General features: G+C 35.3%; 3 protein-coding genes, 1 long non-coding RNA gene and 19 other non-coding genes across 25 annotated transcripts; 18 read left to right on the forward strand and 5 right to left on the reverse strand.

Annotated features, from left to right (window-relative positions):
* Positions 1-20,400: 20,400 nt before the first annotated feature.
* On the reverse strand, positions 20,401-61,737 carry LOC125649424 (uncharacterized). Of its 3 annotated transcripts, none has more exons than XM_048876969.2 (16): positions 61,637-61,737; positions 58,968-59,141; positions 52,843-52,948; positions 47,693-51,939; positions 47,487-47,564; positions 47,216-47,395; positions 46,900-46,964; positions 46,525-46,632; positions 43,527-43,590; positions 43,160-43,231; positions 35,726-35,851; positions 35,153-35,274; positions 34,673-34,696; positions 24,750-24,828; positions 21,830-21,975; positions 20,401-21,614 (listed from the first exon to the last, which is right to left on the reverse strand). In XM_048876969.2, exons 2-16 carry the CDS (start codon positions 59,089-59,091, stop codon positions 21,558-21,560), a joined length of 5,598 nt encoding a protein of 1,865 aa, XP_048732926.2. In that variant the 5' UTR covers positions 59,092-59,141; positions 61,637-61,737; the 3' UTR covers positions 20,401-21,557. The 3 variants fall into 3 exon arrangements, with proteins under 3 accessions (XP_048732926.2, XP_048732927.2, XP_048732928.2); XM_048876970.2 differs by having other exon boundaries at positions 46,900-46,961; positions 61,637-61,729; XM_048876971.2 differs by lacking the exons at positions 52,843-52,948; positions 58,968-59,141; positions 61,637-61,737 and adding an exon at positions 52,396-52,471.
* LOC130055183 (uncharacterized) lies at positions 40,818-41,738 on the forward strand. Its single transcript, XR_008803469.1, has 2 exons — positions 40,818-41,211; positions 41,438-41,738. It is a non-coding gene; the product is annotated as an uncharacterized LOC130055183 (long non-coding RNA).
* LOC125649429 (zinc finger C2HC domain-containing protein 1C-like) lies at positions 61,733-70,829 on the forward strand. The gene is made up of 4 exons (XM_048876980.2): positions 61,733-62,068; positions 65,096-66,074; positions 68,246-68,857; positions 69,150-70,829. Exons 2-4 carry the CDS (start codon positions 65,127-65,129, stop codon positions 69,399-69,401), a joined length of 1,812 nt encoding a protein of 603 aa, XP_048732937.2. The 5' UTR covers positions 61,733-62,068; positions 65,096-65,126; the 3' UTR covers positions 69,402-70,829.
* Positions 70,830-70,904: 75 nt separating this feature from the next.
* Positions 70,905-74,837, reverse strand: LOC125649437 (D-beta-hydroxybutyrate dehydrogenase, mitochondrial-like). The gene is made up of 6 exons (XM_048876990.2): positions 74,605-74,837; positions 73,373-73,573; positions 72,476-72,628; positions 71,808-72,001; positions 71,445-71,675; positions 70,905-71,181 (listed from the first exon to the last, which is right to left on the reverse strand). Exons 1-6 carry the CDS (start codon positions 74,798-74,800, stop codon positions 71,086-71,088), a joined length of 1,071 nt encoding a protein of 356 aa, XP_048732947.2. The 5' UTR covers positions 74,801-74,837; the 3' UTR covers positions 70,905-71,085.
* A 14,024-nt stretch (positions 74,838-88,861) lies between these two features.
* Trnam-cau (transfer RNA methionine (anticodon CAU)) lies at positions 88,862-88,951 on the reverse strand. The gene is given in 2 exon segments: positions 88,862-88,897; positions 88,915-88,951. It is a non-coding gene; the product is annotated as a tRNA-Met (tRNA).
* Positions 88,952-89,381: 430 nt separating this feature from the next.
* On the forward strand, positions 89,382-89,454 carry Trnak-uuu (transfer RNA lysine (anticodon UUU)). Its single transcript has one exon. It is a non-coding gene; the product is annotated as a tRNA-Lys (tRNA).
* A 3,053-nt stretch (positions 89,455-92,507) lies between these two features.
* Trnak-uuu (transfer RNA lysine (anticodon UUU)) lies at positions 92,508-92,580 on the reverse strand. Its single transcript has one exon. It is a non-coding gene; the product is annotated as a tRNA-Lys (tRNA).
* Positions 92,581-97,789: 5,209 nt separating this feature from the next.
* Trnak-uuu (transfer RNA lysine (anticodon UUU)) lies at positions 97,790-97,862 on the forward strand. Its single transcript has one exon. It is a non-coding gene; the product is annotated as a tRNA-Lys (tRNA).
* Positions 97,863-100,998: 3,136 nt separating this feature from the next.
* Trnak-uuu (transfer RNA lysine (anticodon UUU)) lies at positions 100,999-101,071 on the forward strand. Its single transcript has one exon. It is a non-coding gene; the product is annotated as a tRNA-Lys (tRNA).
* Positions 101,072-102,426: 1,355 nt separating this feature from the next.
* Positions 102,427-102,499, forward strand: Trnaa-ugc (transfer RNA alanine (anticodon UGC)). Its single transcript has one exon. It is a non-coding gene; the product is annotated as a tRNA-Ala (tRNA).
* Positions 102,500-105,588: 3,089 nt separating this feature from the next.
* Trnaa-ugc (transfer RNA alanine (anticodon UGC)) lies at positions 105,589-105,661 on the forward strand. The gene has a single exon. It is a non-coding gene; the product is annotated as a tRNA-Ala (tRNA).
* Positions 105,662-106,471: 810 nt separating this feature from the next.
* Positions 106,472-106,544, forward strand: Trnar-ccu (transfer RNA arginine (anticodon CCU)). Its single transcript has one exon. It is a non-coding gene; the product is annotated as a tRNA-Arg (tRNA).
* A 2,069-nt stretch (positions 106,545-108,613) lies between these two features.
* On the forward strand, positions 108,614-108,686 carry Trnak-uuu (transfer RNA lysine (anticodon UUU)). Its single transcript has one exon. It is a non-coding gene; the product is annotated as a tRNA-Lys (tRNA).
* Positions 108,687-112,248: 3,562 nt separating this feature from the next.
* Positions 112,249-112,321, forward strand: Trnak-uuu (transfer RNA lysine (anticodon UUU)). The gene has a single exon. It is a non-coding gene; the product is annotated as a tRNA-Lys (tRNA).
* A 2,868-nt stretch (positions 112,322-115,189) lies between these two features.
* On the forward strand, positions 115,190-115,262 carry Trnak-uuu (transfer RNA lysine (anticodon UUU)). Its single transcript has one exon. It is a non-coding gene; the product is annotated as a tRNA-Lys (tRNA).
* Positions 115,263-116,817: 1,555 nt separating this feature from the next.
* On the forward strand, positions 116,818-116,890 carry Trnaa-ugc (transfer RNA alanine (anticodon UGC)). Its single transcript has one exon. It is a non-coding gene; the product is annotated as a tRNA-Ala (tRNA).
* A 1,820-nt stretch (positions 116,891-118,710) lies between these two features.
* Positions 118,711-118,783, forward strand: Trnaa-ugc (transfer RNA alanine (anticodon UGC)). The gene has a single exon. It is a non-coding gene; the product is annotated as a tRNA-Ala (tRNA).
* Positions 118,784-119,585: 802 nt separating this feature from the next.
* Trnar-ccu (transfer RNA arginine (anticodon CCU)) lies at positions 119,586-119,658 on the forward strand. Its single transcript has one exon. It is a non-coding gene; the product is annotated as a tRNA-Arg (tRNA).
* Positions 119,659-127,385: 7,727 nt separating this feature from the next.
* On the forward strand, positions 127,386-127,458 carry Trnak-uuu (transfer RNA lysine (anticodon UUU)). The gene has a single exon. It is a non-coding gene; the product is annotated as a tRNA-Lys (tRNA).
* A 1,611-nt stretch (positions 127,459-129,069) lies between these two features.
* On the forward strand, positions 129,070-129,142 carry Trnak-uuu (transfer RNA lysine (anticodon UUU)). Its single transcript has one exon. It is a non-coding gene; the product is annotated as a tRNA-Lys (tRNA).
* Positions 129,143-129,905: 763 nt separating this feature from the next.
* On the reverse strand, positions 129,906-129,978 carry Trnaa-ugc (transfer RNA alanine (anticodon UGC)). Its single transcript has one exon. It is a non-coding gene; the product is annotated as a tRNA-Ala (tRNA).
* A 1,685-nt stretch (positions 129,979-131,663) lies between these two features.
* Trnar-ccu (transfer RNA arginine (anticodon CCU)) lies at positions 131,664-131,736 on the forward strand. Its single transcript has one exon. It is a non-coding gene; the product is annotated as a tRNA-Arg (tRNA).
* A 4,738-nt stretch (positions 131,737-136,474) lies between these two features.
* Trnak-uuu (transfer RNA lysine (anticodon UUU)) lies at positions 136,475-136,547 on the forward strand. Its single transcript has one exon. It is a non-coding gene; the product is annotated as a tRNA-Lys (tRNA).
* The last annotated feature ends 2,319 nt before the right edge of the window (positions 136,548-138,866 follow it).

Below are 138,866 nucleotides of genomic sequence, written 5' to 3' on the forward strand. Positions count from 1 at the left end.
TGGGGGGGGGGGTATACTGGAATCGGGTTGTCCGTCTGTCTGTCCGTCCGTCCGTCCGTCTGTAGACGCAATGGTTTCCGGGCTCTAAAACATTATCTTTTCCACCTACCGTCACCATATCATATATATGGACTATCCATGGGATGAAGATGTTCCCTATCGATTTTGGGGTCAAAAGGTCAAAGGTCACGCGCACTGAACATCGAAGTAGCAATATGGTTCGGTTTGTCATGCCATTTGTTTTTTACACTCAGAAAAGAGGTAGTTTATACCTATTACCAACGCCCTTTGGGAGAATGGGGTAAGCGGGGGGTATTCTTAGTGAGCACTGCTCACAGTACCTCTTGTTTTTATGTGTTTATAAAAAAAATTAATTTCTTTTCATTTCATTCCAAGGGCAGGTATATTTATCACACTTGAAGTTCTGCATTTTTATGTATCATTTTGATATGTTGGGTTTTTTTTTCAAATAAAGTGTTGTTTGAATGACATTTCATACAATTTTTGGAAAACCACACAAGAGCATGCTTTTACATAAATGACACTTGTATCAATGCTTTTTCTCATAAAGTGAGTATATTTCAAATTGCTGATTCCATTCTTAAGTAAATAGTGTCATATTACAAATCCTATTTGTATTATTTTTCGTGATTAAAATTTAGCGGTCAATTTGGTGCTTAGAATTATAGAGACGATACACACGACCGAGTGTGATGCCTGTCTCAAGTCAATAGCTTTCGCATCCTTCTAAATCAAACTTACCTCGTATCCGAGACAGTATAACTGCGAAACCATATATGTAATAACTTAAATGGAGAGAAAAGATGATTGACACATACATTCAGTGGAGATTCCTTAGCAGCGCAGACAAGAGGAGACAAGTGGTGTAGTTTAGCTTAAACAATACATTTCAAACAATAAATGATTGAGTTATAGATATTATGTATAAATGAGTATATTACATGTATAGGGTATCGTCGAAGTAGATTTATAAACAAATAAGAAAGAGAGATTGATTGTATTTTGCTTAACGTCTCGCTGGAGAATTTTTCACTCATATGGAGGCGTCACCAAGACCGGTGAAGGCCTTCAAATTTAGGCCTATGCTCGGCGCTTACGGCCATTGAGCAGTGAGGGTTCTTTAGCGTGCCAGATTTCGACAGAAATTCAAAGGATCTGAGAGAATTGATGAAGGATATATGGATCAAGTTTTTGGAAGGGAAAAACGGCATGTTCATCGTTAGGACTCGTGGTTGTAGTGGTGTAGGATAACTTTAGACGAAGTACAGGCACAAAGGTACAAAGTCGGGTTGCCTTTTTACCTCCAGGGTGTGTACGAAAAAATAAATACGAAGTGACAGATAGTATCTGTTCACTTGAGAGATTTCTGTTGTAGGATATGAAAAAAGACTCGCAGCGGTGCCCTGACATGGACAAAAAAAATTTGAGCCTCAAAACCAGCCTCGCTCATGCCAAGTAATGGCCGTGATGGTTGTTGCCTGGAAACAACAGGGTTTCATCATCATAAAGTCCCATAGATCTAACTCTGTCTCCATTTCTTCGCTTCCAATATCAAAGTCATCGTAGGAGTTGCAGTTTTAGGCCTAGTTCTATTATTGCAGACAGTATTTAAAATGAAACAACTGAACGAATGGTTTAATGTTTCAAATTCTGTTTCATTGATAATGATGAAATTCGTCTCTGTTTACAAAATAAACTCTTGATAAATGTTTAAATTTTGTCTTTAGCTCACCTGAGCTGAAAGATCAAGTGAGCTTTTCTGATCGTCTATTATCTGTCCGTCTGTAAACTTTTCACATTTTCGACTTCTTCTCCAAAAACCACTGGACCAATTTCAACCAAACTTGGCCAAAAGCATCCATGGGCAAAGGAATTACATGTTTATTCTAATGAAGGGCCATAGCCCCTTCAAAGGGGAGGTAATCACTAAAATGCAAAAATAGGGTGGGGTCATTTAAAAATCTTCTAAAATCCACAGGGCCAGAAGAGCTGAAATTTACATGAAAGCTTTCGGACATAGTGCAAATTCAAGTTTGTTAAAATTATGCCCCCCCCCCCCTCCCCCAGGGTAAGATGGGCCACCATAGGGGATCAAAGTTTTATATACAAATATATGGGGGACATCTTTTAAAAATTTCTTCTCAAGAACCACTGGGCCAGGAAAATGGAAATTTACATGAAACTTTTCTGACATGTATAGTGCAGATTCAAGTTTGTTAAGATCATGGCCCCGGGGGTAGGATGAGGCCCACAATAGGGGATCAAAGTTTTACATACAAATATGTAGAGAAAATCTTTAAAAAAAATTCTCAAGAACCATTTGGCCAAAGAAGTTTACATTTACATGAAAGCTTGGTGACATAGTGCAGATTCAAGTTTGTAAAAATCATGGCCACTGGCGGTAGGTTGAAGTACAATAGGGATCAAAGTTTTACATGCGAATATATAGGGGAAATCTTTGAATATTAGCCAAGGTAACCCAAGTTATCCACAAAAGTAATAGTATACTTAAGAAAATTAGAGCGCCGAAAATAACTCAACCGGTTGTATTTTCAATCTTCAAAGGTTGTGACTACATTGCTTAGTTACACATGAAAGGTGAAGTTAACGAACAGTGATCAATCTCATAAATCCGATAAGCAATACAAAATAGATAGTTGGGCAAACACGGACCCCTGGACACACCAGAGGTGGGATCAGGTGTCTAGGAGGAGTAAGCATCCACTGTCGACCGGTCACACCTGCCGTGATCTTCATCAAGTAAACGGAGTTATCCGTAGTCAAAATCAGTGTACCAAGAACGGCCTAACAGTTGGTATGAAACAACTCAGACAGCATTTCACCCAATGATTGGCAAACTAAATCGTTATAACGACCATAGAATTTGCGAAATGCTGACTTTAAACGAGACTGTTGAAACCCGTGCACCATCAGCTTGTTTGTCAGTTACCTGTCTCGATTTAAAAACTGACCATACGCAGAACAAGCTCTTTCGTATCGAATCAGTTGAGAGATATAAGAGAGATGTAAACTCCAAATTTCCGCCAGAGTTCGTTTGCTCACAAACCAAACTCTTCCAGTTGGCATTATGGGATAGGGATTTCTTAGGCCGCGTATACTATGTGACGTCACTGTAGAATGCCGAAAAAACATAACGTCAAATGTAAACAGTTCAAAACAAGAACGTAAACAAAAGTTCATTACTTTACACTATAATTTGAATACAGTCTCACTACTTTTTAATGATCTTTTGATCATTTTATGTTTAAAATAAAATCCACACCTTTATATTAATGCTCTCCATGTCAGTATGTTCAAGCTTTAACTACGAACTACTTCTTTAGTGTTATTTGCCCGCGTGATAATCGCGGACTCGCATAAATCTGTATATTGTACTGCGTCACATAGGAGAGGTCTTTACGTAGGCGATGTAATGAGGCATCGACGGGGAGTTTGATATAAACTCCATATGCAGGTGATAATGGAATATTGCTACATAGATATGGGAAGTTGACAATAGAGAAGCTGAAATCATCCCGTTTGTCATAACGTTGAGTTGTTACTTTGCCATTGATATCTACTTTCAATATAATATATAAGTATGAAGCAGAAGTGGACGACTCTGTCGTGTCTTTTATTTCGAGCTCGCAGGGATATATCGAATCGACATATGAATGAAAGTTATCACTGTTAATAGGTAAAACGTCGTCGATATATTTACATATCTAAATGTCAAGTTGAAGGCCACAGCAAGTGAGATTTTATCTTGTCATGTAGAAGTTTCTGAATAAATTGTGCTGCTGTTTAAAACAATTTAACCATGACGTATTACGGGAATTAATAAAAAACACTTTTAGTTTGAGCAAGATGTAAATTATACAGTTTGTACAATAGCAATGAGAAGTCATCTATGACTGACAAGTTTATTTTTAAAATAGTTTTATAACATGACGTCACAATGATCTTTGTTGATGTGTTAATTATGGGTCTAATGTATAACGCGCCCTAGCGTAAACGCACACTCTCAATGTTGGGTTAATATACGTGGAAAAAATGCACAGCGCCTCCCCTGGATTTCTTTTTTAAAAAAGTGATTATTTCACATAAAAAATATGAAGTGAAATGAAAATTCATCAACACAAATAATAAATTAAAATGAAGTTCTGTCTTATATTGCATGTGTACTTAATATAAATGTCTGTCGGAATATTGTATCACATTGTTGCAATTATTAATACAATGTCTTCTATATTCCGCAATTTTGAAATAGGAAAACCACTATATGAGCAAAAACTCTGGTATTCCGTAGCTCAGTTTATTTTACAGGATAATCATTGAAATGTCTAATGAAATAACACATCAGTAAATGTCATTTGTTATCCTGATCAAAAAAATTACGTAATAAACCAAGTTCACACAAAACGACGTAATAAATCAAAACATACAAAATGTCCATAATTAATTGGCTGGGACAACTTAATACAAACGACCGTTTACTAATGACTAGGTTTGCAAATGAGCAAATAAACATGTAGATTACACATATTGATCCCCAGCCAATATACATCTACATGTAAAAACCACTAATAATATCCAAACTTGTCTCACAAAAATGCCACGAAGCAATGAAACATGCGAAGAAGTTGCATGTAAGTTGCTGCGCAACCCAAGGAAGGCCAGTTAAATCATCCGACCCCAACATGACATTGTAATGGATAAACTGAAGATATGAAATCTCTCACTCTGGCCTTCAATTCGACATTTCGATATATTGATGACGTTTTGTCTATTAACAGTAATAACTTTCATTCATATGTCGATTTGATATATCTCTGTGAGCTCGAAATAAAGGGCACCACAGTAGACATTAACGGCAAATTGATAACTCAACTGTATGACAAACGGGATGATTTCATCTTCTCCATCGTTAACTTCCCATATTTATGTAGCAGTATTCCATTATCACCTGCATATGGTGTTTATATATCTCAACTGATTCGATATGCAAGAACTTGTTCTGCGTATAGTCAGTTTTTAAATTGAGGTAAGCTACTGACAAACAAGTTGATGGTACAGGGGTGTCAACAGTCTCGATTGAAGTCAGCATTTCGCAAATTGTATGGTCGTTATAACGATCTAGTTCGTCAATACAACCTATCGTTGGGTCAAATGCTGTCTGACTTGTTTCATACCGATTGTTAAGCCGTTCTTGGCACACTGATTTTGACTGCAGATAACTCCGTTTACCTGATCAGTATATAGGGGTCATGGCGGGTGTGACCGGTCGACAGGGGATGCTTAGGCACCTGATTCCACCTCTGGTGTGTCCAGGGGTCCGTGTTTTCCCAACTATCTATTTTGTATTGCTTGTAGGAGTTATGAGATTGATCACAGTTCGTTACCTTCACCTTTCATGAAATAAGTTAAATAAATAAATGAACAAGATAAAAACAGACTAGAATACACATATGAAGGACTGAGTCGGGGCAAAATCAAATTTACTCATAAGGCATATGTAAGAAATGTACTAGTCAAAACTCTTGAGCAGCAGACAAATTCTAACCTGCTCAGAGTAACAAAACGGTTATCCAAAACCCAGTTGCACGAAGGTTAGTTAACCTTAACTAACGTTAACTTTTCACATGTAAATTAAGATTTTCACATATAAGTTAAAATATACATGTACACATATAAATCAAGACTTTCACATATAAATTAAGATTTTCACATATAAATCAAAATTTTCACAAATAAATCAAGATTTTCGAATATAGATTAAGATTTTCACATATAAATCAAGATTTCCACATAAATTAAAATGTTCACAATTAAATCACACACATGTATCAATCAAGATATGCATAATATTGTAATGTTTTACATGCCACATGATATTGTAATGTTTTACATGCCACATGATACTGTAATGTTTTACGTGCCACATGATACTGTAATATTTTACACGCCACATGATATTGTAATGTTTTATGTGCCACATGATATTGTAATGTTTTACACGCCACATGATGTTGTAATGTTTTATGTGCCACATGATACTGTAATGTTTTACATGCCACATGATATTGTAATATTTTACATGCCACATGATATTGTAATGTTTTACATGCCACATGATATTGTAATGTTTTACATACCACATGATATTGTAATGTTTTACATGCCACATGATATTGTAATGTTTTACATGCCACATGATATTGTAATGTTTTACGTGCCACATGATATTATTAGTTACACAGTTAGTTAGTGACCTGATACGGAAAAATACATGGTGTGAAAAGAAAACCCGTATCGGGCGAGGCGAAGCTGAGCCCGATACGGGTTTTCTTTTCACACCATGTATTTTTCCGTATCAGGTCACTAACTGACTGTGTAACGAATTTATCACGTCGAAGACCTCTAACTGTATATGTGGGGGTCTATATCATACAACTTAGTCAAATGTCTTTCCTTTTGAAACGGCTGCAAGTCGAACCCGACGATAAATAAAATTACTCGCCCAATACGGATTTTACTCGCATGATACCGTTTTTTTCACGGCGTCATGTGACCAAGATCTGACCAATCAGATTTCAACAATTTTGTCTGAGGCGTGATAATGTAATGTTTTACGTGCCATATGATATTGTAATGTTTTATGTGCCACATGATATTGTAATGTTTTACATACCACATGATACTGTAATGTTTTACGTGCCACATGATACTGTAATGTTTTACATGTCACATGATACTGTAATGCTTTATATGTTACATGATATTGTAGTGTTTTATGTGCCACATGATATTGTAATGTTTTACATGCCACATGATATTGTAGTGTTTTATATGCCACATGATATTGTAGTGTTTTATGTGCCACATGATATTGTAATGTTTTACATGCCACATGATATTGTAGTGTTTTATGTGCCACATGATATTGTAGTGTTTTATATGGCACATGATATTGTAATGTTTTACATGCCACATGATATTGTAATGTTTTACGTGCCACATGATATTGTAATGTTTTACGTGCCATATGATATTGTAATGTTTTACGTTCCACATGATATTGTAATGTTTTACATGCCACATGATATTGTAGTGTTTTATGTGCCATATGATATTGTAGTGTTTTATATGCCACATGATATTGTAATGTTTTACATGCCACATGATATTGTAATGTTTTACATGCCACATGATATTGTAATGTTTTACATGTTACATGATATTGTAGTGTTTTATGTGTCACATGATACTGTAATGTTTAACATGCCAAATAATATTGTAATGTTTTATATGCCACATGATATTGTAATGTGTTTTACGTGCCACATAATATTGTAATGTTTTATGTGCCACATGATCCTGTAATACATGCCACATGATGCTGTAATATTTTACGTGTCACATGATATTGTAGTGTTTTATATGCCACATGATATTGTAATGTTTTACATGTTACATGATATTGTAGTGTTTTATGTGTCACATGATACTGTAATGTTTAACATGCCAAATAATATTGTAATGTTTTATATGCCACATGATATTGTAATGTGTTTTACGTGCCACATAATATTGTAATGTTTTATGTGCCACATGATCCTGTAATACATGCCACATGATGCTGTAATATTTTACGTGTCACATGATATTGTAGTGTTTTATATGCCACATGATATTGTAATGTTTTACGTTCCACATGATATTGTAATGTTTTATATGCCACATGATACTGTAATGTTTTACGTGCCACATGATATTGTAATATTGTACGTGCCACATGATATTGTAATGTTTTACATGCCACATGATATTGTAATGTTTTACATACCACATGATATTGTAATGTTTTACATACCACATGATATTGTAATGTTTTACGTGCCACATGATATTGTAATATTGTACGTGCCACATGATATTGTAATGTTTTACATGCCACATGATATTGTAATGTTTTACATACCACATGATATTGTTATATTTTACATGCCACATGATATTGTAATGTTTTACGTGCCACATGATATTGTAATGTTTTACGTGCCATATGATATTGTAATGTTTTACGTGCCACATGATATTGTAATGTTTTACGTGCCACATGATATTGTAATATTGTACATGCCACATGATATTGTAATGTTTTACATGCCACATGATATTATTATGTTTTACATACCACATGATAATGTGATGTTTTACGTGTCACATGATATTGTAATGTTTTACATGCCATATAATATTGTAATGTTTTACATGTCACATTATATTGTAAAACTTATACGGATCAATTTTGATGCACCAGATGCGCATTTCGACAAATAATTTCTCTTCAGTGATGGTCAACCGAAATTTTTGAAATCCGAAATGATTAAACTTGTAAGAGCTATTTTAGGGAAAAAACAGAGTGCCAAAAAGTGGAGGCAAATTGGTCTAAGGATAAGAGCTCAAGATTTTCACACACATGTATCAATCAAGATTTGCATAATACTGTAATGTTTTACGTGCCAGATGATACTGTAATGTTTTACATGCCACATGATACTGTAATATTCTACATGCCACATGATATTGTAATGTTTTACTTGTCACATGATATTGTAATGTTTTACATGCCACATGATATTGTAATGTTTTACATACCACATGATACTGTAATGTTTTACGTGCCACATGATACTGTAATGTTTTACATGTCACATGATATTGTAATGTTTTACATGCCAAATGATATTGTAATGTTTTACATGCCACATGCTATTGTAATATTTTATGTGCCACATGCTATTGTAATGTTTTGCGTACCACATGATACTGTAATGTTTTACATGCCACATGATATTGTAATGTTTTACATGCCACATGATATTGTAATGTTTTACATGTCACATGATATTGTAATATTTTAAGTGCCACATGATATTGTAATGTTTTACGTGCCACATGATACTATAATGTTTTACATACCACATGATATTGTAATGTTTTACGTGCCACATGATATTGTAATGTTTTACATGCCACATGATATTGTAATATTTTACGTGCCACATGATATTGTAATGTTTTACGTGCCACATGATACTATAATGTTTTACATACCACATGATATTGTAATGTTTTACGTGCCACATGATATTGTAATGTTTTACATGTCACATGATACTGTAATGTTTTACATGCCACAGCTATCTTTCTTCACATTGTTTCTCGAAATCTAGGTCGCATTACATCTGTACATGTCGTTGAAACTTTTCACTTTATAAAGGTGAGTTTGTCAAATGCCCTGGAAACGTTGAAAAGTAAGTTATATATATATATTTCTCTACAGCGATAATTCAAAAAGGGCGTGTAAAATTTTAGTCATACGTATCTTGTATTGTTTTGTAGAGTACCAAAGATTGCCTGTAAAATTGATGTAAATTACTAAAACGCCTTTAAACATATATACACAATTTACATGTACATGTAGGTACCTATATAAAGTTACATGAGGAGAATGGTAAAAATCTAGTTAAAACGTGAACGTAAACCTCATTTCATTGTATCAAATATGCAATGCATTCAAATGCAGATTTATGCAGGAGATACTGTACAAAATCTAAAATCAATGTTAAAGGATTTTTTTTAAGAATCACTGTAATATCTTCAAAGATTTCGTAATTTCAGGTATATGAATCCTAATTGAAGTAATGAGGAATAATAACATAATTACATATTCAGAATAGCTAGACTTAATCATCAGTATTCGTCGACAAGGCATACTTTGTCATTTTATCAAGGAAGCCGAGAAATGAGATACAAAAATCAAATTTTTATGCATTTGCATTCCGTGACATTTCGAATATTACGTAATCAGTACAATTACCGTGTCTAGTTAACTAAGCTTATTAAAGACTACACAAAACTGTAATCTTTATTTTTTATCTTTTTGTTGCACGAGAAAAGGATATTAATTACTGTAGCTTTCGCATTGAACATTGGAGTTACACGTGGTCGTTCATTTTGTTATTTTGCCATAATATTACCCAACAACCCTGTGGAGCTGACTAAGTTCTTGGAGAATAGAAAATAAATAATTTTTGTATTTTATAACTGTCCTTTTAAAAGATGAAAATCTTCAAAACCATGCTTCAGTTTTAGACACATTTAGTTGCTATCTCAGTCAATGGGTCGGATGAATATGAGTTACCGTACGTATATTGGATTCCTAAACTTCATAAAAAGCCTTACAAACAAAGATGCATTGCTGGATCCAGTAAATGTTCTACCAAGCCCCTATCATTGCTCCTCACGAAAATATCAATATATGTGAAGGAGAAACTTCAAACGTACTATACAACTACATATACCGGAAGTGGTGTAAATTTAACGTGGATTCTAAAACAATTCTAAAGAACTTTTAGTAAACTTGAAACATCAAGACGTATGGTTTTTTTTAACAATTTAGATGACCATTCCTCACGATAAACTAAAGACTAGACATTTTGACATCATAGACAGTTGCTTCTTCTACGGAAATATTCATATCTAGTGATCAGTCATCCAACAAAATTACTTTGTTAAACACCACTCTGATTCCACGCACAACTGCTCTGAAGTTGAAGTAAAAAAATATGCTGGGGATCCTCATTGACAACATCTTCGAAGTCTTTGGTGATCAGTTCTTCCAACAACTTCCCATATTTATGTAGTAATGTTCATCATCACTTGCATATGGTGTGTATATATCTCAATTATTTCGATACGCTAGAGCTTGTTCTACGTATGGTCAGTTTTTAAATCGAGACAGGCTACTGATAAAAAAAGTTGATGGTGCAGGGGTGTCAAGAGTCTTCGCAAATTCTATAATCGTTATAACGATTTAGTTTGCCAATACAACCTATCATTTGGTCAAATATTGTCTGACGTGTTTCATACCGATTGTTAGGTCGTTGTTGGCACACTGGTTTTGACAACGGATAACTCCGCTTACCTGATCAAGATATAGGGCTCATGGCGGGTGTGACCGGTCAACAGGGGATGCTTACTCCTCCTAGGCACCTGATCCCACCTCTGGTGTGTCCAGGGGTCCGTGTTTGCCCAACTATCTATTTTGTATTGCTTATAGGAGTTATGAGATTGATCACTGTTCGTTATCTTCACCTTACATTCAGATTACTTTCTTTACAAACTGCTTGTTTTCACTAAATGAGGTTAATTTGAAACTTTTCATATTCAAAATATTATTGATATTGTACATATTTATCCTCCACTTTCCATCCATATAAGATTTTTCTCTGGTGTGCTATTCCTCTTTAGGGCACAGTATCGTACGAAAAAACAATAAATGTGTTACTTTACAATATATACATCTATTCATTATGTTTATCACTGTTTATTGATCTATTTTGGGGACATTTTAGATAAATACATGTGTCACATGATACTTGCGAGGGTTGCTTCAAAAGTTCATGGACTTTTCCCGCTAGAATTTTAGTGTGATGAAGCAGCTACAACTAGAGATTAACTTGACTTGAAAATTTTGATGATAATCAACGTCAGACAAGCAGTTTGAAAATGGTATGTTACATTTTCGTCCCGCCTCTATCATCAATTTATGAATTGGGGTGTTTCCAAAATATTATACTATGACGTCATTTTGATTTAATATTACATTTGGCGCATATTGTCTCAGAAATAACCACAAAAATGACACATTTTAAAGAAGAAATAGGTCTCTTATACTTTTACAACATCCGTTTCTATGGCAACTGTCACAGCTATTCTGCTTCCAGAACAGAGACACTAAACAAGAAGTTCTCTTCAGTTTTCACCAGAGAGGATATGCCAACAGTGATAACATACCTACCAGCACCACTCTTACCGATCAACGTAGTAAAAAACAAAACTAGCTGAGGATCTAACCCACACATAGCTGCAGGCTAAGACCAAATATCGACTAGATTTCTGATAGAGAGGACAACCTCCTTAACCCAGCTATTACTCTTGTCTTTTACAGCCAGTACCAGATACCTGACGACCGGTGATAATGCCCTAGGCATTCCACTTTTCAAGAAAGGGGCATGAACAAATCAAAGAACTACCGGCTAGTTTCATTAACATCAACATGTTGCAAGTTTATTGGTCATATTGTGTGCGACCACATTATAAAGTTCCTCAACAACAATAACCTCTTCTCAGACCAGCAACACGGCTTCTGGAACAAGATATCATGCGAGTCGCAACTCACATATATCGACCATAACCTTGCAGGAATTGGTGACAAAAAACCACCCACCCAACAATTACAAATTGACACCATCCTACTTGATTTTTTCAAAGCATTTGATAAGGTGCCCACTAGACGTTTTTCAGCCAAGCGCAGCCACTACAGTATCATGGGAAAGGATGGATCAACAGCTTCCGTTTATACAAACATCAAGAAGTAGTATCTGACAGGAAAACATCACACTCAGCCCAAGTAACATCGGAAGTACACAGGGAACGGTATTAGGACCGTTCCTTTTATTAGTTTATATCAACTTCTTGCCAAACAGATCTTCATTTACTGCACGCCTCTTTGCCGACGATAAAGAATACAAAATTAAGAGTAAGGCAAAAATGGACCCCTGGACATACCAGAGGTGGGGTCATGTGCCTAGGAGGAGTAAGCATCCTTTGTCGACCGGTCACACCCACTATGAGCACTATATCTCGATCGGGTAAACGGATAGTCAAAATTGGTGTGTAAAAAACAGCCTTAATTGGTATGAAACATCTCAGACAGCATTTGACCCAATGATAGGTTTTACTGTCAAACTAGATTGTTATAACGACCATAAGAATTGTGAAATGCTGTAAACTATTTTATATTTTAAAACAGTACAGAAGAATATGAATATAAACAATACAATGTCAATGAAGAACTCTGGCATCTTTTTAATATTAACTACAGAGAATCGGAGTGGTGTTAGACAAAATAATTTTTGAATGACTGATCACTAGATATGAAGATTTCTATCTTTTTTTTTTCTTTCGTTTTTTAAGAAGCAACTTTCTATGATGTCAAGAGGTCTAGCTTTTAATTTATCATGAGAAATGGTCGTGTAAAGTGTTGGACAAGTCACACGTTTTGATGTCGTTGATTTGAGAAAAGTTTTGTGATTTTACATTTATTAAGAGTTTTTCAAAATTTTGTAAAATCCACATTTGATTTACTCCACTCCTGACATATGTCGTGGCACAATAAGCTTGAAGCTTCTACTTCACAGCAGTTGATAGTTTCGCGAGGAGCAAAAATATGAGTTTGTAGAACACTTACTGGATCCAGAAATGCTTCTTTGTAAGAGTTTTGTGAAGTTTATGAATCCAGTACAGATAAGGTAACTCATATTCATTTGTCCCATTGACTGGGGATATGAAATGTGGTTTTGAAGCATGGTTTTGAAGAAATTTATCTTTTTAAAGGGAAGTTGGAGTATAAGTAAGACTACCAAAAGTGGAATTAATGCCATGTTCGTTTAAAATACAGTTGTAATAATGAGCCTTACAAAGAAAGACAATCTTGTTACAAGCTTTGTCAACTGGGACCAAAACATATTTCTCATGAAACCTATCGAATTTCTTTATCACTCCCGGTTTACTAACCACAGAAGGACAGATGATACGTACTTTCGTTTTAATGTGTCTAATGCGGGATTTAAATATTCCTCGTATGTTTTTAACCCATTGTAATATGTCTAATACATGATTTTAATATCCCTCTTATACTTTGTGTCTATTCAGATAAGGAATCAAGTTCTTTCTTTCTTTCTTTTTTTTTTTTTTTATTATTTTCCATATTTAGCTCATCGTCTGGCCTTATCTTCAACAGAATTCATAATAGAAATGAAGCTTTGTCGCCAATTGAAAGGCCAGGGTTATCTAAATTTAGGGTCTTTAAAATAAATGGTTTCATCAGGTCCTCATTTTCAACTATATGGACGTCACTGGTAATGATATGTCCAGCTGGACTATAGTTGAAAGAAGGACAACAACACGTGGTGGGTTATGTATAAGGTGGTTTAGATCTAGCAGTGTAAAGTGTTTTTGTGAACAAAAAAGAAGTTTGGATATCAGACAAAGGCACTCAAATAGGACCTAAACCACTTCCAAGAATGAAAGTGGAACTGGCAGATGGCCTTTAACCCCGACGACTTTGAAATGATCTGCATCACCTACAAACGACGAATTATAAACGAGAGATAAGCCATCAAGGGTCAAATCTCGAAACAGATCAACAAAAACCAAGTACTTAGTCGTTACACTTGCCAACAGGCTATCCTGAAACAGCCACTCGGACGTATCGGTTACATGTAAGAACGCGAACACTATGTCTTCATACGCAGGAACTTGAGATCATGCCCACAAAGACCACTTGCTTTAAGTCATTGGTAAAGCATCAGCGTGAGTACGCATCATCGGTATGGTACCTACACACCAAATCCAACATCACCAATCTTAAATGTACAAAAAAAGAGCCATTCAATTTTGTACAGGGGACTAGGGACTGATCAGCAGCGTCATAACCATGATGAAAAGTGATCAGTCTCATAACTCCTATAAAGATGAAGATAACGAATAGCGATCAATCTCATAACTCCTATAAAGATGAAGATAGCGAATAGCGACCAATCTCATAACTCCTATAAAGATGTAGAGAACGAACAGTGATCAATCTCATAACTCCTATAAAGGTGAAGATAACGAACAGTGATCAATCTTATAACTCCTATAAAGGTGAAGATAACGAACAGTGATCAATCTTATAACTCCTATAAAGGTGAAGATAACGAACAGTGATCAATCTTATAACTCCTATAAAGGTGAAGATAACGAACAGTGATCAATCTCATAACTCCTATAAAGATGAAGATAACGAATAGCGATCAATCTTATAACTCCTATAAAGATGTCGATAACGAACAGCGATCAATCTCGTACATGTATAAGGAATACATATTAAAGAGTTGGGCAGACACGGAGCCCTTGGTATACTAGAGGTGGAATCAGGTGTCAAGGAGTAAGCATCCCCTGTTAACCGTAGATGAACTCTCTAGACTGGGACACAATGGACGCCTGTCATCAACACTCCAATACCATCATAATGTACAGAATCATCATTAAATGGGTAGACATTCAAGCATACTACTTCCTGCTGTAGTACATGCAAACAGGTTCCTTATTCCATTTGCCTAAGTGCGCCTTCTTCTCTTTCGGTATCTAGAACAGACTACCAGGAGCGACCATTTCCACGCCATCCCTCTAATTAACATTAGGATGGAAGTGCCAAAACGCCAAAGACATTACTCTGGAGCAGCATATTTGGTCCCGATTTTTACAACTTTCACTGCATCTTTCCTTTGTGCATGTACAAGGTCACAAATGTGTGAGAGCACTACACCAGAAACAGAAGAATCTTGAGAATACGTTTTACAGTTTTTGTTGCAATAATTCAAATACATGTACAGCGAAAAGTACATCTGCTCATTCGATAAACGCATATATGTATCAAATTTCAGATTTCCTACGTTAAGGTATTGTAGAGGAAAGTCCGGAAAACTACATTTGTCACAAACTCCCATACATCTCGTAAACATCAGTTTGCTGTAACGAAGCTTGACCTGTAAACATATTTGTATTAGTAAATCACAAGCCAAATGTCAGCTTCCAGAATAAAAGCATGGTAAAAGTAACTCCGAAAAAAATATACCGAAAAGTGCTATAAACCGTGAAACTAAATCTTACAATCTTTTATTAGATTAGTTCACCCTATCAAAGGGGAGAACTGATCAAGTAACTACATATCGAATTTCAGATCCCTAATCTAAAGCACGATAGAAGAAAGTCCGAAAACCTCTAAAACTTCATTGTTATTTCGGATTTTAAACATTTCGGTTGAGCATCACTGAAGAGATATTATTTGTCGAAATGCGCATCTGGTGCATCAAATGGTACCGTATAAGTTTTACATTTGTCACAGAGTCCCTATATAATCTTGTAAACGTCACTTAACTATGACGTCACTTAACTATGACGAAACTGTAAACACGAAAAGTAGTAAACCGTATACTACTTCAGCTTCCTAATTCAATGCATGATAAATAAAAGTGTGGAAAACCAACTGAGACAGATTGGCGGACAGAGGAGGAGGACACCTAAAGTCTTCTTCAATTTCAGCGGTAGGAGGCTGATAAAAATCAACGTTGTAAAACAAATCTTGGGACGCTCCCTGCTTCTACGTGTCTGATCATGAAAGAGAGACAGGTATTTTAAAAAAATCTTTTATTCAGATCCTTTATGCAATTTATCGATAAGGAAGTATTCTAACGAAAAGTCAAGAATTTTAACATTTTTTACTGACTTTCTCAGCTTTTACTTCTTTCATAATGTGAATCCTCATCCTCATGTCTAACTTCAGACTTCATTAGTTACCTTTGAAAAACTATTTTTGAAATATGTAGCTAGTAGAACGGAAGGAATCCTTTGAACGTCTTCGGAAAATGCGCTTTAAAGGCAGGTACATTGTCATTAACCCATTTTTATCTTCAAGATTTCTTGTAATTTTTTTTTTTTTTTTTTTTTTTTTACAGTATTTCGGTATTTAATTTGAAACTTTGTAAATGTATATCAAAATGGCTGGAAAAAATAACAGTGTATTTCACAAATTTTTTGCATTATATGACAAATTGACGTCATCCATTGAAAGATAATGGTTATCAGATGATTCGTGTCCGGTTTTAATTAAATGAATACGAAGGAAAACAAAATGACTGATGCTATTGTTGGAAAACATAACGCGTATCGCAAAATTAGCGAATTGCATGTAATCTACATGCACAACGATTGCAATGTATCCGTTAATGAACAACTTTTACTTTTTCATTAGCCAACGATTTATCATTAGACGTTACGATGGTACATCATTAATGATTTGAATTTTTCCTTAGCGAACACAAATGCATTTGTTAATGCAACATTTACTACTAGTGAATTTTATACATGTATACCATTAGTAGTTGCTACAGTGCATGCTTGTAAGAACAACACCTAAACTCATACTCAGTAGGGGACAATTAATGACGCAGAAATTCCCTACAACATGTAAACTCCTTTCCACCCCCGGTGCGGAATTGAACTCACCACCCACGGAATCAAACCCCCTTCTACCGCACTAGACCATCTCATTCTTTATAAATTTATACTCAATATTGATACCTGTAAAATGTCACCTCTCTTGGAAAATAATCCTTAATCATAACAATAAACAAGGTCTATGTATATAGGCAGCCTTCTGGGTAATTGATATACCATGCACCATGGGACAAAGCCTGCTTCTTCATTAGCACTGTATTCTGTTTACACGTGTCAGTCATTTAGATGAATTGTTGACAAATGGAGAAATCGATCAAACAAGCACTAAACAATATGACCGCTGCTTTACGAAGAATATAATTCAAAATATATCCATTCATTGACCTCTTTTCAAAATGTAAGAATTTCCCAGGTTTCTAGAACCTCACACGGTTGTTCAGTTGTATGTAGTAATTCAAATGTTCTCATCTACATGTATTGATTACCCCTGAAACTTCACTGCCGTGACCAGATTCCACCACAACCTCTTAAATTCGTTTGTACCATCGGTGTAAGTCTTGGTGACTTGTACTATATTCTACCACAGTTATTGCAAAAATCAAAGGATTGCCGCCGTCATTATTCTTCGATATACCTTCATACGTATTAACTGATTATGAGTAAATTGATACACCTCTCGCTTGCACTTCGAGTTTTGCTAATGCAACAATAAAGTCTATGACTGATAATTCAATTTCATTGTCATAACAAGAGGTCCATCAGCCACATGGCTCACCTGAGTCTCCTTGGGTCATATTTAAGGATCTTCCCTTTATATATTCACAGGTAAAACTTTGATCCCTACTGTGTCCCGAACCTACCCTTGGGGTCAGCGATGTAACAAATGTGAATCTTCACTATGTCAGGAAACTTTCATGTAAATCTCTCTGGCCCAATGGTTCTTGAGAGGATTTTTCCCTATATATTTGTATGTAAAACTTTGATTCCCACCCAACCCCTGGGGCCCTTATTTCTAAAAACTTGAATCTGCACTTTGACAGGAAGCTTTCATGTAAATGTATACTTTTCTGGCCCAATGGTTCTTGAGAAGATTTTTAAGTAAAACTTTGATCCCCTATTGTGCCCCATCCTACCCCCAGGGGTCATGATATTAACAAACTTGAATTTGCACTACATGTATGTCAGGAAGCTTTCATGGAAATTTCTACTTTCCTGACCCAGTAGTTCTTGAGTAGATTTTTAAAGATTTTCCCTATATATTCGGATGCAAAACTTTTGATCCCCTATTGTGGCCCCAACCTACCCTCGAGGGGTTATGGTTTCAACAAACCTGAATCATCACTATGTCAGGAAGCTTTTAAGTAAATTTTAGCTCTACTTGCCCATTGGTTCTTGAGGTTTTTAAATGACCCCACCCTATTTTTGTGATTATCTTCCCTTTGAAAGAGGCATGGCCGCCCTTCACTTGAACAAACTTTAACGCCCATTACCCCAGGATGCTCTTTGCCAAGTTTGGTTGAAATTAGCCCAGTGGTTCTGGAGAAGAAGTCGAAAATGTGAAAGGTTTATAGACAGACAGATAGACGATGGGTGATCAGAAAAGCTCAATTGATAAATGACTGAAAAGCATTTGTCATTCAGTATAAACCAGTCATCTGCATTCCGAGAGCGATACACATGTAACCATGGTGATACACAGAAAACTTTTTCTTGAACTGTACTCAAAGCAATTAATACAATCCGTTAACATTAAACTAAATACTTCAAATTTTTTTTTTTCAAAATAGATTTTGATCAAGTGAGCGCATCTAAAGGTGAAGGCAGAGTGGTGAAAGCGACCTTTGACAAATTTTTGGATCTGCTGAAGACCTTTAAAATATATTAGGAAAATTGTTTTCAGTACACAGGAAGATACGCCCCACATCACTGTCCAATGTATTCATCACAGACAAACAGTATTTTTTTTTTTTATTTCAGAAGCAACTACAAAAACATGTACTTTTTTTTTTTTTTAATGAAACAACATAATCTTCACAATTATAAAGAATTTTTTACAAATATCACAGGTTCATGGCACTGAAAAATGTATCACAGTAAGACATTCAACATAATAAGCAGCCTCAATTTCATTACTAATTTCCAGGTTTCAAAAATCGATTCTAGCACACATAAAATTTGGCCGAGTCGGATCTGTTGCACTATTTGGCATGATTCACAGGCAATTATATCGCTTGTGTTCGAATTCACTATTAAAGATTACTTATAATATTAAATTCGAACCTAAACAATATAATTGCCTGTGGCATAATTAATTCATTTAGCGCTTTGTTCTCTGATTGATAATGGATAAACTGAGATTTTCATATTTTAACACAACAATAAATTAGTGCTGAGAGCTAAAATATGAATTCCACTAAAATAAGTTCATAAACAATATATGCAAATCACAATTTGTTTTGAGAATAGTTTGAATACATCATTATCTTTGTAATTTTGATAAACCAAGAAATAGCAACTAATCATGGTAAGATTTTTTTTTCTTCAGTCTTTCTGAATTCAAAAGTTCATACAACTATAGAACTGTGAGTGTGTGTCTGTGTGCAAAATGAATTTTACAAGAGGTACTGTGAGCAATGCTCACTAAGAATACCCCCCCCCCTTACCCCAATCTCCCAAAGGGTGTTGGTAATAGGTATAAACTACCTCTTTTCTGAGTGTAAAAAACAAATGGCATGACAAACCGAACCATATTGCTACTTTGATGTCCAGTGCACGTGACCTTTGACCTTTTTACCCCAAAATCGATAGGGAAATCTTCATCCCATGGGTAGTCCATATGTATGATATGGTGACTGTAGGTGGAAAGGATAACGCTTTAGAGCCCGGAAACCATATTGCTACTTCGATGTCCAGTGCGCTTGACCTTTGGACCCCAAAATCGATAGGGCCCGGAAACCATTGCGTCTACAGACGGACGGACAACCCGATTCCAGTATACCCCCCCCCCCCCAACTTGTTGCGGGGGGTATAAAAATGAACAATAATACTGCCACAGGGTTTAGTGAAAGTAAAGGAAAATGAATGCTAGTGTACATCTAAGGGGATGGACATCAAGACATGCCAATCAGGTACCATGGCAACTATAAACATTTCTTCTAGATCTGGATCACTACAAAACCAGGTTCACCGAGTTTAGGAACTTGAAGAAGTTTGGAAAAGATAAAACACTCCTGGGTGGCAATGCAATTTCGGAGCATCTACATTTATATTGTATGTTTCATGACATTATTAACTCTGTCTCAAATAAAAAATGAAAATGTCAAACATTTTTAAAACAAGGCACACATCTAAAAATAGAAGCAATGGATGAATATGACTTGATCAAAGAAGAAAAAAACATACAAACCATAGACATTACAACCAGATAATGAATTCTCATTAACATACAGTGTAGGATACAGCTAATTATTGTACAGGTATTGATGAATGAACCAATGACTTATGTCATTATATACACTAGTTCAATATACAAGTATTATAATATTGAGTATATTGTACTATGTTTTATATTCACATTCAGCAGAATATTCTATGACTCAAATCACCAAGAGAGGTGCAATATCTTCTGTCCACAAACAACAAGCAATAAATATATCTAATTAATCTACAAACACAAAAAATACCACACATGTTATTTTCTATGAAAGCTGCCATTAGACCTTAGGCTTTGTTTTAAAAATATCTTTCTGGTATGCATTGCTTGGAGTATCTGGCAATGAATAGATGGGTGGGGTCTACAATGCATGTCTACTTGGCTTGCCATTTGAAGTACAAAAACAATAACTCCTGAGAGGTACGCTTTCCCCTTCGAGGTACAACACAACAGCAAACATTTTATTTCATTGAAACTACAAGATTTATTTGATGAAGAAACTGAATACAGTCTCTGTTCAAGAAAATAAACGTTGTGTTTTTACAACAGGCAGATGAAAATGCCATTCACGTTAAAGCTATATTACTGTATAAAAACTATCAAGAATTCACACATATAACCAAAAATAAAGAAAAAGAAAAAGAAAAGATTTTTTTTTAAAGAAGTTTTGAAAATATGAATTTGATTTAATTTAATGGTGTTCTTAATATGCAATTCATTTATAATGCTGCAATGTATTTTGATCATCTTCATGAATGAAAACATTTGGCTGATTTTTAAGATGAACCAAATGCACAATCAGCTATGTATGAGTGTTTTACAAACATTTGGTTTCCCATTCCTGACTGTATTCCTTCACTTATCAAAGGTCATTTGAAAACAGATCTTCTGTACAGTAAAAATAACCTTCCATGACATCCCATAGGTCATTTTAAAGCAAGTTTAGCTAAAATATATAAACAATCCAGAACTATTTCTTGTGCTGCAGCTTCCCAGCAATCTTCCACAAATTTGGTCTTCTGGGAACCTGCAGATATACAATATTGAAGACCTGTTTAACATTAATTCCTTTGTCTGTCTATCTGTGTTTCTCTCTCTCTCTCTCTCTCTCTCTCTCTAAAATATGTTAAATGCATGTCTTACAACATTATAATACAGCTCATTTTTCTTCCAATATTCTTTTTACCAACTTGCTTTGAAAAAATCTTTGAAATGTATTAACATATGATCATTAAGACTCACGTATTTGTGGAGTTTTTCAGTGGATACAAGCGGCATTACAGAGGGACGTCCATGGGCACACTGGAACGGGAGATGACACCGCGCCAGGGACATGATTAGGTTCTCACATTCCTCCTTAGACAGGGGGTCTCCAAACTTTATAGCCCCTAGGAAGTAAACTGAAGAGCTATAGATCACATTTCTATTGATAAACTATAAATACAAAATAATAGAGACCCCTATCTATGAACCCTAAATATTGTAATTCAAATGAGTATGCATCATAAATAAACTGAATCAAGATCGTGGTTTAATCATTATTCAATAAATATAAGTTTTTGTGGCGGAACAAAACTATCAATTTTGTAATCTAAAATTATTATTTTTAGGCAAAACCATAAAAATTACTGCCCAATTTAAAACCTGTTAAATTTTCATCCTTTTGCTTCCTACACAATGAAAAAGTGTTCTTCCTATTATTCAATACGATTGTGTCTTTTTTTTATTTGCTGTCCGTGTTGGAAGTGTTGTCAATGATTTTAACATCTGAAAGAACTTTCAACAATTTAATAAAAATGTTTAAGAAGGAATAACACATCACAATAATGGCTGACTTCCTTTTGAAACATGAATGAAAATAAAAAGATAGGCAATACTTGTATATTCCCTTTAAATCTGATTGCCTAATTAGATAGGTCTGTAGATCGTGGGTTCAAGTCCAGCAGGGTTTTTAAATTTTTCACAAATTACTTTCTACTAAAACTGCATTTTCAAAACTTAATAAGGTAAATTTACAATTTTCAGTTTGAAAATATTATTGTATATATTGTATAATGAAATTTTTAGTGAGACACAAATATAACAATTTTACAATAAAAATGGTATATATATTTAGCAGGAGTTTATAATTCTAGCAACTTTATAATTCCAGGAAAGATAGCTAAAACAACTATTATGGAATAAATTGTTAGTGATATTCAATTTTAGCAATCTCACCACTCTCGCTATAAATGCTAAAATTAAATCATTGCTAAAAATTCATATATGGTATCCTGTACTTTCCATCCACATCAAATTTCCGTGATGTGTTATTCCTCCTTAACCCTGAACAGGTAAAACATTGAGATGATGCAGACACATAATACACAGTGTTATATTGTGTGTTAATCCTCCTTAACCCTGAACAGGTAAAACATTGAGATGATTCAGACACATGATACACAGTGTTACATTGTGTGTTAATCCTCCTTAACCCTGAACAGGTAAAACATTGAGATGATTCAGACACATGATACATAGTGTTATATTGAGAGTTATTCCTCCTTAACCCTGAACAGGTAAAACATTGAGATGATTCAGACACATGATACATAGTGTTATATTGAGAGTTATTCCTTCTTAACTCTGAACAGGTAAAACACTGAGATGATTCAGACATACTACACAGTGTTATATTGTGTGTTAATCCTCCTTAATCCTGGACAAGTAAAACATTGTGATGATGCAGACACATGATGCACTATATGTTACATTGTGTGTTATTCCTCCTTAACTGTGAACAGGTAAAACATTGAGATGATTCAGACACATGATACACAGTGTTATATTGTGTGTTAATCCTCCTTAACCCTGAACAGGTAAAACATTGAGATGATTCAGACACATGATACATAGTGTTATAATGAGTGTTATTCCTCCTTAACCCTGAACAGGTAAAACATTGAGATGATTCAGACACATGATACATAGTGTTATATTGAGAGTTATTCCTTCTTAACTCTGAACAGGTAAAACACTGAGATGATTCAGACATACTACACAGTGTTATATTGTGTGTTAATCCTCCTTAATCCTGGACAAGTAAAACATTGTGATGATGCAGACACATGATGCACTATATGTTACATTGTGTGTTATTCCTCCTTAACTGTGAACAGGTAAAACATTGAGATGATTCAGACACATGATACACAGTGTTATATTGTGTGTTAATCCTCCTTAACCCTGAACAGGTAAAACATTGAGATGATTCAGACACATGATACATAGTGTTATATTGTGTGTTATTTCTCCTTAACTCTGAACAGGTAAAACATTGAGATGATTCAGACACATGGTACACAGTGTTATAATGAGTGTTATTCCTCCTTAACCCTGAACAGGTAAAACATTGAGATGATTCAGACATATGATACACAGTGTCATATTGTGTGTTAATCATCCTTAACCCTGAACAGGTAAAACATTGAGATGATTCAGACACATGATACATAGTGTTATATTGACCTACATTTCACCAGGTAACAGATGTTCAATAAGAAGGAAATGGAGCAAATAATTAAATACACACATCTCAGAAATTTCTGATTTTAGTCAACACTTTGCCATCAATTTACATTGTTCTGTTAAAAGAAAACTTATTAACTGGTGAGTTGGGGAACACACATGTAAATGGATCTATGGACCTATGTTGTGTGTAATAACCTAACTCCAAGACCCCCCATCAGCACATACATCTGTACCTGTATGTTTATGCAGGCAATATCAAATCAAACTTGTTTTTCATAAGTAGCCAACAATCAAGGAAAATTTGATTCATTTTTCTGTCAATAATTTTATTTTAGTTCACCAGCAATGTTCCGAGGTGTGCAATACATTGTCTTCATATAGAATCTTCTGTAGTCAGTTTCTTTTTCTTCATTTTTTTTTGTCAACATGTTATTACTATCAATTTTGACTCTCTTCTTTTGTATGCTGCTCTTTATTTGTATCCCCTCAAGAGCCCCAAATTGGTTTCAATAAATCTATTCTATTCTATACGTGCAATTCTTTCAGATGTATTTTATGTGTACATGAAATTATATCATTTGTTTTAGACATATGCAAGTACACTGAAATAATTACATTGTAATAGTAAATAACGTGCAAAATGTTGACAAACCTCGACAAGCCAGACCACACAGGAGTTTGTGAATTGTCAGGGGCATACGATCTCTGGCACCCTTTGTGGACTTCAAAAACTGAAGAAGAAAATCGTTTTGAAGAATTTCGTCATTAATAATATGTACACGTAGTGCATGCAACACACTAAAAGGTCTATAAATGGCAACTGTCAGTCACTCTAGCTTTAGTCTAAAAATAAGATTTCAAAAAGAAAGCATTTCAGTATATATTGCAATAAAATGTACAGGGAGCGTTATACAATTATTGACTATTCCTGAGGTTGACATTTCGAATTATAAGCCCCATGCAAGCAAGTAAATATCACTTCCATGGTGTTAATGCTTTAATTCAGTGTCATATTGACTATGCATGTACATCGTGGTACGAAGGTTTGACTGTTAAGCTTAAGAAAAAACTACAGATTATTCAAAACATAGCTATTAGATTTATCTTAGATTTATCCTCTAGAAGTAGTATCAACGCTGAAATATTTGAAAAGCTGGAGTATTTGAACATTAGCAATAGAGTAAAACAGCTTTGACTGAATCGCGTCTTTAATATTTTTCATGAAAAATGTCAAGATTATTTAAAAAATAATTTTAGGAGAAATTGTTCATCCAGATCAACTAGATCAAGTAAGCTTAATTTCTATTTACCAAGGGTTGAGAAAATGGAACCAGAAACATTTTATTTTAACGGCATCAAAGACTGGAACTCTATCCCTGATCAAATAAAATGTATAAACAATAGATTTTCATTTAACTCTGCAGTTAAAAAACATTTACTCAATGAAATGAAGAAAATGGCAGATAGTTATTTCTTGTATTATTGATCCACATTGTCTTGTTCATACATAGTTATTAGAGTTGTTATTTATTCCAACAATTTTCAATATTAAGCACTGTTGAAATGTAAGATATTTAAAGTATTCTTATGTGTTTCAAATCAATGTCTTTCAATATCTTTTTGTTTGTATTGTTTTATTATGCTAATAATGATAATATATTGTGTATGTAATATTATAAGATCAGAAGGACCCCATTGGAAATAAGCTATATGGCTTTCATGGGTTATCCTTGGCTATAAGCATATACATTAATTTACTCACTGTGCTCTTAAAGTCAAATAGCTGTTAAAATTTACCTTTTTATCTTATGTATTTAACATCAACTTTTGTTTTAACTATGTGTTCCTCTGTGATGTTGTCTGGTATTTATATTGTATATGTGCCTATTCCTAAATAAATAAACTAAAAAACTAAAATAAAGTGAGATGACAACTGATATCAAAAGACAATAATCATTTTATAAAATGATTTCATGCTGAGTTATATTATTTTTCTATTAAGGAAAAAGTGAGAATTCTGTTTTCTCATGAACGAATCATCTCAGAAAACACCGACGTAAAACAAGGGGACTGCCACCTTTCTCAGGCTGGGATACATGTTCCCATAGTTTAGCAGCACCCTCATAAGAAGCTCAGGTTGGGATACATGTTCCCGTAATTTAGCAGTACCCTCATAAGAAACTCAGGCTGGGATACATGTTCCCATAGTTTAGCAGCACCCTCACCAGAACGCATAGAAAGCTAGCGGAAAAAACTTTGCTTTATGGCTATGCTATAATGTACATTTACATTGATTGTTCTTGTGTCAATGTCTCATAAACTTTTAAAAACAATTAATGTTGTTTATGAGATTTAATAAATGGAGGAAGTGCCAGACTAAAAGAAATACCAATGATCAGAAGTTCAGAGATTGCTAACAAAAGGTAGATGGCCTTCATTGTATATGGCACATACACCTAATGTACCATGTGCGCAGGTATAGCTGTTTACAAGGAGGTCATTAAACACTGAAATTTACTATTCCTTACAGGGGGGGGGGGGGGGGGATGGAAATTTGAAAGGTCTCCACATACATTTGTATTTTCAATAACAAAGCAAAATGCTTAATAAGGCTTAGCATGATTTACAATTTAGATATAAAACTGTCTGAAGAAAACAAGCTTGTGTTGCTATGTAAAGTGCATGCGGAATATGGGAATATATTTACAATTGCAATGTTTAATCAAATAGTCTTCATAAAGTTACTATTATACATACAACAACATACAACAATATATGCTCAGTTGTTCTGTGTTTCAGAATGACAAAGGGGGGGGGGGGGGGGGGCGCTTTATATCTCAAAACAACAATGTTTTTTCTATTCAGTTTCTCTGTGTGTCATTATCATATAACCTGTACTAATCTCAGCCAGCTATTTGGGAAACTCCAATATACACTGTACGTGATCCGAAATACGAAATAACAATCATAAAGGGATTGAAAATCTGAACGAACAAGGTCAACAACAGCAATTTAAGTCTTTTGAACTTTATCAGTCTGACAACTCTCCCCACCTGTCCTGTATTTTTATCAGAACCAGCAAATCTAAAAACAATTATTCAAAATAAATCCTGATCCAACTGAACTGTACATTTGTACAATCTATAATGCAGGATGATGATGTCACAATGGTGAATAAATGCAATTTCATCTCTCATGCACAAATGTGTGTTGAACATCTTGTTTTCTTGGAAGGAGTGGTGTCATTTTGACCGTTCAGGAAAGAAAGAAATTTCCACTCATTCAAAAAGATATATTCACTAATTAAAGAAATATCATATCCCCAAAGTGCAATGCCTGAGAAGGATAGAAGGATAAGATTTCTTAAAGTGAATGTTCCATACGCCCTACTGATTCATGCAATAAATTGTTCATTATACAGAATCAACTACATGTATTATTCCCAGCATGTCTCCTATGTTTGTCACAGAATACTGGACTTTTATTTACAGGGCTGCATTCAAAATCATAGTGGGATCAAAGAATCAGAGGAGGATCAACGAATCATGTGGGGGGATCAAACAATCAGAAGGAGGATCAAAGAACCAGAAGGATCAAAGAATCAGAGGAGGATCAAAGAATTAGAACGATGATCAAAGAATCAGGTGGGGGATCAAAGAATCATTGTTTTCTCATGAATGAATCATCTCAGAAAACATTGACGTAAAACAAGGGGACTGCCACCTTTCTCAGGCTGGGATACATGTTCCCATAGTTTAGCAGTACCCTCATAAGAAGCTCAGGCTGGGATACATGTTCCCGTAGTTTAGCAGTACCCTCGTTAGAAGCTCAGGCTGGGATACATGTTCCCGTAGTTTAGCAGTACCCCCGTTAGAAGCTCAGGCTGGGATACATGTTCCCGTAGTTTAGCAGCACCCTCACCAGAACACATAGAAAGCTAGCGGCAAACCTTTGCTTTATGTCTATGTTGTAATGTACATTTACAGTGATTGTTCTTGCGTCAATAACTCATAAACTTTCAAAAACAATTAATATATTGTTGATGATATTTAATAAATGGAGGAAGTGCCAGACTAAAAGAAATACCAATGATCAAAAGTTCAGAGATTGCTAACAAAAGGTAGATGGCCTTCATTGTATATGGCACATACACCTAATGTACCATGTGCGCAGGTATAGCTGTTTACAAGGTCATTAAACACTGAAATTTATTATTCCTTACAGGGGGGGGGGGGGGGATGGAAATTTGAAAGGTCTCCACATACATTTGTATTTTCAATAACAAAGCAAAATGCTTAATAAGGCTTAGCATGATTTACAATTTAAATATAAAACTGTCTGAAGAAAACAGCTTGTGTTGCTATGTAAAGTGCATGCAGAATATGGGAATATATTTACAATTGCAATGTTTAATCAAATAGTCTTCATAAAGTTACTATTATACACACAACAATATATGTTCAGTTTTTTTGTGTTTCAGAATGACAAGTGGGGGTGGGGGCTTTATATCTCAAAACAACAATGTTTTTTCTGTTCAGTTTCTCTATGTGTCATTATTATATAACCTGTACTAATCTCAGCCAGCTATTTGGAGAACTCCAATATAAGTGATCCGAAATACACAAAATAACAATCATGAAGGGATCGGAAAATCTAAAACAATAAGGTCAACAACAGCAATTTAAGTCTTTTGAACTTTATCAGTCTGACAACTCTCCCCACCAGTCCTGTATTTTTATCAGAACCAGCAAATCTAAAAAAAAAAAATATTCAAAATAAATCCTGATCCAATTGAACAGTACATTTGTACAATCTATTATGCAGGATAATGATGTCACAATGGTGAATAAATGCAATTTCATCTCTCATGCACAAAAGTGTGTTGAACATCTTGTTTTCTTGGAAGGAGTGGTGTCATTTTGACCATTCAGGAGAGAAAGAAATTTCCACTCATTCAAAGATATATTCACTAAAGAAAACTCATATCCCCAAAGTGCAATGCCTGAGAAGGATAAGATTTTTTATAGTGAATGTTCCATATGCCCTACCAATTCATGCAATAAATTGTTCATTATACAGAATCAACTACATGTATTATTCCCAGCATGTCTCCTATGTTTGTCACAGAATACTGGACTTTTATTTACAGGGCTGCATTCAAAATCATAGTGGGATCAAAGAATCAGAAGGAGGATCAAAGAATCAGGTGGGGGATCAAAGAATCAGAGGAGGATCAAAGAATCATGTGGGGGGATCAAACAACCAGAAGGAGGATCAAAGAACCAGAAGGATCAAAGAATCAGAGGAGTATCAAAGAATTAGAACGATGATCAAAGCATCAGGTAGGGGATCAAAGAATCATTCTGTTTTCTCATGAACGAATCATCTCAGAAAACACTGACGTAAAACAAGGAGACTGCCACCTTTCTCAGGCTGGGATACATGTTCCCATAGTTTAGCAGTACCCTCATAAGAAGCTCAGGCTGGGATACATGTTCCCGTAGTTTAGCAGCACCCTCACCAGAACACATAGAAAGCTAGCGGCAAACTTTTGCTTTATGTCTATGTTGTACTGTACATTTACAGTGATTGTTCTTGTGTCAATGTCTCATAAACTTTCAAAAACAATTAATATGTTGTTTATGAGATTTAACAAATGCAGGAAGTGCCAGACTAAAAGAAATACCAATGATCAGAAGTTCAGAGATTGCTAACAAAAGGTAGGTGGCCTTCATTGTATATGGCACATACACCTAATGTACCATGTGCGCAGGTATAGCTGTTTACGAGGAGGTCATTAAACACTGAAATTTATTATTCCTTACAGGGGGGGGGGGGGGGGGTGGAAATTTGAAAGGTCTCCATATACATTTGTATTTTCAATAACAAAGCAAAATGCTTAATAAGGCTTAGCATGATTTACAATTTAGATATAAAACTGTCTGAAGAAAACAAGCTTGTGTTGCTATGTAAAGTGCATGCGGAATATGGGAATATATTTACAATTGCAATGTTTAATCAAATAGTCTTCATAAAGTTACTATTATACATACAACAACATACAACAATATATGCTCAGTTGTTTTGTGTTTCAGAATGACAAAGGGGTGGGGGTGGGGGTAGGGGAGGGGGGAGCTTTATATCTCAAAACAACAATGTTTTTTCTGTTCAGTTTCTCTATGTGTCATTATTATATAACCTGTACTAATCTCAGCCAGCTATTTGGAGAACTCCAATATAAGTGATCCGAAATACACAAAATAACAATCATGAAGGGATTGAAAAATCTAAAACAATAAGGTCAACAACAGCAATTTAAGTCTTTTGGACTTTATCAGTCTGACAACTCTCCCCACCAGTCCTGTATTTTTATCAGAACCAGCAAATCTAAAAAAAAATATTCAAAATAAATCCTGATCCAATTGAACAGTACATTTGTACAATCTATTATGCAGGATAATGATGTCACAATGGTGAATAAATGCAATTTCATCTCTCATGCACAAAAGTGTGTTGAACATCTTGTTTTTTTGGAAGGAGTGGTGTCATTTTGACCATTCAGGAGAGAAAGAAATTTCCACTCATTCAAAGATATATTCACTAAAGAAAACTCATATCCCCAAAGTGCAATGCCTGAGAAGGATAAGATTTTTTATAGTGAATGTTCCATATGCTCTACCAATTCATGCAATAAATTGTTCATTATACTGAATCAACTACATGTATTATTCCCAGCATGTCTCCTATGTTTGTCACAGAATACTGGACTTTTATTTACAGGGCTGCATTCAAAATCATAGTGGGATCAAAGAATCAGAAGGAGGATCAAAGAATCAGGTGGGGTATCAAAGAATCAGAGGAGGATCAAAGAATCAGGTGGGGGATCAAAGAATCAGAGGAGGATCAAAGAATCATGTGGGGGGATCAAACAACCAGAAGGAGGATCAAAGAACCAGAAGGATCAAAGAATCAGAGGAGTATCAAAGAATTAGAACGATGATCAAAGCATCAGGTAGGGGATCAAAGAATCATTCTGTTTTCTCATGAACGAATCATCTCAGAAAACACTGACGTAAAACAAGGAGACTGCCACCTTTCTCAGGCTGGGATACATGTTCCCATAGTTTAGCAGTACCCTCATAAGAAGCTCAGGCTGGGATACATGTTCCCGTAGTTTAGCAGCACCCTCACCAGAACACATAGAAAGCTAGCGGCAAACTTTTGCTTTATGTCTATGTTGTACTGTACATTTACAGTGATTGTTCTTGTGTCAATGTCTCATAAACTTTCAAAAACAATTAATATGTTGTTTATGAGATTTAACAAATGCAGGAAGTGCCAGACTAAAAGAAATACCAATGATCAGAAGTTCAGAGATTGCTAACAAAAGGTAGGTGGCCTTCATTGTATATGGCACATACACCTAATGTACCATGTGCGCAGGTATAGCTGTTTACGAGGAGGTCATTAAACACTGAAATTTATTATTCCTTACAGGGGGGGGGGGGGGGGGGGGGGGGGGGGGGTGGTGGAAATTTGAAAGGTCTCCATATACATTTGTATTTTCAATAACAAAGCAAAATGCTTAATAAGGCTTAGCATGATTTACAATTTAGATATAAAACTGTCTGAAGAAAACAAGCTTGTGTTGCTATGTAAAGTGCATGCAGAATATGGGAATATATTTACAATTGCAATGTTTAATCAAATAGTCTTCATAAAGTTACTATTATACATACAACAACATACAACAATACATGCTCAGTTGTTTTGTGTTTCAGAATGACAAAGGGGTGGGGGTGGGGGTAGGGGAGAGGGGAGCTTTATATCTCAAAACAACAATGTTTTTTCTGTTCAGTTTCTCTATGTGTCATTATTATATAACCTGTACTAATCTCAGCCAGCTATTTGGAGAACTCCAATATAAGTGATCCGAAATACACAAAATAACAATCATGAAGGGATTGAAAAATCTAAAACAATAACGTCAACAACAGCAATTTAAGTCTTTTGGACTTTATCAGTCTGACAACTCTCCCCACCTGTCCTGTATTTTTATCAGAACCAGCAAATCTAAAAAAATATTCAAAATAAATCCTGATCCAATTGAACAGTACATTTGTACAATCTATTATGCAGGATAATGATGTCACAATGGTGAATAAATGCAATTTCATCTCTCATGCACAAATGTGTGTTGAACATCTTGTTTTCTTGGAAGGAGTGGTGTCATTTTGACCATTCAGGAAAGAAAGAAATTTCCACTCATTCAAAAAGATATATTCACTAAAGAACAAGAGGCCCAAGGGCCTAGAATCTCTCTTCTGATAAATTGTACAACCCCACCATTTCTATTCTTAGCCTCTTAGTATTCTAAATCTTTAGTTAAATCCTAAGAATTCAAAAAAAGTAGGTCAATGTGGCCTACTTTTTGGTTTACACATTTTGAGAACCCAAGAAATATCAACTGACAAAGTTTGATGATTTTAAGCCAATTAGTATCTGAATATTGAAATATAGCTGTCAAATTCCAATCGTAGGTCATGGTGACCTACTTTTTGGTCATCGAACTCCGAACATGCAAGACCCATCAACTGACAAAGTTTGATGACTGTAGGTCAAATAGTATCTGAAATATATAAATATAGCCGTCAAATTCCAAAAGTAGGTCAAGGTGACCTACTTTTTCGTCAACACCCTTCAAACATGCAAGACCCAACAACTGACAACGTTTGATGACTGTAGGTCAAATAGTATCTGAATTATATAAATATAGCCGTCCAATTCCAAAAGTAGGTCAAGGTGACCTACTTTTTGGTCAACACCCTTTAAACATGCAAGACGCATCAACTGACAAAGTTTGATGACTGTAGGTCAAATAGTATCTGAAATATATAAATATAGGTGTCCAATTCCAAAAGTAGGTCAAGTTGACCTACTTTTTGGTCGAAACCCTTCGAACATGCAAGACCCATCAACTGACAAAGTTTGATGACTGTAGGTCAAATAGTATCTGAATATATAAATATAGCCGTCAAATTCCAAAAGTAGGTCAAGGTGACCTACTTTTTGGTCGACACACTCCGTTGACTCAAGATGCATCAACTGTCAAAGTTTGATGATTGTAGGTCAAATAGTGTCTGAAATATAGTAATTTAGCTGTCAAATACCAAAAGTAGGTCACGGTGACCTACTTTTTGGTCGACACAAACCGAAGACGAAGACGCATCAACTGACAAAGTTTGATGATCCTAGGTTTTACAGTGCCCAAAATATGCATCTAAAATTGAAAATGTGAAATTTGAATATCTGCAAAATTCAAAAAGTAGGTCACTGTGACCTACTTTTTTATAAATATGTTTCAAGGCCTCAAGATGCATCAACTTACAAGATTTGATGATTCTAAACCTCTCGGTATTTGAAATAACAACTTAAAATATATCTATAAATGATAAGCCATAAAATTCAGAAAGTAGGTCACGGTGACCTATTTTTCAGTTGACGCATTTCAAGGTCCCATGATCCACCAACTGACAAGTTTTGATGATCATAGGCTTCAAAGTGTCCAAGATATGCATCAAAATTAATTTTAAAATAAATACCTGCAAAATTCAAAAAGTAGGTCACCGTGACCTACTTTTGAGACAACTTGACACAAGGTCCTAAGATGCATCAACTGTCAAAATTTGATGATCCTAGTCCTTATAATGGCTAAAATATCTAAGATTTAAGGAATTTAAAAAAAATTTAAATTTAGGTCAACTTTGAAGTGACCTTGAGACCACGCCCTTTGCCCCAGGGTAATGCCTTGAACAATTTTTAATCTACAACATATCCTCATCCTTATGTGTAAGTTTGGTGATAATCTGCCCTGTGGTTCTTGAGAAGAAGATTTTTTAGCAACCACTACTTTTGTTTGTATTTTCCTGATTATCTCCCCTTGTTAAAGGGTCACAACCCTTAATTTAGTTTGTATGAAAGCCCTTGGGCCAATGATACCCTGTACCAAATTTGAAAGAAATTGGCCAAGGGGTTCTTGAGTTATAGCCCTTTTTCTAAAAAGTTTACGCACACCGCACAAATGGCCATAGCATTAGCTCTTTGAGCCTTTGGCTCAGAAGAGCTAAAAATTATATCCCCAAAGTGCAATGCCTGAGAAGGATAAGATTTCTTATAGTGAATGTTCCATACGCCCTACCAATTCATGCAATAAATTGTTCATTATACTGAATCAACTACATGTATTATTCCCAGCATGTCTCCTATGTTTGTCACAGAATACTGGACTTTTATTTACAGGGCTGCATTCAAAATCATATTGGGATCAAAGAATCAGAAGGAGGATCAAAGAATCAGGTGGGGGGATCAAAGAATCAGGTGGGGGATCAAACAACCAGAAGGAGGATCAAAGAATCAGATGAGGATGCTTGAGGGATTCCACTGAGATGGAATACATGCATATCAGTTTTATTTCAGGGAAAAATGACAGAACAAACCTATCAAACTAGCTCTCTCTTAAGTTATAGAATACATGATACATTTGCTCATAAATATCTCAAAAAATGAGAATCTTACCTGCACATGTTCAGTGATGGTATTCTGAAATAAAAATATGAAAAAAACCATTTAATAGGATATCACAATGCAGATCAACCCTTACAATGATACAGTGGAACCCCGTTATCACAGTTCTCATTTTGTCACAATAATATAACGTAATACCGTGGGCAATGTAATACATGTATCAGCACTTTTTGTATATTTCTTCTAAATTTGATTGTCTATGTGGGTACGTAGCTTAGTAGCTTAACATGTTGACTGCTGATCTGTAGATCGTGGGTTCGAGTCCAGCAGGGTTTTAATTTTTTTTTCCAAATTACATTCTACTAAAACTGCATAATTAAAAATTTTAAAGTTAAAATTTCAAAATATTATTGTATATATCCTCCACATCAAATTTTTTCAGGTGTTTATTCCTAAAATGCAATATTCTCATCTTCATATCAATCTATGTTTTTGAGTAATATTACACTACTCCATATGTAAAATACTAACCTTCAAAATGTTTAAAATAACGATGCCCTCTCTCTGTTTTTCTTCTTTTGCTGTGATGCATGATGGAATTTCCTTGATCAATATTGAATCTTTGGACAATTTACTTCTTGAAAAGTTTATTCCTGCAGAGATAGAACAGCCTTCCCATGAAAACTTGACATTGAAAGAAATTCTCTTTCATGATAAGCTATATACAATAACATATTACAATATACACATTTTCTTGTTTGTTTTTATATAAAAATAAAAATTAAAAGCAAATCAATCAGAAGTTTTCTCATCTTTGTGCAACTGGACCCAGTTGTATGAAGATAAGTTTAAAAACTATAATGGGCAGTTAACTTGCCATTAACTCTCTCATTTATATACTGTTAACCATCGATGGAACCTACAGGTTTTCTCTCCGTTACACTGCATTCAATGAGAAGAAAACCTGTGGGTTCTGATGATGACTGTTTTAACATTAACAGTCAGAAACTGGGCCCAGTTGTTTATATATTTTGCTGTTTGGTTAGCATGACGATAGAGACAGATCACGATTCCTGTCTTTTAATCCACAAATACAAAACTCACCAAGTCTTTGAAATTCTCCTCTAAAAGCCTCCATTACTCGGACATCTTCCTCTGTCAATTTCAATTCCTCCTCAGGGCTCAGAAGACAAGACTTAAATTGTTTCCCCTCACAACTCTCATAACAACCTTCAAGTCAAGCATTCATTTCTCAGTTTTCATGCGTGACTTTCAGCTATATTGCATTGATAGCAACAACAAAAAAATTAATAATAATAAACCTTCAATTAAACAGAATGACCGTATGATAGATCCAAGCTTGAAGCAGAATGAACTAGTACCCCTATGGGACAAATTTCAAATGAGATGTATTCAAAATATGGATATCTGAAGTTTGAACTGCAAGTTTTGTTTTTATTATGGGGGTGGGGTGGGGGTGGGGGTGGGGGTTGGTTAAATTGGTCAAATAGCAGAGCAATTTTCTTGTGAAAAGAATCAACTACTCATACATGTATATATTTCTATGGAATAATCTTGATTTTTGTCTAATAAAAGAATCTAATCATGTAACTTTCACTCTGGTGATTTTCTATTTCATAGTAGCCATGCAAGTTAACAATGCTGCTATGTAAATCAAAGTAATGAGAAAAAGTAGTGTCATATCTTGGGTTGTCATGTGGGCGTGTCCCCATACCCTATAAACTAAATTTTTCAGTGTGCTCAACCAATCTAATTGCATGTTGCAAGTATAATTCAATTAAAAATGTGTATTACAAATATTGATTTGAACATATTTTATTGAACAAAATCAAAAGGATTGGGAACAAGTTCTGACAACTTACTAGTCCCTCTCCTACAAATAGTCCTCAGGCAGAACATTTCCTACCAGTGAGTGACCTTAACATTGTCCACAAGATGCTTAATCAGGTATATGAAAAACTATCAGGTAATATTCGTCATGTAACATGTTAGTTGTACATTTCTTTGTTACAAAGTTATAGCCTGAACACGACTTGTAATGACCGACAAATAGCAAGGCTGAGAGGCTAAGTCCTTCATATACTGTCCAAACTAGAAAACTGACACGGTCAGCAAGGGCCCCACTGAGGGTTATTAGAGGAAAGTGATATCTGTATTTGATATAGAAATGTTTGAGGCTGGTATATATGTGATAGAATTGCTAATACTCAAAAGATACATTGGAATGCAAATTTGTGAAAAAGGAATCATGAAGTATATTTATGAGAGACTTATGCAATTTAAATTACTTCTGTTTGACACACACTCATCCACTCAAACACAACAGAGTGCAACTAAATCTCATTGTAAGGGGATTCAAAATGGATAACTGGTACTAATTGTGGTACATGCCATTTGAAAAGGATTATGGATTTGACATACTGATGTCTACGAAAAGGAAATTCTGACATCATGGGTCTAAGCGTTTTCAAACACATTTGATAGAAGTGTTCTACATTCTTAAAAATAACAAGAGGTATGCTCACTAAGAATACCCCCCCCCCCCAATCTCCCAAAGGTAATAGGTATAACCTACCTCTTTTCTGAGTGTAAACAAGAGGTACTGTGAGCAATGCTCACTAAGAATAACCCCCGCTTACCCCAATCTCCCAAAGGGTGTTGGTAATAGGTATAAACTACCTCTTTTCTGAGTGTAAAAAACAAATGGCATGACAAACCGAACCATATTGCTACTTCGATGTCCAGTGCATGTGACCTTTGACCTTTTCACCCCAAAATCGATAGGGAACATCTTCATCCCATGGGTAGTCCATATGTATGATATGGTGACTGTAGGTGGAAAGGATAACGCTTTAGAGCCCGGAAACCATATTGCTACTTCGATGTCCAGTGCGTGTGACCTTTGACCTTTTGACCCCAAAATCGATAGGGAACATCTTCATCCCATGGGTAGTCCATATGTATGATATGGTGACGGTAGGTGGAAAGGATAACGCTTTAGAGCCCGGAAACCATATTGCTACTTCGATGTCCAGTGCGCGTGACCTTTGACCTTTTCACCCCAAAATCAATAGGGAACATCTTCATCCCATGGGTAGTCCATATGTATGATATGGTGACTGTAGGTGGAAAGGATAACGCTTTAGAGCCCGGAAACCATATTGCTACTTCGATGTCCAGTGCACGTGACCTTTGAACTTTTGACCCCAAAATCGATAGGGAACATCTTCATCCCATGGGTAGTCCATATGTAAGATATGGTGACTGTAGGTGGAAAGGATAACGCTTTAGAGCCCGGAAACCATATTGTTACTTCGATGTCCAGTGCGCTTGACCTTTGGACCCCAAAATCGATAGGGAACATCTTCATCCCATGGGTAGTCCATATATATGATATGGTGACGGTAGGTGGAAAGGATAATGTTTTAGAGCCCAGAAACCATTGCGTCTACAGACGGACGGACGGACGGACGGACAGACAGATGGACAACCTGATTCCAGTATACCCCCCCCCCCCCAACTTGTTGCGGGGGGGTATAAAAACAAATGGCATGACAAACCGAACCATATTGCTACTTCGATGTCCAGTGCGCTTGACCTTTTCACCCCAAAATCGATAGGGAACATCTTCATCCCATGGGTAGTCCATATGTATGATATGGTGACTGTAGGTGGAAAGGATAACGCTTTAGAGCCCGGAAACCATATTGCTACTTCGATGTCCATTGCGCTTGACCTTTGACCTTTTCACCCCAAAATCGATAGGGAACATCTTCATCTCATGGGTAGTCCATATGTATGATATGGTGACTGTAGGTGGAAAGGATAACGCTTTAGAGCCTGGTAACCATATTGCTACTTCGATGTTCAGTGCGCTTGACCTTTGGACCCCAAAATCGATAGGGAATATCTTCATCCCATGGGTAGTCCATATATATGATATGGTGACGGTAGGTGGAATGGATAATGCTTTAGAGCCCGGAAACCATTGCGTCTACAGACGGACGGACGGACAGACGGACAACCCGATTCCAGTATACCCCCCACAAGTTGTGGGGGGTATAAAAATCTATAGAATATGTCTTTACATACATGGGCGAGGCAGTTTCCCTTATTCCTAGCAGAGACTACCATTTTCACCAACGAAAGTTTGGTAACAGTAATTAATAAGGTACATTCATTTTGTATCTATTTTGTGACTTTGTTTATTAAAAGGAAAAGTTCTCTAAAAATTAGTACATAATTCAATGAAGCAGTTAAGTTAGATCATACTTCACTTTGCAACCGGATGTCAGAAATTTTAATTTCGTATTCTGATCCCGATTGAGAGCTGTTGACTGGGAATGACGTACATTTAATTCAATATACATGTAACACCAAACATTTTTATATCACATTCAGAAAAAATATATATTTATACACATACACAAATGTTGAAGAGTGTTGTTTTTTTTTTTGCAAATTTTCTATATCAATATATCATAATTTGAATAGAATTATCTCCCTTAGACAGTGGTAAATAGATAGTCATAATAAGAAAGATGATGACATACATACAGACAGACAAAGTGGCATGATCCCAAATCTATAGGTGTCTTCCTCGTATTGTAAATTATTTCTATACAAAATTTGAAATCTGTACAAAGAATATGTCACAAAGAAAGTGTTGACGGACAGATGGAAGGACAATGTGATTACAAAAGGGCTCCCGCATTTCATGCAGGGCCCTAACAAACACACACAGGCTAAGTCCTACACATACTATCCAAACTTTGCTAAATTATCTCTAGAGATTCAAAAATAATTGATATAGTTTGCAGTCATTCACTGAAAACTAAAGATGGACTACCATTCATTGATAACTAGAGATGGACTACCATTCATTGATAACTAGAAATGGACTACCATTCATTGATAACTAGAGATGGACTACCGTTCATTGATAACTAGAGATGGACTACCATTTATTGATAACTAGAGATGGACTACCATTCATTGATAACTAGAAATGGACTACCATTCATTGATACTAGAAATGGACTACCATTCATTGATAACTAGAAATGGATTACCATTCATTGATAACTAGAAATGGACTACCATTCATTGATAACTAGAGATGGACTACCATTCATTGATAACTAGAGATGGACTACCGTTCATTGATAACTAGAGATGGACTACCATTCATTGATAACTAGAGATGGACTACCATTCATTGCTACTAGAAATGGACTACCATTCATTGATAACTAGAGATGGACTACCATTCATTGATAACTAGAGATGGACTACCATTCATTGATACTAGAAATGGACTACCATTCATTGATAACTAGAGATGGACTACCATTCATTGATAACTAGAGATGGACTACCATTCATTGATAACTACAGATGGACTATGATTCATTGATACTAGAGATGGACTACCATTCATTGATACTAGAAATGGACTACCATTCATCGATAACTACAGATGGACTATGATTCATTGATACTAGAAATGGACTACCATTCATTGATACTCGAAATGGACTACCATTCATTGATAACTAGAGATGGATTACCATTCATTGATAACTAGAGATGGACTACCATTCATTGATACTAGAAATGGACTACCATTCATTGATAACTAGAGATGGATTACCATTCATTGATAACTAGAAATGGACTACCATTCATTGATACTAGAAATGGACTACCATTCATTGATAACTAGAGATGGATTACCATTCATTGATACTAGAAATGGACTACCATTCATTGATAACTAGAGATGGATTACCATTCATTGATAACTAGAGATGGACTACCATTCATTGATACTAGAAATGGACTACCATTCATTGATAACTAGAGATGGATTACCATTCATTGATAACTAGAAATGGACTACCATTCATTGATACTAGAAATGGACTACCATTCATTGATAACTAGAAATGGACTACCATTCATTGATACTAGAAATGGACTACCATTCATTGATAACTAGAGATGGACTACCATTCATTGATAACTAGAGATGGATTACCATTCATTGATAACTAGAGATGGACTACCATTCATTGATACTAGAGATGGACTATGATTCATTCATACATGCCAACTTTCCCGATTTAGGCGGGATCTTCCCGATTTTACCCTCCGGTCCCGCTTTCCTGATCGGGAAAGCAAAATTACCCTAAAATCCCGATTTGAAATTTTTTCCGACCAAAATTTCCGATTTCACGATTGAAAACGAGTTTGAAAGCGGGATAATCGTGAAATCTCGTGACCAGAATTGGAAATCCCGCGTCATTTCTGAACTGGCCAATCAGAAATCGGGACAATAGTCAGCCATTGCTGTTTACCTGTGTCGCATGGCCTGGTGTTGGGTTGGTCTGCCTGTGTCGGGGTGTTTATTGGACAGTACGAAGCATGTTTTGATAGTAATTAATCGGGAAGACGGATTTCAAATGGACATATCCTTTACACAAACGTGAATGACAACGATGCTAGTGTCACCACCAAACAATCGGACATTCCGCCTCTCGCTGACAGCATCCAAAATTTGCAATAAGGTACGTCAAGTATATATTTTTTCCAACTATAATAATATAGGCTATCCAAATCTATCCGTCTATATCGATGTATTATATAGTCTATATAGTGTAGTATTCATTAAATATACTTTGTGATGCATAATTCGCACAAGTCTGTACTGAATTTTTTATTTAGCAAGTAGCCTTAATTTACAAGTAAAACGGAATATTTTGATGTGGTTTTTTTTCCTGGTAATTATTTCAGATGTCATGTGCAAAGGTTTTGTTCGCAAACTTCATAGCAGGGCAGATCACTCCTTTTTTGGTTGCAATGCAGATTATTCCACCAGTCTCTGCAAGCCCATGTTTACAGACAAGCAAGATCGCCTTTGCAGTCGTACCTAAATGCATGTGCTTTCATTTAAATTTTGATATATAGACCGGCCAATGTTTATTGTATGGTGTAAAAGGATGCAACCTTAAATATTATTTGATATTATGTATGTGACTTGTTGGAGAAGATTTTTTGCTGAATAGATGATTTTAATAAAATATTAATGTATATCTTTCAAAGTTTTTTTTATATAGTTAATGGTCAGACACATTTGATGTTGTGTTAATATATGATACATTAACAATGATTTGATTGATATTTTATTTGAAAGGACAAATATTTATTTTCATGCTAAAATGTCGTGAATTTTGAGCTTTGAAAAAAGGTCGTCGCGCGCAAAATCCCCCATGGGGATTTTTAAAAGTTGGCATGTATGTTCATTGATAACCAGAGACAAGATTAAGAGTTGGGCAAACATGAATGACAGGTTGTATTGGCAAAGTAGTTGTATATTATAAAAAGATATCGATATCAAATAAATAATTCCCATGTTATAAATGGATGTAATCAAAAATTAATTCAATTTCAATTTTGCTTCACGAGAATTTGGCTTCACTTGTTTGGCAAGCTGTTTTTGGCTATATTTAGATCTAAAACTTCATAGTTATTTCGGATTTCAAACATTTCGGTTGAGCATCACAGAAGAGACATTATTTGTCGAAATGCACATCTGGTGCATCAAAATTGGTACCGTATAAGTTTTACATTAACTAGAAATTTTATGGTTGCATTTAATTATACCATTCATGTAGTTAATTCCATAAATATCATAATTTGCATTGCAAATGAACACAAGATTTTATAATCAGCATGGGTAACTTCTCGCGATTTTACAAACAAATTTCAATTTTCGCTTTTCAGAAGGAATCTAAAATAGAGCATCTGAAGCCATGAACAAGTTCTGTTGATATATCACTTATAATAACCTGGTAAGACATCTAAAGGTTATCCTGATTCAGTATAAGTAAAGGGGAACATAGCAGTTTTGTTGTAGCATTTGGACCACGACTTTGAAAGTGAAAGTGAAAGTTATATGCTGCATTCAAATACACAAGGGTATGAACTACAGCGCCTCACTCCTGCATACTTTTCATGAAGCGCTAACGTGTTTTATGAAGTATCCTGGTGATATGAAGCATTGCTGTTCATGCCCTCATGAATTTTCCAAAATGAAATTAATTTTTCATATTTCCTAGGCACCTGATCCCACTTCTGGTATTTCCAGGGGCCTATGTTTGCCCAACTCATTATTTTGTATTCCTTGTGGGAGTTATGAGATTGATCACTGTTCATCATCTTTGCTTTTCATTTACATCCTATTTTCATCTCCGTCAGAATCCCAGTCATTAAAACAGGCGTACTATATATTTATCAAGATTCATACACGCATTGTTCACAACTGCACTGCATTCATGAGAAAAATGCCTATCATTACCATTTGTAAAGATATCAAAGGCAAAAATATTGGAAATAAAAATAAAATCTTGTATCTACAGACAGATGGACAAGGTGATTACAGTATATACCCCTACAACTTCATTGCAGGGTTTATAACAATGTGGATACATGGTCAACTGAGGAGATCTAGAGTACCTTTCGTTAGTTCTTCCAACCTGACTCGCTCATGGGCAGCATGCTGATCAAAGACCACGATCAAACCTGTACCTACAAGTTACTGTATTCATTAGCACAAGTTATGGTATTCATTAGTACAAGTTACTGTAATCATAAGCAAAAGTTACTGTAATCATTAGTACACGAAATAAATTATCATGAACTTCTCTAACTTTATGAGTTACAGCTTTATACTTACTAGGAGACAAATTCTCTGTTTTCATGCTGAGTTACAGCCGTATACTTACTAGGAGATGAATTCTCTGTTTTCATGCTGAGTTACAGCTTTATACTTACTAGGAGATGAATTCTCTGTTTTCATGCTGAGTTACAGCTGTATACTTACTAGGAGACGAATTCTCTGTTTTCATGAGGCACGTGATGAATTTTCTATCCATCTGCCCTAACACCTGTAATTTTAACAATAGTTGATGCAAGTTTCTCATACATGTACATTTCACTCATGAAGATCTACACTTGGATCCAGGATAGCTAGCTCAGGGGCAGTCTGGGTGACCCTTCACATGAATTATGAATTTACTACATACAGATATGTTTAAAACTCTCCTAATCTCGCTGGAAGGGTTAGACTTACAAATTCGAAAATCTATCGCCCAATGACTGGTACACACTGAGCTCTAGTTTTTCATACCTTGAGTTTTCAGGACCCCCCCCCCTACCATTATTTAACTTGCTATGGTATGGTTACCTCTTTCAATTTCACCTACAGTATAGCACAGATAGAACAGATAATATAGCAGTACACAGTAACATTGTGCTGTCATGCCTTAGCTGACAAAGTCGCTTATTGAATATAATTTTTCAACGCGAGACTTTCTAGATTAAGGAAGTTAGCTCCTGAGCTTTTGAGCACAATTGTGCAGGATGTTACAACTAAGTATTTACTGGTTCAATACTGATCCCATTGGTGTAAACATATTACACATCTATTACTGAACCCTATCCAGTTGAAAAAAATTGTATCAATTGAAATTTTGAAAGGGTTTTGCAGAGACTATATTTTGTGGCGGAAGGATTCATTAATCAAAAAGTTCTAAATCTGTGTGATAATACAGTTTCTGTTTCATCTAATATATCTTTTATTTTTATACTCCTATACGTGTATTTCAATTTATAATTCATGATACAAGTAGTTGAGACTTGGAACTATATCAAATGTTGTAATTCATAAATTTAGTTGATATATTTTTCCAAATAGAACACCAATTCTTAAAATAGTTTAAATTAATTTACTCGAAATTTGCATAAAAATTCAATATTTTTGTCAATTCAAAAATTTGGTCTCCAACAACCCTGTTTTAGTTTCATTTTAAATTTTAAGACAAGACCTTCAAAATTATGTGAAATTTTAGAAATAAACATTACCAGTACTCCTAATATGTCTTTTTAAACTCACAAATTTGATATAAATTTTTTCATGTATCAAGTGCAAAAAGGTCATTATTAATTTTCATTAATTGTATTAAACTTTTTTTTTATCTGTAATGTTAGAAGACAGGCTTATGCAATGATTGATTTCTGTTGCTTATACTGTGTTGACACCAACAGACATATCAAATTTAATTGAATAAATTTTAAGTTCAAAAAGGTCATGTTTCGAACACGGTAGCTCAATAACAAGCATTGCGACCCCAGTTTTTCTTTTCAATTTCCTAATTCTCCTTCAATGTAGAAATCAAAAATAAACTTCCCAAAAACTTGACATTACTCCAAATGTCAGGTGCGAACCACTTCAATAAAAAAACATTACAGATTTTGTACAGAAGAAAGAAAATTAGTGTGGTGTTGGTTGACAACCAATATTTCAATAATTAGACTGACTCAGAGGAAATTACAGCTTTTAACATTAACTTGGTATAGTAAAGAGGCAAGTAATTTCAATGTAATGTGATGAATATTTCATCAGACTTGATAATTTCTGAGAAAAGCTTCTTCTTTACAGACAATTGTCTGACATTAGTATGACCCCCACCTCTAAGGTAAACAGCATTGCTTGATATACTTATCTTAAAAATAACGCAACTTTTGTCATCACAGTTCAAGCACTTCACACGGGCCTGTCACTTTAATGTGGAATATAGCTTTTTAGACACCTGTGTTGAATTCTAATAGCTGGTTAAAGCTAGATAGAGAAATAATTTTGACACACCCTGTATTATTAGGGAATCTCACTGTAGTACTTAAAACAGTACAGAGGCCATTCAAAAGTGTGTATCTGTATACGAATAGCAAAACAACTACAGTAAAGCATGCTTATAACAAACATGCTTAAAACAAATTCATACTTATAGCGAAATGACATTTATTCCTCTAAGAGAGAAAATGACAAAAATTTTATTGGATATCATAAAGTTTGGTTATAATGAACTGTTTTTCGCTGCCCCTGGAGGTTTGCTATAACCATGTTTTACTGTACAATGAAGAGCAACTAGGTGTAAATACAAATATAATTTGTTTTTGTTCAAAACAAATGTCTCCTCAGCTCCCCAAATTGAAAGTGTTCCAAATTACAACCCCCTCCCCTTAATATACTGCATGGTATGGAGGAGAAAGCATGAGCAGTAATATAGACATTATGAACTGCATTCTGTGCATCGATGAAAAAGATGGAGAAAAGATTCAACATCGACGTAACCAATGTCATTGTTGTATATGACTTATGCTGAAGTACCAGTCGGAAAGTGAACATACCCTTGTACATGAAAAAGCAATCATAAAACACTCCTCTTTGATCCATTGTAAATTGTAGGAATATACATGTAATAGATCCCTGATCAGAACAAAGTGAATATCATTAAACGATAATGAGGTAATGTACAAAGTTTCAAGGCTATCCGATAAGCCATATAGGAGGAGAAGTGTTTACAAACTATTTTACATCCTCCACCCCTCATAGATCAACCATGGAAAATAATTGGATCCCCACATTCCAACAGTATGCAAATCTACAAATGGCAATGAGGCATGGTACAAAGTTTAAAGTCTATCGGATAAGCCATACAGGAGGAGAAGCGTTCACAAGATTTGTGACAGACAGACGGATGGACGAACGGACAGAGAGTACAAAAACAAGATGTCTCTCTCTGAAAGAGGGAAGATGTAAATAGGACATCAAACCTGAGGCAGTTTATACCACACTCATACAAACGCAACATTGAGTTATAACACCCACTCACTCTGTTGTAACAGGAGAATCATGTAAACATAAGTAAAGGGGAAAAACTCTCAGAGTAAATGCAGTTTGACTAGAAGATAAAGTCACCAAATCTCATGAACAAGGAAAATGGTTTGATGCTGTGCATGAATAAAAGGTTCACACTGACCTCTACAGTTTTCAACATGTCCTTGGTAAATGTACAGGGATTAAGAGACCGCTGTGCTCTGCTGGCCCCAGGTGTTCTCTCCTTCAGAATCTCTGCATTCAGTATCTCCTGTAACAAAAAGCTCATTAATTCCAAGGAGAAAATGAAATGTCCATAATGCAGTTCTCCAGGAGAGGTGGTATTAATCACTATACTCAAATATAGACACGGGAAAACCCAACCTAGTGACTTAAAGTGTATTCCTGAAAGATCCTCTCATTTACATTAACAGAATTTAAAGGATTTAATCAAACAATTGTTGACTTCTGATATCAGACTATCACTTGAAGTGTCAACCTCATCGAAAGTTTATATAAATAGTCTTACCATACTTACCATATCTGGTCTAGGAAACACGGGATTTTCCCACTCCTTGAACAGATCTGCTACACTTTGCCCTGCTAGAATAGATACATATTGTAGACAGAGGGAAAAACATGAACAGGTGTAATGCTACACTATTATCATCGAATAATTTTGCGAGAGGCATCACTCACAAAATAAAATTATTTGCTTTTAATTTTCTGTTGTTAAAATACATGTAAGAGCTCTTGATTTGACATGTACAAGTCATTTAACCACATGCAGTACTCGCGTAAAATTAGGAATCTACAGTTACTGTAAAGAAAATGGTGAGAAGCCTGACGATCACCTTTAGAAGTTTCCATTGCTGTAGTCTTGTCCTTCCACTTGACAGAAGACATCTCATCGTCTGCGTCGAAATGTTCCTCTATCATTGCCCGGACTGACGACGTTATAGACGGGCAGCTGGTGCCTGCTCTTTTCACCAGTCGTCTACACTGGAGAGGTTCTCTTGCCTCTACGTTATCACCTGTACAATAAAAACACAACAGGATCCATTCATTGTATCTACATGCCCAGACCGATACTACAAAAGTTTACTGACAGGAAAACTAACTCACCTTCGTCGTCTTCGTTTGGAATTAATTTCTCATTGGTAACAGTGTGACCAGTATTCTTATTAACAAAAACATCTCGTCCTGTGAAGTAAACGAGAAACATTTCAAACAAAAAATGCCAAGCTTCCAAAGATAGGTAATGGCATTGTCATGAGTAGTTTAATAGTATATGTGTTATGTCATGCTCTTTCAGTCATTTAAATAGATACCTGTCTTTTTATCAGCTATTCTAATCCAGGTCTTTGGCGGCGCCTCATCCGTTACCCTTTCACAGCCAACATCCATTTCCAAAAGATCTTCATCTGCTACTTCTGACCATGGACTAGATACACCACATTCAGCAGAATCATGATTACTGCAGGTGTCTTTGGTAGAACATGAGGGTATGTGACTGCGTGCATCTTTTGTAGAACCTGTGAATATGCGTTTGTGTGTGTCTAAGACAGAGTCATGGGCTATGTGACTATGTGTGTCTTTGGTAGTGTTGGGGGGTGTATGACTATGTGTGTCTTTGGTAGTGTTGGGGGGTGTATGACTATGTGTGTCTTTGGTAGTGTTGGGGGGTGTATGACTATGTGTGTCTTTGGTTGTGTCGGGGGTTATGGGACTATGTGTGTCTTTGGTAGGGTCAGTGGGTATGTTCTCATCTGTTTTGGTCTCCACTATCTCGACACCTAGGGATCTCCGATTATCTACATGCACGGTTGGAGTACTGTTACCACATTCACTGGATTCATACTTTTGTGTCGAATGATCTGCCACTTGTGAATGCGTGTCACAGGGTTCACTGTCCACTATCAGCTGTGTAGTTTCAGACAAAGAAACATCTGGTACAGTCATAAAGTCATTATTTTGCGCTTTTGAATTTTCTTCACAGGTTGAGCAGCTTGATCCTAGTGAAAACCACTTAGAAAAACCATCACCTTCACAACTACTTGAAGACTGGTCACCTGTCTCTGGTTTGTCAGTCACTTCTCCCAAGACTCTTGACAATGTCAAGCTCATTGGAATTTCACTGCATTCAGAAGTTGATGCATCACACTTGAGATTCTGTTCACTCACTTCTTTCTCCAATTTTCCATCATCCATGGAGGATCCGGAGTAGGCTAGACTATGGGATAGTTCATGATCTGGATCCAAATCCGGAGAAAATCCCTCTGATCCAGTAGGAGAACAACAGGTCCTTTGTTCAAACTTTGGGACGGTTAGGTCTGAATTGGGAGTATTTGGTGTATTTTCTCCACTTCTGGTGCCATTAACTGAAGAAAAACTAAATCCCAGGGAATCGACTAAAGACAGGTTTAATTTCACTCGACTCGGCTCCTGGATTTCCTTTGAAAAGTCTGAATCAAATGTTAGATTGGTGGGAATGAATTCTTGAGAATCGTCAATGTGCCAGAAAGGTTCAGATTCTGGTACACATTGTTTTCCTTCATTATTAGTCTTCACCCTCCTAATGGAGGTCACTATATCATCCAGCGTTTCATCACAAAATAAATTGCAATCAATATCCAACATGTTCCTGTTTGGAGCATTATCAGAATCAACAGCTGCATCCAATATACATCTTGAATCAGCAGTCAATCCATTTAAACGGTTTTCAGAATTGCACGGAGTATCATCGATATCTACAATAAACGGATCCTTCAAATGACAGTTCGGTTTTGATTTTGGTTTCTCAAATGAATCTTTATCCCTCTTAGCTGATGCACATGCCTGTTTGTGCGACTGATTCAAGTAAACATTTCTGGGAGGCCATATTTCAAAATCTTTTATGTTATTCCTGGTTTCAAACTTTTCCGATACATTTTGAGAAACATTTTCTGTCTCTGTTTGCATTTTGTTGTAATCTTGTGCTGTTTGCAGCATGCCTGCAGTATAAATGAACTTCCTCTCCTCGGAAAGTTTGCTGTTTTTTCCAGCCTCTGATTCAGTCTCAAATTTCAACTGCAATCCTTGCTGAAGAGAACCAGGGATGGTCAATTCCTCCAAATCCGAGTACATAGAAAAGAATTTACCCTTTGGCAGAGTAGAATCAGGTTTATTGGAGGACCTTTCATCGTTCTCTGTTTCCATCGAGTCAGACGATATATTTCTTTGAGTCATTCTGGGCAGTTTCGCTGCCGTGGAGTCTGCCATGTCTTTGCTTGCCCTTTTGCTTGTCTGTTTGGTTACATGGTTGCTTTCTGTCTGTACGGCTACATGGTTGCTCTCTACACTGAGTGATTCCTGGTGATCTGATCTGAAGTTTACTTCAGACTGCAATTCCTGATCCTTATCATTATCTAGTAGTTTATGGTTAGATTTAACAGCTTTGGAATCAAGGTCTGAACAAGGTATTCTTTCTGATGTAGTGGAACGTGTTCTTCCACTTGTGCATGCTTCACACATTTCAATATCACTATCACAATGCTGGCATGCCATGCTGAAGGCTCTCTTTGGCTTTTGACAAATATCAATCTGTTTTTCATCCAGTGATTTGCGAGTATACTTGGGTCCTACAGCTCTTCCGCTATCACTTGCTGATATTTCTCCATTAGCTGTTGTTGTGGAACTGTTTTTGGAATATGGAACAGCAACATGACTATCAGATGTGGTACCATTTGGCACAGAAATGTTTTGAACCACTGATCGTTGCTTATGAACCACTGACTGTTGCTTATGACTGAAAGATTGTCCCATGGGTGACAGAGAATTTCTGCTTTTTGTTGGACAGTCATGATCAGAGACATGTTCTGCAATGTCTGTTAGGTGCGGACGCCTTCCATTTCTTTCACAAGACTTTGATTCCATGCGCTTTGCCTTGCTCTTTCTTAAGCGTAGTTTTTCTGCCAAAGAAAGCTTTCGTGATGAGCGTTCTCCACTATTCCTTGAACTTAGGAGACTTTTACGGAATGCTGAGAGAGTGGAATTTCCACCTGGAGAGATATGTGGAGTAGTAATGCATATGTAATTTCTCCTGGCGTTCACCTCAGGCATTTTATCTTGGGATAGGGAATCTGTTCTGCGGAAGTCCAGTGGATCCTCCATATCATAATCTTGTAAGCTATCTTCCATGTCTGCCTGCACATCTCCTATGCCTGCCTGTACTTGACTGTCACACACTTTCTTGTGAAGAATTATTGGCGGTTCTTTTCTCTCTGTTCTATTTATCAGCGGGGTTTTAAAATCCTTAACTTTGCTATCCTGTCCATTTGTTCTACACTTAACTTCCTCTTTAGTGCAGTTTTCGATATCACATGACACTAAAGATTTTTCCTCTTCAGTATCCACAAAAAAATGTTCAACTGCAGAATCTTCTTGAATATCAGTCTGTAAACAAACCGACTGAGGTGCTGCTTCTTCATTTGAGTCACTTGCCTGGTTTGTAGAAGAATTGGAAGGATAAATATCTTCATTGCCAGTATTTTTAGGGGACGGATCACTAATGATTCCTATATTTTCTTCGTGATAAAAATCCTTTTTTCTCCTTACCAGCTTGGATGACATTCCGGCACGGATTTTATTTGTGTGAATCTCACTGCCTACAGTACCAACAGAAGCTTCAACTGGTGTCTCCTCAAACAACTCTTTCTCACTTGAACTGTGTTTTGGACTAAAAGAATCTCCTTTGGATAAAAGAAGGTTCTCCTTAACAAGAAATGACTGGACAAGTTTCTCTAAGCTATCTCTTAAACTTTCCCAGTGTTTAAATTGTACAAGAGTCTTGGCTGGTTCAAATGTAATATCGTATTCAGTTAAAACACAGTCCACAAGAACAACAAAAATTGGATACCGATCTACATGCTTTGTGGGGCTATCCTCCAGCAGAGCTTTAGCATAAGTAGTTTTAGTTTTGACAATGAGAGACTTTCCCAAAAGACTGTTAAGTAATTTGCTGATATCAGTCTTCAAAACCAGTCTTTTGTTTACATACACAAACTGATGGTCTTTCCGGGAGCTGCCTTCTTTTCCTAAATAAGCTTGAATTTTGAAGTAATCATTCTCAGCCTTCATTTCACAAAGACACTTTGACTTTGCTGCCCCAAACAAACTTGTGAATGTGTTGAGCAAGGAATTAGTTTTGTGTGTCTGCATAACAACCTGCCCCGAACTGTCGTTCCGCAGACTGACCGAGACGCTGGACTGGACTAAGGCTATGGCCTCCAATCTCTGTCTGATCTTCTCAAACTCCAGATTCTCGTTTGCATGTTTCTGTCGGACAGGAAAGTTGTAAAACAAATCATGGGCTGTCACAGTTGTTCCCACACTGGGGCGAGGAACAATGGATTCTATGACAGGAAGAGGGTCTCCATTTCGGAACAGCTTGCAGTAAGAAAGTTGGGAGAATTTGGTCCTGGAGACAATCTCCAACACTGCAGATATCTCCCGCAGACTGGCCACGGCTTCGCCACGGTAACCAAAATAGCCCAAGTTGTCCAGGTCACTAACCGCGTGGCACTTGCTCGTGTAATATCTACAAAATAATGATAAATCCATCACACATTAAATCAAAACTATTAAACATTAAATTAAAATTCATTATACATTAAATCAAAATCTGTTATACATTAAATCAAAATCCATTATACATTAAATCAACTCTATTAGATCAGAATATGTGTACAGCAATTTTACAACTGTCTCTAGCAAAACTTGAAGATTAATTGCAGAGAGACAGCAATAATGAGAAAGGTGACTAAAACATGGACTGGACACATATTCATTTTTTACTCATCTCGATTCTCATGACAAAAGACTATATTTGGCTGATTTAAAAGTAGCAGACTGAGTTTTCGTTATACATGTAACATGCTAGGAGAGTCAGTAAAACAGATGTTTGCAACGGTTAAATCAGCACCAACACCTGCCAGTAACAGATGAGAAGATGGTTATTCCCATTCTAATACAACGGTTAAATCAGCACCAACACCTGCCAGTAACAGATGAGAAGATGGTTATTCCCATTCTAATAACCTTGTTATCCCCAGGCACTCCGTACATTCCTTGACCAAATAAACATAAAAGAATATGAAAATAGTTTGTGAGCGTTAATGCTGATATAATAGTCAGAAATGTCACGTTGCTACTCAATCAAAGTGCAAAAGACATAAAAGTTGCATTAGTATTATAATTATTAACCAGAATTCTGATCACCAATTGCTTGATGTATTACTATTAAAGTGCTACATGTTCTATATGTATTGAACTCTGACCTCTCTGCCACTGTTTGTAAGCGCTACATGTTCTATGATAAGCATTGAACTCTGACCTCTCTGCCACTGTAAGTGCTACATGTTCTATGATAAGTATTGAACTCTGACCTCTCTGCCACTGTTTGTAAGTGCTACATGTTCTAAGATAAACATTGAACTCTGACCTCTCTGCGACTGTTTCCAGGTCAGCTTTCTGTATTCCGTGTCCATTATCAAACACCTGAACCTTGAAGTAGGACATGTCCACCCTTACCGCAATACATGTTGCACCTAAAACCAATCCAAGTAAGCTAATCAGGAATAAAAAAAACCAACATATTAATTAATAATTAGATTATAAACCCATTATCAATATTACAAGTATTTAAGAACTGAACAAGATGTGTTTGTGAAACACAAATGCCCCCGATAATGGCCAAGGTCACAAGGGCAAATATCTTGGTACCAGTAGAAAGATCTTGTCAAAAGAAATGATCATGTACAATATGAAAGCTCTAATATTTACCATTTAGAAGTTATGACCGATGTAAAAAAATTAAATTAAAAGTGGGTCAAATGTCAAGGTCAAAAGGTTCAATACCCATGGAAAGGTATTGTCACAAGGAATACTCATGTGAAATATCAAAGCTCTATCACTTATTGTTCAAAAGTTATTAGCAAGGTTAAAGTTTTCAAAAAGTAGGTCAAACTCCAAGGTCAAGGTCACGGGGTCAAAAATATTGGTACCCACGAAAGGCCTTGTCACAAGGAATACTCATGTGAAATATCAAAGCACTATCAGCAAGGTTAACGTTTTCAAAAAGTAGGTCAAACTCCAAGGTCAAGGTCATGCGGTCAAAAATGTTGGTACCCACGGAAAGGCCTTGTCACAAGGAATACTCATGTAAAATATCAAAGCTCTATCACTTACTGTTCAAAAGTTATCAGCAAGGTTAATGTTTTCAAAAAGTAGGTCAAACTCCAAGGTCAAGGTCACGGGGTCAAAAATGTTGGTACCCACGGAAAGGTCTTGTCACAAGGAATACTCATGTGAGATATCAAAGCTTTATCACTTACTGTTCAAAAGTTATTAGCAAGGTTAAAGTTTCAGACAGAATGACAGACAGGACAAAAACAATATGCCCCCTGATCTTCGATCTCGGGGGCATAAAAATATTTTAACAAGGATTAGCTCTGTTGTACATGTACATGTTATGTAAGAAATCAATTTCACTTCCATGATCAGCTGTCTTCAAGGGGATATAACCTTATAGATTAAAACAAGAGATGTTTGTAAAACACATATGCCCCCCCCACCCCCCCCCCCCCCCACCCCCCATGGTGCAAAATTGAAAAGGGTTATACACACACACATCATTTAATTATGTTCCCCAAACAAAGTTTGGGAACATATTGTTTTTACTCTGTTTCTTATTATTAGGGTCATCCGTCTTCAGCGGAAGACCCTTCTATTATTCTATTGTTGATTTTTCACTTTTCTTATTAAGGTCTTCCGTCTCCTGCGGAAGACCTTACTATTATTGTTCGCGTTCTTCTTCTTCATTATTAAGGTCTTCCGTCTCCTGCGGAAGACCTTACTATTATTGTTCGCGTTCTTCTTCTTCATTATTATTATTATTATTATTATTTTCCTTGGTAGTACACGCGTTTTTCTCAGCCATTTCTCGATCGATTTTCACGAAATTTTCAGGAAAGATGTCTTTTGGTGACGAGACTTTGCTTGCATAATTTCGTGCTTGACGTCACTTCCGGTCAGGAGTTATCTCTCTTTTAGTGACTTTTTGAAGGGCCTTGTTGTCCACACATCTCCTCCGTTACTTTTGAAGCTAGAGTCTTGAAATTTCTACACAAGATAGAGTAAACATTTTAGAAGATTTGTGGGGGATTCGATTTTACCGGAGGCGATTTGCCTAAACGCTCGCCTGGACCTGAAAAAATGGATGCCAAAATTTTTTTGACCTTTGATCTCCAATATCTTTTTTCTTGCAAATATTTTGTTAAAACATGTAGAACAAAAGTTGTGCACATTTACGAGATCTTTTCGAAAATATCAAGATTTAGGGGCTAGCCCCTTAAATTAGGGATCTAGAAGGGCTCAAAGTCTAGATCAAATATCTCAAAAATCGTTAATATTTTGGTATAAGTCAAAGAATAAAAAATGTTCATCTCAATAATCCAAATCTATTCAGATAAAAATTTAGGTCATATGTTACGTAATAAGGGATTTTAAGGGCCAAAACCATAAATTTTTTACCCCTTGTATCTCGAAAACGACAAATATTTTGAAAAGCAATAAAGAACAAAAGTTGTTCAGAATGATGATCTGAACAATATGCATATTTCGTTTTTACCCTATGTGGCCCCGTTAGGGAGCTACAGTTTGGCCCCTAAAAATTACTTCTAGAAATAACTCGAGAACGGTAAAGAATTTCTAAATACTTGTTGAACAAAAAATGTTTGAAATGTCATGACCTTTCTTACGATATCAAGCAAAAGGGGCCGACCCTTTAAATTAGGGGTTCAGAAGGGTCCAAAGGTTTATGAGAATATCTCAGAAACTATTAATATTTTGTAATAAGTCATTGAAGCGGAAATGTTCATCTAAACGACCTTGTTCTTATCAAATCAAAAAGTAGGTCATATGTTACGTAATAAGGGATTTTAAGGGCCAAAATCATAAATAATTGACGCCTCATATCTTGAAAACGACAAATATTTTGAAAAGCATTATTGAACAAAAGTTGTTCAGAATGATAATCTAAACAATATGTACATTTCATTTTTTCCCTATGTGGCCCCGTTAGGGAGCTACAGTTTGGCCCCTAAATATTTCTTGTAGAGATAACTCGAGAACGGTAAAGAATTTCTAAATACTTGTTGAGCAAAAAATGTTTAAAATGACAAGGCCTTTCTTACGATATCAAGCAAAACGGGCTGGCCCTTTAAATTAGGGGTTCAGAAGGGTCCAAATGTTTTTGAGAATATCTCAGAAACTATTAATATTTTATAATAAGTTGCAGAAGCGGAAATGTTCATCTCAACGAGCTTGATCTTATCAAATCAAAAAGTAGGTCATATGTTACGTAATTAGAGATTTTAAGGGCCAAAATCGTAAATATTTGACGCCTCATATCTTTAAAACGACATATTTTTTGAAAAGCATTCTTGAACAAAAGTTGTTCAATGTGTCATAACCTATCGATCAATATCAAAAAATGGGTCTGTGGGCCTCATGGCTCGCCTGTAGAGTCGATTTTTGTCGATATCAGTCGATTTAAAAAACTTGTAACTGGTAAATATTTTGTAAGGACATATTGAACAAAAGTTGTTCAGTTTATCGAGATCTATCGATTGATATCAAGAAATAGGCCTATGGTCCTAATGGCTCGCCTGTAGAGTCGATTTTTTGTCGATATCGGTCGATCTCAATAACTTTTTACAGGTAAATATTTTGTAAAGACATATAGAACTAAAGTTGTTGAGTCTATAGAGGGTTAACAAATGACATCAAGAAATAGGCCCGCGGGCCTTATGGCTCGCCTGGAGAGTCGAATTTCAAACGAATTTCACCGCAACTTTGCTTCAGAAGCTTATGATATGAAAAATTGATTATATCTAAAGTGTCTTAAAGTCGGAAACTAAATTGGGACTCATTTGTCTTTTTTTTTTTTTTTTTAACTCCGAGTGCATCAACAAATCGGACGGAAGACCTACTCGTTGCTCGCAACGAGATCGTGTCTAGTTATTATTCTTTTTCTCCGGTACTTTTTTGTCCGGTAGTGTTCTCAGAAACTACAGAAAGGATCGATATGAAACTTTCCAGGATGATAGTATAGCGTTTGTAGATGTGCATAGTGATAGTCATTTTGTCTGCACGTGCATGCACGCGCGCGCACGTGCATTGCAATTTTGGTACAAAAAATGGAAAATCAGAATATTAAAGGAAGCGATATAAAACCTAAATAGGATGATAGTATATCATTTGTACATATGAAAAATAATAGTTATTTTGTCAGCACGCGTACGCATGCGCGTGCACGCGCATTACAAAATTTGTACACTAACTTTGGAATCAGTCTAACTTTTTTGTTGTTCATTGAAATGGCTTGAAATTCATATCATAGGTAGATATTGAGACCCTTAACTGATTTGCATGGTCAAAATTACCAATTTGCACGCGCATGCACGTGCGCTTCATTTTGATTGGATAATACTAAAACGTTTGTAACTATCTTATTTATGAAGCGAATGAGATGATATTCACAGCATACGTAGACAATATGAGTATCTATATATTGGTGTAACAAAAAAATGCCAACGCACACGCGCATGCGCATGCAACGGTTTTTAAATGTTCAAATTTTAAAGGACGATAACGTTTTTGTTTTTCATCAAATTATATTGATATTAATGGTTTAGATGTGTCTTGGTACTCCTTACAAATTGCTGTGGTTAGAATTACTGCTCAGCACGTGCATGCACGTGTGCTGAATTCTGATTGGATGATTTTAAAATCGCTATAACTTCCTTATATTTGATGGAAACGTTATGAAATTCACACTGTGGGTATATGATACACATGCCTGTTGAACGACATCAACAAAAATTCGGAATCATACACGCATGCGCGTGCAACGCTTTCTTTCATTTTTGGGTACTGAAATGACCATATTAAACGTACTACATGTAATTAAAGGCTAAAATAAAATGATTTTTTGCTATAGATTCACAAAAACATCATTTTTTAATTGGGGGAGGTTTGGGGAACATATGTAACGGTCCCCGTTACAATTAGAACTAGTTGATAGTAGTATCATCAATTCAAAATATTGAGCAGACAATATCTTCCTAAGTCAAGAGTGAATTGACCATGTGACCTAAATAACAATATGGGTCATCTACTCCTTATGCTGTACCAGTGTACCAAGTTTGGTGTCAATCAAGCAAACAATTCTAAAAATATAGGAAACAAGATATTACTATGTCCAGTTCAACAATTGACTTTTGACCTCAAAATCAATAGGGGTCATCTTCTCTTGAAGACGTACCAGTGTACCAAGTTTGATGTCTGTCAAGCAAAGGGTTCTCAAGATATTGAGCAGACATTATATTCTTAAGTCCAGTTTGACCCTTGACCTTTGACCATGTGACCTCAAAATCAATAGGGGTCATCTTCTCTTGAAGACGTACCAGTGTACCAAGTTTGATGTCTGTCAAGCAAAGGGTTCTCAAGATATTGAGCGGACAGTATATTCCTATGTCTAGTTTGACCCTTGACCTTTGACCATGTGACCTCAAAATCAATGGGGGTCATCTTCTTCTGAAGATGTACTGGCGTACCAAGTTTGATGTCTGTCAAGCAAAGGGTTCTCTAGACATTGAATGGTCAGTATATTCCTATGCCCAGTTTGACCCTTGACCTTTGACCATGTGACCTCAAAATCAATAGGGGTCATCTACTCCTTAGGATGTACCAGTGTGCCAAGTTTGATGTCTTTCAAGCAAAGGGTTCTCAAGATATTGAGCAGACATTATATTCCTATGTCCAGAGTAGATTGACCCTTGGCCTTTGACCTTTTGACCTGAAAAACAATAGGGATCCTCTTCTACTCATAACTAACCCACATATGAAATATCATTATCATCAAGTGAATGGTTCTCAAGATATTGAGCGGACAACACGTGGTCTACAGACCGACCGACAGACAGACCGACCGACCGACAGGTGCAAAACAATATGCCCCCTCTTTTTCAAAGGGGGGCATAATTACATGAATGAAAATTATAGGACATAATCACAGGCAATTATATCGCTGGGGTTTGAATTTACTATTATAGTCTTTAATAGTGAATTGGAACCACAGCGATATAATAGCCTGTGATTGGAACCCAAGCGATATAATTTCCAGTGGATAAGATTAATAATGATGTGTTGTTGAAAACTTTAAAAGTTTGTGTCTGTCTGCAAAATTGAAACTTGAAATCTTAGTTTAAAATTGCTACGAAAAAAATTGATAAACCTGTGGAAATGAAATCCCCAATCTAAAGATTGCCACTTGCCAGCCAAAGAAATTTAACCAAATCTAATAGGGTACACTCTGTACATGAAACCAGATAAAACAAAGAACATAAAAATAAAAAGTGAAAACATAAATCCTGATATTACATTACATTTATGGCATATTTTTTGACAAATTTGTGATGATACTTGTTCCTCCTTAGCTTTAAAACTAGAAAATGATTTCTGATTGTGTTTGTTATCACATTTAAATATTTTTCTACTACAAACCTGCATCAACTGAATTTAAAACCAGCTCTTCTACACATTGTGACACACTGGTCAATGCCACACCAGTCCTGAGGAGGGACTGAAGTCCCAGGGACAGGGGCTGTAGTGTTCTCTTATCATCCATCACAGACCGGACACATACTCACGTAACCTCGTCCTGCTCCATTTTGAAATCTAAAAGATCGAGAAAGAGCAATTCAATATTTCAATGATACCTGCACTTTAACATATCCACAACATGGCTATTTTCAGTTGAACAGATCAAAATTTCTTACGGCTGAAAAACGTAAATCCTAGAATCCCTAATAGGACAAGAATGACCTTAGATGCTGAAAGGAAATGTTTTATGCATTCTTTCAGAGTATACAAACTTACAATCTGGAACTGGGGAGATACAAATGTTCTGTGTTTCTTGATGACAAAGGCATTGTTTCCATTAAAGAAAATATCGAACAAATTCTTACTAAATGGCCGTCATTATAATCGTGTTTCTTACACAATGAGAAACATTTTGATACATGATACAAAGTACAGAGTAGAATGTAAAATTATCAGTCAGTCTGGCTACCTGGAAAAGCAGCCAGCCCTGACATGTGTCATTTAGTCCTCATCGTAGGAGGATAGTACCAAATTAAATTTTTTCTTCCATTTCTTCTCATCATGCAGTCTCTCTCTTCTTTGGATTTTTTATCCGTGTTTTGTAATTTTTTTGTGATGAAGTAAACTTTGATAGAGATGATTACTGTCATTTTTACAATGATTTGGACATAATTGTGAACTGAAAAAATATCATCCATATTAGAATATAAAAGCAACAAAACAATGTAGTCTTGAATAAATCTAAGAGGATGTTAATTAATTGTTTTCAATTTGTTAACCTGTCATTATAAAGGTTGTTCACCTGTGAAATATATTGATAAGATAAAACATGCATAGTTTGCTTTGATTATATAACATTAGCAAACATTTAATGGATGATTTATAGTAAGGCTTGAACATGTCAGGATTTAAAGAGAAACTAATCACCTGTTCCTTTTTTATTCATGCAGTCAGAACACCAATTATCAATTATCTTTATTTTAAGAAATATCTATTTCTCTAAATAGTAATAGATCAGCAACTGATGATAAAAATAAAATACAGTTTGTATAAAATTAAGTCTAGCACACTATAGATCAGTCCATTTCATCAAGGAAAATGGTAATATATATATATTACATATTCTGTTCTACAGTGTGATAAAGAGTTATCTCCCTCACGATCCTATCTGCATCTACCATATAACAAGTATAATGCTAATAAGAATTCCTGCTGAAGCCTCAAGTTCATCATGTATCCTGTCTGAGATTTCAAACAGGCACCGGCAGTGGTGATATCTCCATATGAGTGAAATATTCTCGAGAGGGACGTAAAACAATATTCAATCAATTACATTCAGAAACCATGATGTACAAAATTATGATGACAGAAGCATGTGATAAGTATCAATTGACAGGGTCAGTCCTGGACCTTCCTAGAAAATTACTGCCATGATGCCCAAAGAAATTTTTATTGAAAGATACAGAGACCTCGAGAACCATCCAAAGTAACAATGTCAGCCATTTTCTCAAGTTTGCATAATTTCTACTATCTCAAAAATAATAACAGCTTGTTGTTGATTACATTAAATGTGTATTATAATCAGGTCACTATTTAGCAGCTTGTTGTTGATTACATTAAATGTGTATTATAATCAGGTATTTATTTGACTTAGGATTTCTGCAACAGATTCTCCTCTTCATTACCATTTTCTATGAGTACTGGACTGTAAATTGTACACCATCTACACATTTAATTTAATTACTACTAGAACTCAACTCAGGTTTATCAAATTTTAACAAGTAAATAATTTTCAAAAACTATGCATATTTAACTTAGTCAAGGTACTCAACAAATCTCTTTCTCTTAAGGAAGTTAGCTCCTGAGCTTTTGAGCACAACTGCGCAGGATGCTACAACTAAATATTTACTGGTTCAACACTAATTCCATTGGTGCAAACATATTAATTACACATCTCATAAACCCTATCCAGTCGAAAATATTTGTGTCTATTCAAAATTTGAAAGGATTTGGTCATCTTAAGGTGCTGGGTGCACTTTTATTCCATACACTGCATGGAGTGAGAATTTTTCTCTCTTTTTTTATTGTAGTTTTTGGCATGAGTTAATAGGACTGTAAGTATACCGTGATCCTTATTGATCTAATGTTGGAAAATTGAAATAAATTACATGATGCATTTTTTTGCTTTGGTGAAGATGATAATCAATTCTGCCTTTACTTAATATTAGAAATTTTCAACTTGGTTAAATGTTTGACTTAAGTCATACAAGTACTACATGAAGGCTACTGCAGATTATGTATAAATGTCTAAATCAGCTGTAAATATTACAGCAGACAAAAAATTAAGTTAGCTGCTACGATAACACGTTTGTATACTCAAATCTGCCTTTCAGGAATACTATATCTATAAAATGCAGTAATGTTTTAATCATTGACGACATAACATGTTTAAACAGTTGTGCAAATTTCAAATAAACCGATTCGAACTTTGATTAAATGGATTTCGAACGTAAATATTTAACAAATAAACAAATAATGCAAACCTACTACTCAAAATTACAGTTACATACCGGCAGTCAATAAGTAGGAAAACTATATATATCTCATTTCAAGGAAACAGTTTACACCGTACGGTATTAGTCATCGCATGCAGACTTTCTACTTTCGTATTGATGAAATCGCGCGAGAATGTCGAGATGTTCGAGGTTCAGCTTGTTACCAAGATCAATAAAACTTTAACATTTAATTCAATATTTAGCCTATTTGATGACATTAAAGAGTAAATTTACTAAACAATCGTATCATAGTTTACTTAGATAGGATGAATTACATAACTATGCCTTGATTTTGATTTGAGATGTTGCTCTACTTTGTTTACATATCAGTTGTCAAAACTAATGTAAACAACATGGCGGCGACCATGCAAGTCACGACTGGGTTATCCGTTATGACAACACATACACAAAAACCGAAGGAACGGAGCAGTTCTCTCTTGTAAAACGGTAAGGAATATTTGTATTCAATTAATGAAACGCAAATAGAAGTAATTTTGTTGGAAGGAAAAAAGAAGATAATTATTTGATAAGGCTAAAAGTCTGACGATACGTACTGAAGTGAATAGACGGGAGTCCGAAGAAAAAACATATTATTTCTTCTTTTTCCCTGTTTTGGTACTAATCTGTTAATTCTAATATTCTTAGTTTCAATAATTTTCATTAATTAGGTTGTCCTTTTTAAAAATTATTTTTATACAGGTCTATGTACACCTTCCATACTGATTGAATACCATGCATTAAACATAGATCTATATTTTCATTTTTAAGTTTTGATTTATTGTATCACCCTGTTCTAAATAGATATGAAGAGTCTAATGCAAATTATTGAAAGAAATACTAAAAAATAACAAACAAACCCTCAAAGATATGTCTTGATCTATACCTGCATGTACCTATACATTAAAATTTATTATATTTTTAAAGATGAGACAGTAAGACATCAATGCAGGAGTTTAGATTATACATGATGTCTATATTCTGAAAAGAAAAATTGGACTGCTAACACATATTTCTTGTTGTGAATGTACTTTGGTGATTTAAAATCATAAATAAATTATACATAGATCTAGAAAAATAGAGATCCGATCTGTATGGTGTAATGTAAAAGAAAGGAGAAAATGTAACCAACTAGACCAGGATTTGAACCTGGGCGCTCTCAATCTCTATGGTCAGGTGCTCTACCATTTGATCTGTATAAGTTTGGCATTTGGTTATCGAGCCCACCAGACTGCCACATTTTTATCAAGATTAAATTATCGAGGTGTCACTGTGTGATACAGAATTTTTTAGAATACAATGAAACGCCCTTCTATTTACTGTATTTTTTGCAATTGTTCATTTGGTGTTGATTACAGCGATTAGAATTGTCTTCTGTTTACCTGATTGTAAGCTATCTCTGTCTCTGGGTGATGAATGCTTTAAAGATAAAACTATTGTTCAGACAGGGCTTATCTATGTTCAACCTTGGTAAATCTTAATTGACAATAATTTCTAAAGCTGTTGATGTAAGCAAAAGGTCTCTAGTTGTATGATCAGCTGCATGTCTTTTTTTCAACTTATTTTAAAATTTCAATAAGGTACACATAACTTGAGCCTATTTTTGTTGTACATTATATTTATAGGTATACTATAAAGTGTTCAATCATTGTATAAGAAAAGAGTGAGCTATATATATACATGTAGTGTGAATCAATGGTTATCAATCCTAATCCAGAAATGGAGATCTGAGGTGAGATCTGCCATGCGTGTAGCTAGCCAGATATCTGGAAGGGGGCCCACTAGCGTGGACAATACCCACACATCTGCATGTAAATAAAAAGGAACCGACAACAACAACAATCCACAGTATAGCATGCAACAATCAAACTATCATTATTGTGTTTAGAATATGTTAAAAAAAGATTTAAAAATCACTTAAGTAGGTGCAGTGTACTCTACATAGTTATAATGGCTGACTTTTTAAAAAAACATGGATGAAAATATAGATACCAGCAATATTTGTCTATTCCTTTTCAATTTGAATGCATAGCTGAGTAGCTCAGTATGTTAGCGTGGTGACTACTGAACTGTAGATTGCGGGTTTGAGTCCAGCAGGGGTTTTAATTTTTTTTTTTTTATCAAATTACTTCTAAAACTTGGACATGTCCTCCACTTTTCATCCACATCAACTTTCTCTGGTGTGGCATTCCTCCTTAATCTTACAGATGAGCACTGAAATAGGCATTAGAAGGCTTAAGGTTATGTTACTGAAACAACTATACAAAAACAAAAATTGAAGTTGAAAAACTTAAAATTTAACTCAGATTTTCAAAATTCCAGCTATTTGATGTACATTCAAAACTATTGCTCAAGTAATTAGTAAATACATTTGATATGGTGTAGTGCTCCTCCATCTTAATTTTAGGAGACCTGACCCTGACCCTAATTCTAGAGTAAGCACGGACCCTCGGTGTCCCCATACGCAGAAACTCACTTCACAATTTTCTGGCAGGGGTTCTCGAAACTCAAACCTCAGTAAAACGGAAAAGGGCATGGCTTTCTGACTTTTCAAAACTGTCTCCGAACATGGACATTGACACAATTTTTCAGAACCTGTGTGTCCTTATATTGATTCATTTAGAGATTCTGGCATGGGATTTTAAAATTAGTGTATTCTAATTTAAATATTTTGGCTAAAATCCTGCGTCTTAGCCATACCAATTGCTATTACCACTTGGGGCATCCATTCAATCCAGACAAGTATTAAAAGTAGGAAAATTGAAAGTTATGGGTATATTTCACGCTAAGTCTGAAAATTGAAAGTTAGGGGTATATTTCACGGTAAGTCTGAAAATTGAAAGTTAGGGGTATATTTCACGCTAAGTCTGTCTCTTGGCCAGTTGGTTCACTTAGTACAGGTCTAAAGTGTTGCTAAACATTTACTAATTTCTGCTCATATTGTGCAGGTGAAAATTTGATTGTTTTCGCTTGAAAGTACATTTAGTATCAGTGAATTAGTTGTACTTGAATGGGACAATTCTTATAGCAATATTGCTGATCTTTTTTTTCTCTTGGCGTTAACATATACATATATGTAACTACTCAAGTATAATGTGATTATCTTTACGTTTCCTTTTAAATTTACCTTCTGAATTTCAATTCAGCTATTTTACTTCATTTTGGTTAAGGTTGAATCTCCATGCAATCAAATCATCTTTGGAGTGCCCTCAGCATGATCAATTATTCATACCTTGCTCTGCGTTGAAGGGGAAGTTAATGGATATAACGGAAATTGATTCTTCTTATTGCTTACTTATATGTTCACAAACAAGTCCTTAATGCACTGCTGAGGCGTACACATTAAGTACTGTCCAAGAGGATTACTTCTTTCATGATATAGGACTAGTTTATTTGTGTTGGTACCTGTATCTTAAATGATTTTGTAAAACTTTAGACCAATGTGACTTCTACTAAAGCATTTGATTTACTTTCTAGGACTTGTGTTTAGCTACCATTGGAAGCCCAAATGAGCACACTGGATGTGGACTATGCCCCTGCAGGAATGTCGAAGATACCAAGATACAAGCCTAAATCTCACCCCCTCCCTCCATTAGAGGCTAACAATGCGAGCGAAGGTCTTAAACCTTCTCGACTTCAGCAGCTTCAATCAAACTACCAACAGAAAATACTCAAGGAGAAGGAAGAGAAACTCGTGAATATGTATGAAGAAAACCAAAAGAGGGCTCTTCACAGAGTGCAATCCAAAGGTTCCATGAGGGATTTTTTCAAACAGAGAAGAGCGATGGAACAGAATGGAATTGTTCAACAAGCACCAACAATAAATAACCATTTCAAAATGGTTAGACAAGCTCCTTCACAAAATGGAGGCACCTGGTCACCAAACGCTAGACAACATTCTGGGAGCTCTGTTAATTCTATGGGACGGGACAGAAGCAACCTCCTGGCTCCTATTGACCGTAATGTGCCAGTGCCCCAGAAACCCCAACGACATGGTCGACCCAAAACCAAGGACTCTGTTGTTGAAGAGAAGACGCTACAAATGAATGGAAATATAAAGACTACCCCATCTGTCTCCAGAAATGGCAGCTACAGGTCGCAAAAATCTCCCTTGGAGGGGACTCCCCCTCCTAACATGACAAACCTGAAAAATATAAAAAATCAGAAAATAAATAGATATAGCAAACCTCCATCAGGGAAACCACAACAAGCCAAAATGTCAGACTTTGAGAAGTGGCAGCTGGAACAGGATCAAACCAGGGAAAACCGGCTGAAAGCACACAGGCAGGAAACTTCAGGTTACGAGTATGACCCCAGCGAGGATGAGGATGAAAATGATGAAAATAATTCTCAGGACGACATTGCCAGGAAGCAGAGAGAGCTTATGGAACAAATAGCCAAACAGCAGTCCGAGCTGGAGAGGATCAGGCTGGAGAGAGAACAGGAGGAAATTGAGGTACATAACTAGTGTGAATGTTTCTATTGTATATGTAGCTAATTCTTTTGTTATAAAGGGAGGAATAACACATTCATGAAATCTGATATAATTGGAAAGTGAAGGATATATTGTAAAATAATATTTTGAAATTGAAAATTTTCAAAGAACAAAGTACGATTGTGTACCTAAAAAGGCCCAAAAAATTCTGTTTCTAAAGTGTTTTGAATTAAGCATGATCTATGTTTTAAGTAAGTTAAATGTATGCCTAGTATACTATCTCAACTTAAATCAAAGTTATCATGCTTATTTGATAGAGGTGCGCGGTATTACCAGTATACCGGTATTTTTCTGGTAGCGGTATGTACCACGGTACACGAGGCGAAATACCGGTATATTCAAGTCTGATAACTCTTAACAAAAATATAAAATTAAAACAAGAAAAAACGAAGAAATTTGTGTATGCTCACTTTATTTACATCGTTCCCTCCTTGTTATGTAATGAAAGGTAAGTCTAATAACTGCACACAATCGGTAAAACATACGAAGTGTAAAACGCGATGATTTGATTATTAATGATATGAAAACAAATCAAAATTAAAGAAAAAAAATAATACAAAACATTTCATTAAGTAATTATTTTAATATATAAGATACTGGTAGATTATAAAAATTGTTTTTATGTTGTTTGGTTTATGTGGGTCGAATACCATTTCTGCCTATTAGGCAAACCCCGAGTAAAAAAATATAAAATGGCAGATGCAGACTTGTGCGTACGAAACCACCATTCTTCGCGCGAGTACAAATTCCTGCCGATTCTGAGCGTCGAGTTAATGGGTTTGAAGTGCAAGAATAAAGGAATTGTGATCGAAGAACAAGAACACGTTTGTGCGCACATGTTCTGGACAGGCGTATCCTACATGTAGAAGTTCTCGTCATTCGCGACTCCAAGTCTACGAACTTCTAGACTTTGAAATCGTGTCAAATAAATTCCACAGGTTTCCCCCTATTAGATATTTTGATAGTCGTTCCAGTCAGTAGTCCAGTCACAGTCGATTCTAGTCTTGATACAGAGAGACTGCTATATAGTATGTACAATATATGCTTACTTTTATGTTTCGATTAGACTTTTGTTCTGTTAACTGGTTTCAAAATAGATTTAAATAAGATATTTTCCTTATTATTTCTATTTGAATAAATTAAATGCAATTTACAATCAATAAACTAATTACTGTTCATTATATACAATAAATCACAACTAAAATCCACTAAAATTGAATCATAAAATTAAAAGATTAGATCTGCGGTATACCGTTGTATGTACCGCGGTATTTTGCAAATACCATGGTATACCGCGGTACATTTATTTTCTGCGGTACCCAACTCTAATAGCATTATTATGTCATGAATAAGACTTTTCCCCGCCTTTTTTCAAAAAAAGCTTAATTACAACCATTAAATTTCATCCAGATTATTGCTTAGGAAAAGGTGTGCCCATCTGTTGAGCAAAATGAAATTAACATATATCGTTTATTGATAGAAGATAAAAAATGTAATTGAATATGCATTTGCTCGACGCATGGGTTGTATGTTTCCTGAAAGGAAAACCCCCTGAATTCATGAATTTTTTCTTTGATTTTGGCATTTTTGTGCCAACTTCACACTCCTGTCATACAACACGAAGCAATTTTGGATCAAATTAAACGTAGTTTTGGTTTGCTTATATATTCCTTATTCAAATGCCAGGTTTTGGGACTCCTATTGAAATCATCAATTTGGGCTAGATAACTGTAGAAACTGTACGTACATGTACGTTTTTGCCTTATATAGTTTAAAAATGCAGTTTTAGTAGAAAGTGATCTGAAAAAAAATTTAAAACCCCTGCTAGATTCAAACCCATGATCAACAGATCAGCAGTTGAATAGTTAACCTACTGAGCTACTCAGCCAGGCAATTAGATTTAAAAGGAATGTACATGCAGGTATCACTGATATTTATATTTTCATTCATGTTTCAAAATGAATTAAGTCAGACATTATGACGATGTGATATTCCTTCTTAAGCAATATCTAGGTAGAAATGTTGCAAGCAGCTAATGGAATGCTATTCTTCAATAAAAAGACTGAAGATTGAAATTCCATTAAATTTTCTTAGAAATTGCTGAACATCAATTTTCGTATTTGTAACTACAGGAAAAGAAGGAAATGGAAAGAAGAAGGAAAAGGGAAGAGGAAAGAAGACGGAGAATGAAAGAAGAGGAAGAAAGAAGGAGGAAAGAGGAAGAAGAGAGAAGAATTCAAGAAGAAGAGGAACATCAGCAAAGACTTGCTGAAATGAAAATCAGTCAAAAAAATGCCTATAAAGCAAAACAGCAATATCAGGAGGAGGACCCCTATTCACAACACTACGATGAGAGCACGTACAGAAAGAAATCACCTGCTGACCAGTACCAACCAACCCCTCCACCGAAACCAAAACCAAAGGCAGTCAGAGTGCAGAAAAAACAGGCTCCCAAACACCCCGCTCCCGCAGAAAGAACCCCCTCCCCCCAGTTCACCACCAATGATTTATCAATGTATGAGAATGCAGCTATGGATAAGGAAGCGTATGCAGGGGGCAGTGTCAAACTGGTCGCTTGTTCAAACTGCGGCAGGAAATTTGCTGCAGACAGACTTCAGCGCCACAAGGATGCTTGTGGTAACCTAACGAAGAAGCGCAAGGTGATGGACCCCACCAAGATGAGAGTGGCTGGGACAGATATGGAGAAATATACTGATAATAGACACAGATCGAAGACACCCCCGGTAATTTATCAACGACACATACATGTGTTGTGAATGGTGTTTTACATATAGAAACACCCCCTTTTACTTCAAAATTGCAATTGATATTAAAGATAAAATCAGTTTTATTCAATTTATTTCATTTCAAATTTACTGTATGTAAACTGTGCATTTAAGATTTTAATACATTCTGTACGATAAATTGACTCGCAAAAATTTGTGCAATACATGGTTGTTTATCATTAGAGTTTTGATTGACTCTCTTTTTCAAGGAATGTGAATTTTCATCTAATTTTACTTTCTATATTAACAGAAGAAAGGTGACTGGAGAAAAAAGAGGGAGGGTTTCATCCAGGCTATGCGTTACGCCAAGAAATGTGCTGACCTTGAGAAAAAAGGAGGGGATATACGTAACCTAACACCCCCACCACCTTCAGAAAACCCAGACTACAAGCAGTGTCCATACTGTTCACGAAAATTTAACCCAGATGCTGCAGCGCGACATATTCCACGATGTAAAGATCTCAACACCCGTCCAGCTCCTGCAAGGAAGGGCAGACGATGAACTAATCTATTAAAAGTATTTCAGAAAATTAAACCAATCATACTTTTGCTATAAATGACTGAATATTTTCTGAAGAAGCGAGACAATGTTTTAATAGGAAAAGTCTCGATAAAATCTTTTAAAAAGTGCTTGCAATCTGTTTTTAATTGACCAATGGTCAGATTTTTTAAATTCCTGTTGAAATTGAAATTCTATTTTTGTGATGCACATGATGATTTAAAAGCACTTTGATCTGTGATACATGTATCAATGAATGTGTTAATGAATGAAGTATTCAATTCTGTACCTGTTTCAGTACACTTCTGTTGATTTTTTTCCAATGAGAGCAATTGTTGATAAATACATGAGCCATATTTTGATGCCTCCCATTGCCAAGTATTCATGTATGCTTCAAAAAAGCAGAACATTTAAAAGCATTTAGTATCTCGTTTCTTAATCAGAAAGATGTCAATTGCATTTTTGCGAATTTCAGTCTTCATTTTCACATGAGATTTTGGTACAGTATTATTTTTAAAGGTATATGTGTAGATTTTATGCCCTTTGCATCCTGACAGAAATCCTAAATACAGTCTGAGATTATGGAATTTGTATGTCATTAATCCATTGTGTAAATCTTGCAGAATTACAGTCTACCCCACTTATATTGAAATCACTTATATTGAAATCTCTGTTATACTGAAGTGAAAATAAATCACCAATAACATTATTTGTATAGTTCAACGTCAGTTATATTGAACTTTAGATGTAATGAACAATTCAGAATCTTTCGAAGAATTTCAATATATTCGGGCTAGACTGTGACTGTATATCATATGCTGTGTAGTATGAATCTCCTTTAATATCATACAGTGTTCAACATCAAGGCTAAACAGCAATATATTAAATATATTGTAAAATGATGGAACAATATGGACCTTGATGAAATAATGAAGGCATTTATATTTGTAATGAGAGAGTTGACTGTGATTTTTTAAAATGTTTAAATGGTATATACTTACTTTCATGAACAGTAATTCAATCTCTGTTTTTTAAAAGGTTTGTTTTATTAACTGTTGCACTAATTAAGGTGTACACTTTTTTTTATCAGTGCTAGATGTTTTCAGATTTAAATTTTGTTTGAATTCATAAAATCAATTTGAATATATTCAACACATTTATGTTGCAAGCTCAATGTACAAGCTGTTGGTCATCTCTATCAATCTGAAATTATTGTGATGCTAAAGATTTTGGATTTTTTAAAAAATATTTTGACAAACCAATGTAATGTGCATCATAAAAAGTATTTTAGATTTTCTGTAAACCAAGCTGTGTTCTGGCAGAGGTACTAAAGGGTTTTGTTATACACTAGTTAAAGTTTGTGAATATCTGATTACATGTATTTTTTAATTAAATCGATGAAACTAATAAATCGTACCTTCAGTTAACAAATGAGTACACAACTACTATTATTACACTACTTTCATTCTCCAAATGCTGATGTTTGTCAAGAGAGAATATTTGAAATTATTTTAAAGGAATGTTTTATTTCAATTTAAAGTGTATTAAAACTATATGAATTATAGATACATAAAACATAAACGCACAATGTAGCAAAAAATAAACCCATCCAAAAGAGTTCATAGTCTAGCTACAGCACTATTTAATCTTCAGCGGTCTGTGAGATCCCCGTAGTCTAGCTACAGCACTATTTGATCTTCAGCGGTCTGTGAGATCCCGTGAACCAGGTGAAGATGACATCACTAATGATTTCGGGAAGAAATCCGTTAAATCTAGCAAATTCCTGCAAATAAAAATGATGTAGCATGAATTTTAGCAAGTACATCAATTTATTTAAGAAATAAGTTTCTTTTATGAAAATATACGAGGGTATGCATCACGCCAGCACACTTCATGGAGTACAGGTATGCTGACGCGAAGCATCGTAGTACCGTGTAATTTATACCCTCATGTACACTATATGTATTTCCCAAATTTGATAAAGAGCTCCTGTTTTCTATAATTACATGTACAATATGTGCATAACTAGATGTGGAATATACTGACCGTGTATATATCTAAGAGTCTGGTGCTCCCGGGGACCATGTACCTCGCCTTTGGAGTTTCATTGAGCAGAGCATCCACTACAGCGTCTATAACCTTATCAGGAGAATCCGCCGAGTTCTTTCTGTTGTCCCCCTTGAAAAATCTGTAGAAGTAAGCTTTCCCATAGAAACTCCTCACTTCCTCTGACGCCTTCTCCCACTGCACGTCAACCTCATCACGGCGGATTTTCACCTAAAGACAGAAAACGGACTTGCACGCGTATATCGAATACATTCAGTCAAATTCAAATGAAATTGTCTTTTATGTGTGGTTAACCAAATATCATTTTGTCCGCATGCCATGCCAACACATTTACTAATTTACAATTTCTGGGTTGCTGCATGTTGTAGCAGCGTCGTATTTTCCTGGTTCCACGATGCTGACGCCAACACCAAGGGCACGCATTTCCAATCTCAGGCTGTCCGTCATGGTCTCCACTCCATGCTTGGAGATGTGGTATGGACTATCTCCGGGAAACGAATATCTACCCATGACACTAGATATATTCACAATTCTTCCTGCATGCAGAAGAAAAATAAACTATGATATACATGTATGTTCGTACTTGTAACCTATATATGGGGAGAATCAGAGTATGTTTTCTTTCAAACTATCTGCTGCGTTAATTGGTAAAGTACCGGTATTGTCTCCCCTTAAAATCTTCAAAAAGCGTGCAGGAAATACATGTTGCACATCTTCGTTAGTCAACGGTTTTCAGTCCACTCCGCTTCCCATTATGGAGAGCGGCGTGGGCCGAAAACCTAGACCTTGGCTAGCAAAGACGATGTGGTCACAAATCGAAAAATTGTAAGAAAGGATCTTGCATTTACCAAAAATTAAAAACGAAAATAACACCTCTCCCAACCAACTCCCTTGTAATTGAGCTCTCTCTCTCTCTCTCTCTCTCTCTCTCTCTCTCTCTCTCTCTCGCTTCTCTCTCTCTCTCTCTCTCTCATTAGAACACTCGCCATCCACCACAGGCAGTATATTACCTCGAGACTGTCGTATCAGCGGGAGCACGTTTTGAGTGACACGTATCATTCCATACAAGTTGATGGACAAGCAACGCTCGTACTGCTCCATTAGTACGGTTTCTACATCACCAAGCACGTTCACGGCAGCGTTGTTGATAACACCCCATAAACCTTAAAAAAGAAAAAGAAAAAAAAAAGGGATATAAAGGTACAGACTGCATAAAACTCCCTGAAAAAAATGTATCTAACGCACAGCTACATGTATCATTTACTTTCAAACTACAGGTGATGCCATAATTTAATTTCACCGTCGGTTACTCACGGGTGCTTCTCATCCATTATCGTGGGAATGTGTGTGAACTCAAATTTACCATAAGTTTTTATAGGCCCGTCGAATACGGAAGTATTACGGTATGACGTCGTCCGTCCGTCTGTCAGTCCGGACCTTGTGGGCAGGATACAGACTGAACCCTAAGCTCCAGGATTTTACAACTTGATACATTGGACCACCATGATTGGTTTTTTAAGGTCAAAGGTCAAGGTCGTAGTATCACTTAGTAGGAAAACCTAGTAGGAAACCCTTGTGGGCAGGATACAAACCGAACCGTAAGCTCCAGGATATTACAACCTGGTTTATTTGATCACCATGATGAGAGAAAGATGCCCATTGTTTTTCAAGTTATAAGTCAAAGGTCAACTAATGATTGCTGATACTAGTTGAAGGCAAGTTCTACAAATCATGGTATGAGAAAAACACCCTATATTAGCTTTTCACGAGCGTAAGACATTTCCTCATAAATTCGTTGCAGCTGTGTATTCCCGCCTGGACTTTGTTAGGAGAGGGTACTAAATTCACAATTTAATGAATGGATACCGGGCTTTTGCGTGCTTTAAAAAACTAAATCACGTGCTCACCTTTACTTTTGGTGTTTGAATTGACATACTCGATGACATTCTTGATGTCTTTATCGCTGGTCACGTCCAGTTGGAGAACATGAAGTCTCTTGGAACTTTTGGACTTCAGCTTCTTTGCACCTGGCCCATCTTTGTTGAGAACTCCTGCATAGACAACAAATCCCACGTCATCCAAGTATCGAGCAAAGTGATGTCCAAAACCTGGAAACAGAGCACGTGCAACAAACCATTCATTATCAATTGAACACTGTGGAAAAAAAAATTAAAAGTCCCCCCCCCCTATATTAAATGTATATAATGTCTGCTTTAAGGTAACTCCATACTCGCAGTTTTATCTGATACAAGTTTTAAAAGTATATTTATTTCCATTCATTAGAGTTAAAACTAACAAATTACCAAATAAAATACATAGGTATCACACTTTTTAAGATGGGAGACATACATAAACAGAATCATATATCGCCATCAGAAAATTACCATATTTTCCTTAAACAGCGTTATCAACATTTCATACAAACTGGTGATGACGATATAATAGCATTCATAACAGTTTCATAAAACTGTATCTTCACAAAAATATAAAAAATGTCTGTAAAAAATAAAGGAAATCTATCGCATAATAGATCTAGACCTGATAAAGAAATCAATAAAAACAGAGATACATGTATTGGCCTTGGATTCAATATTTTAAAACATATCATTGATTATTCATCTATAACTTAGACTTCTGAAATAGTTTATGTTAGCAAGATTTTTTACAATACTTATCGGAAAAGACTCCAACAAAATCTATGTTCCAATCATGCATAAATCTATATAAATCATTGATTTTGCAAAATCTGATGACATCACAGGAGGGTGGAATTACTTTAAACAAAAGACTCCACAATTCCTATTTTCATTGAGAAAGACACAGTTTGTTTCGAATAATCTCGTAATGGACCCTATATATATATATATACTAGATAGGGGTAAACTCGGTTGTATGTTGCAGTGATCTGAGCATTACCCCCATTTTAACGTGAACGTTGTAAATGAAAACATGGCCGAGTTGACACAAATGTTAAAATCTGTCAACCAATCGAGTCAAATTATTTTATGCTTACTTAGTCCAAGAGGCAATTATAGTCTCTCTCTGTACAAACGTTTACGTAATTGTAACGTATCTTGTCGACTGTCAATTTCAGTGATCACGGTGATCCTAAAACTATGTATCTAATTATGAACCTCACCTCTGTCGCAACCAGTGACGAGAACAGCTTTACTTTTCACCGGAAGTAGTTTCTTGCATCTAGACTGCGCAAACCGAAGTATTACATACACGATCAAAAATGCAAGAATGAAATAAATGTTTATGTAAAATAAAACAATCAAGAAAACATACAATACACTGTATATAACCCACTCTAAGACGTATTCCTCCGACATTATTGCATGGGCATTTACAGATAAGGATACCGGTATCGTAGTCTGAATGCATATGTTAATTTCTCACATCTGCTTAAAATTTGTGATAGTCATGTTCATTTTTTTGCAATGAATTTAATCAATATTATGTCTACACTTAGTGTGAATCCCTGTTTTATGTGAAAAATATACCTAAAACATATTCTTCAAAACTGGAATGCAGCTTTTAAAAAAAAGGAGATTTCTATAAAGAACAAATTTCTCTATCTTGGAAATTTCAACACTGTCTTTCTGTAAGGTTATCAGTCACGAGTGTTTTGTCGCTAAGCGGAACTGTTGTACCGTGGTGGTATAGTACCAGACGATTATAGTCTAAGCGGAACTGTTGTACCGTGGTGGTATAGTACCAGACGATTATAGTCTAAGCGGAACTGTTGTACCGTGGTGGTATAGTACAAGACGATTATAGTCTAAGCGGAACTGTTGTACCGTGGTGGTATAGTACAAGACGATAGCGGAACTGTTGTACAGTGGTGGTATAGTACAAGACGATTATAGTCTAAGCGGAACTGTTGTACCGTGGTGGTATAGTACCAGACGATTATAGTCAAAGCGGAACTGTTGTACCGTGGTGGTGTAGTACCAGACGATTATAGTCTAAGCGGAACTGTTGTACCGTGGTGGTATAGTACCAGACGATTATAGTCTAAGCGGAACTGTTGTACCGTGGTGGTATAGTACCAGACGATTATAGTCTAAGCGGAACTGTTGTACCGTGGTGGTATAGTACCAGACGATTATAGTCTAAGCGGAACTGTTGTACCGTGGTGGTATAGTACCAGACGATTATAGTCTAAGCGGAACTGTTGTACCGTGGTGGTGTAGTACCAGACGATTATAGTCTAAGCGGAACTGTTGTACCGTGTCAGATCTTTGTGTCATGTTGTCAAATCTTTTTGTCAAATCTTTATGTCATGTTGTCAGATCTATGTCAGCTTATCAGATCTTTATGTCAGGTTATCAAATCTTTATGTCAGGTTATCAGATCTTTATGTCAAATCTTTATGTCAGGTTGTCAGATCTTTATGTCAGGTTGTCAAATCTTTTTGTCAAATCTTTATGTCAGGTTGTCAAATCTTTATGTCAGGTTGTCAGATCTTTATGTCAGGTTATCAGATCTTTATGTCAGGTTATCAGGTCTTTATGTCAGGTTGTCAGATCTTTATGTCAGGTTATCAGATCTTTATGTCAGGTTATCAGATCTTTATGTCAGGTTATCAGGTCTTTATGTCAGGTTATAAGATCTTTTTGTCATGTTGTCAGATCTTCATGTCAGGTTGTCTGATCTTTTTGTCAGGTTATCAGAGTTTTATGTCAGATCTTTATGTCAGGTTGTCAGATCTTTTTGTCAGATCTTTATGTCAGGTTATCAGATCTTTTTGTCAGGTTGTCAGATCTTTTTGTCATGATATCAGAGCTTCATATCAGGTTGTCAAATCTTTTTGTCAGGTTATCAGATCTTTTTGTCAGGTTATCAGATCTTTTTGTCAGGTTAACAGAGCTTTATGTCAGTTTGTCAAATCTTTATGTAAGGTTGTCAGATCTTTATGTCAGGTTGTCAGATCTTTATGCCAGGTTGTCAATTCTTTTTGTCAGGTTGTCAGATCTTTATGTCAGGTTATGATTTTGTCCATTTGTCAAATAAAACATCGTATATTACCCATCTATTTGCTGTTTTATTTGTGATAATTGCATCATAATCCATGCCGAGTTGTCGGCATAAAACAGTATATTGTTTTGACTTGCAGAAAGTCCAATTTTCGTACATTTGTCTCGACAAAAGTTCTGTCATAGTTCCAGAAGGTGTCATTGTATTATACATAAGGCTTCCTATTACGTTTTACAAGTTTCTTTTTGAGTTAGGTGGTCGACTTCCTCGAAATTGTTAGGAATAGATTAATGTCCGACGGCCAAACTAAACAATTTCAAGTTCAAATTATGGTCCGGATGGGGTTAGGATAAGTCCACAATAAGAGATCAAAATTTATAGGAAGAAAATCTTCTTGAGAAGAGCATAGACATGATTAGATATAATTATATGCCAGCATTACCCGAAGTGCAGTTTCAAGTTTGCTTTTATCCCCCCCCCCCGAATATGATGAGCCTCAATGGGGGATCAAGGTTTTGCATGAGAATATATAGAGAACATGTTTAAAAATCGCCATCTCAACACCGGAAGGTCATGATTAGCCATCTAAATATATGTGAGCATCTTCAGTTTTTCAAATTCAAGCTTGTTAATTTTAAAAAAAAAACATGGGATAAGGGTGGGAGCACAACAGGAGATCATAGTTTTATATCATATGTACATGTATCTAAAATATTCATTTCAGGTTTGACAGGGCCACACTAAATCACATCATATACAAAAATTCCTAAGTTGTGCTGACTCGAGTTTTTATGCCACGATAACCAGGCATACAGTTTTTGGTCTGCCCGTTTGTCTGTTTAACTTTGGCTATAACTTTTGGATGGTGAGTTTTGACCTTGTGACCTTGAGGTTTGACCCTTGTGGCGTTAATATTTCATATCTGTATTCCTTGTGACAAGACATTTCCTTTTTAATATATTCGATCAGTGCATACTATCTATTCAAAATATATTACTGGATTCAGGTACTCTTCACACAATTGCTCTGAAAAAATATAGTTCCATTCATGATCAGCAGATACAGGATTACAACAAATGTATAGAATATCGATGTGTATGTAATACGTGGGGAAAAACTAAATTAAAGTCAAATGTTTTTAAGAAAAATCACTTTCCCCCCATAAATGTATATAAGAAGTGTTCATATTCCTACGCTAGCTGAGGCAGCTAGCGTAGGAATATGAACACTCATGCTCAGTGTATTGCACGAAAATATATAGGTCATTCTTCGATTGAAAATCTTTTCACGATTGATTATACTATTGCAACAATTATATTACTTTGATGAATATTGTTCGTTAATCATCATACAATTTCTTCTGAGAGAGAATGTTAATCATTAATTTATGTGGGGTTTTCCCGTTGTTTAATGACGGAATGCGTATACAACACTCAAAACCTGGATTCGGACCATATTTGCAATGTATTCAGTGTGACATATACATGTCTATTTTTTAAGGGTTTCTTTGCTGTTAAGGTTATACCATACACAAAATTTGGAGAAAGTGTAGATTACATCAATCCTTCTTGTTTTTGCCATTCTAAAGTTCACATTAATTTGTTACATGGTAAAAATTAGAGTACAATTGTATTTATCCGAGAGATTTCAATTTTTTCATGTCTTTGCTTTGAATTTCCATACAGATATAAAAGGAAAAATTTGGGAAGAATGATGAAATAAGACTGGTTTGATGGGAACTTTTGGGATAAAAATGATCATTAATTTTTAGCAAAAATTAAGCCTGCACAAAGTATGTGCCCCAATAAGTTGTATTAATAGGTATACGCATTCTCATGTAGTATTTTTAAAGCTATACTTTTCTGCTGTATTTTAATAAATTTGCTAATCCCCAACTTCCTTGATTTCCTTCTTTATCATTCGACAACAAAGCATAAATATCTTTGTACCGTATTTGTGCCATCTATCCATTTTTTCATATGTCTTGCAAGCACCGGTGTGTGCACTGTTTGCTAGTGACAAAAGACTGGTGACGGTATTTGCTACGGACATGAAGGACTATACACCAGTTTCATAACAAGTGCAGTCTTTTCTTAGAGATAAGCTGAGCATAGTGAAAATTCAAGTAAATTAAAAGTCGAATATCTTGGATATGGAGTAACCCATATCTATTCTTGTGTACAAAAAGTGTTGACCTCGTGACCTTGACCTTGGAGTTTGGCCACACGAGGTCAACAGTGTTTCACAAGCACATCAAATTATTACCCCTGGGGGTAACTGTAGATAAACGTTTACAGACATAGTGCATGTTACGCTGTATACGTGTTTGTTCAGACTTGCTCAAGTCTCTATGTTGTTTTTATTACATTATCATTTCATCCAAATTTTACTGTGTTTCTCTGCTCTCTACCATACTTAATGTCACCAAACATGTTTGGCATTATCAAAAGTATTAAAGAGAGCACTGATTATTAAACATAGAGACTTGAGCAAGTCTAATGTTTGTTGGTTGTATATTGTTTAAGTTTAACATCCCGCTCAAGAAATTTTCACACAGCGGCGGATCTAGGAATTGTGGTTACGGGGGGCGCCACTTTATGAGGCAGTGGGTCCAGGGCGAGGCCCTGGTGGGGGTCCAGGGGGCGAAGGCCCCGGAAGCTCCTGGATTTTACAGATTTTATGGGGCTTGAAATATTTCTCCTATTAAGTCATTTGTACTATTTTCTATCATTTTAATCAGGTGAAATTAATAAAATGACCCCAATTTTAAGGGTTTTTGGAAAAAATTAGGTTCTCCCAATAAAGTAATTCAAGAAATCAAAGGATTTTGTCATTTATTTCTCCGGGAGTGGAAGAAATTATTGCTTCTTTTATCGTCTAGTACATTTTCATAAACAAGATACCGCGATTTACCTTAAAATTTGAAAATTTTAGGGGGGGGGGGGCGCCGGCTGCGGCCCCCCTGCAAATCCGCCACTACCACAGGCACCTGAAGTATGGATATTACTCCCCCCCCCCTTTGATAATTTTTTCTTGTGGCAATAATTTCTCTGAAATGTGTGAATTCCCTGTCTATCTCATCCTTCAGTATTTTATTATACCGGTAGAAGGCTAATCTCTAAAGCTTACAAAAGGCGTGAAACGATTGCATAAATCGAAAGAGGGATGATATAGACAGGGAATTCACACAAAGCAGACGATCGTCAAAGTGGGGAGGGGCTATTACGACCTTTTTTCACTGAACAAGTTTCCTCCTGAATAATTTATATTTCCCCGTCACATGTCAGAGTATTCTACGGTCGCTCGCACGAAGCGGGTGATTACGCAACCCTGCACCTGGGACGACTGCGCGAACTTCATGGGTGAGAACATCAATCCCTCGCTTCCTCGGCGATCAACGAGGGCAAGAGGGGAACGATTTGATAACTCACGTGTGCGCTCTGTTCGAAGCGATGATGAGGGTAAGTATAGGTATATTTATATGTCACTAGTTTAAAACTGCGTCAATTTACAATCCGAAATATTTCTTCAAAGACGGCAATTCAGTAAGAAAGCGGCCAATTCATAAAGAATTTTTCCATATAAAGTAATTACGCAGCAATTTCCTGATTTTACGAAGGTACATGCAGAATGTGTACTTGTCTAAATCCTTCAGGAGTTTCTTGCCATCTTACAATAAACAAAGTCTCGGTGTTAATTCTTATTTTATTCTATGTACATGTATCTACGCTATTTCCTGTATTTTTAGTATACTTGCATGTAGAGCCTTGTTAAGTTTTCTAAATTACCGACCACAATATGGTCGGCAAAAAGATCATATTACTCCCTCGTACTGCAGCGTTAGGAGTTTGCTGATAAGTTGACAAGTGATGTATGGGCTATGGGGATATCTAAATGTTACAATTCAAATAACACTTCGCATAATTCATTAGTAAAATGAAGATGGACAAGTTCCCTTCTTTAGCAATACCCAAGGGAGTAAAACAAAATGTTCATACGTGGGTAAAAATTCTATTCAATTACTGGAAGTGGAAAAGTATCTTCAGTTATGATATGACATAGTGTGCGTCTGTCTGTTTATGCGTCTGTCAGTACCTTGTAGGCCAAACTTTTACCGTACTCTTACCCAAACTCAACCTTGTTTGTTTTGAGTACAACTCTGAGTAAGCTTCGTAACATACTAGGAAAATTTTAAGCATGTGGTTACATAATTGCAGCTAGGAAAAGCCTGTGTTTTTTTTTTTTTTTTTAAGTTTAAGGTCGGAGATCTAGAGGCAGACGAAAAGCGTAAACTCAAACATACAAGTACAGCTGTAAATGTATATTGAATGAAAGTCCTCGGAATACATGTATTTTGAATATTACTGATGGATATTTATCAGTAAACTTACATGGATATTTACCAGTCGCGGTGACTTTGTTTTGGATGCCTGCTTGCTACCGAGAGGCCCGAGTTCGACGTCAACACTGTGTCAAATGTAAGACGCCAAGTTGAAATGCAGTACTACGAAGATTGATTGATTGATTGATTATTGTTTAACGTCCCTCTTGAGAATTTTTCACTCATATGGAGACGTCACCACTGCCGGTGAAGGGCTGCAAAATTTCGGCCTATGCTTGGCGCTTACGGCTTTGAGCAGGGAGGGATCTTTATCGTGCCACACCTGCTGTGACACGGGACCTCGGTTTTTGCGGTCTCATCCGAATGACCGCCCCATTTAGTCGCCTCTTACGACAAGCTAGGGGTACTGAGGACCTATTCTAACACACAAACGGGGTATATATGTTCCTCATGGTCAGAGGAAGATGCCACCCCCCCCCCACCTCAAAGTCATATTCTCAAGAGTTATCATTAAGGAAATATAAGTTTTGATAAATAAGGTTAAAGGTCATTTTATTCAATCTTTTGGGAAGAATTAAAACGAGTCCAAATGATTCGTGCAAGTCATTTTCTGTATATAATTACAATTTTATGCATTTTTATTTCCAAGTTTAAAACGATTATAATCTTCCAAATTATGTCCCTGATTATTTGCTTCCTGAACAAAAACCCATTCTGTTATAAACAATATGAAAGATGAAGATAAGGACGATTTCATAAGTAAGTTGGCCCCAAGTGTAACTTTTGATGAACATGTTATCATTTTAGAGTTGATACGTATCATTCATTTATCTTTCTTATAATATTAGAAAGGAATAAAGTGATTTGGGATAAGAGAAAACATTTACCAAAATCAGCTCAGTATGTCGACTTCTCTTTAGGTTAATTACATTTGGTGTATACATGTATTATATGCTTCCCATAGTGTTGATGTCGTGTGTACTTTTAAAAAGTGGGTGGTTTTTTTTTTACCTTTCATAAATTCAAGTTACAGATTGAAATAGTTTTACAATGTGATGTTTATTTGACCAAGGATGTTAATTATTTGTTTGACTGAATATGCTTGGGCATGCCGATATTTTGCAACGTGGACGTTGCTCTTAGAGAAAGGAGGGCAAGCATATAATTCAAGTAAATCATGAAGTTTGCGAATTTACGGACAGAGATGTAAAAATAGTTTTTGATAGTCTAAAATCTTTTCGGGGAATTCATAGGAGTATTACTGACGAAATTACAAACAGATCTTGTATATTAAGTAACATATAAACTGTACATAGGTTTGCACCAGTCTGAAAGTATATTGTTTGAACAGGAACATGTAAGGGGTATATTCATCTCTTGCAAATTTGATGCAAAATGGACTCTGATCAAACTTTAGACAATATAAAGGAGAAAGGTCATACTAGTGATCTACACAGCGATGTGTGATGACATTTAGAAGCCGAGAATTCGGCTTTACAGGATAGGACTCATCCAGCTTTTGAATGTGTTTCTTATTTCCTTAAAGAATCAATCAACAATATTTCATAGTAATGATGTTTGAATTAGAATGAACATAATGGTATTTTATAGATACTTTATAATTAATTGATGGACGTTAATGGAATTAATAATTTGACAATTTATAAAGCTGGAGAATAGTCCTCCTGTCAATGTGATTTGTGTATTGAAAGTCCGTGAGATGGGGTTCGTCTGTCGGTTAATGAGGCGCCGGCAATGTTACCATATGTTCATTAAAGGACTCGTGTGATATCCACAGCAACAATCGAATTCTTTAGAAATAACTGGTTGTTGCTGACTGCAGTATAGGAAATGAGATTGAAAAAGACGAAGTCAGGGGCGGATCTAGGAATTGCGGTTACGGGGCGTCACTTTATGAGGCAGTGGGTCCAGGGCGAAGCCTTCGTGGGGTTCCAGGGGGCGAAGCCCCTGGAAGCTCCTGGATTTTAAAGATTTTATGGGGCTTGAAAAATTTCTCCTATTTAGTCATTTGTACTATTTTCTATCATTTTTTGAAGGTGAAATTTTTTTAAGGTGAAATTAATAAAATGACCCAAATTTTTAGGTTTTTTTTTGTTGAAAAAATTAAGTTCTTCCAATAAAGTAATTCAATAAATCAAAAGATTTTGCATTTATTTCTCCAGGAGTGGAAGAATTTTTTTTTTTTTTATCTTTTATTTGAAATACTTATTTCATAATGCAAACATACATCATAACAATCATAATGCATATCATACATCAGAAAGATCAGAAAAATTCATTTCATATAATGCATACAAAATAATAATAGTAATGCATTTCAAAATACATATCATGCATAAGAAAATTGTAATATACATACATCATATTAATCATAGTGTATTTCATATATACATCAAAATAAAATCCACCATGCATCAGGGAAAAAAAATCACAAAAATTCATTTAATGCATAAATTATACATCACAATAATCATAGAAATTATGAAATTTCATTTCATAATGCTTATCAAAAATTCATTTCACAATTCCAATCTATCAGAATATATTCATTTCAAAATTACAAACAGTTTCCTGCATTCTTATAAAATTTGTGTCTATTTTTGCCAATATTGGCAACTACCATATTCTGAATAAGAATTTCATATTTAAGCTTATGTAAGAGATCTTGCTCCAACATTTTCTCCTTCTGTAGTCTACATTTTATTTTATATTTATATATAGAAAAACTTATAAAAGATACAAGGTTATTCAAAAGGGATGTTTTTTCGCTGATTTCATTATAGTATCCGTGTACAATAGTTTTTCATGTAATTTCAAACTTCAAAAAGGAGCTAATTTTCTCCCAAATATGTTTAACAATTTTGCATTCAAACAAAAGATGTTTTATGTCTTCATCTACATTGCATCTTTCACATAATGGAGACACGTCTTTGTTCCATGGATCCATTTGCTTACATATACATTATTGTTCAAAGTACCATTAAGACGTTTATAGTTAAATTCTGATATTCTTTTTTCTTACATTTTTTTTTTTTATTTTTGTGATATAGATATCTTTCCAACTAGAATAACTGATATTAAAACATTTTTTCCATCTATTTTCATACAATGGTTTTTGAAACTTCATATTTATAATCTGGGCCCAAAATTGGAATAAACTTATCTTATCTTATCTTATCTAAACACCGAGTAGTAAAATTTACTTTTAACATTTTTAGCTGATTTTACAACATCATTTCTAAACAAAAATGTACATCAGGTTTTATATTAATGTATTTTGAATAATTACAGTCAAATTTTTCTTTATAGATTTTAATTGCCTTTTTAAGCAAAATATATTCACAAAAAATGTTATTTCTCTTTCTCAATTTATCTACAATGTACATTATAGTATGCATTTCGCCATTTTCATCAAAAATATCTTTAATATATAAAATTTCATTCTGTATCCAATTTTCAAAACACGATGTTTTTTATTCATAGTGAAAGAGTCTATTGTTCCAGATAAACTGACTAAGGAACTCGTCTCTCTTTAAAGTTTTTATGTCCAGTGGCTTTTTGGATTTATTAAAAGCTGAAAATACATTTCCATAGAAAGGGGGGAGTTTTAACATTTTGAAAAAGATTGAATTTAAAGAGTAATTCTAAGACGTTTTTAAAACATCAGAAATAGAGATATTATATTGCTGCAAAATATTATTGAGCGTTTTATGTGTAACACTTTCTACATCTAATATTCTACTTATCCATGATGCTTTTGGCAGCATAAAATTTACTTTCGATATCAATTATACCAATACCTCCTTGCTCAATTTTGCCTATAAGTGTATTTCTTTTAATTTTGTCTCGTTTTTAGCCGAGTTGCAACGAAGTTGAACTCGGCTATTGGTTTGGTGATGCATGCAGGCGGGCGGTTGGGCGTCAACAATTGGTTTCCGGATGATAACTCGAACAGTTTACAATCTAATCAAATGAAACTTTGATATATTGTTGGGTACCAGGTAAGGAAGACCCCTATTGATTTTGGAGAAAAATGGTCAAAGGTCAAGGTCACAGTGACCGAAAATAGAATGAAAATTTCAGAAAAATTTGGTTTCCGGATGATAACTCAGAAAGTTTAAATCCGAATCATATGAAACTTTGATATATTGTTGGGTACAAGGTAAGGAAGACCCCTATTGATTTTGTAGAAAAAAAGGTCAAAGGTCAAGGTCACAGTGACCGAATATAGAATGAAAATTTCAGAAATTTTGGTTTCCGGATGATAAACTCAGAAAGTTTAAATCCGAATCAAATGATACTTAAAGATATTGTTATGTACCAGGTAAGGAAGATCCCTATTGATTTTGGAGAAAATAGGTCAAAGGTCAAGGTCACAGTGACTGAAAATAGATTTAGAATTCCAAAAAAATTTTGTTTCTGGAGGATAACTCGAAATTTTTTAATTTGAATCAAGTGAAACTTGGACATATTGTTGGATACCAGCAAAGCAAGGCCCCTATTGATTTTGGAGAAAAAAGGTCAAGGTCACAGTGACCGAAAATAGATTGAAAACTTCAGACATATATGGTTTCTGGACAGTAACTCGAAAAGTTTAAAACTGAAATTAGTTATTCACAATTATAAATATACCACATCATTCCTGACTTTACAATGTATCCCATGGAACTCGGCTCATGCACCCCTCATATATTGATTTTTTCCAAATAAAGTTAAATATTAGCTTTGAAACATTTTTGAAAAATTCATTTTTAGGATTTTCTAAAATAAAAGCATTATATAGTATTTTAGAGATTGCCAGTGTATTAATTATTGTGCATTTTCCAAATATTGTAAGATTCCGCCTTTTCCAAATACTTAGTATTTTTTCTAACTTTTCCAGTTTGCTTGTCCAATTCTTTTCGTAACATTCAATTTTATCATGTCCCAGGTAAATACCAAGTGATTTTATGCAGTTTCTTGTAATTTTTACACCATGAATATATGTATGAGCCTGTTAATAAGCACTCTGTTTTTTCTAAGTTTAGTTTAGGTCCTGCGACATTACTAAAGTCGGCAATTGTCTGCAGTAATTTTTTCAAAGAGTCTGTGTCCTTTTAACATGTTAGTACAATCATCTGCATGTTGAGCAATTTTGATATCGTTATTGTCATTAAATGTAGTATCTTTTTGTAATGACAGTCCTTTTATATCGTTGTCATGTTTTATTTAATGTATAGCTAATATTTCAATTATAAATACGAATAGTAAAGCAGATACATGTACTGAACATCCTTGTCGAATTCCTCTTTGCATTGCACATGATTTTGAAATCCATCCATTATTTTTAATTCTAAAGACAGGACTATTATAGAGCGTTTTTATCATTCCAATAAATGTATCTCCAAAGTTAAACTTATCTAACGTTTTAAACATGAAATTGTATTCAATTGAATCAAAGGCTTTTTCGAAATCAAGAAACAGTAATATTCCATCTAATTCATTTTGCATGTAATATTCAAAAATATCTAAGATTAGTCTTGCGTTTTCTCCAATATATCGACCTTTAATTACTTTACTCGCTTTATTTTGTAAACGATGAACTAATACATGAGCATTAGTTAAGCTTTTAGGCCTATAATTTTTTGGATTATCCTTTTCTCTCTTTTTATAGATTAATGAAATTATTGCGTTTCTTTGAGAAAATGGTAATTTTCCTATTTCTATACTTTTAAGTAAAGACATATAATAAACATCCTTGATATCATTCCAAAAAAACTTTGTAGAATCCTGCTGGTATACCATCTTGTCCTGGAGACTTATTATTTTTCATATTATCAACTGCCATTTTGCATTCATGTATACTTGGTATATCATCACACATTTTCTTTTCATTGTTCGTAATAATTTTACAGTTAATGTTCTTTAGGTAGTTTTGAATATTCACTTTATCTTTATCGTTACTCGTATATAATGTTTTATAAAATTTAATTAGACAATCCATTATTCCTGTGGTGTTTGTATATTCTACTCCATTTTCGTCTTTTATCTTATTGATCGTGTTATTTGATTGTTGTCTTTTTTCAAGGTTTAGAAAGTAAGATGAGCTTTTTTCTCCCTTTTCTATCCATACAGATCTTGAGCGTATGTATGTTCCACTACATTTATCAGCATAATAATCATCGATTTCTTTCTCAAATATACGTTTATAGTTCATATTTATTTTAGAGAAGGGTTTTGATTCTATTTTTTTTGTAATTTATTGTTTGCATGCCAAGTAAGTTTACGACAGACGAGTTCCAGATTTAAAGGCGTCCGCCATTGTGGGAACTAAATTATGGTCAACTATAAATGTAGGAGACATTGCACTTCCGCATTCAAAATATCGCATCTGCACGTGAAAAACGCTTTAAATCATGTCTCTGGTAAAACCCACCAACTAAACATCATCCCAAACAGTAATATACGGGTAAACAATTCCATGTTTCAGCAAGTAAAATTTATTGTAAGGAACTGTAATGGAAATGAATTAAATGCGCTGATTTCGGAAGTGTCGGTCTACAGATTTCTTGTGATTTATGTGGTAGGTTTAGGGCGACGTGACCTGCCGCAAACCATGCAGGCTCTTATTAGAATCACCGTATCTGATTAAATACAACCGTGAAAATAAATAAACCCACACTATTTTATGAAGTTGTGCTATTTATGCGGAAAGGTCGTTAATTTAGCAATAGTGTGTTTGGAAATGTCATATTAGGAGGACAGAAAACAAAACTTAGTGTGTATATGTTTGTTGTCAAATGAAAAACACACTGAATGATGCTACGTCTTCACTTAGTATCAGAAATACGTGTTAAAATATTCCAAAATTATTGTTAAAACTAAGAAAACTACCAAACCTCACCACGGCGGAATGTTGAATTGTGGGAGATCTTGTCCTTTCCTTTCCAAAGACTTCACTATTATAATTTCAATAATAATAATATCAATCCTTTTTGTAAATATTTGTAAATTTTTATTCAGTTTTAGTTAATAGATGCATCTCAAACTTGTACGATTTTTAGCAGTTTCCAATCCTCAGCAAAATGTCAGTATACATAAACGTGTTTGTCTTCCTTTCATAAGTACAAAAGCAAACCTGATTATTTACGGGAGACCATCCTAAGAAAAAGAGAAAATGTTATAAACAATATAATAATCGCAACAAAGAACAAAATACTAATCTATACAGCAGATCAGAATTATTCAACAGGTCATTTGTGTGGATATGAATTCTTTAAAAGATTTAAATACATTGTAGTTAATGTAGGGCAATATAAGTACTCGTTTCATTTATAAGTTATACAACACGTCTGTAACTTTAACTATGTAATAGTTTCTTTGCATGATAATTATTTCGATTTGTGATATTTAAGGGTACATGCAGTAGGATATCGGCACTTGTTTCCAATCAATCCTTTTGATGTTAAATGTATTCAACTTTTAAAATTAAAACTAAAGAAGTCCTAATTCCAAGAATTGGTGTCACTTATAAACGGTATATATTGTTTATATCCATGAAATGAAAATTAAGTTTCATTTATTACAGGTGCAGAACGAGTCTTACGGGGAAAGAAAGACAACTCCTAAATGAATAATTAAATCTGGTAATACTACCGGTATGCGCTTCACACATAACACAGCTCTTTATACTATCTGGTTTATGGATGTATTTTTTTTTTAGGTAGTTATTATTATTGGCAGATAAGAAAGTTATACGAGGATGTCCGCGGCAGTTTTAGCTCTAAACGGCGAGAAGAAAAAAAAAAAGAGAAAGAAAAATAGCAAAGAATCTACATAGACTTTAACCTGAACATTGCAATACAAGGGACATATTACTAAAGTCAGATCGTCGTGCAATATTGAAGAGTTGTATAAGCTCTCTGACATTATCAACAGTCCCCTTGTACATAGTCCTGTAAAAATAAAAGAGAAAAAAATTGTAATTTATTATATCCAACATTTCGTGAAAATGACATTTTGAGAAATATGTTTTTAAAATGAAGTATCATAGCTGAAAAGAAGAAAAACTTGCCCCGGGTGAGGATCGAACTCACGACCTTCAGATCGCTCTATGCATGTGATTATGAGACTGACGCGCTACCTACTGCGCTACCGAGGCACATGTGTGGTTAGAAATTGTCAAATATTCAATATTTTAGCCAAAAAAAACCCCACCCCAACAAAGTACTGAAATTCAATTGAAGTAAAAAAAATATTATGCATCCAACTATACAAGTGTAGCTTATTATATCATGTTGCAGTGTGTAAATATTGTAATCCTAGGTTGTTTTTTTTCTCGACCGGATGTTGTTGTACGGCGGTCTAAAAATAAATACTAACGTTTTCCGGTCTACGAGTTCCGCCTCCAGCGGTTAGGATCGTTCGAGCAGAAGCGACATCAGTACTAAATAAAGGTGTGATTATTCAAGAACCTGTGATTTATTATGTTGGAATGAAATTTACGATATCAGAACTCTAGTTTATTGACACGTTAAGCTTAATAAGATCAATTATGTTCTGTAAGTAATATTTTCTCAGTGTGGTATGTAGCCCGCGTAGCTCAGTCGGTAGAGCATCAGACTTTTAATCTGAGGGTCTTGGGTTCGAGTCCCAACGTGGGCGAATTATTTTTGTCGATATTGTGATGAACGTGTAGCTCATTACACTAAAAATTTATTTAATGGCTCGATAAAACACCTGTTATGATTTCACCATCGAAAGAATGATACAAGCTCTCAATAATATATGATTTTTGGTGACTTTTCACGAAATGATAAAATAGGTGTTTTGTTTGCAAATATTGATTGATGAATTGATGTTTTCCGGCACACTCAACAATTTTTCAGTCATATGGTGGCGCCCAGTTTTTATTGGTGGAAGAGAGAACCCAGATACAATGTACCTGGGAAGAGACTACCGACCTTCCGAAAGTAATGTTTGCAAATAAGAAATTATTGAGTCAAAATTTCGCTGTGATTTGGTGTATGATCCTTAGACGAATTTGGCTCCACTTGTTTGTCACGCTGTTTTTGGCTATATTTAGATCTAAAACTTCATAGTTATTTCGGATTTCAAACATTTCGGTTGAGCATCACTGAAGAGACATTATTTGTCGAAATGCGCATCTGGTGCATCAAAATTGGTACCGTATAAGTTTTACATATGAATATCTAATGAAATATGCCTAAAAGATTCACATATAAACGTTCTAAAACAATTTAAAGAATAAAATATTTATGAAAATTTAAAACGTAATTTGTTGATATATTTTTTAAAATAATTTTTAAATATATGGATAAAATCTTTTTTTTTAAAAACAAAACAAAACAAAAACAAACATGTCAGTTAGAAAAGAGATATATGGAAGAAATATATAAAAAGAAATTGAAACGAAATGATCATTTCAGATATAATCATACCAGAGAAAAAAGTACCGATCCCGATCAAAATTGATAGAAATTACTAAAATAATCACATTGTTGCTAATTATATGCACTGTTAATCAAAAAATTAGTTTCCTTTATAAATTTGTTTAATTTGTATGCCATTTTACCCCAAGGAAATATAGTTTTTTTTATTACAATGTTCTCTCACTGTCATGATCGTGTACAGGATTGGACAAAACAAGATGGCAGACGGCATTTCCAAACAAAGGTAGGCTCTTGAAACTCTTCATTTTACCGACTTATTAGACGACGAATTTATGAATTTCAAACACTGCCTGGTCAGGGAGGCATCATTAAGTTGATTGGTTGTTGGAATTCTTACTCATGTACACGTACAGCTCTAAATTCATTGATCGAAGTTGACGATATTGCCTCGATAGAATTCGAAGCGGCGAAGATGTTTTAATGAGCTGTTAAATGAAAAATTAATGTAATGAGCTACCTTAATAGAAGTAACCGGTATCATTTTCAAACAACCAGTGCCATGAAATTTACAGACAGGTAAGACAAGACATTGCATTGAGACAGATCACAGAATATTGTGATAGATCCACCCCTCCCTGATCTGTCCCAATATTGTTGAAAAAATATATAAATGAATACAAAAGTTTTTGGTTTGTATCGATCGAAATATAGTAAGACCAATTTTCCGACTTGCGAAGAGTGGATTTGTCCAAAGTGTGTTCAAGTTTTAGAAATCATGGTTTCAGTAAGGCAAGGCCCATTTTCTCTATATTGTTCCTGTTTCCTGCATGTTTGGGAAATTCATATATTGTTCAGTAGTATTTAGCCCATTTAAAAAAAAATTCAATTTTTAATATTCCCAATATGCAAGACGTAATTCATTTCATTTTGATTGATAACAATGAAATTCTGCCCAGGACCAGGACACAACAGATCTTTAGAAATAATATGTCTTACGGCGTGACCGTGTTTGATGGCGAAACAAAAGTTATTGGTATTAATATCTATATCCATAACAGGACAAAATATATCACAAAATTAGCAACTAACGTGTGAAACAGAGAGCTTTATCATTGCATCCTAACTTTGGATAATATTCATTGAACGCGGAAATATATATATATGTAACGTGCATTTTGACTTTTTATTCAACGTCGGTGTTTAGCAAATTTACAGATATAGGAAACAAGGTACTATCGCGTTAATGAAGGAGTGATTGTATATTGTGAAGAAAATATGATTTACATGCTTTTACAGATTTTATGTAACATCTCGGAACGACGTGAACTTGACGAGATATATGTCCACACGCCATTTGGACCAAATTTTTAAAGTTCAATAGGTATGGTTGAAGTTTTCATTAGTTTTCTATGATTTAGACGTGTTACCTAACTAATCGTAGCAGTTTTTCGGCTTTATGTCCTGAGATAATCAATTAGCATTACATGTACCTCCCATTCAATCAATTACACTTCTGAGATTAATTTATTTAAAGTAGATTACGAGAAACTGTAATTTTAAAAAGCTTGAAGAGTGGAGATTAGTACTGGATTTTTGTAATTGCTCGACACACACACACACACACACACACACACACACACACACACACACACACACACACACACACACACACACACACACACACACACACAGAGAGAGAGAGAGAGAGAGAGAGAGAGAGATATTTTCTGAAGAGACAACACATCTCCATCTTCGTAATTCACCGTGACAATATATGAGAATTGATGAATTTTCATCTGGACCAATGCTAGTAATTGCCGTTTAATATAGTGGGTTTTTTATACTTGTCTTCTGTGAAAAGAATTTCTAAAATAGTTTTAAATAATGAACATTAGATTTGTAAGACAAAAATTGACATACTGTCCATTTGTGACAGGTATTTTTGGAGATATTTTCAATGCTTTCATGTTTCAAAATGTATTTTGTCCTTACTCATTTCTTCATAATGCTTTTAGTTGCTTTAATTCATATGTATTTTCAATCTGATTAAAATCAGATCCTTTGATCCACTCTGACCACTCACCAATCTAATTAAAATCAGATCTTCTCTAATTGTTACACTGGAGACGGTGAGAGAAGATCTGATTTAAATTAGATTGACCACTCACACACCTTGTGTTGCAATCTATGTGAGTGGATCAAAGGATCTGATTTTTATCAGATTGACATATATTTTGTACACAGAATACTTAGTGAGAAGAAAAGGAAGGAATGCATCTAAACGGAATCTGTTGAAAAAATGTTCGCCCACGTTGGGACTCGAACCCAAGACCCTCAGATTAAAAGTCTGATGCTCTACCGACTGAGCTACGCGGGCTATTGAAAGTCGGGTGGACGGCTCTCTGTGTATTAATGATATACATTTTCTGTATTTGTTTAGGTTGATAACAAAAATCAGTCAAAGTACATTCTATACTCGTGGGAGTTTAACTTTTTATAACATTCAAAGGGCATATCGTTGTTTTGGGTGTTTTCTTCTTCTCGGGAAGCCTCAACAAAAGAGTTGTAGGAAGCAGTAGCAACGCTGCATAGGCATATATTCACCATAGACCATCGTGACCATGGTGAAAAGATTTAGTAACGCAGGGGTTGTAGATTTTTGAAGTGATCGGTCTATCTATTTTTCTCAACAACAAAAAAACCCCAGCATAAATGAGAGTTTTCTTTGTCTAACAGATATCTCACAGAACGCACAGAAGTATTAAGAAACATAATATGCCCCATACTTTGAATGAAAGTAGTTACTTTTATCAAACACTCGAGTACCTACGAAAATTCGCACGGATGTTTGCTTCATGAGCTGTATTCAAGGTTTGAAACGATTTGAGAAAGAACCGTGATAATTTGTCACAAGAAAATAAAAAAAAATTCAATTTCTTATTAAATTGGGGTTCCAAAAAAAAAAAGGTACACAAAACATAAGTGTATGGTATGTCTGTGTTTTTGATAATTTGGATTACATTTATTATCTTATAAATGTACATTTAAAATGCATAAGGGGCTTCGCGTCTCGTGTGATCTGATGATCCGCGCCTGTCAACGAGACGTGATCCAACTCTTCGGATCAAGTTACTGTAGTGATAATATATATGTAGCTACCTGATTGAGATTTCCCAAATTTCAGTGGTCATTGTGATATGTATTATATTGTATTATATGCTTTGTTCTTTCCTGTTTTCTATGCTGTGTATAAATGTTGAGGGGAGCATATTCCTAGCCCTGGGGCTGTTTGCATTCCTCGTTAAATAAATAAAGCATTGAATTACATGTATCTGTATTTTCTTGCATGAAATAGACCTATGACATTATTAAATAATCTGTGATATATGTTCTATATGTGTCTTTTGTCTTTGGTATATATGTGCATCAAAATTGGTACCGTATAAGTTTTACATGTGATAGTTGAAAAGCTCTACACAGAGCTAGGATTGATTCTTTGAATTTTGAATGTTTATAGTGTTGACTTGAAATAAAATTTACCCTCATCCCCTCTAATCAGCAATGAACTCGTCCATATACAAGTAGTGCCGATCGAGCGATACTGATTTACAATCTTTCTTTATATAAAAACCTGAGAGAAAATTTCTTCTATATGTTCAATACAGAACAGTTTAGCAGTAATGAACATTTGTTAAATTGGTTAATGGCTATCCTTTACAAACAACCAGATTTGTTAATTTAGCCTATCTGTTACATGTAACAAAAACATATAATCCATAAATAACAAAAATGCAACTGAATGTAATTTATATCCATTCATTATCCTTACTGAGATATCCCATTGCATGCATTGATATTTCAAAGATATAAAGTAACTTAAAAGATACCATGGGCTGGGTGCAAATTATATATATATATATAATTCATTTATATGTATGAACTTGCAATGATACACACGTCACTAAATAATAAATAATTTCTTACTATAAGGGGGGGGGGGGGGCAATCTGATGTAAATATGTTTTCCTATCTCTTTGTAAAACGAACAACTTTTTTAATATAGTGTTAATAATTTGAAATAAGCTCACTTTGTCTCAAGTTTTTTTTTTTAGCTTTTGAATATAGGACTACATGTATATTGTTAGGAGAGCGGATAAAAATAACACAGTTGTTATCGTGGATAGAGATCAATATATCTCAGAAGGTTTAAGACAACTCGATTCCGCCTATGATGTTGAGGTACAAAAACCGGATTTAGAAGCTCTACCCCTTGGGGATCCTAGCTAAAATAAGTCCTCAGTACCCCTTGCTTGTCGTAGAAGGCGACTAAATGGGGCGGTCCTTCGGATGAGACCGCTAAAACTGAGGTCCCGTGTCACAGCAGGTGTGGAACGATAAAGATCCCTCCCTGCTCAAAGGCCACAAGTGCCGAGCATAGTCCTAAATTTTGCAGCCCTTCACCGGCAGTGGTGACGTCTCCATATGAGTGAAATATTCCCCAGAAACAAAAATCAATCAATCTACATCAGAGCATCCAGTCTAAAGTTTTTTAAATGTATCAAAAGAAAACATTAGACCGGTTTTTAAGCACTAATAAAAATGCCAATTTGAAATGTGGGAGTCTATTTACTCCCAAAAATACACACGATTAACAATCACGTGCTTGATGCACTTTTAAAAAGCCAATGCAGCCTCCGACAAATTCCACCTGGTCGGACAATTATTTCTCAGTGTGGCACACCAACGGAAAATATATGTCAATACTGTGAACATTCCTAGTGCCCATTGTCCAAAAACAAAATTCATACATCAAAGACGCATCCGATTTTATACAAAAACTCGAATCTCTGATTGTACCAGAAAATGTCATACTGGTTACCTATGATGTGACCAGCATGTGCACCAACATCGAACTTGATGAATTACTACAATCTGCCGAAATAGCATATCTTGCAGACAATTCTAATCTAGAATTACCTCGACATTGCAGTTCTGATCTCATCCTCTTTCTCAGATGTATACGTGCGAATAATTTCTTTGAATTCAATGGACTATACTACGAACAAATTATAGGAGCGGCTATGCGGGCATGCAAGTCACCAGAAATTACAGATATACGTATGAAATTTTCAAATTTCAGTATGCCGACAAACGTATTTATCACGGCAGATTTAGAGACGACGGTTTTATTCTATTTAATGGAAGTCCGGATGAAATTAAGGAATGTTTCGACATAGGAAACTCTTGTCACAAATATTTGAGATTCACTTATGAAATATCTCACACCAGTGTCAATTTCCTGGACACTACTACTTACAAAGTGACAGGGTCCTCTGATGGCCAGGGATTAGACATTCGCTCACATATCAAACCTACTAACAGCTTCCAATACATACATAAAGAGTGCTCAAAGGGAACATTTTTATCTCTGATAATTAATGTCGTTTGAAAGGTGAAGATAATGAACAGTGATCAATCTCATAACTCCAATACGCAACTTACAAAATAGAAAGTTGGACCCCTGGATGTACCAGAGGTGGGATCAGGTGCCTCGGAGGAGTAGGCATTCCCTGTTGACCGTTGACACCCGCCATGAGCCCTATATCTTGATCAGGTAAACAGAGCCAACCGTAAGTGTGCCAAGGACGGCCTAACAATCGGTATTCATCTGAAACAAGTCAGACAGCATTTGACCCAATGGTAGGTGGTATTGGCAAACTAGATTGTTATAACTACCATAGAATTTGCGAAATGCTGACTTTAAACGAGACTGTTGAAACCCCTGCACCATCAACTTGTTTGTCAGTAGCCTGCCTCAATTTGAAAACTGATTACACACAGAACAAGCTCTTGCGTATCGAATCAGTTGAGAAATAAACACCATATGCTGGTGATAATGGAATATTGCTACTTGAAGGTGGGACGTTGACGATGGAGAAGCTGAAAAAAATCCCGTTTGTCATACAGTTGAGTTGGTATGCCGTTAATATCTAATTTCAATAAGATATCTAAGTATGAAGCAGAGGTATGTAAAGAACTTTTTACATTAACCGATTTTAGCAATTTGTATGTACATATTAATGCAATTACTTCCGATTAACTTCTTGCTGTAATATATATATATATATATATATATATATATATATATATATATATATCTTGTATAGATATAATCTCTGACAACAGATCGGTACTAAATGCTTTTATTTTTATAAGGCCATAAACACATTGATCTTCATTATGTCTCTTTACAAATGTACCTATGATCTCGGTTGCATCTGTTCATATCAACAAATCAGCGGAAGATTAAATGGATGATTACTGTCTTCCTTGGAAGACGGTATTCAGAGTTGAAGTGTTTTACAGTCTTCGGACTTTCCACTTCCTCTCTTTTTTCATTGGTAGAAAGTGCATGAAGTGAAAATTTTCAATTATTTCATTGGTTGAAATGCTCTTCAAGGCAAGGGAGATAATTTTCTGGTGTTCTAATTTTCGTACGACTTAACAATTTTTCAAGAGTTTCAATCTTAAAAAAATCGACAAAACGAACAAAAGAAAAATGCAATTCATGAAATTGACACATTACTTTTTTAAAAGCAACTAATACAAAGCATTTCTATGGTTACTTCATTTACAGCAATGTTTTCATTTTTGCATACAAACAGAAAAACTCACGGTTTTTTGTTTTGATTGCTTGTGTTTTGGGAATTGTCTATTCGGTAGGGCTAATCCCTACAAAACAGTTTTAATGATACCTTAAGCTAAGAATTACATAAGAATATATAAGGCTTGACTTCAAAATGAGGATCACTGGTTTTTTAAAGCATGCAAAAGAATAATCCATCCACCTGTTATTACAATTTAGGTAAACGAGTCTAATTTATGCATTTTCAGGGACTTCCAGAAGTATAGTTAATTATGTGTGATTGTTTCATATTTTTTCTTACATATCATAGAGTGACGTTTTTTTCATAATTTAAATCAGAGACTCAATGATATTTATGTCTGTGAAGTAACGTTGAATCACAAGAATTTTTATCCAATTTAACTTAGAATATATCATCAAATTCACTCTTGATTGCTGATATGTATTTTATGATATAATTTTTGGCAAAACTATTACAATATTCTCAGGTCTTTATCCTGGTTAATTTCTAAAGCAGTTGTACTGTACAATATGCAAGAATAATTTTTATGCAAATTTGAGCAATTTAAATCTTTTTAGTTTGTTTTGTTTCATAACTTTGTTAAAAAATAAATATTTTGATATACACATTGAAAATCTCAGTTTCATTTGATATAGACTTTAATCAGTGCTAATACAGGGAACAGTGATTTTGATTTCCAGTACATATACCCTTCATAAATACAAACTTTTACAATGGGAGTCAGGACACAGCTTTGTAGGCATGATGTCTGTGAGATTATTTATTTTAGCTCAATTCAATAATGGAGACAAGGGACATAATTCAACTTCGCTCTATAGAGTTGCTGCTGAAGACGGCAAGCTTTTCTAAAAAAAAGCTTTACTTGTTATCTACAGGTATCGATATTTGCAATCTGACCACCATCAAAACTAACAGGTAGCCCGCGTAGCTCAGTCGGTAGAGCATCAGACTTTTAATCTGAGGGTCTTGGGTTCGAGTCCCAACGTGGGCGTTTATTTTTAACCGGTCCGTCGTCATGTACACATAAACGTTCCCGCCTGGAACATACCCATAAAATTTTATTTCCCTCTTTAGGTAGCTCACTACACTGTTAAAGCTTATACTCGCTATGACACTACGTCACAAGATGGCGATTTAAATGTTTTGTGAAATTATTTGCATCGATCGAATTGTTTTTCTATCATCGTAGCTCAGTGGTTAAAGCATTGGGCTGGTGAATCGCAGATCTCGAGTTCAAATCCACCAGAGTCTTTTGTTTTCCAAATTTGCATATTTTCTGCCTTTTTGGCATATACATAATGTATACTTATTATATATCATCAAATCTTTTATGATTAAACCAATTCGTACTGATTTGAAAAGAACTATTTCAGGGTGTAGTGAAGCCACCTTAAAAGTTTTGCTTTATTTACCACAATTGATTCTCAGCGCAGTTAAGACTTCCCAAGAAAAATTACAGTGTTGAATAAATGTACCTCAGTGCACTTTGCAGCAAATGACGTCTAAAGAAAAAGTGCATTACAACGTACAGTTTCTTATAGTGTTATAGTGCTTATAATATTGGATAATGTGGAAACTGTCATCATATTTTGTCGTTATTTTCTGCCGTTATCAATATTATCAAGTGATAAGCTGTATACTTGAAATTTTGTTTTGTCAAATAATCATATATATAATTATTGCGACCAGCTGTAGTAAGTATAAGAGTGCAACGATATAAAGTGTATGGTGGTGTTTGTAGTTTATATATTTATATTCCTATTACATGTGTACATTGATATATCAGAAATGTGTTGGGATCAACTTCTGACTCAAAAAGGAAACACCTTCCGCATTTGATAATTTCTTGCAGACTCTCGCATTAGATGCATTTTAAACTTCCTTCCTTTTACCGGAGAACTTGCTCCCAAGATGTTTCAGTGAATGTAAAGTAAGCTTTGTTATATTATGCATAGTGTCGGCCTGCATATCGCTGATATCGTTGCACTTTTGCGATTGCTACGATCATTTTGTTGTTTCTAAAGAAGATGGGTGAACTTGGCGAACAATAAGCCTATTCATGATTGCGAATCGGGAGTTTAAAATCCGCATTGATGGTACCCGTATTTACAAAAGATACATTACCGTACTAAAACGCTGTCCAAAATATATAAAAACCCAGATATATAGATCATACTTGAAAGAAGGATATTTAATCAAAATCATCACAGGAATTAGTTTCACAGGATGCATCATGTATATCAGACATTAAGCGGCTTTTAACACACACATAATTACACCGATGCCTGTCGTACCTAAGGTACCAAATGACACTACATATATGCTCGCAACATCCAACAGTAGGTGCTCCGCATTTCCATATGAACTGATGTGAATGAGAAACCTCACATGTTTTGTGGTGTAAATCAAATTTGGAATAGCTATTACTGTATGGTGCAGTATTAATGCTAAATGATTTGGACTCCGTTTTTATCCAACAAATGTTTTTGAACATTTACAACCTACTCGTTCTAGTATACCGAATATAATAAAGGCATCAGTTCTCGCCGTTTTTAATTACAGAACACACATTTGCTGTTAGATTTCCCAGCAATTACAAATGGGACAGAAACAGATACTTTATTTGCTTGTAATTTTTGAAATGTGGCTTTTAGACAGTCTACACTGGTTGCACATTTGGCTTTTGTCATGATCTCTTCAAGTAACTTCTTAAGCATCTCTTTAACGTTCCTTTAAGTTGTCGTCTACATAAACAACATCCAGGAGGCCCAATGCTTCACTAGGTGTCGGTATAAACGTCTATTAGTTCTTGAATACTTTTTCATGAATATTATCCATTTTTATGTATGTATTTTACCTTATTTCTGTATTGGACGACTTAATTCAATTGAGTGGTGCGTGAACCCATCTCTTGGGTTTAAACAGTCTACGGTATAGTTTCTTACAATGAAACTGGAGTTAATGCATACGGTTTTTTGCTGCTTGTTCTAGAACCTGTCCAACCGAACTCACGAGAGAAAATTCCTTTTCAAACTTTATGTCAAACTTCATATGTATACGTAAATAGTCTATTTAATTTCCAGATTTTAAATTGAGGCAGGCTACTGACAATCAAGTTGATGTAACAGAGGTTTCAACAGTATTGTTTAAAGTCAGCATTTAGCAAATTCTATGGTCGTTATAATGATCTAGTTTGCCATTACAACCTGTTATTCGGTCAAATGCTGTCTGACGTGTTTTATACCAATCATTTGGCTGTTCTTGGAACATTGATTCTGATTACGGATTTCTATGTTTACCTGATCAAGAAATAGGACTATCCCACCTCTCATATATCAAGGGGTCCGTGTTTGACCATCTCTCTATTTTGTATTACGTAGAGGAGTTATGAGATTGATCTCTGTTCGTTATGTTCACCTTTTCATCATCGTCGCAGGCCACGGCTGAAAGAGAAGTGTACGTTTCAGCCGTGGCGTGCGACGATGCCTTTTCATTGGCATCAATCCTAATTCTCAATAAAAATATATTCATTTAGAAAACCAAATGATATAAATTAATATTGCCTAGATTGATGTCTTGAAAAATATTTCAAGCTTAGAAAATATCTTCCGATAGACCGTTACTAAATGTTACTTTTTTAAGGTAGTACTCTACATCGTCATAATGGCTGACTTCCTTTAGAAAAATGGATGACAAAATCGATATCAGTAATATTTGACTTTTCCTTTTCTATTTATTTACCTAGCCGAGTAGCTCAGTGGGTTAGAATACCGACTGCTGAACTGTAGATCGCAGGTTCGAGTCCAGCAGGGGTTTTAAATTTTTTTCAGATTACCTTCTACTAAAACTGTATTTTTTGACAAAATGAAGCAAATTTGCAAATTCTCAACTTCAAAATATTGTTGTACATATCCACCACTTTTCATCTACATCAAATTTCTCTGGTGTAGCATACCTCCTTAAGGAGACTATGAACAAATTTATTTTTATTACTTCCTCTTCACAAAAATACCTACATGTATATCTGCGATCGTTTTTTTTCCAATGTATATCAACACTTCAGCAGAAGATTAAATACATAGATGTATTAATATTTGCAATCCGGACACAGATTATGTACAACAGCAGCCCGCGTAGCTCAGTCGGTAGAGCATCAGACTTTTAATCTGAGGGTCTTGGGTTCGAGTCCCAACGTGGGCGTTCTTTTTCAACCGTCTCAACATTTTTGAAAGAAAGGTGAAGATCTCATGAATCCCATAAGCAATACAAAATAGATAGTTGGGCAAACACGGATCCCTGGACAGTGTGCCAAGAACGGTCTAACAATCGGTATGAAACACGTCAGACAGCATTTGACCCAATGATAGTTTGTTTTAGCAAAGTATAGCATTATAACGAACAGAAAATTTGCGAAATCCTGACTTTAAACGAGATCGTTGAAACCCCTGTAACTTGTTTGTCAGTAGCTTGTCTCGACTTCAACACTCCATATGCAGGTGATAATGGAATATTGCTACATAAATATGGGAAGTTGACGATGGGGAAGCTGAAATCATCCCGTTTGTCATAAAGTTGAGTTGTTAGTTTGCCGTCGATATCTAATTCCAATAGAATATCTAAATACGAAGCAGAAGTGGACGACTCTGCGGCGTCTTTCAGTTCGAGCCCGCAGGGATATGTTCAATCGACATATGAATGAAAGATATCGTTAATAGCTAAAACGTCGTCGATATATCTAAATGCCGAACCGAAGGCCACAGCAAGAAATTTTTTCTTCTCACGTAGAAGTTTCTGAATAAATTCTGCTTCATATGAATATTAAAACAGGTTAGCTAACAAAGGAAAACGATTCGTGCCCATGTGAATTCCGAGAGACCACCGGAAGACCCGATCAGCAAAGACCACGAAGACACTGCCAACGAGAAACTCTAGCATAGATTTTATTTCAACTTAAGAATACTTGTGCGTGGAATCAGAATGGTGTTTAACAAAGTAATGTTTTGGATGACTGATGACACTAGATATGAATATTTCCGTTTTCCATCTATGACGTCAAAAAGTCTAGTCTTTAATTTATCGTGAGGAATCTCGTGTTGAAAAGTTATAGGTTTTGATGTTGTTGATTAGAGAAAAGTTTTGCGATTTCAATTGAACTCAAAGTTCTTTAGAATGTTCTAGAATCCACATTTGATAAACACCACTTCTGGCATATGTATTCGCACAGTAAGTTTCAAGTTTCTCCTTCACAGCTGTTCATATTTTCGCGAGGAGCAAAGAGCTTGGTAGAGCACTTAATGGATCTGGTGATGTATCTTTGTAAAGGTTGAAAACACTATTCAAAACACTTCAGCAAAGGGTATCTTGTGAAATGTATAGTCAGGTTGTACTAAAGAAGAATAAAATGTTGTGATGTTTGGAAATAAGCTGGAGTTTCTTCACAACTTTCAAGGCAGCAATTTTTACATGGTGACATATTGCGGAGAAATATTTTAGAACATAGAAGTTCGAAGTGTTGACAGTTTTGATAAATCTTGTATAGCGTTATAAGATAAAAAGGGGGACTAGCTCAAATGGTAGAGCGCTCGCTTTGCATGTGAGAGGTACCGGGATCAATACCCGGGTTCTCCAATATTTTTTCTAACTTCAGTGTTTCACTATAATATCTATTTTCAATTTCTTCTCATATGCTTCTTCTTTAGCAATGACCATCTTGTAGTTACCATCGCAACGAACCAGAAACTTTAAGATATAAGGTAAAAAAAGAAAAAAAAAGGTGTTTTGCTGAGAATATTGTAGCTAACTAGAGTCCTATTTTCATCGTCATTTGGTGTATGCAAGGTGAAGACAACGAACAGTGATCAATCTCATAACTCCTATAAGCAATACAAAATAGATAGTTGGGCAAACACGGACCCCTGGACACATTAGAGGTGGGATCAGGTGCCTAGGAGGAGTAAGCATCCCCTGTTGACCGGTCACACCCGCCGTGAGCCCTATATCCTGATCAGGTAAATGGAGTTATCCGCAGTGAGAATCAGTGTGCCTTAACGATCGGTATGAAACACGTCAGGCAGCATTTGACCCAATGCGAGGTTGTACTGATGAAGTAGATCGTTATAACGACTATAGGATTTGCGAAATGCTGACTTCAATCGAGACTGTCGAAAACCCTGTACCATCAATTTGTTTGTCGGTAGCTTACCTCGATTTAAAAACTGACTATACGTAGAACAAGCTCTTGCATATCGAATCAGTTGAGATATATAAACACCAGATGCAGGTGATAATGGAATATTGATACACAAATATGGGACGTTGACGATGGAGAAGCTGAAATCATCCTGTTTGTCATACAGTTGAGTTGTCAGTTTGCCGTTAATTTCCGAATGCGGAATTTTAATATTCCTCTTATGCTTTTAACCCATTTTGACAATGTATCAAGTTCTTTTTCATATTTAGCCCATCGTCTGGCATAATCTTCGACAGAATTCATAATAGAGATGAAGTACTGTCGCCAATTAAAAGACCGAGGTTCTCTGTATTTAGGATCTTTTTAGAATAAGTGATTTGAGGTCTTGATTTTCAACTATATCAACATCACCAGTAATGACATGTCCAGCTGGACTATAGTTACTACAGTAAGTAAGACCTGTTTTTAATTTGCATTAAACAAACGGTGGTTTTAATATCAATATAGTAAGTATATGATATGACAAATATACTACATTATAGAATTCTGGTCCTTCTCTATAGCCATCAGTTTGGAGAGTTCCAATTTTTACAGATTTTGACCGGGCATGTTTGAAAATTCTATTTATTGATATTTAATTCTCAACATAATGTACGTTCGAGCAATTTTTGAATTAATCATAATGGGTAAAAATAGTTCAAGCGATTACAGAGTGTCTCTAGACCGGAGAGCTCTTAAAACAAATACCCAGTAAACAGTAACAATTTGATCAAATTGATTCAGGTTGTAATGTCGCAATTTTTACATGGTCACATTTTGTACAAAAATACTTGAAAACAGAGAAGCTCGATTTGTTTCTACATGTAGTAAGTATCGTTTTAGTTTTAACAGGTTTGATAAATAGAGCTATAAGAAAGTGAAGGGGGACTAGCTCAAATGGTAGAGTGCTCGCTTTGCGTGTGAGAGGTACCGGGATCAATATCCGGGTTCTCCAATAATCGTATGTTTCGAACGTCTATCTTTTAATGTAATATCTATTTTGAATTTGCTCTAATGTGGTCATAAATGTAAGGTTAACATATAAGATGAAAAAAGGTGTTTTGCTGACAATTTTGTAACAAACGATGTATGCTATAAATAAATCTTTTGTATCTAATAAAACATGCAAAAGGGACTCAGTTGAGGTATAGGAGTTATGAGATTGATCACTGTTCATTATCTTACCTTTCATTTTTTAACTCCTTATGCAGGTGATAATGGAATATTACTACATAAATATCAGAAGTAGACGATGGAGAAGCTGAAATCATCCGGTTTGTCATAAAATTGAGTTGTTAGCTTGCCGTTAATATCTACTTCCAAAAAAGAAATATAAGTATGAAGCAGAAGTGGACGACTCTGTGACGTCTTTCATTTTGAGCCCGCAGGGATATATCGAATCGACATATGAATGAAAGATATTATCGTTAATAGATAAAACGTCGTCGATATAAATGCTGAACCGAAGGCCACAGAAAGAGATTTCTTCTTTTCATGTAGAGGTTTCTGAATAAATTCTGCTTCATATGAATATAAAAACAGGTTACTAACAAAGAAGCACGATTCGTGCCAATGGGAATTCCGACAGACCGCCGGAAGACCCGATCACTAAAGACCACGAAGACACCGCAAACGAGGAAATCTAGCATAGATTTTATTTCAACTTCAGAATACTTGTGCGTGGAATCAGAGTGGTGTTTAACAAAGTATTTTTTTTATGACTGATCACTAGATATGAATATTTCCGTTTTCCATTTTGGTTGAAGAAACAACTGTCTTTGATGTCAAAACGTTAATTTATCGCGAGGAATAGTCGTGAGGAATAGTCGTGTAAAGTGTTGAAAAGTTATAGGTTTTGATGTTGTTGATCAGAGAAACGTTTTGGGATTTCAATTGAACTCAAAGTTCTTTAGAATGTTCTAGAATCCACATTTGATTTACACCACTTCTGGCATATGTATTCGCACAGTAAGTTTCAAGTTTCTCCTTCACAGCTGTTAATATTCATTAATGTTCATTTCTTGAATAATTTACATTAAACAAACGGTGGTTTTAATATCAATATAGTAAGTACATGATATGACAAATATACTACATAATAGAATCCTGGTCCTTCTCTATAGCCATCAGTTTGGAGAGTTCCAATTTTTACAGATTTTGACAAATTTCGGACATGTTTGAAAGTTTCCTTTCTGTAAAGTATTTATTGATATTTAATTACCAACATGATGCACGTTAGAGCAATTTTTTAATCATTGGGTAAAAAGAGTTCAAGTGACTACAGAGTGTCCCTACACGGGAAAGCTCTGAAAACAAATACCCAGTGAAACAATTTGATCAAATTGACGCACACAGTAATTCAGTTTGTAATGTTGCAATTTTTACATGATCACATATTATGCAAATATTTTTGAGAACAGAGAAGTTCGAAGTATCCTTTAAGTATTGACAGTTTTGATAAATCTTGTATAGCGCTGTTAGGTAACAAGGGGGACTAGCTCAAATGGTAGAGCGCTCGCTTTGCATGTGAGAGGTACCGGGATCAATACCCGGGTTCTCCAATATTTTTTCTAACTTCAATGTTTCACTATAATATCTATTTTCAATTTCCTCTCATATGCTCCTTCCACTTGTAGTTACCATTGCTCAAAATGTTAAGATCTATTGTAGCAAACTAAAGTCCTATTTTCTTCGTCATTTGGTGTATGCTATAAATAAATCTTTTTGATGTAATAAACATGCAAAGGAGATTCATGTAAACATTCTCTTTTTTCAAGCAAAGTATATCTATAAAGGGATTTTTCCTAGTACTAATGCGTAATTGTTTTTTTAAATCTACATCTAAAACCTTCAAGAAGCAAGTCAATTGATACTGAATTGAAGAATTTTCAAAAATAAAGAGATCATAAGTACTTAACTAATACTAAACCTTAACATCAGGTGCAATATTCACATGCCACTGACAAACAAGTTGATGTTACAGGGGGTTTCAACTGTTTCGTTTAGTCAGCATTTTGGAAATGGTAAGTCCGGTTTAACGATCTACATATAGTTTCCAAGTTCAAACTGCTATTGGTTGAAATGCTGTCTGATGTGTTTCATACCAATTTTTGACCGTTCTTGATGCACTGAATCTGACTATGGATTACTCTGTTTACCTGATCAAGATATAGGGCTCACGGCGGGTGTGGTCGTTCGATAGATGATGCTTACTCCTCCTAGTCACCTGATCCCACCTCTGTTATGTCCAGGGATTCGTGTTTGCCAACCTCTCTTTTGACATTCCTTTTTAAAGGTATGAGATTTACAAAGACATTTAACCTTGTCAATCGTCTCCGATCGAATAGTGTATATATATATATATATATATAGCCTCCGTGGCCCAATGGATAAGGCATCGGCCTCCTAAGCCGGGGATTGCGGGTTCGAGTCCCGCCGGAGGTTGAAATTTTTTTGTTTTTGCTTTACTGATCTCTACGATTTTGATCAACAATTTAAAGTTTCTTTTTCATTAGGGATTTCCACCTTTCTGTGGTAAGTACTATTGATATTTTTCTGTTTATCAATGTCTCTATCTATAATAGCTCTAAAATTTCATTGTTATTTCGGATTTCAAATATTTCGGTTGAGCATCACTGAAGAGACATTATTTGTCGAAATGCGCATCTGGTGCATCAAAATTGGTACCGTATAAGTTTTTACATTATGACCCCTGGGTCGAGGCCTCTGCTGGTGGACTGTTAGTCCTCGAGGGTCTCTACAGCCCAGTAGCTAAGTACTTCGTAACTAGCTTGAAAATACGGATGTATATTTAATTGTTGTTATAAAATTTAGAAATTCATTTCAAAATTAAGGATTATCTCCCTCACGCATAGCTCTTATTCTTAGACGAATTTGACTCCACTTTTTTGGCACACTGTTTTTCCCTATAATAGCTCTAAAACTTCATTGTTATTTCGGATTTCAAACATTTCGGTTGAGCACCACTGACCCACTGTTTGACCCACTCTTAATAATTATTGTATTTCTTATAGTGTATGTTCATATGATATTCATATCAATAAATCAGTGGATTGATTGAATATTGTTTAACGTCCCTCTCGAGAATCTTTCACTCATATGGAAACGTCACCTAGATTATATATATGTGACAATTACCAAACACTGCCTGCAGATTTAAAGTAATAGACTAATAGTATTTTATATTTGTTTAAGATGTGTATTTCAAATTATATGTGTTTGATTTTTATGCTTCTGAATCTGTATTTTAAATCTGGCAAACATATACCAGGTACACTTTAAACTGTTACTCTAAATCATAACAAACTGGATTTCAAAATCATTGATTAAAACAAAGCTGCTCACCACGCTTAGGATCTTCGATCATATCCAGAAGATCTGGTGGCATACTGCACTCCTTGGTGATTCCATTCCTAGTGAATTTCACAAGCACTCTGTAATGTCACAGCAGGTGTGGCACGATAAAGATCCCTCGCTTCTCATTCCATCTTTTGATGTCTTGAAAAGTATTTCAAGCTTTATTAAGATAAATTCAAGGCAGTTTGACGTTTCAATATTACATATTGAGAAATCTCTTACGATAGACCTGTACTAAATGTTACTTTTACTTTTAAAGAGATCATAAACACGTTAATCTTTATTATTATCTCCTCACAAATATACCTATCTCTCTTTTCGATTTTCTTATCAGTACAATGTACATATTAACACAGCAACAGAAGATTAACTTCATGTACATGTATTAACATTTGAAATCTGGACACCGATAAAGGGTGAAGATAACGAACAGTGATCAAACTCATAACTCCTATATGGAATACAAAATAGATAGTTGGGCAAACACGGACCCCTGGACACACCAGCGGTGGGATCAGGTGCCTAGGAGGATTAAGAGCACCCTGTCGATCGGTCACACCCGCCATGATGCCTATATCTTGATCAGTTAAACGGAGTTACCCGTAGTCAAAATCAGTGTGCCAAGAACGGCCTAACAATCTATACGAAACACCTCAGAAAGCATTTGACCCATTGATAGGTTGTATTGACGAACTAGATCGTTATAACGACCATAGAATTTGCGAAATGCTGACTTCAATCGAGATTGTTGAACCCCCTGTACCATCAACTTGTTTGACAGTAGCTTGCCTCGATTTAAAAATTGATTATACGCAGAACAAGCTCTTCCATATCGAATCAGTTGAGAGATATAAACACCATTTACAGGTTATAATGGAATATTGCTACATAAATATGGGAAGTTGACGATGGAGAACCTGAAATCATCCCGTTTGTCATACAGTTGAGTTGTGAGTTTGCCGTTAATATATCGAATCGAGATATGAAAGTTATTATTGTTAATAGACAAAACGTCGTCGATATATCTAAATGTCGAATTGAAGACCACAGCAAGAGATTTTTTCTTCTCAAGTTTTTGAATAAATTCTGCTTCATATGAATATAGAAACAGGTACCATGTATTTCATTGAAAAGTAGCCCGCGTAGCTCAGTCGGTAGAGCATCAGACTTTTAATCTGAGGGTCTTGGGTTCGAGTCCCAACGTGGGCGTATATTTTTAACAGATCACCAAAACATTGCGTATGTCCCCGTATGGAATGTATCTACATAATTTTATCCCCATCTTGAAAGTGCCAGCTTCCTTTGCCACAAATTGAAGTTCACTGTAAACTGTGTAGTAATTCTGCCACTCGTCTCAACATATTAATTTTTATTGCAAAAGACATACATTTTATAGCATTATAACAAAATCTAACATGGATAATAATTACGAAGCTAAAAAATAAACGGCCAATTCTTACAAAGACATCTAGCAGATGTAAATACAATAGTATAATGATAGTAAAAAGGAGAATGACGATAAAAATTACATATTATAGACTGCTCTTAGTTCAAGGGGTTTACCATTAAATTTTCCTAAGTTAAAACATTCTTTAACATTGTTCACACTTGATAGTTGTATAAATTGGAACATTTTCACTAATTTAGGTCTAATCTGACAATATACAGGACAGACTAACAAAAAGTGGTAATCTTCCTCAAATTCAGTGATACAAGATTTACAAAACTTTTTTCACGTGTACATTTTTATGTCTGCCAGTTTCTATGGATAAATTATGTGAGAATAACCTTATTTTGGAGATACCCTTTTTGTACAATTTAGGAATAGATTTTTCCAGGTAATATTGCAAGCTAAAAATAATCAACCAAATGTTTGTAAATAGAGCATTTTGATTCATACTGTATGTTGCTATGTAAATGTTGAATAATATGATCCTTCAATCTTTGTTGTATTATTGGCAAACAAACATTGCTCTTTAAGTTATTTTGATCATGCCACATATCACTAAGTCCCAAACAATCAAGTTGTTCCTTGATAAAAGAAGCCCAGTTACGACTTACATGCTTTGTATTTTCACAGATATTGTATAAACATTCATATGCAGCATTAAGTATAAATTTTCAGACTGTAATAGTTTAAACCAAAACTTGAACATTCTCAAAATACGAACATGATACAATGGTAAACGCCCTGTTTCAAAATATACCATGGTTGCATTAGTGTTTTTACGAACACCAAGTACAAATCTTAAAAAATCCAGGTGAACCGTTTCAATGTCAGGTGCTTTATGCAAGGTGAAGATAACGAACAGTGATCAATCTCATAACTCCTACAAGTAATACAAAATAGATAGTTGGGCAAACACGGACCCCTGGACACACCAGAGGTGGGATCAGGTGCCTAGAAGGAGTAAGCATCCCTTATGTAATCCCCACACTTCACATCCTTAATTCAAAATACTACAGACATAAGTATCGAAAAGGGAGAATAAGGTACAATGATTTAATTGCAATTGTTTTACAGTTGATTTAAGGGCAAATAATGCTTTGCGACCTTGTGATGCTAACTGTTTCTGCGTTACCCAAATTTACCATTAAAATTAAATAAAACGCCCAAGTAAACAAATTAATCTAATATTTCTATACTTTCACCTTTATACACCCATTTCTCATCTGTGCGAATCGTCCCACCATTTCTAAATACAAAAATTTTAGTTTTTGCTACATTAACAACTAAACCCCATTCATCTGTATAACTTTGCAGGGTATTTAACATATTTTGTAATTCAATAACCGATTTTGCAAGCAATACCATGTCATCAGCATACATCAAAATATAAAGATTTGATAACTGTAATGCAGTCGCATGATTACCTTTTTTGATAAATTCAATTTCAAGGTTATTCACATACAATACAAAAAATAGGGGAGACAACACTTCTGCTGGGTCGAGGCCTCTGCTGGTGGACTGTTAGTCCCCGAGGATCTCTACAGCCCAGTAGCTAAGTACTTCGTTACTAGCTTGAAAATACGGATATATATTTAATTGCTGTTATAAAATTTAGAAATTCATTTCAAAATTAAGGATTATCTCCCTCATGCATAGCTCTTATCCTTGGACGAATTTGGCTCCACTTTTTTGGCACGCTGTTTTTGGCTATATTTAGCTCTAAAACTTCATAGTTATTTCGGATTTCAAACATTTCGGTTGAGCATCACTGAAGAGACATTATTTGTCGAAATGCGCATCTGGTGTATCAAAATTGGTACCGTATAAGTTTTACATTGTAATAGACCAATGTGATTTTCAAAAAATTGTGAAATATGACCAGAGGATTTTACACAAGCTCTAATCCTATCATACATGGAGCGAACAATGGTAAGCAGCTTTCCTTGTTTACCGTAGTGTTTTAATTTTCTATACAATTTCCCCTATTAACCGAATCAAATGCCTTCTTATAATGCAGGAAGCAACAATATAATCGTTTTTTGGATTGGAGTGATTGCGTTATAAGACAATGAAGCGCAAAAATTTTCTCCGTAGTACCCAACTTTCGTTGAAAACCAAATTGTGCATTTGAAATAATATCATACGAGGCTGCCCATGGGACGAGTCTTCTGTTTAGTATGGAAGTAAACAATTTGCAGAAACAACTAACAAGACTTATTCCTCTGTAATTATTTGGATCAGAAGGGTCACCTTTTTTGAAAACAGGCACAATAACAGTGTCAGACCATGTTCGAGTAAATCACCCTCCTTTCGTAAATACTGACGCTTGATTTAGGCAATTTTTGTAAATTAATAAATCCCGACGTATTTGATATTGCTGTCAGCAAAACAAGATATGTGTTTTATTTATTGTAAGAAATGTAGACAGTCAAGACGTCTCAAATGTTAGAAGTTGTGATATTTGCAAATGAGACGGAGTATCTTCGTATTTTTCAAGACAGCATTTTCTAGCAAAAATCACAATGTTTCATAAAATATACACATTTTTCGCGTGGATAAAATAATGTACTTATTCACGAAACATAACTTTCGATTATCTATGACCCAATGATAGGTTGTATTGACGAACTAGATCGTTATAACGACCATAGAATTTGCGAAATGCTGACTTCAATCGAGATTGTTAAATCCCCTGTACCATCAACTTGTTTATCAGTAGCCCGCCTCAATTTGAAAACTGATTATACGCAGAACAAGCTCTTGCATATCGAATCAGTTGAGAGATAAACACCATATGCTGGTGATAATGGAATATTGCTACTTAAATGTGGGAAGCTGACGATGAAGAAGCTGAAAAAATCCCGTTTGTCATACAATTGAGTTGTTGGTATGCCGTTAATATCTAATTTCAATAAGATATCTAAGTAAGAAGCAGAGGTATGTAAAGAACTTTTTACATTAACCGATTTTAGCAATTTGTATTTACATGTACATATTAATGCAATTACTTCCGATTAACTTCTTGCTGTAATATTTCATGTGTGTATTCACGTAGATCAACTATATATATATATATATATATATATATATATATATATATATATATATCTTCTATAGATATAATCTCTGACAACAGATCGGTACGAAATGCTTTTATTTCTATAAGGCCATAAACACATTGATCTTTATTATGTCTCTTTACAAATGTACTTATGATCTCTGTTTCATCTGTTCATTTCAACAAATCAGCGGAAGATTAAATGGATGATTATATACAGGTATCGATATTTGCAATCTGACCACCATCAAAACTAACAGGTAGCCCGCGTAGCTCAGTCGGTAGAGCATCAGACTTTTAATCTGAGGGTCTTGGGTTCGAGTCCCAACGTGGGCGTTCATTTTTAACCGGTCCGTCGTCATGTACACATAAACGTTCTCGCCTGAAACATAACCATAAAATTTTATTTCCCTCTTTTGGTAGCTCACTACACTGTTAAAGTTTATACTCGCTATGACACTACGTCACAAGATGGCGATTTAAATGTTTTGTGAAATTATTTGCATCGATCGAATTGTTTTTCTATCATCGTAGCTCAGTGGTTAAAGCATTGGGCTGGTGAATCGCAGATCTCGAGTTCAAATCCACCAGAGTCTTTTGTTTTCCAAATTTGCATATTTTCTGTCTTTTTGGCATATACATAATGTATACTTATTATATATCATCAAATCTTTTATGATTAAACCAATTCGTACTGATTTGAAAAAACTATTTCAGGGTGTAGTGAATCCACCTTAAAAGTTTTGCTTTATTTACCACAATTGATTCTCAGCGCAGTTAAGACTTCCCAAGAAAAATTACAGTGTTGAATAAATGTACCTCAGTGCACTTTGCAGCAAATGACGTCTAAAGAAAAAGTACATTACAACGTACAGTTTCTTATAGTGTTATAGTGCTTATAATATTGGATAATGTGGAAACTGTCATCATATTTTGTCGTTATTTTCTGCCGTTATCAATATTATCAAGTGATAAGCTGTATACTTGAAATTTTGTTTTGTCAAATAATCATATATATAATTATTGCGACCAGCTGTAGTAAGTATAAGAGTGAAACGATATAAAGTGTATGGTGGTGTTTGTAGTTTATATATTTATATTCCTATTACATGTGTACATTGATATATAAGAAATGTGTTGGGATCAACTTCTGACTCAAAAAGGAAACACCTTTCCGCATTTGATAATTTCTTGCAGACTCTCGCATTAGATGCATTTTAAACTTCCTTCCTTTTACCGGAGAACTTGCTCCCAAGATTTTTCAGTGAATGTAAAGTAAGCTTTGTTATATTATGCATAGTGTCGGCCTGCATATCGCTGATATCGTTGCACTTTTGCGATTGCTACGATCATTTTGTTGTTTCTAAAGAAGATGGGTGAACTTGGCGAACAATAAGCCTATTCATGATTGGGCACCGGTCACGAATCGGGAGTTTAAAATCCGGATTGATGGTACCCGTATTTAGAAAAGATACATTACCGTACTAAAACGCTGTCCAAAATATTTAAAATATATAAAAACCCAAATATATAGATAATACTTGAAAGAAGGATATTTAATCAAAATCATCACAGGAATTAGTTTCACAGGCTGCAGCATGTATATCAGACATTAAGCGGCTTTTAACACACACATAATTACACCGGTGCCTGTCGTACCTAAGGTACCAAATGACACTGCATATATGCTCGCAACATCCAACAGTACGTGCTCCGTATTTCCATATGAACTGATGTGAATGAGAAACCTCACATGTTTCGTGGTGTAAATCAAATTTGGAATAGCTTTTATTGTATGGTGCAGTATTAATGCTAAATGATTTGGACTCCGTTTTTATCCAACAAATGTTTTTGAACATTTACAACCTACTCGTTCTAGTATACCGAATATAATAAAGGCATCAGTTCTCGCCGTTTTTAATTACAGAACGCACATTTGCTGTTAGATTTCCCAGCAATTACAAATGGGACAGAAACAGGTACTTTATTTGCTTGTAATTTTTGAAATGTGGCTTTTAGACAGTCTGCACTGGTTGTACATTTGGCTTTTGTCATGATCTCTTTAACTAACTTCTTAAGCATCTCTTTAACTTTCCTTTAAGTTGTTGTTTACATAAACAACATCCATACTTCACAGGAGGCCCAATACTTGTACATTTATTCACTAGGTGTCGGCATAAACGTCTATTAATTCTCGGATACTTTTTCATGAATATTATCCATGTTTATATATGTATTTTACCTTATTTCTGTATTGGACGACTTAATTCAATTGAGTGGTGTGTGAACCCACCTCTTAGGTTTAAACAGTCTACGGTATAGTTTCTTACAATGAAACTGGAGTTAATGCATCCGGTTTTTTGCTGCTTGTTCTAGAACCTGTCCAACCGAACTCACGAGAGAAAATTCCTTTTCAGACTTTATGTCAAACTTCATATATATACATGTATACGTAAATAGTCTATTTAATTTCCAGATTTTAAATTGAGGTAGGCTACTGACAATCAAGTTGATGTAACAGAGGTTTCAACAGTATTGTTTAAAGTCAGCATTTAGCAAATTCTATGGTCGTTATAATGATCTAGTTTGCCATTACAACCTGTTATTCGGTCAAATGCTGTCTGACGTGTTTTATACCAATCATTTGGCTGTTCTTGGAACATTGATTCTGACTACGGATTTCTATGTTTACCTGATCAAGAAATAGGACTATCCCACCTCTCATATATCAAGGGGTCCGTGTTTGACCATCTCTCTATTTTGTATTGCTTAGAGGAGTTATGAGATTGATCTCTGTTCGTTATGTTCACCTTTTCATCATCGTCGCAGGCCACGGCTGAAAGAGAAGTGTACGTTTCAGCCGTGGCGTGCGACGATGCCTTTTCATTGGCATCAATCCTAATTCTCAATAAAAATATATTCATTTAGAAAACCAAATGATATAAATTAATATTGCCTAGATTGATGTCTTGAAAAATATTTCAAGCTTAGAAAATATCTTCCGATACTATAGACCGTTACTAAATGTTACTTTTTTAAGGAGACTATGAACAAATTTATTTTTATTACTTCCTCTTCACAAAAATACCTACATGTTTATCTGCAATCGGTTTATTTTTCAATGTATATCAACACATCAGCAGAAGATTAAATACATAGATGTATTAATATTTGCAATCTGGACACAGATTATGTACAACAGCAGCCCGCGTAGCTCAGTCGGTAGAACATCAGACTTTTAATCTGAGGGTCTTGGGTTCGAGTCCCAACGTGGGCGTTCTTTTTCAACCGGTATGTCCACAGGTACACTTATGTTACCGCCTGCAATTTATCCACATTATTCCATTTCCATCTTAAAAGTTTCAGTTATATAATTATTTGCCACAAACTGAGATACTCTCTAGGCGGAATGTGTATTACAGATGTAATTGTGCCAATCGTCTCAACATTTTTGAAAGAAAAGTGAAGATCTCATGAATCCCATAAGCAATACAAAATAGATAGTTGGGAAAACACGGATCCCTGGACAGTGTGCCAAGAACGGTCTAACAATCGGTATGAAACACGTCAGACAGCATTTGACGCAATGATAGCTTGTTTTAGCAAAGTATAGCATTATAACGAACAGAAAATTTGCGAAATCCTGACTTTAAACGAAATCGTTGAAACCCCTGTAACTTGTTTGTCAGTAGCTTGTCTCGACTTCAAAACTGATCCTACGCAGAACAAGTTCTTGCGTATCGAATCAGTTGAGAGATATAAACACCATATATAGGTGATAATGGAATATTGCTACATAAATATGGGAAGTTGACGATGGGGAAGCTGAAATCATCCAGTTTGTCATAAAGTTGAGTTGTTAGTTTGCCGTTGATATTTAATTCCAATATAATATCTAAATACGAAGCAGAAGTGGACGACTCTGCCGCGTCTTTCATTTCGAACCCGCAGGGATATTTTCAATCGACATATGAATGAAAGATATCGTTAATAGCTAAAACGTCGTCGATATATCTAAATGCCGAACCGAAGACCACAGCAAGAGATTTTTTCTTCTCACGTACAAGTTTCTGAATAAATTCTGCTTCATATGAATATTAAAACAGGTTAGCTAACAAAGGAAGACGATTCGTGCCCATGGGAATTCCGACAGACCACCGGAAGACCCGATCAGCAAAGACCACGAAGACACTGCCAACGAGAAACTCTAGCATATTTTTTATTTCAACTTAAGAATACTTGTGCGTGGAATCAGAATGGTGTTTAACAAAGTAATGTTTTGGATGACTGATCACTAGATATGAATATTTCCGTTTTCCATCTATGTCGTCAAAAAGTCTAGTCTTTAATTTATCGTGAGGAATCTCGTGTTGAAAAGTTATAGGTTTTGATGTTGTTGATCAGAGAAACGTTTTGCGATTTCAATTGAACTCAGAGTTCTTTAGAATGTTCTAGAATCCACATTTGATTTACACCACTTCTGGCATATGTATTCGCACAGTAAGTTTCAAGTTTCTCCTTCACAGCTGTTAATATTTTCGCGAGGAGCAAAGAGCTTGGTAGAGCACTTAATGGATCTGGTGATGTATCTTTGTAAAGGTTGAAAACACTATTCAAAACACTTCAGCAAAGGGTACCTTGTGAAATGTATAGTCAGGCTGTACTAAAGAAGAATAAAATGTTGTGATGTTTGGAAATAAGTTGGAGTTTCTTCGCAACTTTCAAGGCAGCAATTTTTACATGGTGACATATTGCGGAGAAATATTTTAGAACAGAGAAGTTCGAAGTGTTGACAGTTTTGATAAATCTTGTATAGCGTTATAAGATAAAAAGGGGGACTAGCTCAAATGGTAGAGCGCTCGCTTTGCATGTGAGAGGTACCGGGATCAATACCCGGGTTCTCCAATATTTTTTCTAACTTCAATGTTTCACTATAATATCTATTTTCAATTTCTTCTCATATTGACGCACACTGTAATTCAGGTTGTAATGTCGCAATTTTTACATGGTCATATTTTGTACAAAATACTTGAAAACAGAGAAGCTCGATTTGTTTCTACATGTAGTAAGTATCGTTTTAGTTTTAACAGGTTTGATAAATAGAGCTTTAAGAAATTGAAGGGGGACTAGCTCAAATGGTAGAGTGCTCGCTTTGCATGTGAGAGGTACCGGGATCAATACCCGGGTTCTCCAATAATAGTATTTTTTGAACGTCTATGTTTTAATGTAATATCTATTTTGAATTTGCTCTAATGTGGTCACAAATGTAAGGTTAACATATAAGATGAAAAAAGTTGTTTTGATGACAATTTTGTAACAAACGATGTATGCTATAAATAAATCTTTTGTATCTAATAAAACATGCAAAAGGGACTGAGTTGAGATATAGGAGTTATGAGATTGATCACTGTTCATTATCTTACCTTTCATATATAAACTCCTTATGCAGGTGATAATGGAATATTACTATATAAATATCGGAAGTAGACGATGGAGAAGCTGAAATCATCCGGTTTGTCATAAAATTGAGTTGTTAGTTTGCCGTTAATATCTACTTCCAAAAAAGAAATATAAGTATGAAGCAGAAGTGGACGACTCTGTGACGTCTTTCATTTTGAGCCCGCAGGGATATATCGAATCGACATATGAATGAAAGATATTATCGTTAATAGATAAAACGTCGTCGATATAAATGCTGAACCGAAGGCCACAGAAAGAGATTTCTTCTTTTCATGTAGAGGTTTCTGAATAAATTCTGCTTCATATGAATATTAAAACAGGTTACTAACAAAGAAGCACGATTCGTGCCAATGGGAATTCCGACAGACCGCCGGAAGACCCGATCACTAAAGACCACGAAGACACCGCAAACGAGGAAATCTAGCATAGATTTTATTTCAACTTCAGAATACTTGTGCGTGGAATCAGAATGGTGTTTAACAAAGTATTTTTTTTATGACTGATCACTAGATATGAATATTTCCGTTTTCCATTTTGGTTGAAGAAACAACTGTCTTTGATGTCAAAACGTTAATTTATCGCGAGGAATAGTCGTGAGGAATAGTCGTGTAAAGTGTTGAAAAGTTATAGGTTTTGATGTTGTTGATCAGAGAAAAGTTTTGGGATTTCAATTTAACTCAGAGTTCTTTAGAATGTTCTAGATTCCACATTTGATTTACACCACTGTTGGCATATGTATTCGCACAGTAAGTTTCAAGTTTCTCCTTTACAGCTGTTAATATTCATTAATGTTCATTTCTTGAATAATTTACATTAAACAAACGGTGGTTTTAATATCAATATAGTAAGTACATGATATGACAAATATACTACATAATAGAATCCTGGTCCTGCTCTATAGCCATAAGTTTGGAGAGTTCCAATTTTTACAGATTTTGACAAATTTCGGGCATGTTTGAAAGTTTCCTTTCTGTAAAGTATTTATTGATATTTAATTACCAACATGATGCACGTACGAGCAATTTTTTAATCATTGGGTAAAAAGAGTTCAAGTGACTACAGAGTGTCCCTACACGGGAAAGCTCTGAAAACAAATACCCAGTGAAACAATTTGATCAAATTGACGCACACAGTAATTCAGTTTGTAATGTTGCAATTTTTACATGATCACATATTATGCAAATATTTTTGAGAACAGAGAAGTTCGAAGTATCCTTAAGTATTGACAGTTTTGATAAATCTTGTATAGCGCTGTTAGGTAACAAGGGGGACTAGCTCAAATGGTAGAGCGCTCGCTTTGCATGTGAGAGGTACCGGGATCAATACCCGGGTTCTCCAATATTTTTTCTAACTTCAATGTTTCACTATAATATCTATTTTCAATTTCCTCTCATATGCTCCTTCCACTTGTAGTTACCATTGCTCAAAATGTTAAGATCTATTGTAGCAAACTAAAGTCCTATTTTCTTCGTCATTTGGTGTATGCTATAAATAAATCTTTTTGATGTAATAAACATGCAAAGGAGATTCATGTAAACATTCTCTTTTTTCAAGCAAAGTATATCTATAAAGGGATTTTTCCTAGTACTAATGCGTAATTGTTTTTTTAAATCTACATCTAAAACCTTCAAGAAGCAAGTCAATTGATACTGAATTGAAGAATTTTCAAAAATAAAGAGATCATAAGTACTTAACTAATACTAAACCTTAACATCAGGTGCAATATTCACATGCCACTGACAAACAAGTTGATGTTACAGGGGGTTTCAACTGTTTCGTTTAGTCAGCATTTTGGAAATGGTAAGTCCGGTTTAACGATCTACATGTAGTTTCCAAGTTCAAACTGCTATTGGTTGAAATGCTGTCTGATGTGTTTCATACCAATTTTTGACCGTTCTTGATGCACTGAATCTGACTATGGATTACTCTGTTTACCTGATCAAGATATAGGGCTCACGGCGGGTGTGGCCGTTCGATAGATGATGCTTACTCCTCCTAGCCACCTGATCCCACCTCTGGTATGTCCAGGGATTCGTGTTTGCCAACCTCTCTATTGACATTCCTTTTTAAAGGTATGACATTTACAAAGACATTTAACCTTGTCAATCGTCTCCGATCGAATAGTGTATATATATATATAGCCTCCGTGGCCCAATGGATAAGGCATCGGCCTCCTAAGCCGGGGATTGCGGGTTCGAGTCCCGCCGGAGGTTGAAATTTTTTTGTTTTTGCTTTACTGATCTCTACGATTTTCATCAACAATTTAAAGTTTCTTTTTCATTAGGGATTTCCACCTTTCTGTGGTAAGTACTATTGATATTTTTCTGTTTATCAATGTCTCTATCTATAATAGCTCTAAAACGTCATTGTTATTTCGGATTTCAAACATTTCGGTTGAGCATCACTGAAGAGACATTATTTGTCGGGACTTCCGGTCTACTTGTTGTAGTGAGCACGAGGAAATTTTGTGTGTCGGAAAATTTACCTTTTTGCGTCTACTGTGAGTAGTATATTTGCCGACTGCTGTTCTGCAGAAGGCTTTATGTATATATGTTTCAATTTTCTGTGTAAAATAGTTAGACTTTGAGAACATTGTAAATAATTGTGCATAAACGTGAGATGGCAGCCACGTCGGGTGGCAGCCATCTTGGCGGATCAAACAATTTATTCAAAGACAGAAAGTACTGTCGTGAGAACACTGTGGTTGTAAATGTTAGAGACAATTCTCTCATCAAACCCGAGGGAATAATACAATTCGTCAATGAGAACTGTGGTTTGGGGTCTCTTTATGCATGTGTGCCTAAATCAGGTAATTTGTATGAACTTACTCTTGATGGAAAAGCACCAACACAATATTTGCTGGAAGGAATAAGACTTGGCAATGATTTGTTTGAATGTCGTGAAGTTGTACAGACTTCACTGATTGTTAGTTTTTTACACCTTCCTGCTTACATAGATGATGGAGAGATTGAACAAACTTTAACATCAATGGGTGTTGAATTGCTGTCACCTATTAACAGACGATTTTATCCTGGAACTACAATTGCTGACGGAACAAGGTACGTTAGGGTGAAACTACCTCCTCATATGCCCTCTTTTCCATACACTGTGAAATTTCAAAAGGAGTATCATAGGTGTATTCATAACGGTCAAATGAAAGTGTGTTCGCTGTGTTACGCGAGTGATCATTTATTTAGAGCATGTCCAAAATTTGTGTGCTTCAAGTGTAAGCAGCAAGGTCACTACGCGAGGGCCTGTAAAAATCACTTGTGTGAGCAGTGTGGTGAATGGACATTTAAATGCCAGTGTTGCATGAGTGATCACAGTTCTGAAGAAAACAATGAATTGGAAGTGTTTGAGGTGGAGAAAGAGGACGTGTTAGAGGGTAACACAAATATGGAAACAGAAGAGGCGAACGAAGGGGTGCAACATGAGAACGAAAATATAGACGAATCACTTATTTGTGCGGAAACAAAACAAAAGAAACATACTGAGACGACAGAAAATCAAATTATTGTGAATAAAAACGATAAAGTGAATATGTCTACTAATAAAAATGCCCCTAAGGATGGTGAAAACGAAATTCAAGAACGGGAATTGAATGAAGCCTCTCAAGATTGTGAAAACATGATTCAAGAGCGGAGTGAGAGTGACTCTAATGTAGGAACAGATTCGGAAAATGAAATCATCATCGTAGAGGGGAAAGGCAAAAGAAAAAAGAAATTGAAGAAGAAGAGAAACGCAAAAAAGAATAAATGAAATGGAAAGAATGGACAAACTCTTATTCTTAATTACAATCATGGTGATAGTAACTTCGTGGAACTGTAATGGATTGTGTAATGTAAATAAGATGAAAATGATATTTAGTTTATTGGATGAAAGGAAGTATGATATCATTGGTTTACAAGAAACTCATTGGCGAGATGACTTCATTGAAAAATATAAACATTTATGGAAAGGAAGTATTATGTACAATAACTCTGAGACGTCGTCAAAGGGTGTAGCTTTTTTGATTAGAAATGAATTAAAAGATAATATTCAATATGTAAAAGGGTGCGATGGTAGATTTCTACATATAAAATACAAAGAAAATGATGAAAATTTTGATATTATAAACATATATGCACCTAACGTTGCAAAAGAAAGGGCCAATTTTTTTCAAGATATGTCTAGTATCATTCCATATTCAGTGAATCTTATAATACTAGGTGATTTTAATAACACACTTGCAGAGATTGATAGATGTGGTAAGACACGTCATGTATATGACCAGGGTTACAAAGCCCTGTTCAATATGATGAATCAACATGGTGTAGCAGATTTATGGAGAAGTAGAAATAGAGGAGAAAAAGTTTTTTCAAGAAAAATGTTAGTAGGAAACATGTTAGTTCAAAGTAGAATAGATTATATTCTAGTTTCACACGTTATAAGAACATATGTTAGAAATATATTTTATGTTGAAACTACACTAAGCGATCATTCGATGGTCGTGATGTACTTGAATAATACTGTTTGTGAAAGAGGACCAGGGTTGTGGATACATAATAATTTGCTATTGAATGATGATACATATAAAACAAAAATCATAGAAATTATTGAAAGAGAAAAAAATTGTATATTATATGAAAATGCAATGTTGGTGTGGTGGGATAATTTAAAATACAAGCTCAAAAAGTTTTCTCAAAGTTTTAGCAAAACTAGAGCCAGGGAACGAAATAAAGAATATTATGGTTTACAAAACAAAATGCAAAGAATTTCACAAAATTTAGCAAATGGAGTACAAGTTGATATTGAAAAATATGAAGCAATCAAACAAGAATTGTCAGATTTTGAAAATGAAAAGTGTCAGGGTGCAATACTTAGATCAAAAGCACAGTGGGCAAATGAATCAGATAAATGCACGAAATATTTTTTGAATTTAGAAAAACGAAGACAAGAATCAAATTCAGTAAAAGAATTGTTGAGTGACACAGAAGAAATAAAGAAGGATATAGATTCAATTTTAGAAATAGAGTACAATTTCTATTCTAACTTATATTCATCAGTGCGAATTGACTCTGAAAGTAAGGCACAGTTTTTGTCATATGTGAATAGAAAAATTGAAGAAAATGATAAGGAAATGTGTGAAAGGGATATTAACAAAGAAGAAATTGAAACTGCAATCAAGGAAATGGCTAATAATAAAAGCCCAGGATCTGATGGGTTGACTGTTGAATTTTATAAAATGTTTTTACCACAATTAAGAGATATTCTACTCAATTTATTTAAAGAAATTAACAGAAAACAAACGATGTCTAACTCTATGAAAATGGGTGTTATTACGTTGTTATACAAGAAGAAAGGAGATAAGAAATTGTTGAAAAACTGGAGGCCTATAAGCCTGTTAAATGTAGATTATAAGATAATAGCAAGAGTTATGGCAAATAGACTGAAACAGGTATTACCAAATATTGTGTCTGAAACACAGACTTGTTGTATAATAGGAAGAGATATTGCAGATACTCTAGTTAGCATTAGAGATGTGATTGATATGGTAGAGATGGATAATTTAGAGGGTTATGTGGTTAAAATTGATCAGGAAAAAGCTTTTGATAGAGTGAGTCATGAGTATTTACTTGATGTATTAGAAGTATTTGGTTTTGGAACCCAATTTAGAAAATGGGTACAGATATTTTATACGGATATATACAGTAGTGTAAAGTGTAATGGACATTTAACAAAATATTTTCCTATTAAAAATTCTGTTAGACAAGGTTGCCCAATATCTGCATTATTATATGTTTTATCAGCAGAACCTCTGAATTATGTCATGAAACAAAATACAGTAATAAGAGGCATTCCAATACCAATGTCAGAAAAGAATGGGTTGATGTTTCAACATGCTGATGATACTACAATGACAGTGTGTGACAAAAATTCTGTTTTTGAAGTTTTCAAAGTATTTGACATGTATGAAAAAGCATCTGGTGCCAAAATAAACATTCACAAGTCTGAAATAATGTGTATAGGAACTGGTAGAAGTTTTGAACAGGAAAAGATATCATTGAGTGTTTCTGAGACAAGTGTCATGAAAATTCTTGGTATTTATTTTGGCAAAAATGGAGTAGAGTGTGAAAATTTAAATTGGAGAGACAAAGTTAGAAACATTAAGCAAACTCTTAATTTATGGAGACAGAGATCCTTAGCAGTTCAAGGTAGAGCCACTTTAATTAATACCTTGTTCATGTCTAAATTATGGTACTCATTGTCAGTTATATCGATTCCACAATGGGCTAGAGACAGTATTCAAAAGGAGTGTACCAATTTTTTATGGAATTTTGGCTCACACTTGGTATCTTATAAAACAATAATTGGTGAAAAACACAATGGTGGTTTGAAAATAGCTGATATCTATCTAAAAATGTTATCATTTAGACTAAAGTTTCTTGCAAAGCACTTTTGTTGTAATAAAGATTTTCTGTGGAAACATATTTTTAGATATTTCCTATCAAAGATTCAAAATTTAGGAGCAGGAATGGAGATATTTTTACTACAGTTTAAGAAAACAGATTTAGAGGGTCTACCACAGTTTTACAATGAATTATTTTGTGCATGGTATGCCATAAAAGATTATATCATTGTTACAGAAAAAGAAAATGATGTTTTTAATTATTGTCTGTTTTTTAATCCGAAAGTACAAAGAAGAAACAAAATGTTGAATTGGAAAGATTTTATTAGTGCTAGTATTACACATGTCAAGGATATTTCATATGAAGTAATTCCGGGATTTTTACCAATATCATGTATTGTGGAGATTTTTCAAGAACAAAATTCAGAGGTAAATGTCTCACTGATTACAAAAAATTATAAGGATTTGTTATTATCTATTCCAGAAGAATGGAAAAATTATGTTCATGAAAATGAGTACAAAAGAACATGCTTTCAGCCAAATTTTGATATTTCATATAGAGATCAAAGGATAGTGTTCCAATCCGGTACAGTACAAATATTTTATAATTTGTTAGTTCAAAAAATGTTTCAAGAACCGGTGTCAAATATTTATTGGCGAGATAAACTTGATATGAATGATAAATCATCCATTGAAAAGCGATGGGAAACGGTATGGGTGTTATACAAAACACCAGATATTACTGAACTGGATTTCAAAATTTTTCACAATATTATATTTACATATGAGAAACTTTTTAAGATAGGGAAGTCTGATTCTAAAATATGTCCAATTTGTATGCTAGAATGCGAGGATATAATGCATTTATTTATTAGATGTAAAGAGTTGGCTGAATTTAAGAACAATTTTGTTATTTATCATCTTGAATCGTTATTGAAAGATTGTGAAAGTGAAGTTTTTAACAGATTAAACTTTGAAGAAATATTCATGACAGCATTACATAAGGGTATCAAAAACGTGAATGTATTTTTTGTAAATTATTTTATATCAGTATGCAGATTTTGTATTTATAGAAGAAGACAGATTTTTTTGCAAAGTGAAAAAAAATAGATATTGAAAGGCTTTGTAGATATACATTGAGACATTACATTACATATAACCATTATCAATTGACTGTTTTAGAAAAGAAAATGAACCTGTTTAAAAAGTTTTTCTTACATAGAAATCCTCTATTGAAAGAAACAGAGGGAATATTATTATTCATATTTTAGATACAAAGTGTTTTAAATGTGATTGTAACTGATGATTAGTCTGTGATATCTGTTTAAATGTTAATCAATAAAAGAGAAAAAAAAAAAGGCATCGGCCTCCTAAGCCGGGGATTGCGGGTTCGAGTCCCGCCGGAGGTTGAAATTTTTTTGTTTTTGCTTTACTGATCTCTACGATTTTCATCAACAATTTAAAGTTTCTTTTTCATTAGGGATTTCCACCTTTCTGTGGTAAGTACTATTGATATTTTTCTGTTTATCAATGTCTCTATCTATAATAGCTCTAAAACGTCATTGTTTTTTCGGATTTCAAACATTTCGGTTGAGCATCACTGAAGAGACATTATTTGTCGAAATGCGTATCTGGTGCATCAAAATTGGTACCGTATAAGTTTTTACATTATGACTCCTGGGTCGAGGCCTCTGCTGGTGGACTGTTAGTCCTCGAGGGTCTCTACAGCCCAGTAGCTAAGTACTTCGTAACTAGCTTGAAAATACGGATGTATATTTAATTGTTGTTATAAAATTTAGAAATTCATTTCAAAATTAAGGATTATCTCCCTCACGCATAGCTCTTATCCTTAGACGAATTTGATTCCACTTTTTTGGCACACTGTTTTTCCCTATAATAGCTCTAAAACTTCATTGTTATTTCGGATTTCAAACATTTCGGTTGAGCATCACTGACCCACTGTTTGACCCACTCTTAATAATTATTGTATTTCTTATAGTGTATGTTCATATGATATTCATATCAATAAATCAGTGGATTGATTGAATATTGTTTAACGTCCCTCTCGAGAATCTTTCACTCATATGGAAACGTCACCTAGATTATATATATGTGACAATTACCAAACACTGCCTGCAGATTTAAAGTAATAGACTAATAGTATTTTATATTTGTTTAAGATGTGTATTTCAAATTATATGTGTTTGATTTTTATGCTTCTGAATCTGTATTTTAAATCTGGCAAACATATACAAAGTACACTTTAAACTGTTACTCTAAATCATATCAAACTGGATTTCAAAATCATTGATTAAAAAAAAGCTGCTCAACACACTTAGGATCTTCGATTTTATCCAGAAGATCTGGTGGCATACTGCACTCCTTCGTGATTCCATTCCTAGTGAATTTCATAAGCACTCTGTAATGTCACAGCAGGTGTGGCACGATAAAGATTTCTCCCTTCTCATTGCATCTTTTGATGTCTTGAAAAGTATTTCAAGCTTTATTGAGATAAATTCAAGGCAGTTTGACGTTTCAATATTACATATTGAGAAATCTCTTACAATAGACCTGTACTAAATGTTACTTTTACTTTTAAAGAGATCATAAACACGTTAATCTTTATTATTATCTCCTCACAAATATACCTATCTCTCTTTTCGATTTTCTTATCAGTACAATGTACATATTAACACAGCAACAGAAGATTAACTTCATGTACATATATTAACATTTGAAATCTGGACACCGATAAAGGGTGAAGATAACGAACAGTGATCAAACTCATAACTCCTATATGAAATACAAAATAGATAGTTGGGCAAACACGGACCCCTGGACACACCAACGGTGGGATCAGGTGACTAGGAGGATTAAGAACCCCCTGTCGACCGGTCACACCCGCCGTGATGCCTATATCTTGATCAGTTAAACGGAGTTACCCGTAGTCAAATCAGTGTGCCAAGAACGGCCTAACAATCTGTACGAAACACCTCAGAAAGCATTTGACCCAATGATAGGTTGTATTGACGAACTAGATCGTTATAACGACCAGAGAATTTGCGAAATGCTGACTTCAATCGAGACTGTTGAATCCCCTGTACCATCAACTTGTTTGACAGTAGCTTGCCTCGATTTAAAAATTTATTATACGCAGAACAAGCTCTTCCATATCGAATCAGTTGAGAGATATAAACACCATTTACAGGTTATAATGGAATATTGCTACATAAATATGGGAAGTTGACGATGGAGAAGCTGAAATCATCCCGTTTGTCATACAATTGAGTTGTAAGTTTGCCGTTAATGTCTACTTTCAATAAAATATCTAAGTATGAAGCAGAAGTGGACGACTCTGTGGTGACTTTTATTTCGAGCACACAGGGATATATCGAATCGAGATATGAATGAAAGTTATTATTGTTAATAGACAAAACGTCGTCGATATATCTAAATGTCGAATTGAAGGCCACAGCAAGATATTTTTTCTTCTGAAGTTTTTGAGTAAATTCTGCTTCATATGAATATAGAAACAGATACCATTTAAAAGCAGACCGCGTAGCTCAGTCGGTAGAGCATCAGACATTTAATCTGAGGGTCTTGGGTTCGAGTCCCAACGTGGGCGTATATTTTTAACAGATCACCAAAACATTGCGTATGTCCCCGTATGGAATGTATCTACATAATTTTATCCCCATCTTGAAATTGCCAACTTCCTTTGCCACAAATTGAAGTTCACTCTAAACTGTGTAGTAATTCTGCCACTCGTCTCAACATATAAATCTTTATTGCGAAAGACATACATTTTATAGCAATATCTAACATGGATAATAATTATGAAACTGAAAATAAACATCCAATTCTTACAAAGACATCTAGCAGATGTAAATACAATAGTATAATGATAGTAAAGTAAAACATTACATGTGTATGAGATTGATCACTGTTCGTTATCTTCATCTTTTCATACTCAAACTATGGTAAGTGACGTAAGCTGTGAAATCTCATCAAGGTATTCAACAGTTTGACTGAATCGTCAGTGAAAAGACAAAACCAATACTGAAAGTCTTATATAGAGAAACATGGGACTTCCGCAAATGGTTGAACGCTCACTTCGCAATGTACGAGGCACTGTGATCGATGTCCGGGTTCTACAATACTTTTTCTTGTATAATTCATTTCAACATACAGTGTACATTGATATTATACATACACTGTAATATCTATTTTCAATTGGTATTAAACAAACGATACATGGTTAAAATATTAATATCAGCATCATATATGTAGATATGATTCGCTAAATATGCTATATTTTAGAATTCTGGTCCTTTTTACCCATGTTATGGTAAGTGGACGACTTGAAATGTAAACATCAAAATTAAACATCTCTGTCCATTCAGTGCGTATTTTTCAAAAAGTCCGATAATCCAAAATTTCAATTAAAAACTTTTTTCTGGATATATTATATAACAAAGAATTCGAAAATGCATGAAGATCCAATAAACACCTGAACATTTTACAACCTAGATAGTGTGAAAAACGAAGAGAACTATATCCAATTGTCATATACCTGTTCATTAACAAATATTAATGAATTATTTGCTATAAAGATTTTCCGAGTACCAGCAGGGACATCAAAGAAATCAAAGAACCAATGAAATAACAGAATAAAACTTTACTCAGCCAACTCAATCCAGATGCGCAATTGAACTTACGGTAAAGTGAATTTTAAGATTGTATTTAGCAAAACGATCAATGAAAAATATCAAAACGAATAAATACATATAGAAATTCATATTTATACTATCACACTAACAATAGACAGGTACTAAGCGTTACATTTAATTCTAAAGAGGACAATGACATTTAATGTTCATTGATTTGTCCTCACAATTATATCTATCTGTGTTTTCGATTCCTTTTTAGTTAATGCATGAAAGTTGAAGATAAGGATCAGTAATCAATCTCATAACTCTTATAAGGAGTGCAACATAGAGAGTTGGACAAAAACATATCACTGGATACACCAGAGGTGAGATCAGGTGCTAGGAGAGGTAAGCATCCCCTGTCGATCCCTATATATTGAGCAGATAAACGGATTAATAGGTAAAATCAGTATGCCAATTTTAAGTACGGCGTAACACTCGGTATGATATTGATATCAATAAATCAGCGGAAGATTAAATACATGTATTAATATTTGTAATCTGGACACCGATGAAATGAAGTAGCAGCCCGCGTAGCTCAGTCGGTAGAGCATCAGACTTTTAATCTGAGGGTCTTGGGTTCGAGTCCCAACGTGGGCGTTTATTTTTTAGCCGATTCGTAGTCATGTACCCAACACCGGTATACTTATACATTCCCGCCTGAAATGTATCCACATAATCTTAGTCCCATCTTCCAAGTTTCAGCGGTATAGGCATTGTATAGGATAAGAGGCGAAGCGCTCATGTTTATTAATACATGACCATCAGTCAGATAACCAATATATCAAAACACATTCTCAATACTCCATTGCTACTTCAACAATACGTCACCTCCATGTACAACATGAATTGTCCAATTCTCCGAAGAACACAAACTATACATAAATAATATTTATTACATTATCAACCAATGTCATTCATATTCATAATTCCAAAAATAACCTTTATTGGGTAAGGGTAGGTGGGAATTTATAAAACGAGAAATATCCTGCAAATCACGTAAATACTGATCCTTTATAAATAACCCAAACAGAAGCCTCCCATTTCCCCACGTGTACAAGCAATGCTAAGGTACCCATGATAAATACATCTATTTACTACAAACTCGGTTACATTCCAGGTACACTGTGTATTAATTGTGAAAATCGTCTCAACATTCTTCAAAATATTTTTGAAAAGAATTTAGGTCCAGTGAGGATCCGGGTTAGACGACAATTGTAGATTCTCAAATCAATATGGCCAATAGGTGAAGAAGGACCATATTATAGCATATTAATTTTTTCGGACCATTCATTGTTGCGGGTTTGGAGTAAACTAAATTACATATGTGGTATACTTGTAACATAAAAGTTAGAAAAAATCTTGGAGAACCCGGGTATTGATCCCGGTACCTCTCACATGCAAAGCGAGCGCTCTACCATTTGAGCTAGTCCCCCTTGTGTGAGTGCTGCACTAAACATAATTTATCAAAACTTAAAAAATATGTACTACAAACAAATCGAACTTCTCTGTTTTCAAGTATTTCTGTACAAAATGTGACCATGTAAAAATTACAACATTACAAACTGATTTACAGTGTGCGTCAATTTCATCAAATTGTTAGTGTTTACTGGATATTTCCTTTCAGAGTTTCCCATGTAAAGACCCTCTGTAATCTTGAATTCTTTTTAAACATTGAATAACAACATTGCTCTAGCGTGCATCATGCTGGAAAATAAGTTTCAATATATACTTTACAAATGGGAAACTTTCAAACATTACTTGTCTTATATGCAGACTGTAGTTCATATTTTGTTTGCGAAAACATTATTTATGTGCGTTTTCACGAGACCAGTCTTTATCGAGATTCTCGCGAATATAACACATCGAAGATTTATAATAAGTAATAGATAATCAAAAGTAATGTTTCAAATAATTAGAATTAAAATAAATACATTATTTTATTCATGCAAAAATTGCAAAAGTACAGAAATGTATATATTTTATGAAACATTGTGATTTTTTCTTGAAAGCTACGGAGATATTCTTATTTGTAAATATCACAACTTCCAACGTGTTATACTTCTTTAGAACCACCTGCCTATACAGTTCATAACATACTTTTTGCTAAATTGATTTAATGGCTACGTCAACAAACGAAATCATTTAAAGCTGGGAGTTTTGGGGTCGTATGGGGTTTTAATGAATATTTGAAGGTATGTTTGGACACAAGTATTGTAGGAAAATATGTTAAGAATTTTTTTGATATTAAATTTATGACACGGCAACTCAAGAATACAACGATATAAGGCCTCAACCGTGCGCAGCTTTTTGTGCGCCGTAAATCGAAGGTTTTTATAAGGGGTGGATCTGTAGCTCTCTGTTATGTCAAAATATGTTTTCAGAGAGCTACAGTTCTGCAGCTATATCTAAGGTGAAAAGCGGTGTTGATAAGAAAATGTACTGTCCTAATTTCACTGTGATGTATGATATGAAAGGAGAAGATAACGGACAGTGATCAAGCTCATAACTCTTATAAGCAATACAAAATAGATAGTTGGGCAAACACGGACCCCTGGAGGTACCTAGGAGGAGTAAGCATCCCATGTGAACCGGTCACACCGCCATGAGCCCTACATGCATATCCAAATAAGCTACATGTAAACGGAGTTATCTTTAGTCAAAATCGGTATAAATAATTTTTTATGTAATAAAGCGTACTTTCTAAAAAATAAAAAATATCATATAATATAGAAGATGTTGCCTAGTACAATTTTACAACCTAGTTAGTGTAAGGAAGGAAGAAAACTATATCCGGTAGATTTCGTCCCGTTTATTAAACACATAATGAATTCTTTGCCATAATGATTTTCCGAGTACCATCAGTGATATATCTCTCTGGTATTAATTGACACATAAGCCATGAAAATCAGTTGTTGGTAATTATATAGTTCATGGACATTTTATTGTTGTATTTTATCGTAGTATTTCTAGAAGATTTAGGTATAGTTTGTATAAAAGCCATGTACAGGTTATATTGACAAAGAGTTATTTGGAATATATTCCTTCTCTTTGTATATTTCAGATTTACAAAGACATTTAACCGTGTGATTCGTCTCCAATCGAGAGAACTATATATATAGCCTCCGTGGCCCAATGGATAAGGCACCGGCCTCCTAAGCCGGGGATTGCGGGTTCGAGTCCCGCCGGAGGTTGTATCTATTTTTCCGTCCTACTCACCAGTACAGTTTTAACCAACAATTTTATTTTCTTTCTTTCTTTGTTTCCTCCAGATGGAGATTCTTACAAGTACAATGGTAGTGAATTAATCAATACATGTGCAAATGTGCAAAATAATATAAGGAATACAAGTAATTACAAATGGAAGAGAAGAAGAATACAAAAATACCTGAACAACAGGTCACAAGGATACAATATTTAGTTACAGTGTAACTCGAAGTTTATTATAATACATTACTGCTGCATCTCTTGTAAAACGGAAGTTCAGAAGATGTAGTTCTGGAATGTCAAAATCAGGCAAGTTTGAGATCATGCTTCTTGCGCCGAGGATAAATAAATACAAGTCATATTGGGACAACTCACATAGGTCGGCAGCCAGAGAAACATCAAAGTCTTCAATTAGAGTTTCCCACCAGGGATATAGGGTTGTTTCAGAACAGGTAGTGGATACGTGCTCAAGCACATTCGTGAAAGGTCTCGCGCTCAATGAGCAACTTTCGTGTGGTGTATCCAGAAGAGTCCACAATTTTACAATAAACTTGAATAAAAGAATCTCGTTATTATTGTGCTGAATATTCCACAACAGAGTTGATGATTTTCCATCGCAAAGAATGATAAATCGGGCAAAGTCAGGATCAGCACGCATGCGTTGTCGTCTGGAATCGGAATGGTAAGTGATGGCATAGGATTTAACAGATCTTTTCCACTCTGATTTTGAGAAGGCACCACTTTCAATATATCGAGTTAAAGCGGGGTACAAATTATATTTGGTCAATAGAGGCATGATGTCCTGAATAAATCCGCGATGTTTGACACAGGGGTTCATGATATACGACAATAGACGTGTGAGGAATATGAGATTTGTGAGATAATTAGTGTCTAGTTCACAAAGACGTCCGAAAAATTGCAGTTTCTTGATGTCAATCTCCACAGTAATGGGAAGTAGATCCGGGAGGCTTTCACACATATCCGCTCTGGTTTGCTGCTGAAGACCATTGCGTGTTTTGCAATAAAATGTTGGCATGTATTGAGAGTTTCGACAACTTTTCGTCGTAGGTCGCACCAGAGTTCACATCCATATAATACAGAAGGGAGAACTACCTTCTTAAATAGCTTGGATATAGTGATTGGGTTGAGCTGTTCGGATATTTTTAGTGCAAAATATGTTTGGCGTCCTTTCAATTCCCAGGTGCGTGTATTCATTAGAAGAGTGAATAACATTCTTGCCTAGGTGCGAAGATAATGTGTCCATATGATGTGCCCTTTTTGGATAAAAATAGAGGACATTGGATTTATTTGCATTGAATGTAAAACGCCATTTTGTTGAATACTCGTATATTTTGCGTCGAATTTTCTGTAATTCATGCAGGGTGAGCGCAACACAACAAATGTCATTCGCAAGTCTTGGATTAGAGCTTGTGATACTGAAAATACCGATATTTGTACACAGATTTTAAATTTCGTGCAGCAAGATGTCGATAAATACAAGGTAGAGAAAGGTTGACAAAACACCAGTCAGAATTGATTTGGTTAACAACGACAGAGAACGATGTGTTTACATGACAATCTTTTATTAGACTCCTTATACGACCCGAAATTCCAAGCACATTAGACCATGTCGCCATACAGTGTCAAATGCTTTCTGTGTATCAAGAAAGGCTACAAGGACGGGACTCCCCTGTTCTATATTGTGGTAAATCGTCTCTTGAACTTTGAAGGACGCTGTTATACATCCAAGATTTTGTTGAAAACCTTGTTGATTTGGATAATTTATCAAAGGCTGGATATGAGTCCGAATTCGGGTTAGTAACAACTTTTCAAAGATTTTAAGGAGGCATGGAAAAAGGGCTATGGGTCTGTAACTGTCGGGGGAATTCCTTGGTTCGTTACTACCTTTATACATTTTTAGATGGGAATGATCAAGTCTTTTTTCCAGCATAATGAAATTCGTCCTATTTCTATGACAGCATTGAAAAGGTAGGTAATGCCTTTACCTAACTGAATTTCGCCATAGATGAAATCTTCGTTCTGAATACGGTCAAGACCGGGGGCTTTTCTTCGTTTGAGATTACGGAAGATTTGGCATGTTTCGTCGACGGTCACAGAACCACTAGGAAAAGTTGAAGAACAGGATATAAAATTGCTTTCCAAATTACTATATGATATTTCGATGTCGTGAAAGAAGTCCGAATCGAAGTTATCATTTTTCTTTGGACTGTAGATATCATAAAAATCCTTTGTAAAAGCTAAAGTTACATCCGACGGGTCGTCGTACGAATTACCGTTGAATTCTATCACTGGGTATGTACGGGTGTTCTGTGGAAGCAAATGTTTTCTCAATTTCCAGAAGAGCCGAACATCACATTCTGAAGCTTCGTCTATATCTTTAAACGTATTCGATATACCTATGGTGTTTATATATCTCAACTGATTCGATATGCAAGAGCTTGTTCTGGGTATAGTCAGTTTTTAAATCGAGGTAAGCTACTGACAAACAAGTTGATGGTATAGGGATTTCAACAGTCTCGATTGAAGTCAGGATTTCGCAAATTCTATGGTCGTTATAACGATCTAGTTCGTCAATACAACCTCGCATTGGGTCAAATGCTGTCTGACGTGTTTCATACCAATTGTTAAGCCGTTCTTGGCACACTGATTTGACTGCGGATAACTCCGTTTACCTGATCAGGATATGGGGCTCACGGCGGGTGTGACCGGTCAACAGGGGATGCTTACTCCTCCTAGGCACCTGATCCCACCTCTGGTGTGTCCAGGGGTCCGTGTTTGCCCAACTATCTATTTTGTATTGCTTGTAGGAGTTATGAGATTGATCACTGTTCGTTATCTTCACCTTGCATGTATAACGTTCATGCTCAGCATTGAGTTCATTTTGAAAGTTTCATTTTGCATGCTTGTAATTTTTGTAAGAAGCATGATTCATACCACGGGGGCGTCCTTCGCACAACCAAATGTTTCGTAAACGACGCTCCGTATCATGCAATTGTTTAAATCGTGACGTCCACTCGGGCTTCAAAAAGTTTTTATATCTTGAATTGGGTTAAATTTCTGTCCAAAAAGAGTTTTACTACGATTACCAACATAGTTTTAATACTCTTTGAACTTACAGTAATCTACCATATGCCAGGCTGGAAGGGAGGTGGTAAGTTCATGCAAACCATGGGTTTTGATATCAGTACAGAGGTTCATATAAATCGGGAGATGGTCAGATGTGGAACTAAATGTGCCCTCTTCATATACATGGTAATTAATCACATGATTACTCAAGGCCTTGTTACAAAAGATATAGTCTAATGTAGAGCGTGTCTGAATAAATGCGTGCGTGTTTTCAACCTGTTGTACTAAAATCAGTGTCAGGGCATCCCCAATTACTGCGAACAATGACATCTTTCAGGGCCTTTGATTTAAGTTTGTTACAGCGAAGATGGTCATTGTCTTTACAGCTAGCATTGAAGTCACCACCAATTAGGACATCACCATATAGTGATTAAACAGAGCTTCAAGTAAAATAAGCTCATTGACTACGTTACTATCAGGTAAAAGATATACACCCCAAAAATATATAGCGAGCGACAATAGTTTACGCTTTAGTTCTATACCAATAATACAGTGGAATGAATATCTGGAATTTCAACAACTGAGAATTGTATGTCTCACTTCTATATGATACCTATTCCACCTTTTCCCAGAAAGGTAGATCTTTCAAGAGCATTATTGTTATTAATAGCATTATTTTCTATACATACAATACAGTGACCTTGACTTATTGTATCTAAGTAATTTAAACCAGTAGACTTGAGCTTATGCTCACATATTATAGCAATGTCACAGTTTGTCTGAACGAGCATATCACATAAACATAATGACGACGATATAACGCCGTGTACATTCCAAGACAATATACTAATGTTTTGAGGCATATAAATGAAAGGCGAAGATAACGAACAATGATCAATCTCATAACTCCTATAAGCAATACAAAATAGATAGTTGGACAAACACGGACCCCTGAACACACCAGGGGTGGGATCAGGTGCCTAGGAGGAGTAAGCATCCCCTGTCGAAAAAAGCAGCAAACAGAGTAAAGAGTAACACACAGATTATGGTTAGTCAACACCACTTTGTTCTGACTCCCACTTTTCACCCATTACTTTATCGCTATATTCTGTCTCCTTGCGAGTGATCTTATTCTCCCATTCTCTTTCACTTAGCCAAGGTTGACAGGATATGCCGCGGGACCAGAATCCCGGCGCCTCCACGATTTGAGCATCGGAGGGTGCTACGTTTATGTTAGCATTACGACGAGAGCCTTGATGTTTTGGTTTGAAAAACACAAAGTGAGGAACTGAAATTCCTTTTTAATTAATGCATGAAAGTTGAAGATAAGGATCAGTAATCAATCTCATAACTCCTATAAGGAATGCAAAAAAGAGAGCTGGAGAAAGACATATCCTTGGATATACCAGAGGTGGGATCAGGTGCCTAGAAGGAGTAATCATCCCCTGTCGATCGGTCACACCCGCCGTGAGCCCTATAATGGCTATATCTTGAGGAGCGAAACGGATTAATACGTAGGTAAAATCAGTATGCCAAGTACGGCCTTACACTCGGTTGATATTCATATCAATGAATCAGCGGAAGATTAAATACATGTATTAATATTTGTAATCTGGACACCGATAAAATAAAATAGCAGTCCGCGTAGCTCAGTCGGTAGAGCATCAGACTTTTAATCTGAGGGTCTTGGGTTCGAGTCCCAACGTGGGCGTAAATTTTTAGCCGATCCGTAGCGATGTACACGTCACCGGTATACTTATACATTCCCGCCTTAATCTTAGTTCCATCTTCCAAGTTTCAGCTTTATGTTCTTAATTCGTATCAATGAAACGAACATAAATCATTTACCATATAAAACAACGCATTGAATAGGATAGGAGGCGAAGCGCTCGTTTATTGAAACATGACCGTCAGTCAGATAACCAATATATCAAAACACATTCTCAATACTCCATTGCTATTTCAACAATACGTGACCCCCATGTACCACATGAATTGTCCAATTCTCCGAAGTACACAAACTATAAATTAATCATATTTATGACATTATCAACCAATGCCATATTGATAATTAAAAACAAAAAAAAAACCTGTAATGGGTAAGGGTGGGTGGGATTTATAAAACGAGAAATATCCTGCAAATATGAGCCTTCGAATGACACACTCACGTAAATACTTACTTATCCTCTTCGTCCCCGGTGTGACATAAGGCTTCAACAAGTTGTCTCCATCTAGCTCTGTCCTTGGCAATATACTGTGCCTGTCCCCACGAGTAGCCCATTTCCTCAAGTTCTGATGTCACGGTTCTCCTCCAGGTGGTACGTGGTCTGCCTCTTTTCCTCTTTCCAAGTGGTGTCCAGTGTAGAGCTACTTTGGGAATCCTGTTCTGGGGCATTCTCATTATGTGACCAAGCCATCTCATTCTTTTTTGTTTTATCTCTGTGCTGATGTTCTTGCTTCTGCGCTTTTGGTGTAGGTTTTTATTACTGATTTTGTTTTGCCAAAAGATTCTCTTTATTTTTCTAAGGCAGCTGTTGTGGAAGGCCTCAACTTTTCTCATATCACTGTCTATAACACGCCAGCATTCACACCCATACAGGAGGACTGATTTCACATTGCTGTTATAAAGTTGGACTTTGGTCCTCAGACTGTAGCTGTTTGATTTCCAGATGGTTTGGAGTTGGGAGAATGCTGCACGTGCTTTGCTGAGTCTTGCCTTTATGTCTTTCCCGGCACCGTTGTCCTTTGCTAAGTATGCTTCCTAGGTAGGTGAAGTCCTCTACCTCCTCTAGCGGTTCTCCATTTAAAACCACAGGTTCCACTTGAGCATTTATTGTCATCACCTTGGTCTTTTTAGTGTTGATGTTAAGACCAGTTTGTTTGGCAAATTTGTTCAGCTGATCTGTTTTTTCTTGTAGATGGGTCTTTTTCCCTGAGATCTCTGCAAGGTCGTCTGCAAAGTCTAGGTCCTCTAGGTTGCTGAACATAGTCCACTGGATACCTCTCTTCTTATCTGCTGTGCTGTTTCTCTGGATCCAATCAATGACTATTAAGAAGAGGATAGGTGACAATACACATCCTTGTCTAACTCCAGATTTGACACTAAAGGACTCAGAGATGTTCTTTTCTAATATGACACTGCATTCAAAGTTTTCGTAGAATGCTCGCATAAGGTTACAGATCTTCGTTGGGATTCCATATGATCTAACAATTTTCCACAATGTATCCCTGTGCACACTGTCAAATGCCTTCTTAAAGTCAACATAGTTGATGTATAGTGGCATTTACCATTCAATACATTGTTCGATAATATTACGAATGACAAAAATCTGGTCTATGCAGCCTCTTCCTCTTCTGAACCCAGCTTGTTCTTCTCTCAATTTATCATCAATAGCTTCATCTATTCTGCTGAGAAGTATTTTGCAGAATACCTTACTGGGGACTGAGAGAAATGTTAGTCCTCTCCAGTTATCACACATTTGGAGGTCTCCCTTTTTTGCTAGTTTTACGATAAGTTCTTTACTCCAATCAGATGGTATAGTCTCGTTTTCCCAGATGGATACAAATTAGCTCAGTAGTTTGTTTGCTGATGTGACAATATCTGATTTCAGCATGGATGTTGTCAATGCCAGGTAATTTCCCATTTTTAAGATTTTTAATAGAATTTTGAACTTCCTCCAATGTCGGTGGTTCGAGGTCTATTTCCAGGTCTTCCTCAGCAGGTACAGGAGTAGTAGGTTCATCAGGTTCTGGGCAATTTAATACCTCTTGAAAATACTGGACCCACCTTTTGGCCTGTTCATGATCTGTCGACAGTGGGTGGCCATCTTTGTCCTTCACAAGGGCTGGTTGGGTTGTATTTTTACCACATGGCTGTCTAGTTATCTTATATACAACGCTCATTTCTCCATGAGAAGCTGCATGTTCTGCTCTTTTTGCAAGGTTGTCAAGGTGCATTCTTCTGTCTTTTCTTGCACTTCTTTGTCTTTTTCTCTATATGAAATTTGCATTTGTTCTTGTAATCTGGTCA

Source organism: Ostrea edulis, chromosome 5 (genome assembly GCF_947568905.1).
Source record: "Ostrea edulis chromosome 5, xbOstEdul1.1, whole genome shotgun sequence".
Lineage (NCBI taxonomy): Eukaryota > Metazoa > Mollusca > Bivalvia > Ostreida > Ostreidae > Ostrea > Ostrea edulis.

What these genes read in the sequence shown, in the direction of transcription:
- LOC125649424 (XM_048876969.2), bottom strand. Translation starts at nt 59,091, where the DNA reads ATGGATGATAAGAGAACACTACAGCCCCTGTCCCTGGGACTTCAGTCC. An exon ending in AACAGAGAATTCGTCTCCTA is followed by an intron (nt 43,232 to 43,526) that starts GTAAGTATACAG and finishes AGTAACTTGTAG; the next exon opens with GTACAGGTTTGATCGTGGTC. An exon ending in TTATTTTAAACATTTTGAAG is followed by an intron (nt 34,697 to 35,152) that starts GTTAGTATTTTA and finishes TTTTTATTTCAG; the next exon opens with AATACCATCACTGAACATGT.
- LOC125649429 (XM_048876980.2), top strand. Translation starts at nt 65,127, where the DNA reads ATGAGCACACTGGATGTGGACTATGCCCCTGCAGGAATGTCGAAGATA. An exon ending in GAGAACAGGAGGAAATTGAG is followed by an intron (nt 66,075 to 68,245) that starts GTACATAACTAG and finishes TTGTAACTACAG; the next exon opens with GAAAAGAAGGAAATGGAAAG. An exon ending in ACAGATCGAAGACACCCCCG is followed by an intron (nt 68,858 to 69,149) that starts GTAATTTATCAA and finishes CTATATTAACAG; the next exon opens with AAGAAAGGTGACTGGAGAAA.
- LOC125649437 (XM_048876990.2), bottom strand. Translation starts at nt 74,800, where the DNA reads ATGTCGGAGGAATACGTCTTAGAGTGGGTTATATACAGTGTATTGTAT. An exon ending in GCTGATACGACAGTCTCGAG is followed by an intron (nt 72,002 to 72,475) that starts GTAATATACTGC and finishes TTCTGCATGCAG; the next exon opens with GAAGAATTGTGAATATATCT. An exon ending in GACTCTTAGATATATACACG is followed by an intron (nt 71,182 to 71,444) that starts GTCAGTATATTC and finishes TTTTATTTGCAG; the next exon opens with GAATTTGCTAGATTTAACGG.